The sequence below is a fragment of the Uloborus diversus genome, chromosome 5 (assembly GCF_026930045.1).
Source record: "Uloborus diversus isolate 005 chromosome 5, Udiv.v.3.1, whole genome shotgun sequence".
NCBI lineage: Eukaryota > Metazoa > Arthropoda > Arachnida > Araneae > Uloboridae > Uloborus > Uloborus diversus.
Window position 1 is genome coordinate 47,338,276 of NC_072735.1, and position 104,995 is coordinate 47,443,270.

General features: G+C 33.7%; 2 protein-coding genes across 2 annotated transcripts; both read right to left on the reverse strand.

Annotated features, from left to right (window-relative positions):
* Positions 1-26,683: 26,683 nt before the first annotated feature.
* On the reverse strand, positions 26,684-67,526 carry LOC129222902 (solute carrier organic anion transporter family member 74D-like). The gene is made up of 9 exons (XM_054857463.1): positions 66,863-67,526; positions 63,811-63,897; positions 59,987-60,178; positions 58,278-58,442; positions 51,359-51,554; positions 44,274-44,418; positions 39,814-39,992; positions 36,287-36,351; positions 26,684-29,257 (listed from the first exon to the last, which is right to left on the reverse strand). The coding sequence occupies exons 1-9, from the start codon at positions 67,524-67,526 to the stop codon at positions 28,965-28,967; spliced, it is 1,986 nt and encodes a 661-aa protein (XP_054713438.1). The 3' UTR covers positions 26,684-28,964.
* Positions 67,527-73,823: 6,297 nt separating this feature from the next.
* Positions 73,824-94,474, reverse strand: LOC129222557 (solute carrier organic anion transporter family member 74D-like). The gene is made up of 9 exons (XM_054857071.1): positions 93,256-94,474; positions 88,018-88,104; positions 86,820-87,005; positions 85,141-85,305; positions 83,510-83,705; positions 78,408-78,555; positions 76,837-77,015; positions 75,148-75,212; positions 73,824-74,261 (listed from the first exon to the last, which is right to left on the reverse strand). Exons 1-9 carry the CDS (start codon positions 93,944-93,946, stop codon positions 73,969-73,971), a joined length of 2,010 nt encoding a protein of 669 aa, XP_054713046.1. The 5' UTR covers positions 93,947-94,474; the 3' UTR covers positions 73,824-73,968.
* Between the last annotated feature and the right edge of the window lie 10,521 nt (positions 94,475-104,995).

Consider the following 104,995-nt stretch of genomic DNA (forward strand, 5'->3'; position numbering starts at 1 on the left):
GCACTTTATAGTAGTACTATTTACATTATTTTTAGGTATGATAAGTTTTGCGTTTGGGGATAAGAAGTCTAAAAAACGTGTTATACGGTCGCTATGTGTTTTACACTCACTAGCAAGTAAAAAAAATCCGTATTTCAAACGTTTAAAACGTAGCACGATGTTAGTTGATTTCTATAAACTGTTAACAATCAAAACTTTAAATTTCAGATAGGGTTTCGTGAAACATATAAATGGTTGAAACTATTTTATTTTTAAAAAAGGCTTTAAACAATTAGTTATTCAAAACATGTTTTACTTCCATTTTGACTAAATTATTGTGATAATTTTCAAATGAGAAGTAGAATTACTTAAAATTAATAAAATTATTAAAAGTGTTCCAAGGTACAACCCTCTCACCTGCTCTATTATAATTTTTAATCTGCCTAATATTTAATGTGAGTTTTTTTTTAATTATCCTGTACTCTGGTTGAACTACCGATACATTTGTTGTTACTTTTTCCAGTAGGATACATAGTCTATTGGTAATACTATATGTATATATATACAGTGCTGTAGCTGGAAAATTTTAATAACTTAATTTTTTGACATGCTGAAATGGAGCCTGCAATTTTTGAATTTAAAACATATCTTACCATTTGGCGACTGGAAAATACCTTACAAAACGAACTATACTGAATAAGTTTTTTTTTTTTTTTATTCATTTTTCATGGCAATATTTTCCTAATTTTAGATGATTTTAATTATTTTTCTTTCAAAAAATGTCACTGATCAAATGAAACATTTCGAATGTACGTGAGTATGGTGTGCAGAGAGATCATCTGCAACTTTTTTAAATAAATGAAGTCGCTCAAATGAACGAGTTGAATGAACGGATTTAAAGAGTAAACGGTACTCTAATGAACGACATTCATCATTAAATTATTAATCATTAAAAAGAACGACATTGCCTTCGATTGTTAGCATTTATCATCCAATGAATTAGTTAATAACAGGTATGAAAAAATATTACTACAAAAAAATAAAGTGTTTTATTGTACCTAAAGTCGGCACCACCAAAAGTGGGGGCAATCATCAAGTTTGATGCTTGTAATTTATTACTCAAATTTTGTTTAGTTAAATGATGAAAAAATTGCTTTTTAAATACAACATTAATATAATTTCTACTGCAATTCCATTTTAACTTGTGGGATTTTTTTTTTTTTTTTTTTTTTCAAAAGCTCAGCATCAAAAAATATAGCTTCGATCAATATTAGCTATACTATTGTATGAAACAATTATATGTACAATATGTTTTTCCCAGTTTTTTTAATGTATTTTTTATAAATAATTAATAATTTCATAAAAGTTGTAACGTGTGCGGTACAATGTCGGCTTTCAGTTTTCACACACGTTACAAGTTGTAGAAAATTAATAGTAAATTATGAAAAACTGAGAATAATTGTACTGTACATATACTTGCTTTATTTGAAATAAGATAAAATGAAGCGATGTTTTATTTTTTGACGCGGAGTTAATAAAAAATAACTTTGAAAAGAAGAAAAAGGGTATAAATATCACATGCTTTACGGTGGAATCGCTCTTTAACTTTTTTCTTGACACCACGCACTTTAGTTAGTATCTTTCAACTGCGTCATGACTGTCCCTGAGTCGACTTCTTTGGTTTCATCCGACAATTGACCATTTCACTTTTTTCACATCATCAAAGTATAAATCACATTGTTCTTTATGGTGAAATACAAGGCCCATTAAGCTGAAGCTAGCAAGCAATAGAAAAAAATCCCGAGACTGCGTGCAGCAAATAATTATTTTTTTCCACGTCATAAAACCAGCAGTTTCCTTTCCGTTCGCAACTTTCCTCCCATATTGAACAAAAAGTATGTGTTATGCTTCCACATGCAATCAATAATGGTATAAGTCCTATGGAGATTTTTATAAAAAAAATCAACTCCTTGCATAAAAAAGCGAGTTAAAAATATTAAAAATTAAGTCACACTTAATTTTTTTCGTTTCCAATAACATATTTTGAAAAGGAAATTTGGTATGCCATTGAAGTGTTTGGCGTAGTAAAAAAATTATTAAATAAAAACCAAAAAAAAAAAACTAAAAAGAAAAATGTATAAGCCTAGTAGTTTAGAATTTTTAAGTACTACTGAATAACTACACAGCTGAAATAGTTTTATAACCGTGTGCACAGATAAGACAAATCATAAATTCAAAAGTATAATAGAAGGATCAACAGTCGGGGACATTTCTTTCTGATTCAAGGAGCCCCGTAAAGTTTAAATGAGCAACGACTGTTGATCCTTCTATTCTGCTTTTGAATTTATGATTTGTCCTATCTGTATACGGTCATAAAACTATTTCAACGGTGTAGTTATTCAGTAGTACTTAATAACATTCGAAACTACTGGGCTTATACATTTTTCTTTTTAGTTTTTTGGGTCTTTACGCAGTCAGGTTTTTTGTTTTTATTTAATAATTTTTTATTTGACACTTTTTTGTTAATTTTCATTGACTTAGTTATTATAATTATAAGACGGTACATTTCGCAATCTTGTCATTTCATTGAAAGAGTTTGTATTGTGAGGTTTATTAAGTAACTTGCGATGGTCTAAACGACTGATAATTAGTCTCTCTAGGGACCTATCTCGGCTTAAAGATACATGTGCTTCAACTTCGGCAGCAATTCGCGAACTTAAGTCAACCACAACCCAGCTATATAAACAGCCTGTAAAACTCATGATGACGCTAAATCGGAAACGTCGTCAGCCAAATCTTGCTCGCAAAACTAAAAAAGCCTGTCAAGAAAACACACGTCACGAAACTCAGTCCCTTGAATCAGGGCAAAAACAAATGCAACATGTCAGAAATGAAAATCGAATTAGTAGACTTTCTTTCTTTTGCTGCTTATTGCACTGGTTTATTTTGATGAGGACTACAATCTGAGTGTCTTGCCTTCGTTACACATAATATATTTTTTATGAACACATGAAAGAATTTATATCAAAAAGAGGGGAAGGTACATTTGGAGCGAGGGTGTCTTGAACCACCGCCTCAAGTAGGAGAGGCAATCGCTTAGACCACTCGGCTACTGAAACTCCAATTAGTAAACTTAGTAAATAAATAAATTCAGGCAGCGAAAACTACCTGCATTTTGTCGCACGCAGGTAGCGTGCGACACAGTGTGGGGCACCCAGCGTGCGCCAATCCCAAACTGACAAAATGGCAACTGGTTTTTGAAATCGTACTTTTGATAACTGTCATGTGTTTAGTGATACTCCCAAGGTAAATACAAATTGATTGACGTAAGAATTACCAAAATTGGCCATGGCATTAAGCCTGTAGTTCGCCACATAGGAACAGACATACATGCATACATACATAGACTGATAAACATATTTCCCTCCTTTGTGTCGCGCACGCGCTGTCGGGTAAAAAAGGGGACTCGCATTCTAAATTTTTAAAATAAAATGTGTCAATCCAGGAAATAGTTGTAAGGAAATGTGGGGAAGTAGTGTGAAATAGTTAAGATGACTGAGCTTTTTCGAAATGACAAATTGGAAATTTATTTTGAGAGTTACAGTTCATAAATAAAGAACATTGCATTTTTTACAAAACCTGCATGTAAATAATGTTTTTTATTTTTGGTAGAAAATTTGCGTCTTCAAAAAAGTGGGTAATCTTTCCCTTTTTTCCCCATAGGACAAATTGAAAAACATTTTTCTTTGCTAATGAAATGTTTTCTATTCTATTATATAAAGTATTTTTGATCAAGTGAATCAGTAAATAAAAGGTTCAATGGATAAAGATAAGATAATTAAACAATAAACGAATAATTAAATAAATGAATTATTTTATGTATGAAGTTAAATATAAATGAGTGAGAAAAAGAGTGAATGAGTACGAAAATAAGTGAATGAATGAATGAATGAATAAGTAAATTACTAAATGAAGGAATGTAAAAGAATCAATTAGTAAATTAATATGTAAGGGATTTAGTAGATGATTGAGTAAGTAAACAAAATTAACTATTTCACTTCCCTTAAAATACACCGCCAGCTCAGTTATTCCATCCGAGGACTCCAGTTTCGTGCTTTTTAGCACTCATCAGCCCGGATAAGGAATTACCTCAGCTGGAGGCGAAAAACCTCTTAAGGGAGTCATTAGAGCCGAACAAACTAGTAGCTAATGTAGAATTAGCACACCAGATGAGTGACCGCAGCCAGGGTCTTTAGAAGAGGAGACTAGGGTTGGACCATCTCCCGAAACAGGTTGTGGGGGAATGAAATTGGTGACGTAGCTCCGGAAGCACTCTCGGAGCACTTTAAGACGATTTCAATAGGAAATAGCATTGCTTCGCTCCTATTTTTGGACATAAAAGCATAATTTGGAAAAAAAAAAAAAAATAAGTCTTCGTGTCTTAATTTACCTTCTTTGATACTAGTGTCTCACCCATATTTTACGAGAATTATTTTGAATTCGAATAAAACGGAAGAATAAAACTTGATCATCAGTGATTTCAAACGATAATTATTATGAAACTAAACCAAGTTTGACTACAACTTAAAATAATTTTATTAGAAGAAAATGGTAATCTATTTGAGTCATTAAATTCGTAAACTGCTACAAAAAACCTTTTCCTGATTTGGAAGAGAAAGTACTGTTATTCATTTACTTTAAAGTTTATCTTAAAAAAATTGTAGAAGAGAGAAAGAATCATTATTAATATTAATAATATAATAAATTAATATTAATTCTAAGAAGTAAAAAACGAATTTTTCAATGAATAATGATTGAATTTAATAATATATATATTAGCAACTATATTAGTTCAAAATAGTTATATATTTACATTTATAAAATATATACAACAACATAGAGGGAAAAATACAAATACTAAGAAACTGATTACCACATGGTAATACTTCATTTATACGTCTTTTATGAAAGTAATTAAATATCTCATGAAGCATTTTTAAAGCAATTACTGTTATTACAAGCAGATATTTCCCTAGTACTGTTACTCGTGTATAATGGAAAGATTTTGAACTACTCTGTTGATTTAAAATGCAAATAGCTGTGTACATATATGACTACAATAAATACATATATTAAAATATTATTTTTGCAGAATATTAAAATAACTATAGATAAATAAGTACGGAATATCAGAAGCTGGTTGGTACCCTCAAAAAAATTATCCTATGAAATATTTTTAAGATCAAACCTTTACTTTAAACTGATATTTCCAAGAACTATTGGCTGTGACTTTTCAAATGGATACCACTGATGAACATTCAAAGTATGATCAACTATGTAATTACTGATGTTTATGATTCAAATAAATGAAATAAGCTATAATAAATACATATACTGAAATAATTGCATTTGTAGAATATATGCGCAACTCAAGATGGAAAAATATGCGTTATACGACACTGAACATCAAAGAGATGCACCGCCAACCCTTTCATTTTTTCGACTTGATGCTCAATTGAAGAAATTTCGAACTTATGTTAAGCAATTTTTGTTAAATATTTTGCTTCTTGTGTACAGGTAAGTATGTTTCATAAGAAGATTTTAAACTCGAAAAAAATAAAGAATAACCACTCAGGTACGCAACTATAAAACGGAAATAATTATGAAGCGATACGAATTCATACGAATTGAAATGAAAAGATGCACAAGTCATCAAATATATGCATATTTTTTTATTAATCTCCAATTAATTTACATTCTTAAATAATTTCATTCAATAAACATCATTGATTATGAAATAACAAAAAAGTGCATAACATTTCAAATTCATAGGTAATTTTTAAAAAACCACTCTGAAATCCATAACTATTCAGGGACGAACAGGATTCCCCAAGATAGAACCAACCTTGACTCCCAAAGGTTTCAAAAAAAAAGAACCTTGAAAGCCCACAGGTTTAAGGGGGGGGGACACCCCTAAAGCGCACAGGTTTTAGTCCGTAAAAAATTAAGTAAAATAAAATAAATAAACCGAAGGTACACAGGTTCAAGGGATGAAAGAAAAACTGAGCTTAGGTTTGAGGAAGCAAGAAACAAAAAGAAAAAGAAGAGGCTCAGGATTGAAGGAGTGAAAAAAAAAAAAAAGAATGAATGAAAAAAAAAAAAAAAAACGAAGTCACACAAATTTGAGGATGCAAAAAAGAAAATAATAATAACGAAGGTGCACTGAGGGCGCATCGGCCGGCAGGCCCGTCCGCCTCTATCACTGTCTGACCCCTTTTTATCCAATTATACCAAAACCTATGTTGCAGCTGCTCTTAATTTTCGTCATTAGTTATTTTATTTTTGCTTCTGTGTTTTAAATTCATTATAAACTACACCCCCCCCCCCCCTCATCGAACGAAAAAGGGAAAACAATATAGGAAGGAATACTAAGAATTAAAGAATTTATTTCAAAGCACTGGGATAGTTTTTGAAAAATATTTTAAATGAAGTATGAAAAATTCTCCTGTTTCTTGGAAATGTCATGCCCAGGGCACGGGCAAGGGGAGTCCGTGCGATAAACAGTGCGAGCAGAAAAATTAAAATTGAAGATGCAAACCAGTATTGAGCTATGGAAATACGCAAGTCACTGCTTCCAGGATGACGTCAGAGACGGCCGTTTCCCCCCTCCTTTAGCCACGAAGCGGTGAAACTGGAAGATCAAAGACACGGTCCCACCCTCCTTTTCCAACACCCTGGATCGCAGCATTGGTGCGGTTCAACTCAAAGATTGATGGCACAACATGGTATTTTGTAGTAAGTTACCGCCCTAAGCCAGGGTTAATGCAGAAATACTTAAAATGCATTGCCAGCTCAGCTATTTCATTTTTCCATCATTATTTTACTTTGCCCCATCTACTTTGCCCATATGTGCTTGGCTAATTGTACAAAATATTTAAATACAAATAAGCTTAATATTTACTAAATAAATAGTGCACCAAATAGTAGAAAGTCTCAGTGAATATTGAAAATGTTAATTACGAGAATTTTTTCGTTTTATAATAAAAAAACATAATTTTGGCTTACAGCAAAATATTACAACAAGAGTATTAGTTTTAGAAAATTGCCTGAAGTATCAAGTACATAACTTCGGGGGTATTTTTTCCTGACTGGAATAGACTACATGTGCTATTACATAGTTGAAATATTACTAGATGGGTGGCGTTAAAAGCAGAGTAAATATTTCACCATTTCCTTTACCCCACATTCCCCTTTATATTGCCTTTATAAAGCACGTTGTATAAAAATGCTTTAGGCGCAGTTAAAATAAATTCAAATTGTTTAGTACCAATAAAATGAATAATGAAATTGGGTCAGTAAAACAGCTCCTTTTGCTACAAGTTTAGCATTAAGTCAATTACCTTATAATATTTGCTTTCATAAATATTTAAATAAACTAACAAATTTGAAAATTCAATAGCTCCGCTTAAATTTAGAAACCACCATGTCCAATTTAAAGACAAGATTAACTGTAACTCTCCGCGATAGAATTCTTCATTAATATTCAGTAACTGTTCGAAGCATTCTTAGTTCATAACAAATTCATTGAGAATTTAATTTCAAATTTCATTCTGTGGGATTTTGAAATAAAGTTGTTTTATTTGAGCTGCTGGTTCATTTAAGTATTTTAACATTTGCCGAAATAAATTAGACAGTAGTTTTGCCTCTATTATTAAATACTTTGTTTAATAATTCTCTTATCTATAATTACAATTAAAGCATTTGCTCTAAATATTCCTAATTTTAAGTTTGTTTCACCGAACTTTTGCATAAATAACTTGTCAAGTATTTAAAGTTAGAACTGCAGCAGATAAGTTAGGGTAGACGAGGGCACATTTACGAGAATTTTTTTTAAATGACTTTTCTAACTTTTATGTTTGAACTTAGGAAATTTTAGACATTGTGTTTTTATAAAGCAGTTAATGAAGTCAAAATCATTCAGTTGTTGCTCAGCGTGTGTTTTTAACTGTAAAAAAATGTTTTTTAAGTTCAAGTCGGTTGCGTAAACTTATCTCGAACACGAGGCAAGTTTACGCATCGAGCGGGGCTCGTGTACGCATATTAAAAATGATAACAAGAAAAAGGTGAAATAGATATTTAACCAAATTTAAATGCTTTATTTTTCTTAAAACATTTTGAAAAAAAGAAAATCACAAAAAATAATTAAAGAACATTTTAAGCCCGAGCTAAAAGCATTGGGCTAATTGCTAATTAAAAACAAAAACTATTTAGTCATCTTCTTCATTACTGTTAGATTTTACTAAGAACGAAATAAAGTATTTCTTTTCGCATACTCGTCATGGGACTGCGTTTTGACTTCTAAGATATTGAACCCTGTATTGTCCTTTTTTTTCTATTGGTTGTGTGCTTTCAAACAATACATGCAAACACAATTTTCTACTTCGTAAACAGAATCGTTCATTAATTTCCTTTTTACAGGGTGTACTAAAACTTTCCCCAGTCGCAGGTATTGGTTTCATACTTGGTTTTCTTTGATGTCTTATATTTATGCTTCAATAGAAACTTGTAATTTTTTTTTTGTCTGCCCATTTTATTTTCCTTTGTAGCTTCTAACTACTTTTGTCTGAGCGCTTCTTTAATCAGAGTATCAGTTAGGGAAAAAAGGAGGATGCTTACAATCCTCTCTTGGTTCCTAAACTTTGGTCCTACTTTTTCAAATGGTCTCAGTTGGGGCAGTCAATATGTGACCATGTGGAAGGCCGACTAGGAGAAATACTTGAATTACCGATAAACCTCTTTATTATTTTGAGATCAAACGTGGTTCTATTAGTGTCTTAAAATAAAGAAAATATATTAAAGGCTGAATAGTGTATAAAGTTAAAGTGAACAGGCATGAAGACAACACTATATGATTGTAAGCTATAGGATCTGAATCTGTTACTTAATTAAAAATGAATGGTGATTTTTAAAACTAAACAACGTGAAAATGCTAAAGGTTTGAGACAGTACAATGCGGAAAATACGTCCAGGGTCCGTTTAGAGGTAAGACAGAGTACTGAGACACAGTAAGAACGTGCGTAAATGTGCCCCGATGAAAATGCGTAAGCGTGCCCCGTCGGCAAGTTTGGATTTATTTTTTGATGTGCAACAAAATTTAATAACTTTTTGGTCCATATAAATACAATTCTTTGAAAAGGACAAAGTTCTGCTATTTTTATATATTTATTTGTTTTTAACAAAGTATCATTTATTCATAATAAGCTTCAAAACGTTTAACACAAAATTTATTCAGTTCGTTAGAAAGCAGATATTTCTATCCGCATGCTAAATCGAAGCTCGACTGATGCTCAAAAACTTGTGAGAATATTTGCTAGGGAGTAGCATCAATCTGGTATGACCATTGGCACTCCATTTATAACTCGTTTTGAAAAAAGGGCACTGCGTAATTGTACCCAATGCGTAAACGTGCCCCGGTCTACCCTACTTTTCAGTAAGAATCGTGTAAAGCTGTGACTGTTTCAATGAATTAGATGAATATATTTAAATAATATTTTATATGTCTTAAAATTTTGTCCGTAATTTGGGAAGTCAATATCTTCATCATTAATGAAAATAATCAAGATTAAATAACAGCTTCTTGACTTTGAAAAAAAAAAAAAAAAATTTAGTTTCTGCTGCTATAAGAAACAAAAATAGATTCTCTTCTCAATTCCAAAGCTGAAATTTGTTTTTAAAATAATATTGATATTGTTTGAAAATCCTCCAACATGTTCGGTTTGTTCCAAAAGTAATAAGACTGATTTTTTTTTGCCTTGAGGCTTTATTGCCCACACCTGCGCGATCGGTTGGAAGTGATAGGGGAAACTCTAATCTTTCCAGAGACACCAGGTTCAGTTGTCTACGAACTCTTGGAGGGATGGGAGGTCAATTTTAGTAAACCTCCGCACAGAGCCAGCGTCATGGAGAGAACTTTGAAGCAATGCTATGCGATTAAAATTTGACGTCTAACTCCAAAAGACGGCAATGAAAAAGTTTGATTAGTTCACTCAGACTTTCAAAGATGGTTGCTTATCTAACTAGCAGGTCAAAAAGTGGCACAAGTCGTTCAAAGACGGCCGGGAGGAAATCACCGATGAGGCTCCTTCTGGGTGTTCATCATTATCACAAACGGACGATAATATCACTTGTGTGCGGGATTTTCTGAACACAGACCGCCGAATGAGTGTTCGTTTGATGTCAGAACAGTTAAATTTACCGAAAATAGGTGTTCTTCGAATTGTTACGGAAGACTTGGCCATGCGGACTTGATTTTCGCGAAACTTCTGCCAAAAGTTTTGTCAGACTGCCTTCATTGTCAACTCCTATCTGACCCACATCGGTGTTAAGGGAGCTAATCATCTGGAAACCCTGAACAACATTCAAAAGACCACGACGAGGTGCCTTAACAGCATTTACAAAAGCGAGTTCCAAACGACCATCGACGCATGAAAAACACATGGGCAAAGGTGTATAAACTCAAGAGGATACTATCTTGAAGACCATTACGTTTTATTACATGTTTGATCAATAAAACTATTTTTTTTTTTTTGAACAAATCTTATTACTTTTTGGAGAAACCGTATAGTGCAGTGATCCTGCGTGAAATTGTACTTAAAGTTTTTTGCATTTTATTTTTAAGCCATTATTTGATTTGATGAAAAAAATCTAAAATCCTTATTTAATCACCCGCCTGATTAAATTCAAATGCAATGCCATTTGTTTAATCAGCTTAGCAATAATAGTGGGAGTACTATTTGGCTGTCTTTCGGGGAGTCTCCAAAGGAAAAATAGAAACAAGACACATATCAAAACAAAGCCCACCAAGCTCCAATATGCCTCCAACTTTCGGATCCATATTCAGGAAAAAATAAAAGTGAAACAATTATGATTGTTTATTAGATTGTCTTTAAATATTAGCAAAAATACAAATTTTAAATAAAAAAAACTGATTACTAGTTGTATTTTTCTAGTAAAAATTTCCATTTCTCTTGATTTACCCATCATTTTCCGAATTCTTCAGAATTAACGGTTTCAAGTCAGCAAACCAATTTCTTGTCGTTTTCCCTCCATGTTACAATTACTTTCACTTTAAACGCTATTTTAGACGATAGAAGAACATTTTTAAGAGTAATGACGTCCTCGGAGACATCTAAGTGAGATTTTCATGAATATTTTGTAGAGTGGAAAATTACTGTCTAGCAACTTGATCTCACACTGTCACAACAAATTTATCTCTGTAACTTTCTCGGCACTGTTCACAGTGCGTGACGAAAACTTAGTATCTTTCGTAAACAGCGAAGTACAATTTCACAGCGCCACGAGATATTTAGGAAACAAATTATCTCTATTAAATTAACGTATTGAATACAGTGAAAAACCAACGTACGTAAAGCGCAAATTATCAAGAAAAATCATCGAGTAAGATAGATCATCGATTAGATAGAGAAAAATCATCGAGAATCATAGAGGAGATTAGTTTCTCGCTAAAGATCTTGGGATACATTTCGATTCGAAACATTGCATTATTGAATCCTAGTCTGTAGTTAATGTAAACTTAGATACTGTTTCAACTTGATGATGCATGTTTTTTAAATTGCATTGAAACGGGAATTAAAATGTAATCAAATCTACCTGCTACTTTATTTGGTCCCTTCGCAAAAGTGAAGAAAACCATTCTCACGAAGCGATCACGTCATCATAACCTCATTATCTTAACATTATCTTCGCATCGAAGTACCCCAAAATTCCGACTTCATATTCATCTCCTTTTTACAATAGACGTAACCTCTCCGTTACTTTTATTTTATATGTGAGAAACATACAGCATGTAGTTATTTCGAGGCTACAGTGGAGCTTCTTCATTAGTGCTAAAAACTCACCACATCACAAGGAAGTCGTGAGAGAAGAAGTATTCTTTCTCGACTTTCTTGTGGTGTGGTGAATTTTTTGCACTGATGAAGTGGCTCCACTGAGTCTTGAAATAAATTTAGGCTGTGTTTATCTTGAGAATTTCTGCTTTATCTACGTCGGTTTTCCTCTTCATTCATATTTCTGCACAAACTTTTCTGATTATTTTTCATTCAAGTTGACGTTTGGATTAACTTTCTAAAAATTACTTTTCGTACGCTTTTTTACTCAATGTCAAATCAACACGTGACGTGCTTCATGGGATTTAATAACACTTTTGGGTGCATAGAATGCTATTACATAACTTCCAACTGAGATATTCGACATGATAGTCTGCAAATTTTACGGACGTAGCTAAAAAAATAAGGACAAGAGTTGCATACACTAATTACGTTTTTATCTTGTAAACGATATTTACAAAGGGTTCTTTAGTAACACATCTCTATGAGACATTTTCAGCGTAACTTGTATGAAATAACTCTCCGTTATGTTAACTAAATCTTTATTTTCATGTTAGTCTGAGGAAAATTATAAGGTTCCAGCTTTTTTTGTTGTTTCTTCATAGGTTCTACCTGTGAATAAACTGGCTAATGGGCGGTAATTTACTGAATATACCTTGCCTCGCGTTCAATCTTCGAGTTGAACCGAACCATTGCTTCGGTCACTCGTCTGTTCTGCTAATTCTATATTAGCTACAAGTTTGTTTCGCACTCTTAGCTTCCTTAAGAGGTCTTCCATCTCCAGCTCATTCAATTTCCTTTGCCGGGCTGATAAGTGCTAATAAGCACGAAACTGCAGTCCTCGGCTGAAAATGACTGAGCTGGCGGTGTATTTCTTGTATTTCTGCTTTAGCCCTGGCTAATGGGCGGTAATTTACTGAATATACCTTGCCTCGCGTTCAGTCTTCGAGTTTAACCGAACCATTGCTTCGGTCACTCGTCTGTTCTGCTAATTCTATATTAGCTACAAGTTTGTTTCGCACTCTTAGCTTCCTTAAGAGGTCTTCCATCTCCAGCTCAGTCAATTTCCTTTGCCGGGCTGATGAGTGCTAATAAGCACGAAACTGCAGTCCTCGGCTGGAAATGACTGAGCTGGCGGTGTATTTCTTGTAGGTTCTACCTAGTTTTAACGAAACAGACGTGAAAAATGTAAAGACGTTCTAAACGTGTCGCAAAAGAAATTCGATTTTAGTTTCTTGTGGCGACAACTGAGGAAGGGTGTCACTCTCAAATAAAAAATTTTTTAGAAAAAATATTTTTATATTTAAAAGAATGTTTGTATAAAAATGGCAGAACGGTTGCGGAAAAAACTGCTTTTAAACCAAAAAGATGTGATTTTCAAAAAAAAAAAAAAAAAGAAATACATGAGAACTCAGTTATATGCTGAAGAAAAAAACTATCAGTTTTGGTGGAAAATTAAATGTATGTTTGTTTTGAAACCGTGTTGTACCGGCTACTTCACTTCATAGAAAAAATATGTTGCATCAAAAATAGTAATATGTAATGTTATACTATTTCTAGACACCCATGCTTCATTAAGTTTTTTTTTTCTTTCTTTTTTGAAACCCTGGATAAACTATCAATTTGATGCATTCCTCGTTTAGCAATAAAGGAAATCATCGGTAAACTTCATCACCATTATTTTATCAAAGCACAAAGCTTCTATTTTACATCAAAAGTTCATTTTACCTTTTTTAAGACATAACATTTTTACTACATTTGTATCATTTCCACAAACAAAAGAAAAAAGAAAAAAGAAGGGAAAAAAATAGGAACAAAAAAGTAAATATTCTGATTATAGCGCGTAGGCTTATAGCCTTGAAAAAGAGAAAAAACTCTTACCGCATTTCATTTTGAGGAAGTACTTATCAGCACGCAAAAAGTAACAATCCTCTTTCGCGCTAGTGTTGTCAAAAAGGGATAATCAACATATCCGTTATTTCCTCCATGCTAGCCCTCGAAATAATTGCTCTAGGGACTGTGCACAAAAGATGTGACACATTTTTCAACATATTTAAACTCCTTCCTTGTCACAAAGTGTCACACTTAAACTTATTCCTCCCCATCCTTTCGCTCAAACCCTCTATATTACATAAGCATACCGCCACTGAAAAAAACTGTGTGATGACACACTTCTTGTTACTCTTCCCCCTTGTCACAAACTCACAATTTGACGAATCACCCTCCTAATCAAATCATGACATCATTTGTGGACGAACCCGTACGAGCTATTTTTTAGTCAGTACACTCAATTGAAATGAAACGGAAAGCCATTTCGCGTTTCTATTGCACAGCAGTTATGGAAGAGCAAATTATGTTCAGCCATTTAGGGTAAATTTGAAACGTGTCAGTTAAATTTCCGTAGCATCGAAATAAGTAGTATAGAGGGTGTCTTAAAAAAATGAAAATCAATGTTTCAAATCACACATCCTTTTGTATTTTTCCCTTTTTTATTCAAAACAATTGTGAAGAAAGTTTTATCTTTGAACAATTTGCGCCTGAAAGTGTGAACCAGCACTGTGTAGTAGACCGAATGGAAAAAAAAAACTTTATGTTTGGAAGTTCGAAAATTCATGTTATAAAATGTTGCCCCTTAGCCCCACATGTGCCAAAAAAATGTTTAACCAAATTAAAAAATATTTAGGTATCCAGCAGGAAGCATAAAATGTTTCAATTTCTTCAAAGAATTGACATTTTTCTATTTATTTTTTAACAGTCCAGCGGAAAAAAATTAGTACATGAAGCTTTTTTTACAATTATTTTGACAAAAAAGGAAAAATATAAGAGGATGCGTAGCTAAAAACATCGATTTATTTTTTTTTTGGGGGGGGGGACACCCTAATAGTATACTTGCCTTTTGTTGAAGAACTAGAAAATCCAGAGCTGGCACTCGGTAGCTAGGTTATGAAGTAGTACCATAAGAAGACCCAACTTTGGGGCAAACACATCTTTTTTTCAACGCATCTTTTTTATTCATAGAGATAAAAGGTTGGCAATTTCAGCCATAAATATCTCACATTCACGAAAATATGCTGCAAAAAATTCATACAACATAGGAATGGAAGGAGAAATAGAGTAAAATACGGTTTTTTCCCCTTTAAGAATAATTTTCGCGGGTATTACACATTTTCTTCAAGTCATTGAATCAAATGCATTCTTAAAATCTACAATTAAACATATTAAAAATGATTTACTTCTCGTACGCTAAATATGTTCATTTGGTACACTTTCCATCCAAATAAAATTCTAACGACGTAACCTGAACCATGTAGGGTCTGGTGGGGTAAAGTGGTCATAAAATCGTAGGTTTTCAACTTAGGTGGATAATAAATACAATAAATTCTTTAAATATTTCAACTTTTTTTGTTATTATTTTACATTGCATTATTAATGAACACGTACATTGAATTTCAGGAAAAAAAATATTGATTTAAGTAGTTTAATAAAATTTTCATTTCCCTTTGTATTTATGGCCACTTTACCCCATGGGGTGGGGGGAAAGTGGTCATAGCATGGGGTAAAGTGGTCATAGTTAAAAACAACTATAAAACTGTTACAAATAACCCTATTATTTGTATATTTTGGTTATTTTTATAGTTACAAGTATATGTACGAGTATATGCGGGTATGCACGAGTATATACGTGTCGTTTAAACAAGAGTAAACATGTTCATATATGAATAAATACATGTATACATCAGATACATGCATGCATGTGCCTACTCAAGTATATTCGTGCATACACGAGCGTATAAGCATGTATACGTGATTGCCTACAGGAGTGTATACGTGTCTACACGAGTATATACGAGTCACGTGTATATGCGAGTATATACGCGCAAAACGAACATCATTTGCGTGTTTGCACATGTATCTCGAGTATATATGTGCATACCTGAGTTTCTGAGTATATACGTGTATAGTCGACGTATATACGCATATATAAGTGTACGTAGATACACTACTGGCCATTAAAATTGCTACACCAAGAAGAAATTGCCAGAATGAAGCTAAATTTTACATACGTGATAATAAAATTGACATTAGAAAGTGATTACAAAATTAAAGCAAATTGATCATTTATGGTTGGAAAACTCTCGAATAAATGGAGGTTTAAGTACCCTGTTAAGCCACCTCTAGCGTGAATGTACGATGTACTTGAAGCGAAACAATCGGGCATTGAGACATAACAGTCTCCTACGATATCCTGCGTCATCTCGTACCACAGTTGCTGTAAACGTGCCACTCATTCGATCAAACTCATACGTGTTAGCACTCAAGACGGGGCTCCCAGGAACCATTTTTTAACATGACAATGCTCGGTCAAACACAGCAAGGGTGTAAAGGGATTTCCTCTTCCGCATTATCACTTTCTCTGGTCTGCGATTTGTGACTTGTCACAAATTGAGAATATCTGGGATCACTTGAGACGGTTAATTGGACATCCTGTAAATTTGATCAAATTAGTGGCGCGTTTACAGCAACTGTGGTACGAGAAGACGTAAGACATCGCAAGAAACTGCTGTACCTCAATGCTCGACCGTATCGGTTCTTAAATTCCAACTAGAGGTGGCGCAACAGGGTACTTAAACCTCCATTCATGTGAAATTTTTCCAGTAATAAATGATCATTTTGATTTCATTTTGTAATCGTTTTCTAGTGTCAATGTTGCCATCACGTGTGCAAAATTTTGTTTCATTCAGATTATTCCTTCTTGGTGTAGCAATTTTAACGGCCTGTAGTGTACTTATACGACTACGGGTATACACGAGTTAATTCGTGGATATATCCAGTGCGTGTTTGGTACGTGCCTACTCACGTATATATATATATATATATATATATATATATATATATATATATATATATATATATATATATATATATATATATATATATATATATATATATATATATATATATATATATATATGTGTGTGTGGAAGCAAGAGTATATACGTATGCTTACGTGTAAACACGATTATATACTTGTTAGACGTATATACGTACATTTACGTGTAAACATCAGTACATGTATCCACGTATATCTACGAGTATATCCGCTAATATACATGTATGCTTACATAGTGAATCCAAGATCTTGGGCAAAATCTAAGTGGTGTGAAAGGGGAGGATAAGAAGCAAAGAATCGTAAGGAACTTATGGTCGTTGACGCGCTACATGCACACAAAGCCAGAAATCGATGGAATGAAAACATGTCACAAATTTGTTACACAAAGATGATTTTACCCGACATTTTAGTTCTTAAGAAATATTTAGACAGTTGTTAAAAAGTAAGGCCTGTAGTAGCTCTAATACACGCATCGCAACAAAGGCGCAGCGACTGATGAAAGTTTTTCAAGAGTCTCGTAATTGCAACAGAGTGATTACGACGCATGTATTACAGATGCCGGCCACAAGTTTCATCAATGACTTTAAAACTTTCTTAAGTCGTTGTGTAAAATTGTCTTTTTTGTAATAAATTTGTGACCTGTTTTGCATTCATTAGTTTCTGGCCTTGCGTGCATGTAGCGCGTCAGCGTTGAGTTTGTGGCCATATGTTTCTTATGATTCTTACTTCTCATCCTCCTCTCTAACACCTTTTAAAAATTTGCCCAAGAGTTTAAACTCACCCTGCATGCATGTATATCATATGCTAGTATGTAAGTGTCAGCTCGAGTATGTACGTGTATATACGTCGTGTCTACCTGAGTATATAAGTGTTAGTATATGTACGAGTATAAGCGGGTATATACGTGTATAGTCGAATGTATATCTGTATAGATAAAAAATACTACGAGATACCCAAATACGTGTTTATTGGTGCATTTATGTGAATACGTATATATACGTGCCTACACGAGTATATGCGTATGCATGCGCATATACTCATATATTTAACCTTGTTTACTGTAAAAACAATACATATTAAGTGAAATTAATATTTAATTGATACCTGCCTTATACTTAAAGATTAAGTGATTTTAAAAGAACAATATTCGTTAAGCCTAATATTATGGCCACTTTACCCCATCTTACTAAAATTGTTCTAAAAAATTATTCAAAAGAGATTCAGCTAACTGCTAATGAGTATGAGTTCTTGAGACATGGAGGAAGCTTCCTGTGCAGTCAATCTGTTCATAATTCTAAGAAACAAAATTTCCCAAGAAAGTTAAAAAAGGTGTTTATATTTTTAAAAAATTCATAATCACTCAAAATATTTTTTTTTACCAAATAAAATTTTTACAGTTGTAAAATTTTGTATTCAAAATGTCGTTTCTAACTGCACTACTCTAAAATAAAATTTTCACATTCATTCGAACATTTATTTTTAAGGTATAGCCATTTATTTGAATTATGACCACTTTACCCCATTGACCACTTTCCCCCACCAGACCCTAATAACTGAAAATATATATTGAACTTTCCCACTTATTTTCAACAGTATTTTGATTTTACAAACTTGTTACGAAATTGAAACAGCTGATGTTGTCCATTGAAGCTCTGGTATGTTCACTTTAGTGAAAAAGTAATAATACTTAAATTATGGGTAATTTTTATCAGTTTCTGGAGCTTTAGTGTTTTACTATAATTATTTCAAAGACATGCATTCATTTTTAAAGACAGATTACTTTACTTAAAAGTCTTGGAACAAATACCGGCAGTTGTAATTGTCTTAAGTAACGTCAAGTATTTTTTTCCGTGTATAGTTTTTATACTTGTTTCCAACATCATAGATTTGGGCAGATATCCATTACATATCTTTGAAGTTGTTTTTTAATGTGTAAACGTTAATAGAAAATCCATATATGTATGGAGATATATGTACTCTTTTGCCTGCAGTTATATCTTTCCAGAGTAGAAGTAGAAGCAATCATTAGCAGAAGCAATCAACCATAGTTAGCGATGATCGGAAAACTACCAGAGCGATGGGGAAAAGAATAATTTTCTATTACTACGTTTATCAAAATCATTATGTATTCGACAGTTTGAGAGCAATTTTGAAACGCTGATTAAAACACTTTATCACGTATTCCTTGTTGCACAGTACTGACTTGTTGATAAAAGATTTGTTTTATTTATAAGGTTTTTATTATAAAAAAATAGAAGAATTTGGTTAGAAATGCATATTTGGTTACGAAAAAAAAAAGGAGAGTCGATGGGCATAATCATATGGAAATACATATTGCATCTAATATGTTAAAGTGATGTAACTTATTAAATATACAGTGCATTGTTAAAAAAATAAAAGAAAATACTTTTTGGGGTAACGTATTTCTTCTAATATGACAATAGGATAGAGTAACATAAAAATTTTGTTCTATCTATCATTATAATATATCCAATGCAATTTCCATGGTACAATGCACAATCATTCAACGTCATACAAAACATATTCTTTTAGGAAATTAAGAAAAAGTACACAACAAGTATTTTCCAGTTAAATGTATACATATCGTGCATGTATAAAACATAATCGTGCAACAATATAAAAAAACATATTCATTAAGGTAATTAAGTAAAACTATATAACGACTGTTTTCTATTTAAATGTATATCTAGTAAATTTTACAGAATTCACACAGAAAAATGTATCGGAGTTCTTCTTTTACCTTACAGAGAGCGTATTTTTGTTTTGTTGCTCTAAGTGTCACACACAAATGATGCCCAGCTTTGAAGGGGGGGGGGGGGGGGGAGGTTCGTGAAGTTTTGATAGGATTTGACAAGGCGGTAGAGAGGCGGTAACGAGAAGCGTAACATCACACGTGTTTGTTTAGATGTCAGAGGTCTTTGTCTAAACAAAAACATTTTTATAACAGTATGTTTATGGTCTACAATGTGACACGGAGAGAGGAGGGGGAAAAATGTCAAAAAAAAGTTTCGAATGACTTATGACCTATTGCAATCTTGTGGGCTTTATAAGTTTTCTCAACCAAGTATCCAACGGATTATCCAAAGAAGAGGTTTTCTACAAAAAGAATTGAGTTACTTATTGTGTTTTCGATTGCAAATACTTTTTCCAATGATGTTCAATTTGGAATCTATGGTAAGCAGATAATAAGTGCAAAAATTACAAATAAACAAAAATAATGCCCTTAATAGTGATCATTTTTTCCTCTATTGGAGTCTTTAACTCAGCAATCCACAAGTTATGTCAATAGAAATATCGTCTAAGGAAGCTTTTGTTTCAATCAAACTATTGTTTGTATTTATATTGCAATGAAAGTCTGTTATTAAAGTTTTATTTTTTCTTATTTTTCAGCTTTGTTACTCTAATCTAACTCAAATACCGTAAAGTAGGGGAAGGTGGGGCACATTGATAGAAGGGGCACATAGATACACTGACAGTATATTGAGAATTATACGAGTGAGAAATTCACCGAATGACGTGGATATGGCGCTAGTGGTGACTCTGTGCACAGCAAAGTTTCATCGCCCATCAGTTGAAAGTTTGCTACCAAATGGACGACATGCGTTTTTGCTATCGCTGAGTCATTTCTCGCCGTTCTGTTTGTCAACGCATTGCAGTTGTGGAATAGCAAATATCAGCTACAGCTACACCCAAAGGAAAGAACAATTTTATAGTGAATCAATTGCCCATTGCGTTTTCTCCTAACGTATTGAATTTTTTTACAAAAATATTATGTTTTCAAAATGGCCTCATGGGGCACATTGAAACACTTTTTGTGGGACACTTTAATACGTATCAATGTGCCCCACTATCGAGTGTATAAATGTGCCCCACTCAAGTGCATCATTCTCCTTTTTTTCTTGAACATTAGTAAATATTTTTGTACAAAATTATTACTATTTTTTGTACATTCAGCCGTCAGTACAGTTGCATTACAATATTTCAAATATTTTCACTCAAGATTAAAAAGTTTTTATTAAATATTTTAGTACAACATTTTAAAAAATTCTCGAACGGTACATAGACTTTATCTGTACGCGTGCATGTCTTTCTGTGCTACTGGTCTGCATACTCACTAATTATGTTTTGTTCTTATATACAAGGTTTGTTACAAAATAAAATGGCTGGTAAAGAGTGGGTTCTTGGATTCAGAAAGAGAAACAGTACCATAACATTGCGCAAACCTGAAATTACCAGTGTTGCGCGTTCGTTAGGTTTTAACAAGACTGCAGTGTTGGAGTTTTATCAAAACTACGAATCAGTCCTTGCTAGGTACCAGTTCACTGGTAGCAGAATCTTCAACTTTGATGAAACTGCAATTACCCCGTTTTCGAGGGCACCAAAGGTCTTGGCGCATAAAGCTCAGAAACAGGTTGGACAAATTGTTTCAGCGGAAAAGGGGGATCTTGTAACATTTGTTGGCATAGTATCAGCCACAGGGACAGCAGTCCCACCAGCTTTTGTTTTTCCTCGGGTTCATTTCAAGAATCATTTTTTGGAGGGTGCTCCTGAAGGAAGTTTAGGGTTGGCAACCAAAAGTGGGTGGATGAATGCAGATTTACATTTAAAAGTGTTGGAACACATTAAGAAACACGCTAACTGCTCGGCAGAAAATCCCATTTTACTACTCTGTGATAATTGTGAATCCCATGTTTCAATTGCGGCAACTGATTATTGCAAAGAAAATGGGATTATTTACTTATCCTTTCCTCCACACACATCACACAAATTGCAGCCCCTTGATGTGGCTGTGTTTGGTCCTTTCAAAGGAAAATTGAAGATAGCGTTCAATGACTGGCATTTAAATCACCCTGGAAGAAGTTTGACAATTTATGATATTCCAAAACTTGCTAAATTAGCCTATTTTGAAGCATTCACACCAAAGAATATCATGAAAGGTTTTGAAACGTCAGGAATTCGCCCATTCAACCAACTGGCTTTTTCTGATTTTCATTTTGCACCATTAGAAGTCTACAAGATAAACACTACTCCACCCTCGAATCATGCTCTGACTACCTCCTCTGCGTCACTCAATTTCCTGTTGATTTATCGTCCGACCAAACTCCGAACCTTCAAACTCAAACTGTTCCTGATACCGTACCATCAACAAGTGAAACTGCAATGACACCAAAAGACGTGAGACTATATCCTAACCACACTCCCAAATTACCAAAACGCAGGGGAAAGGAACGAAGAAAATCTAGAATCTACACAGATTCACCAGAAAAAAGACGCATTCTAGAAATATACGAGGCAAAACAGCAGAAAATTCTTGCAGCACAAAAGAGGCAACATTCTAATAAAGAAAAACACGCTGCCAACTTTCACGGAACATCAAGTAAAAAGTCGAAAGTAATTAAAATGAGAAGGAAGCGAAATTTATACTGATTTAATATCAAGCAGTTCAGATAAAGATGACATTGAATATGGATCTTCAGGGTCTGTCAAGACTTTTAGCGATCTTGACGATGTTCAGCCATGCGCAGGCGAGATTAATATTGGGGACTTTCTTCTGATACAATTCCTCAAAAAGAAGAGTATAATACATCACGTTGGTAAGATTCAGCTTATATATGATCGAGATGAGTATCAAGTGTCATATTTGAGAAGGAAACCAAGTTCATCTTCCTTTATTTTTCCTTTAATTCCAGATGAAGCTTCTGTTCATTTATCAGATGTCATACTCATACTGCCACCTCCCTTAATTGCTACAAGAACTAAACGAACATCTTCTACTGTGATATTTTCTGTTAATTTCTCTCCTTATAACGTGCAATGACTACCCATGATGGAGAAATTAATATTCATAGTGTTATTATTTAATGTTGCTCAACCACCACTATTCAAGAGGTATTTTTCTGACTATTTGTTTGTTATCATTTGTTCACTCTCTTTGCGTATTTTCTTATCATTTTTTGTTCACAAGTTGTGTTAAATGTGTGATATAACAAAGAAATATGTATACCTACCTATTATGAAAGTTGTTTATGCAAAGTTTATTATGCTATGCAGCCTCAGAGGTGTAATCAATGTTTTTTTCGAGTAGCTATAACAAAAGTTACTAATAAATAGGTTTTCCAAATTTTTTTTACGCTTATTTGTGTTGTTTTTATGACTGTAACAATGTATCGCACCTTGTATCAAACTGCCCCACAGTCCGTATCAATGTGCCCCGTACATGGGGCACTTTGATACAAATGGCATTTTTCGAAAAACCCTCAAGATGGGGTTATTAGGTTTCAGCTATTTTTTTCCAATTTTTTCCAAGATACTAAGGATCATACCCAAGAGGTTAGCAGCGACAAAGTCCGGAAATATATGTTTGACTAAAAACTGCTGGCTTTTGAAAAAAAGTGTATCAATGTGCCCCACCTTCCCCTACTTGAGCCTCCAGACGCTACTTGAACCCATGAGAAAAAAGTGTTTAAAATTTGTCCTGGTCCTATAACACTCAATGTATAGACTTAAAACACCTTCTCCATGACAGGTAGCAGTACTAGGCAGAGGCTGGTGCAGGAAACAAAGTTTCTGCTATTCCTGCCTTTTTCTGATTGGGGTTGTGATTGCTAGTTGTTTAAACAACTGTTTTTAGTGTCTGCAAACTTTCATATGTAAGTTCCTGGAAACATCTGATATCATCAAGGTGAAGATAGTTTTATGTTTGCACTATATTTCTTAATAAAATAAAAGTGTTTTAAGGTTATAGCTATATAATTAACACAGTAACTAATATAAGTTACTAGAATTTCACTGGATGTCTTAAAATGGGGCTACTTGAATCCATCGTTCAAACAGCCCCAGACCACATTTCATCACTAACTTATGTAAAGTAAGGTTTGTAATCTTTTAAAGTAAAGAGGTTAGTTTTTATTTATACTAGTTTATTTGGGGATAAGAAGAATCCAAAAGTAAAAGAGAACCGTTGGAAGTAGGAAATATGCAGCTTGTGTCTGGATTCAATGAAATCCAGAGAAATGTCTCAGAGAGTGGCCTCAGTCTATTTTGACTTAAGTATATTGACTCTTAAAAGGATTTTAAAAGATCGTTAACAAAACAAGCCTGAGCATCCTGTAGTATTTGGTAGCGAGGAAGAGCAAGCATTAAATATTATAATATCAGTGAAAATAAATCCCCCAAAGGTATTAAACAGAGAAGTTTTAATTCTCTCTAATGCTTAAAGAATGCGCATTTTAATTGATTTTAGCTGCAGTTTGATTATATTCCTACACTGTAAAAAAAAACTGTAAATTTGGAAGAAGTTATTCGTATTTTTTACAGAAAAAAACTGTTCGTAATAAAATACAGGATTTCTCTGTTTTTTTGAATCTGTAACCGGTTATACTTTGTTTTTCTTCGAATTTTCGAAATTTCGAGCGCGTGTTTGGATTTTGGTTCTCGTGCTCGAGTTTTTGATCTTATATTTATTTAAAGCGAGTAAGTCTTAAATCGTTTGCAACTTCCATTTCATTGCATCCTAATCAATATTTTATTATTATGTTTTTTTGTCATCTGTTACAGAGGCATATTCCGAAATTTACCTTTGTATACATGTATTTCGTAGTAGTATAGTAAATATTGAAATGGATTTATGAAAGTATAGTTTCATTTTTTTAATCTTCATAAAATAATAAATCAGCTTGAATAAATAATCAAAATACGGAAGATTTCTGTAAAATAAACGGAAGAAAACTGGCGTCCTGGCTGACAGTTTTTTTCTGTAAATTTTACGGATTTTTTTTACAGTGTATTTGAGGAATTATGTTTGCCTAAAAATATTTTTATGTGTACGTTGATTTTATATTTATTCACACATATTGTTAGCTCAAAAGAATTTAGTATTGAATTATCTTTCAAAATTATTGGTCCTTCTTGATCCTACCACCTGGTTTACAGCCTTTTCTAATGGATTTACTGAGTTGGACCATGGATTTGCTGAGTTGGGTTCAAGTAGCCCCAGCACGGGGAACTTGAACCCAATTTTTAAAAATAGGAAAAAAATATGTAGGGTTTAAATTGTTGTTTGACAAAGGCTTAAGATAGTAGCAGAACGTCTGAAAAACGGTAAAAACAAGGTGCATATTATGTGCCTAATTAACTAATCAGTATAAAACTCTCAAAAAGTATGAAATTTCGGGTCCAAGTAGCCCCAGTTTACGGTAGTTCAAATGTGAAAATGTATTTAAGGAGGTTTTTCCAAGATGTTTTCACAATATTTAAGTTATTAACTTCGTTCACCATTCTTTTGCAGTTCATATATTTTTAACCCCAGGCGGAAGAGAGGGAGGTTACAAAAAAACTTTTTGTACTCCAATCTTCGAATTATTTTCTAGTTTCCTATTAATAAAAGTGTCAAATGTTTCTATTCACATTCACAATCCAATAACCAATTTTGCCAACATTTTCAATTTCAATGTAATTCGTTTAACATATTTCACTATATTTTGAATTTCAAATTTTCTACACTATTCTTTGGTTAAAAAACAACACAAATATTGTTTTAAATATAAATTATTTCAATTTGAAAAACTTTTTTCTAGATAAAAATATCTTTTAAGCTTTCTTTTCTACTTAAATGTAAGTCAAGATAATAATCATAAAAGATAATCCTACATTGGAGATTTAAATGCAAGTGAAATAACATTGTTAGTTTTAAGTAAAAGGGAATGCAACATTATTAAAGGGAATAAGTATTGATAATTTAGGAAAATATTAAAGCTAAAATTTAAGTTCTTTTTAAACACTACTGAAATGCATTTTTTCAAGTAATTGCTCCTTATTGCTACCTCTGTCGCGTAAAATAGGGGAAACGCACCAAATGTAAAGCAGCATTTTTTTTTTTTTTTTTTTTTTTTTTTTTTTGCCATTTACTGCTGAGATGGTCAAGAAAAAAATTTAAAGCTGAGTAATAAAATTTAGGATTCTGGGATTTGGATAAATTACACTAGCAGCTAAAAACAAACATTTCAGCTAATTTGAAAATTAAAAAAAAAAAAAAAAAATCCGAAAAATGATTGTTTACACGGCATGCCTTCGATTATGGGGTGCCACAAAAATAACATTAGAAGAAATAGTTTCATTTCATAAATCAACTATATGCACTTCAAACGAATAGTATTTTTTTTTATTACTGAAAAATCTATATTATAGCCTTTTTGAGTTACTTAAGTTCACCCCTGATCATTTGAAGACAATCTTGCGCAATGAACACACACAGCCCTACTTTCATCTTATTTGCTCTTTTTTTTTTCTTCGAAGAAAAAGAAACTTGTTTCGCCTTATATTGAGTATTTTGATTGGTATTGTGCCTTACCCTATATTGCCTGCTTCTCTAACCAGATTTCATTCTTAATCACAAGCTATAACCATATTTGAAATTGCACTAGGTACCCAAAATTAGGAAGTACCGTCAGGTTGGTTTAATTTTCCCTACTAACTCAAAACGTACCTATTTAAAAAGTTACTAACAAAAACAATCGAAAAGTATGAACAAATAGAATCTCAGCACCAAACTCAGCTGTGCTTCTTAAAGTAAATGTTGTATGGAGGTTTCTCTAAAGTCAGAGAAATTTATATCTTTCAACTTTACTTCACTCAGTGTCATTGAATTTCGGGCGTGATGACACTTTTGATCGTATCAATGATTTTTTTTTCTCCATACCGCTTCAGATTTATTCGTTTAAGCTGAAAGGAAACTGCCTGTACGTGTTACTGACGCAAAATGAAAAATTGATTTTTTTTTATCTTGATGTAAAGAGACACCTGCTTTATAAATTTAAAGAGGCGTGTTTTAAAGTCAATAAAGTTACAGAAAATAAGTTTTATATTTTCCTTTCTTTATTTCGAAAAATACGGCTTTTATTTTACTACAATATTTTTATCTAAAGGTTGAAGGATAAAATACATAATATGTGAACAATGTATTATTTTTAATGCGGAAAAACGTATTAATTTCGAAAGGAAGCATATAATCATATATCTGTCACTTAAAACTAAAGGGAAAGACCAAATAACCACATTCCCCCCTTTTCTCGCTATAGCAAGTAACAGAAAAGGGTATTTTCAACATTGTTCTATATGCTTATATGCACAGAAATTTACAATGATTGATACACATGAAAAAATGACAATTATGTAGGAAAATGAACTGTTTCATCTGTCAAGTATTTTATAAACTACATTTGTTCATGTTCTGAAAAAAGGGAATAAATATGTACTAATTTTAGTAATCACATAACTTTAATAAGAAATAAAAAAGTCTCAGAAAGATAGGTCCTCAGAAGTAAAAATCAATGATATTCAATGAACAAAGAGAACAAAAAGAGAGAAAAAATGACATAGTGAATTTGACTTTCGCTTTTTTTTGCAATCACGAGTGCGTGTGTGTATGCATGTAGGCGTGTGTAAGGGTGTGTAGGATATAGTCCCAACCGCCTGGGAGGAGCGGATTCCGGCGGACAGTGCTGCTGACGGAGCCGATGCTTTCTGGGGCAACAGCACCTGCACGGGCTGCTCGACAGTGGTTTTGTAAAGGATCCGGTGACAGTAAAAACAATAAGCAATTCGTGATTGCTCAGAGAAAAAAAAACCCTGTTTTAGTCCTTTCTAATGAAGCTGAGGTAGAGGCACTGCCTTTTGCAGACCTAGTGCGATCCAACGGCATATCATCCGCTCTTTCACGTAGCACCACTATCGGGGGAGGCCATTGCCACGAGAATTTTATACGTTCAGTTTCTCCACTAGATGGAGGCACCTAGTCTGTATCCGTGGCAAAATTGCACTAGGAATTTAATTTTGTACTCGAGTCTTCTTTAACATGCCGCATTATCATGCGACATGGATGCTATCGATTTTCTGCATTTTAAAAATCAACCGACTGGAGCCAAGTTTGTTCCTGCACCTTTGGAAGTGTGAGGGCAGTTTCTTAACCACTACAAGACTCTGTCGGATCTCCCGTAACAAATTATTTTTGCTATAGGTTATACGAATTTTTTAGAACAAGTTTTTCTCGGGGGTTTTTTTCCCCTCTTCTTCTTCTTCAGCGAAAATTAATGTTTTTGAGTGTAAGATATAGTTTCACTTCCGTCCATCTGCCTAAAGCATGCTCTTGCTAGCATGACGCACGATTTATTGATTTAAGTGGAGGCTATTTGGAAGCCAATAAAAATAGTATACTATTTTGAAGAAACTATTTGAAGGAGGATCAAAGATGATAATTCCAACCGAAGCTCGAAAAGGAGTTCTACTGCCTCCCTTGCGAGCTCTGGTTTTGGGAAAACAGAAGATTGCTTCAGTACTGTTGTCATATTTTAGCGTTCAAAAAATTGTATTTTTACATTAGTTTTTCGGACGCTGTAACAACATTACCTAGGCCTGCAACCTGCAACAGCAATTATCTCATCAAAAACAGCACTTCTCGTTGTTGTAGATTAATATTTTTGTATACAGTCTGACCCCGGATGATATGGAATTGCCAAACGTCAGCTAAGATGAGTCTGTCTGAACGAGAGGGGAAAGTAGATATTTGATACGCGTGCTCTCTACATTTCACTGTGACTAATTCAGAGGCTAGCATGCATCTGCAAAAGCTGACAACCCTGAAAACTATTAGATGCGTCCATTTCCGCTCATATCCCGGATATGTGCCTTTCCATCTCATCAATGGTTAGACTATATGAGTGTCAATTAAACTGAGGAAAATCAAATCATGACAGTGACAGAAATTCAACTATGTGAATCAAATACTTATTTTCCATTTAAAACTTTTCTCAAGTTTCCTTTTTCAAATCTTTTCATTAAACCACGTACAATGATAAAGGAAAAGTTTCAAACTGATTGGCACATTTTAAATCGAATGTGTAAAAAATTGATATTTGCCTTTGGCCATCGATATTATACTGAATACATGTGGCATACTTCGCGTCATAAACGTTTTTAAGCGCTATCAACGTTGTGACAACCATTTTAAAACGTCTGTAAAACGCTTAAACTTTGCGTGCTACCTGAGAAATAATGATATGTATTGCGCATATTAAAACTAAATTCAAATATTGTAAATGCTATAAAAATATTAATTTTGAACACAAATTCTTGGTATAAAAAGTTCTTCTCCCAAGAGTTTCAATGTCTCTTCAAGTTTCAATATCTTTAGTCGTTTTCAAAAGTTTAGGGGAATATTGCTGCATTTCAGTTGCAACGTCATCTTCTTCTTCATACAAATCACGCAATTTGCTATGTTTGAAACAAAGAACCACTAAAGTCAAAGCAGACAAGAATTGGAAAAAGGCTGATAAAATATGTACAAGTGTTCTAAACATATGCACATCGTAAAACCAGCAGTTCCCAGTTTGGCCACACGTTTCTTCCCAAATCAAACAGGCAGTGTCCACAATACTTCCAACTACGACAGGGAAAGGTATGAAACCTAAACGAAATAAAAAAAAATTGGCATAAATATGAAGATAATTTTTACTGCATAAACTCATATTCGATAATCTCTGTTCTAACTCCATTTTTAAATTTTATTTGGCGCAAAAAATAGCTTATATTGCTGGCTGCTAAAGATGGATTTATTTTTAATCGACAAAAAGCGCGATTATACGCATTAAATACAATGAAACAGAGATTGTGCATGATTGTTGAAACAATAGAGCAAGTAAAATAAATAATTTGTCACTTTAAGCAATTATTGTAAAATCGTTACTAAAAACATCTCACAGGTATTCTTAAAATAATCTTTGAAATACGCATTAGATAACATGGAAAACCTTTTGAAATATCTACGTTTATAGTACGATATAATGTAAGAGCTTCAAACAATGTACAGTCATAGAAAAAAAAAAACGAAACACTTTTAATTATTCGGCCATTTTTCGTGCTAGAAAGGAAAAAAAGATGTCATCCGACTTAGTTTAAAGTCTTCTTTAAATCTACGTAGGTAAAATTTTGATAAGTTACCATATACAAAGCAAAATGAACACCAACTCTTGATTTTCAAATGGGAACCCCTAATTTTTGCTACATAATTATGTTTAGACCGCAAAATACAGCCAGGATACGAAATTTCACTGCATTCCGTGCAGTAGAACAGGAGTTATTAACGAAAAACGTTTTAGGGACCATCCCCACATTGAAAACGCTTCTTTCAAGGTCACGGTTTATCAAGTAACGGAAGGTGAACAATGAAAAGATCGAGATTATCCAGCTCAACTAATGCTTTTTTGAAGTTCTCTTTTCTTCCGTAATCCGATACTTTTTAGCCGATTATGTTGCGGCAAAAAGCGATTTACGGTCGTTTTTTTTTTTTTTTTTGAAAAAAAAAAGTAAAAATATTTACTGATTTTTGTCTATCTGCATTAACCTAAGAAAGACGGATGAGGTTTGGCTGGTCCATCGTATAGATCGTTCTTTAGTAAACCGAATAATGACAAATTAAAAGTAATGGAACTTTTTGACTTTTCCTAACATAAACCTATTGGATTGCTCATATAATCATTCAAGCCTCAAAGAAATGTAAATATTCAACCTTATACCTAGAAACATGATGTGAATATGTTTGATAAATGTTGCACCTATGTTACAGGTTTATTTTGGAATGAATAAAAAGTCTTTGATTGTAAAATGGAATTGCGCGTTTTTAATTTCGCAGAACATCGGCAGAAGTTTGAGCCATCGCACACAAAAATATAAAAAATATACCGCACAACGTGGGAAGACGCAGCATTAAATAGATTGGAGACTCGAGCGAAGCAAGGTCCATTTATTCCGTGAAAACTTGCTCTAAATACATAAAATGAACGAAGTATCAATCTAAAAAATAAAGCAGAAACAGGAGAATATAAATACCCGTTAATGAGCAAACCCTTTATACTCGAACTTTATTTGGGAAAAATTTGGTTATTTGAATTAACCCAGTGGACAAACACAGTAATTGTTCTAGAGGCTTTTTTGTGATCAAAAAAAGAGAATTTGTTTCAAATCCTAATTTATGCGAAAGATCATAATGCGTGGTATTATTAAAAAGACATAACACAATCGGCGGTTTTAGTTAAACATGTAACATCTCTTAAAACCAATTTAGGAAAGTAATTTCCCAATGCTGTTTCTAGCAACGAGATTCGAGATGGTTCAACCCGTAATTAAAAAAAAAAAGTCATTTTAATTTTAACCAAGGTGAACGGAAATCTGACTTCTTGTCATTTCTCCGATTTTGTAACATTACGAACAAACCTTAGCTTTATTTGATATTGTTTCGCGCACTATATACTTTCACACTAGCATTGTCTACAGCATCAGGCTGGCGCACCTATAGCAATACTATAGGCAGCATACCCGACAGGCGGGTTGAACTATCCAGAAGCTACGATTTCGTCCTCGCTGCATATTTCGCAGACTGGAATCGGAACAAAGCGTGTGGGATGCGGAAGTCATCTTATTGAAGCTGAGAGTGCGAATAAACTGGTAGGCAAAGTAAATTTATCTGCTGTATGTTTACGGCATCTCACTGGTGAGATAAATTTTCTTCATCCACCAGTTTTTAGGCACTCTCGGCTTCAATGACATGACACCTGCTACATTGTTCGGTTAAATCTCGTTCAGGGCTGTTGTGTTCAATATTAGGACTCACAGCAGCCATGGAATGGGAAAGCCTATTTGCAGTGAAGACGCGGGCCGCATTCAGCCCGCGACGTTGGTCCATGTGGCCCGTTGTGTGTTCAAAGAATAAGAACAGGAAGTGGATTTAGTTCCAGTGTCACAAAGTTGGAGCCGAATATCCAGATATTGGATTCTGAAAAAGATACATTTAATAAAATAGGCACCTATTAGTTGATAACAATTTTTTTTTCACTTTCTTTCTTTGACGATATTTTTCCATGTTGTTCAAAAGAGAAGAAAATATTTTGAAATTTTATCATTGTCTTGCGAGAATTATTTTAATGTGAAATGCACGCCAATGACCGAGAAAGTAAATAGAAAAATAGTATTTAAATTATAATTAAGAATAGACAAAAACTCAACTTAATCTAACACGCAAATTAATGTTTTGTTAAATCTGTGACGAAGTCAAAAAAAAAAAAAAAAGTTCACAATTAGCCACAACTACTACTTTTGTGCTGAATACAGCTCAAAGCACGCGGCCCACTAGTGCGATTGAGATTTCCTCTCCTAGATCCTAACACATTGAAAATTATTCAAACTCTATACAAAAAAAAAAATAATTCCTAAAAACCAGTAAACTTATCTGAGAGCAATTATTATTTTTTGACCCATTTGGATACTGTTAAAGGAGAAACTTCACACTGTCGGCTATTTTTCGAGTACTTTTTCCCGAATTAGACAAGGCAATAATTTTTCCTTTTAGCAAATTATCAACGGGAAGAGCCACTAATTCTACACTCTATTGCAACATGACTGGCAAGACACTGGGGTTTTGTTGTATGTTTCTGTAAAAAAGTTGTGCATGTTAATTTTTTTGAGCAATCACGATTGCTTATTGCTTTCATTTGACTGTTTTAATGTGATATCATTTTATTTTCCCACCAGCACCCTCCGCAGCACCATCGTCGGCCGGCCGCCTCACGATGCTGCTCCTCTGGCGAAAACAGTCTCCAGGTCGCGTCAATATCCTACACACACACATACACGCACTCCTACACACACACATACACGCACTCCTACACACACACATACACGCACTCCTACACACACATACACGCACTCCTACACACACACATACACGCACTCCTACATACACACATACACACACTCATGCCTGCACAGACACAAACACTCATGCCTACATACACACACACACGAACGCCTACACGCACGCACATGCATACATACACACACACACGCACCCACACGCATGCGCTTGCACAAACACACACGCGCATACATACACATACACGGCTCGTGATTGCGAAAAACATTATTTCAATTCAAGATGCCAAAAATTCAAATATATATATATATATATATATATATATATATATATATATATATATATATTATTGTTTTACAAAAGGCAATGGCTAAACTCAGAAAAAATAAAAATAAGTAAATAAAAAATAAAAATAAAAAAACAGAAGTATTTAAAGTATAGCTTTTGATTTAAAAAGTTCTATAAAATATTCTTTTATTAGACATTGAAGTAGTGTTTCGCATTATTTACACATCGTCTGAACGATATCTACAAAAAACTGACGGTTGCAATATTGTGTTGTTCTTCTGCAGAGACAACGAATAAATTTATGCCTTTAAAAAATTCATAGGCATACCTCTAATGTAGAAAAACCACGTTATAATTGGTTTGCTTAGTTTGTTGAACAATTTTTTTCTTTTTTTACGAAGAAACCAACTTTTATAATTTCTGTTTTAAAAAAGTATACGGTCCCCTAAAGTAGGAAAAAAGGAATTTTTAAGCATAGCGCAAAAACTACTGAATATTTTGAGCTCAAATTTTGGATTCCCTCATAAAAGCTCTTCTAGATTGTTTTTCTGTTAAAATTTAATATGGTTTCAGATCATATTTTTTTCAAAAAATATTAAAATAATTCATAAAAAAACTAAAATTACATTTTGGGCGTTATAAATGATGTTTTTATTATTGGGTCGATTCATATTTTGATACAAAAAAACAATCTTTGCCGTGCCTAATCTAGTTTTTGTGTTATGAGTAAAAATATCAAAATACGTTTTAACATTACGAGAGGAATTTTTCAAAACTCGATTCTGAAGTAACGGCTGGATCGAATTAAACAAAACTTTGTATACAAAGTTAAAAAAAGATGCTGATTACAAATATGTGATAAAAAAAGGGGGTTCTCATTGAAAATTTTGAAGTTGATGCTCGTTTTAATATGAAGACGACCCCTTAACAACAATTTTTTACCATAATTATGTAGAACTTTTTATTCCTGAAACAATGACACCTTACACGTGTCTCTAGTATTAATAGTGTTTGAATACGATCGAGTGTTTCGTTTTTTTTTTCTATGACTGTACTAGCAAAATTATAATTTAATATACTTGGCGTTTATATTTGCTTGATATTTAACGCAATTGATTATAAGTAAAAACTAGACGACCCGTGCGGAACTCCGCACTGTACTTCGAATCGTTTCAAAAGGCATTTCGCTCTTTAAAAATTTCAAAGAAAGAATATTATGAAGAAAAACCGAAAAAAGTAAACGGAAAAAAGTAAGCGCACAAGAGAAGGCATGTAACTTGAAGACATCAGTAACAAAACCTCGTTAAATACAGTGTTGTAATAATTTGATCATCGCTCACCTTTTGGTTGTACGTATCTTCAATGCAAATATAAATATCATTAAAAGGGTGCCTGAGTGACACGTAAAAAATCAGTAATTGTGTATGTGAAAAAACGGGTTGTGTCAAATACAATCCTGCCTATGTGAGCCTCTGGCGAAAAAAAAAGAAACATCAAAGAGATATGATTTGGCACGGATTCGAAATGCCGCCATTCTGATTATCAGCACGACACTCCAACCTGCACCTTCCTTTTCGAATGCTATTCATTGAAGAAATGCGTAATAAAACACAGAAAAAAAGCTTTTTGCCGAAAAAATATAATAAGATCATGCGTCTATGTTTTGTCATTAGCCAGCATGATGCGACATAAAATTATTCGTAAAACATGGAATTTTATTAAAGAATGAGGAAGATCTCACGTAGCAATTAAAACAAACATTCTAGAGAAGTAATAAATTCGATTGAAAATGAGTGTTTTTATTTTTGAACATTCAACAATTTCCCATAGCAGGCTTCTTTAACCTGTACCGCTTAAATGCTCGCACTTGTTTTTCTTTTAATCGAACACTTAAAATTCAAAACCAAAACCAGTTGAACTGAGTCCGTTTTTAAAGCGTAATTTTTCGAACGTAGACAAAATGTTTTCTTTTCTTTTTTTTTTTTTTTTTTCAGCCGAAAGCAGAGGCGTAGGAAATGATTTCTTACTAATGAAGTTGATAATAATTTTAATGTTTTATATCGTAGTCGAATAAATAATTAAAGATTTACTGGGTGAAACTCGTAGTTTTAATTTGGCGTAGTATTTTTTCATTTGTATAAAAGTTCGAAAACTGCTATCAGAAAAATCTACATTTCAGCATACAATGAAAATGTTTTTCTGCACAAAAAGGATTCCCTTGAGGTATATCTAATACTTTGTTTATGCTTACATTATGCTTAGTGGTCTGGACTTAGTCAAAGCTTTAAAAAAAAAGGAAGAGCACCCTTTGATTAGCAGTCAACTTATCTGAATGATAACTGCTGCCTGCATAAAGGAGTCGAAACACCAAATAGCATTCCCACTGCATTCATTTTACTACGTGCTACGTGTGTTATCTATTGTAAGCTAACTTGCCTGAAGTTCAGACAGTTTATAGCCGAACGCTCTACCCCCCCCCCCCCCCAAAAAAAAAACCCACAGGTTAATTTTGACATTTTTTTCTTGCCGATAAGTGTTTTTATTTTTGAAAATTTTTACAATTTGTTATCGCAGTCTGTTTGAACCGTTATAGCTTAGATGGCAGCACGTGTTCATCATTTAACAGCACGGTTAAAATACAAAATAATTTGAACTAAGTTCTTTTTTAAGCGTAGTTTTCGAATGTAGTAAAAATGTGATACGCTTTTTGTTTTTTTGCAAAAAGAAGAAAAATATGTGTTACCCTTTAAATTGTAGTAGTAATATTTTTATTTGCACAAAGAGTCAAAAACTCATTAGAAGAATCTATATTTCAACATACGATTTATTGTATTTTACTGAACAAAAAACAATTCCATTGTAATATGAAATCTTAAACCTGATACTTATATTTCCGCTTACATTAAACTACTTCTGTTCGGCTATAAACTGTTAAACCTGATACTTATATTTCCGCTTACATTATGCTTTAATTTTCTTACCGAAGCCAAAGCTTTAAAAAAAAAAAAAAAGAAAAATCCTTATAATTGAGCTCCATGTTGCATCAAGTTTTCATAACAGCAAGGAGCGTTTCCAATCTCATTTATTCTATTCCCTCATATTTGTTATTCATTATTATTAAGTGGACATGTAATGCGCGATATTTTTCTAATTTTTTGATGCATATTGTCCAGACGTGGACCCGAACACGCATTCTCCTGGTTACCAGTCGAACGCTCTGCCGATCAAGCTATTCAACTCGGTCGGTAACAGTGCAAGTTAATGTTATAAATTTAATTAAAAACCTCATTCTGGTTTTTTTAAACAGGTTTTTTTGCCCGAAAAAACAATTTTTAGACCGTGGGTCTATTTTTCGTCAGTAGCCTGCACGGTAAGCTTTAAAATAAGGTGTAAATCGAAGAAATCGATCAAGAATTGAGGAAAATCGCGCGTAGAAACCAAAAACAGGCTACAGAAATAATATATAGGGATAATGCGGTTATTTTTTCTGTAAACACTTACCAAAAAGACATATCAACATTTCAAACGTTCCCAATGCAACACTTTTATCTTCGGGATCAATAGCCCTACAAAAAAAGTTTAAATGTTAAATATTTACGATATTTTTGAGTAAAACAATTGAAATATGTTTCATCTGTGTAAAATACTTTACTCTGCAATACCTTTAGGTGAATAACTAACAGAAAAGAAAAAGAAACATCATACATCAATCTACGAGATTTCTCATTAGTAAAATATTTATGCTAATATATGTTACAATTTTCCCAATATTTATCTTCTTTATTACTATAAATACCGGCTACTCTGGCCCATAATTTTGAATGTTTTCTGTCTGTCCACAATAGCATTGTTGATCCTCTTATTTCTAAGCTCTGGTAACTTTTTTACGCATCTAAATTACTCTTGATTTTATATTTAAATAGTTACCTTTCTTTTTTAAAGTGGAATTACGTTTTTTTTAATTATTTAGAACAATATTACCTCTGCGTTTGGGTTACTTTAGGGCAAGATAGGAGGAAGATGCTTTATCTACTTAAAGTGATTGTATAACTAGCTAGAGTCAAAAAAAGACTTAGGTTAAGAAACTCTAAACATTGAAAAATAAATCATGTTATTTTGTCGTTTTAGTGACATATTTGTTTTAATGAAAGATTTTTGAAAGTGAATGCGGGTGTAGGCCAAGTTACTGCCTCAAAATCGTCAAAGAAGTCTTCCTTTCTTGAGTTTTGGAAGTTGAACTATTTTATTAATAGAACAACGTTTGTGGAACATAATGTCGTAAATTTGTCTATCTACGATATGTAACTTGACGGAGATATTCATTTGGATTATAATTGAAGCCTCATTTCTGACCAATTCGAATCTTTTTTTTTTTTTTTTTTTTTGGGACACTGAAACAGTTAGGGGAGGGTGGCCCAAAGCGGGTAGGTCGCCCAAAACGGGTAAGTCTTCGTATGCCCCTCAATGGTGCGTAAGCGGCGATGCATACGCATGTCGTCTTTACATGAACGCCCCTGAGTTTTAATCATTCACAGTGAATCGGTATGACGCAACCAGGTTCAAAATTTAAAAAAAAAAATGATACGAGCCGTAGATAGGACGCCACTGATTTATAATATCACATAGAATTTTACAATAATGGAAGAGAACTTCGAGCAACTTTAAAATATCTTCCAAACAGTAGGGTAGGGTGGCCCAAAGCGGGTAAGTCTTCGTATGCCCCCCCCCCCCCCCATGGTGTGGAAGCGGCGATGCATACGTATGTCGGGTTTACCCGAACACCTCCGAGTTTTAATCAGTCCTAGCAAAGCAGCAGTGAAGCGGCTTGGCGCAATCGGGCTTAAAAAAAAAAAAAAAAAAAAAAAAAAAAAAAAAAAAAAAAATTCTAAGCAAAAATGAAGTTTTGTAACTGATTAGTGGAAGACCAGCTTTTTTTTTTTTTTTTATTGTCAATAATACTAAGTTTTCTGACACCATCCACCTACAAACTACGATAGTCATTCTGTTTGTTTCTTTTTTTAATATAACGTTATAATTATTGAAATAAACAACGTGCCTTCAGGCAAAGCGGTTACAGGATTTAATCATATATTTAATTATAATTTCTTTACTCGAGTGCTGACTTAGATTTTCCTTTTCAATTGGATAAGTATAACTTTAAAAAATTATTATTATTATTTTGAATGGCAATTCATTAGCCTATTAAATTAATTACTTATTTCTTTATGTTTTATAAACAAATATGATGACTTAAAATTGGAAAAGTACAACTTTTTTATATTTTTTCATAATGGCAGGTAGCTAGTCAATCTCTTAATCATTTATAACTTCATATTTGATTGGCAAATGTACCAAATCACAATTAGTTAAGCTTACCTGCTTTGGGCTCCCTGGTAGGGCAAAACGTGTTTTTCAAATGTTTGTAAAGTGTGACAATAAATGAATATTGGGTTCGAAATAATACAAAAACCACTTTTTGTTTTGAAGTTTTAGAACCCTGCTAGGAAATAGAACCGAAATTGTTGCGATAAAAATCCAAAAACTACAATTTTCGAGCATTCTTCGAAAACCTATCCGCTTTGGGCCACCCTCCCCTATATAAAATGTTCGTACCTAAAACTATATCCTTGAGAATGACCCTCCCTAAAATGTTAGTCCGTATCCGCCCCGGTGAGAAAGCTCAACAATCCATCCGTAAGCCATTATAAAGGAATGTTCCTACTGTTTGACATTTCAGTTCAAAAAAAAAATTCCATTCCTGTTTAATGTTCTCTGAAACAATTGACGTAAAAGTGTGTCAACAGACTTTTTAAGTTTTAAATATAGCGAATGCAAAGTTCAAAATCTATGCAAACACTTATTGAAATTTTTTTTCTATGCTGAGAAGCAGAGAACTTTGACCATATCTTGTCCCACAACATATGAGAGTTTCAACTTCCAGAGTACTATTTGTTTCCAAATTTATAATTTTGGCACTTAAACCTCTTTGATTCTAGATGCCTAAACTTAATATAGTCTTTTGCATGGTAAAACTGTTCGATGAGAAATTGAGTAAAAGACACTTAAAGCATATCAGCACTGTTTTTTTTTTTTTTTTTTTTTTTTTTTTTGTACAATAATAGATGGTGTCCCAAAGGTAACTTCTAGTAAGTATGAAGCCCTAGCTACCTATCCGCTGAACTAATCAGATCAAGATTTTAGCCAAGGTAAGTTAAAAAATTAGGTGCTCGAGATTGTGATGCCTTTAAATAAGGAAGTGCTTACGGATATGAATATTGAAAAACCAAAAATAGGGGTGGTACGATTAGCATACGACGAAAATTGTTCGCTAGCAAGTTTGAACATTAGCCTGAAAAAACTTACACCATTCACACTGCATTTTAAAGTTTTTTTTTTTTTTTTTTTTTTTTCACAAGTAACGTTTTGTCCTTGATGTTTTGGGGTTTGCACTTCTAGTAATGTCTAACCCAGTGAGTCATGTAAAGTGCTTCGAAAATATTCCTCTTTTGTACAGCCACTAGGTCTAAAAATAGTCATCTTTACAAATGTTTTAAGTCAGCAATTTTCTTCACACTGCTCCAACACCATTTGTGGTTTTTTAATACGATGACCAATTTGAGCAAGGAAAAATGGATGTTGCCATTAACAAAATTCGAAATTGGCTTAGTATAAATGTAACCATGATCACTGCGTTGCTGGAAAACATTATACTCTCGAGCGTGTACCTTCAAATAACCGTATCTAAGATTTCAGTTTGATTGGTTCAGAAGATAGGCCGCTATAGGACTTTGCATGTTGAGGAAAAAGTTACTTATTAACCAACCCGTAGTTTGTTGCAAATTCCAGTGAAGAAAAATGACTTTTTTCTTTCTCACTTGTTTAAACTTTGAGTTAAATCAGTTTTTATAGAATATAAAATTCATACATCAGCAAAGCATAAAATCTAATATGTCTATAAATATCTTTAATTGCGTTAGATTGGACATGGATATCTCTCTGGAAGTGATCTATATTACAAGGGTATTTACCGTAAGCATATCAGTGTGTATGCCACTCTAAGAATGTTCATCGCTGAGTGCAGAACCGGCAACATAACTACGTAAATTGTCGCCTGGGACCAACAGCTTTCTTCTTTGCAGTATCCAGGAGTCACAAACGAACCGTTTTCTCCATCTTGGAATGCAATGCAAGAACAATTTGTAAAAACCTAATTTAAAAAACAACATAAATTTATTTCAAGAAAAAAAAACACACAGTTTTTAATGTATTGAGCAGTTTATTTTTCAGGAGCTGTTCACTTAAATGTCACTTTTTGTCAAAATATTTGACTTTTCCCTCCCCTATTTGTCACAAAGTTTCACACTTCACCTAATCCCCTCACCTCCTCCTGTCATATTGCCTAAAAGTATAGTTTAAAATAAAATAAAAAGTACCCTAATTATTACTTGTTAAAATTAAGTAATGTAAATGATATTGGATAGTTTTTTTATTTGCTACTAAGAAGAAATTTGAAGAAAAAAAATATGATAATTTTAACCACAAGAAAATATGCGTTAATGCCATCGAATATTTAAAGTTTAGTTTTAATACATACAATAATTAAGTGTGATATTTGACCTACATTTTTCGGAAGCGACATTAATTCACGACAAATGATAGGTTACTTTTCACGATATATTATAAGAAAAAAATAACATGGTTAGTTATTTCCTTAGAAAATTCTCTTCTAAAACAACTTTTGAGTAGGACTGGGCGATATAAGAATTTTAATACCGCGATAGATCGCTCTCCAAATATCTATATTTTCATTATAACGTGAAAATGGGGGGGGGGGTGCAAAGGATTGAAAAACAACAAAAAACATTTCCAAATATAATAAATACAATTACTTCACTGATTCAAAACTTTCCTGGAGGGCGTGCAAATGGTATAGCACAATGCATGACAAAGGTGCTTCGCAACGAAAACGTTTTAAATATTCAATTCAATACTTTGTTTAAATCATTCAATTTGAGCAGTCTCAATAATTTAAATGTACTTTGAACTATATTTCGTATTGACGTCTTAAATAGTTTATTTTTAGTTATTTAACAGCTCTTGCTTTAAGACTTTTTACTTCTTAGTTGAGTAACATTAAGTAAAATACTAATAATAAATCTTTAAAGAATGCAGCTATACACCCATTAAACCCACAGAACTATGAAATATGCTTTTGATTTATATGTCACTAGCTGCATTACCCGACGTTACACGTCTACCTCGAAAATAAAAGTTTCGTCTAGAGACACTAATTAACAATCAGGTTTAAAAAAGAAAGAAAAAAATAGCACAAACATTTTCCGCCAATTTGTAGAAAACACAATTTTATGACTCAAAATTTAAAATTTTGCACCATTGGATTTTTTTGTAATCATTCTGCCTTTTCTGACGACATCTACCAAGGTGGTCCCCATACACCCCATTTTGATGAAAAAAAACTTATGTGAATTCCTGAGCATCAAAGGACCACTGCGCCATGTTTAGAAAAAAATCCGACGGAAACGGGATTTGCATTAGGAAAACCCCTCGTGGGGTGTATTCGCACCCTCCCCCCTTTCCTCATAGGTTGCCGAAAACCCCTATGGCAATTCCTGACCATCAAAGAACTGCCATGCCAAATTTGGCAAACAGGATTTGTATAAAGAACTCCTCTAAGGGAGGGAGGGTGACTCCCATTGCGAACGAAAACTACCCTCTAAGTGAATTCTTGAGCATCAAAGGACCTGTCTGCAAATGTTTTACAAAAATCCGACGTATACTCGATTTGCATAAGGAAAGGAAAACCTCCGTGGGGTGTTTTCTCCCCCTCCCCTCCCTCATCGGTAGGCGAAAAACTCCCTATGAAAATTCCTAAGCATCAAAGTATTGCTGATCCAAATTCGGCAAAGATCCGACTCAAACTGTGGATTCATAAAAGGAAACCCTTGGTGGAAGGGGGAGGGGGTCCCGATTGTGCGAACGAAAACTACCCGATGTGAATTCCTGAGCATCAAAGGATCTCTGTGCCATGTTTGAAAAAATCCGACATAAACTGGATTTGCATAAGAAAACCCCCCTTGTGGTTTATTCGCACCCTCCCTCCTTCCCCCTTAGGTAGACCAAAAACCCTATGACAATTCTTGACCATCAAAGAATCGCTGTGCCAAATTCGGCAAAGATCCGTTGAAAACTGTGGATTCGTAAAAGGAAACCCCCAGTGGGAGGGGGCGTTGAGTGGTTACGATTGCGAACGAAAACTACCTTATGTGAAATATTTAGTATCAAAGGACCTCTCTGTCATATTTGGCAAAAATCTGACTCAAATTCTGAATTTACATTAATAAAATTGTCATTTGGTTATATAATATACAACACATATGAAACGATTGTTTTCCTAATTGTTTTCTAACGATACACACATTTTTTAAAGTTGATTTTAAAAATGCAATCAATTTTTCTTCAGCAGATCCAATCCAAAATGCATATTGTTAGGTAAATCAATTTTCCCATCAGTTTCATTATTTCACAAGCAATTTAACAGAAAAACGAATACGAAAATGTCTTCACTTTTTTAATTCCGGTATTTGACGACAAATCTTATAAACTAAACTCAAAAAATACTAAGCAATAGAGCTGCAATGAATCATTACGGCTTCAAATCCGTTAATGCGTAGAACTTATATAAAGACCGTATTTTCGCCCGTCCATCCAAAATATGCTTCATCGCCGAAAATGCGTAGAACTTATATAAAAACTCTATTTTCGCGCATCCATCCAAAATATGCTTCATCGCCGAAAATGCGTAGAACTTATATAAAAACCCAATTTTCGCGCATATCGCCATAAATGCGTAGAACTTATTAAAATTCCTATTTTCGTGCATCGCTCGGAGCTGCCGGCAATGTCATGAATGGAATTTATGTTTTTCCTTTTAGTTTCGTTTTTCGTTCAGATGAGTTGCACTCCCTCTACTGAGATAAACTTGCCACAAAAGTAATCTCATTAGGATTTTTTCGTTTTTCATTTTTTTTCAAATGATAATATTGCGGTTCAGCATTTTTCAAACCTTTTATTTAGCGCAATTTCAATGGTTTATGTGTAATTTGAACTATGAATCGTGTTGATACCTCAATTGATTATTTTTTATTTGTTACATTAAGATGCTTTCTTAACCAACACATATTCATTTTTCAGAGCCCACGAGTGGCTTATGTCAGCTTTGTCACAAATTAGGGGCGCGGTCCTTGGAAGGGCCTCGCTCTGAGTCGAAGAAGTATAAGTTTGAAAACTTTATGGGGAGAGGGGATTCGCTGACCTAACTGACAAGGGGTTCACCTTGACCTTCGACGGCGTTGTTAATTTTTCCTTTTACTATAATTAAATATTAAATATCTGTTTGAAGAAAGCAGATAATTTCTTGAAATTTTAAACACTTACCCATTTACCGAACTATGAAAGCTTATGTTTTTTGAGTCAGTATTTTAATTTATCCGTAATTGAGTCCCGTATTTCCTTTTCAAGCGATATATCGTACGGATAGAAATTTAAATATCGTTATCGCGGTAGTAGATACATACCGATTAATGACGATATGTCGGTGTATCGCCCCTCCCTACTTTTGAGCCAACTTAAGGCATAAACTAGAAATCATTGGTTTTATCATTTTATAAAATTTTTGAAATATTACAAGCTTTTCACAGAATTTCCATGAATCTCTACTATTTTAGGAAGTTTGTTACGATAATGCGTTTTCAGAGAGTCTTTCTTTGCAAATTAATTTATTAAATAATCAGTTTAAACGTTTTCAAGGGCCAGACACGTTCACTTTTGCTAATACATTTTTTTTTATTTGTCATTGCTGTTTTTCTTGACCAGAATAGCAAACGACTGGGCATAAATGATGTTTTTTTTTTTTTTTTTCAAGATTTTTGACCCTTTCCACCTTTGTCACAAAGTGTTTACTTCACCGTACCTCTTCCCTCCCACCCTTTTGTCACATGTCACGCTATTTTTCAAAAATATATTCTCATAAAAATGCGTGACATCACACGTATAACAGCCCCTTCTAGCAGCAGTTTCTGAAGGCACTATGAGGCCACCTTCTCCTGCTTGTAAACACCCGGCAACCCACAGAACTGCGGACGCAATCCCATAAAGATCACTGGACGATTTTAGTTCGTTGCGCTCACTCACTGGTCACTAAAATTTTTAGTCCTGCTCCAATGGTCGTTTTAAGCTTCTTAATACAGGAATTACGAAATTAGACAGCGGATTCACGTTAATCAATAAACACTGAACAAAAGTATGTTATAGCTAATTAATAAATTTAAATCTACTACAAATGAGCCGCATGCGACCTACTAAGTTTTTCAATTTAGTTGTAAAATGGCTACGTTGGTTTGAAATTGCCCAATAGCTTCCCAAAATGTAGCATATTTGTAAAATTATCGTAACCAAGTCATTCTCATACCTTTTTCGAAAGCAAAGTTGTCTCCACTGTACATCCAGCAAAACAGGGAGAAAAATAAGTTGTTTTACCGTCAGGACCACAAACAGGATTGTAAGTGGATTTAGAGCAATTACAATTCGCATTGCATTCTTCTGTCAAAATCAATCTGTAACAGACGAAATTTCAAATCAGAAGATAGCTGAAACAAGATTTTGAAATAACTGATTTGAAAAAAAATCCTATAGTATTCATTAAATGTAGGGTAGTCTGAACAATTAATAAGCAAACCCTAGTAAATAAACAGTTCGTAATTTGGAAAGAGGGTCAGGGGTGAATTGAAGAGTTTGTTTCCAAAAGCGTTTAGTCAGATTTTTCAACAACTGATTCTTTGAGAAAACTAAAACATTGATAAAATTCGTGTTTTTTTTTTCCCCGAAAAGAATTAAGTTGCACGTAAGTTTCATACAAAAAGGAATTAAATCAAGTTTAACGAACCACATATTTCCTTGAAATCACGCGGTTTCCTTCAAGAGGACTCACGGGAAAAATTCTTTAGTGCACCTCTTCTGAAATAAAGCCTAAAAGCAGTATGAAACAAAAAAAAAATGTTTTCAGATTACTTGAAGCGTTGTTAACTAACAAACTGCACGAATGTTTTGAATTTTTATTATAAACCTTGCAACGATACTCATAACGCGAAACATAAGTGGAAGTAATAATAGCGATGAAGAAATAGATTTGTAAATGAAAATTTGAGGAAACTTATTAAATTCCAAAATTGTGCAATTTATGCTGTATTTACACATAAAGAAAACTTGAACTACTTTTAAATGAAAGAAAGTTAATTTCGTTATTTGTTTGTGTGCTAAAAGAACATAAGTCAAGTTTGTTCCAAAATAGTTTTTTTTTTTTTTTTGAATAACGATACTTTTAAGATTTTATTAGCCGTATAATATAAATGTTATTATCATTCAGAGATTACCTGGAAAAATTATTTTGTTCTTAAAATCAATATTACACATTGCATAACAAAACCACGTTTTATTAAGAATAGAAAATATGACTTAACTCTATTTGGAAACAAGTTCTTCAACTGGTTACAGTAACTTTCCTTGATCGCAATTCAAAAAGTTAAATATTTAGAAATAATATCTTTTACACTCAGAAATGCATCCAAAGTCTTCCTAAAATTGAAGAACCCTTGAAGTAAGCTTTGCATTTCTAGGAGTGTATCCATGGGTTAGATGGTTTTATTTACTGGGCTGCTGCTTCATTCCTCATTGAACCCATTCTTTGCCCCGGCCGATACAGGATCGGCCGCGCAGTTTGTGTTAATACTGCCCCGGCCGATTCAGGCTCGTCGCAAGAAAATGGTTCCTAATTGCCTTCGACGAACCTGTGTCGTCACGGCGTTTCTAGCAGTTTTTGCCTCGGCCGAATATGTGTCGGCGATCCTTCCAGGGGCAGAACCCTGTTATTGCGCTTCTCTGTTGGGTTCTGGTGCTTTTAGGGGAGCGGTAATCAAGCTCTTTTCCTTAGACAAAAGGGATGTAACTTACAGTATTTCACGAAACTTGTTGTAATTTATTTTATTTTACTAAGATATTAACCTTTCAAGTACTCATAAATGGGACACGTATAATGCTTCGAATAATCAGGCATTATATTTTTTATCTTTTCGTGGAAGCTTTGTTTCTTAGCATTCTGGCATTTGAACTCCTGATGAACAAGTGTGAAAATATTTCCTTACACATTTAACAATATTTCTATGCCTGAATAAAGCAAATAAACAGAATTTTTTATTCTTCTTATCAAAAATCCACCTTCTTACACAAGCAACCTTCACTAAATTGTTCAAAATCCTCAAATTTTATAATTTATTTTACACAACATTTTTTAAAAATTATCTTACACATCTTAATTTTGTACGAGTATGTTTTTTTTAATTATAATGTGTTTACTACGCTTTTTATTTATTTGTATACTATTATTATTTTTTATTATTTAATTATTTTTAAATCGTGATATTTTCAAACTTAAATTTTAACTTTTTATATTCGCGGCATCCTTTGATGGCTTTTTAGTGATACAGTTTTGAATATTTTTAATTTCACAAATAAAAATTATGACGACCAAATTGATTATACGTAATAGTTGACCATGCAAAACATAAAATATATACTACAGTACAAATGAAATTATAATAGCTTGAGTTATTTTCGCTTTACTCATACGAAACGAAACATTCCTTTTCTCCCTTTCTTTTTCAGATTTTATTTATTGTTTTAAAATAGCTCCAATGTTTTAATTGCGCCTTTATTTATGAGATTTTAAAAATAGAAATAAATATTTGGTTTCCTTTCAATAATCAAGTTGCCTTAATTAGTAAATAATCCTATGAAACTAACTAAAATTTATCCAAATATGTTTTAAAATAAGAAAAACAATTCGACTCGATTTCAAGCAAGATTTTCTTTTTTTTCTTCTGAAGACATGTTCCCAAATGCAGGCAGTAAAGCTTGCTTTGAAATTCCTTTCTGATTCAAACTGTTTTGTTGTAAGAAAATAATGTGGAAGGGTTGACCGCAAGACACCAAGGGGGACATCTAATTAGGGAATCCGCCCAGGCAGTCTCTGTTATTCCTCTTTCAGCTGGGGGCTTTTAGTTGCATGCACAAAAGTATTCTTTAGGGAAATAGGGGATTAGCCGCAAGTTTTGATCTTTTGTAATCATTTATCTTTAAAATACTTCCCACGCTTGAGCAACTGATATCTGGACACTCAGAAGAGATTTAAAAGTCATCGCAATTACGATAAAAGAACCGGAAAGCAAAGAGATGTCTCTGTGTTTATTGGTCGTTTTGAAGGGTCACAATGTATCAAAAGACACCGAAGAATACTTTTTATCCGCTTAGAAAATCATTCCCACAGTTAAAGCGTTTTTGTCAATTCAAACCCCTTGCTCACAGGTGGGATCGATCAGTCAATTGTTTGAAGAATGTTTTGTTGAGCCCTTTTGAAAGGTAGATCATCTTACATTTAACAGTTTTGATTTCTTAAGTGTATAAAAAGAAAAGAATGATATACTGAGATAAAAGCAAAAAGAAAAATAAATCAATAAAATAATTAGTGTTATAAAAATAATTGCTTTTCGTCCTATCCTCTATTGTTTATTATTTTTCCGTTATGTACTGTGTAAATTTAATGAATATTTCAGCACATATTAGCAACCTTGTATTTTATTGCACTATTTAATTCAGTGCCAAAAAAACTAATAAAGCGCAGCGATTTTCGAATGCAAGCTGAACAGCAAAAACTACATTAAAATCCCGAGAGCAAAATGGGGAGAAAAGCGCTATTACAACGTAGCAAAAAGCAACTCCGTTCGTTATCTGCGGCATGCGCGTTAAGGGGTTTCGGGCTGATTATCGAATGGGTGAAGCCCGCAACCTGATAACCATAAATGTTCTCCAACTTTTGTTTTTCATTACTTAGATTTATAAAAAAAAAAATGTTTTATGTGCATGTACTAAGTGCTACAGTGTTTAAAAAATATCGGAATTTTAAATTTAATTTGTGCTTACACTCTCAGAAAAGCACCATCAAATGTCACAAAATTTTCGCTTACAAAAAAACTCACGAAATAGTTTCGTGAAAAGATGTTCATAAACTGCCAGACTTCTGAACGTCTAGATTTTGTTTGCCTTACTTTTTTAATTAAAAATGCATATTAAAGAAGTACACTACAACAGGAGCCTTGTCATTTAGTTTTAAAAACAGAAAAGCTCTTAAAGTAAAATTTAAAAGAAATTTAACCTAATTTAAGCTAGCTTAAAAATAGTTTTAAAATAATTTCCTAACATAAATGCATTTATTACCGTGGAAAAATTTGCTTCTGAAAAAATGTTCATTAATTTTATATTTACCTTTAATCGAAGTCACTTTGTAAATTTACTTTAAGTAAGAATTTAGTATTTATTTTTATACGAGTGTAAATCCATAAATCAAAGATGCGAGTTTCAAAACCAACAGCATCATTCATGGCAAAAATACGTACAACGTTTATACATGTACAAATATCAATTAAAAAGACTTTAAGAGCTTTGCAAACAGCTGTTTCGAGGTTATAAAAACAAATCCTTTCATCAGCACGTAAAAGAAAAAATTGCACACTAAGTCCGATGACAGACAAATGAGCGGTAAATGTAAGACAAAAATACGGGGTGTGCATGATACCTTTCCCTGCAGTTTGGGAATCTTTCCTTTAATATATATATATATATATATATATATATATATATATATATATATATATATATATATATATATATATATATATATACACTGGTGTGCAAAAATTAAGGACGAAGTCGAAAAATTAGAATATCAGCTGAACGAAGAGGCAGAGCGGACAGAAAGACCAATCAGGAGATTATGTAAGGTGATGTACCGTAGCACATGCGCAGATATACAGGCAGAAGTAATGGGGGAGCGTCTGAGTAGTATAAAGCATGTTGTCGGTGTAAGATCAGTATTTCTGGCAAAGAGATTGCACGCCGTATAGCAGTTAAAATCACACCGAGTTGCTGCCTCAGCGAGAAATGGCGAATAATCAATCTGTTAGACGACATCTGGATGCTTTTACCCGAGGTCGAATCATTGGAAAGTTGGAGGAAGGCCGCAGTGTGACAAGTGTGGCTGCAGAGTTCGGAATTGCTCACAGCATCGTTTCACGACTTCGGAGACAATTTCAAACTACAGGAACAGCTATCCGGGGGTTCAGTAGTGGTCGTCCACGAGGAACCACACCGGTCGTCCAGATGACCGGTATATTGTCTGACAGGCCAGAAGAAACAGGCGGCAGACAACGGGAGAAATCGCTAGACACACGACACAGGCGACTGGACGACCGATATCGCGTTTTACCGTGGCCAGAAGACTGCACGGTGGTGGTCTGTTTGCACGACACCTATACGGTGTGTACCTCTAACGCCTGCCCATCGAAGAAGAAGTTCTATGTGGTGCCGGGAACACCGGAATTGGAGAGACAATGAATGGGGACGAGTACTCTTTACAGATGAGAGCAGATTCAATCTGAGTAGCGATTATCATCGCATACTCATCTGGAGAGAGCGGGGAAGCCGCAATCATCCCTCAAACATCATTGAAAAGGACAGGTATGGAGGTCGCGGTGTTCTCGTTTGGGGAGGCATCATGCTTGGTAGTCGTAGAGACCTTCACATCTTCGACGCAGATTCAGTCAACGGGACCCGTTATTGTAACGAGATTCTTCTTCCATATGTGCGTCTTTTAAGAGGCGCTATGGGTCCGCAGTTCCTTTTCATGGACGACAATGCACCATGTCATCGCACAGTAGCTGCCGAACAGCTCTTAGAGAGTGAGGATATTGAACGTATGGATTGGCCGGCACGATCTCCGGACCTCATCCCATCGATCATGTATGGGATTTTCTAGGCAGACGCTTGGCAGCTCGTACCTTACCACCAGTAACGATTCGGGAGCTTCGCTTGGCGCTGCAAGACAAATGGGCAGCAATGCCACAACAACTCATTGACACCCTCATTCTCAGCATGAGCAGACGCTGTGAAACCTGCCTAGCAGTCGGGGGAGATCATATCCCCTAATAAAGACCGGATGTTTCTTGCTGGACACCCATCACAGGGATGTTTCGGCCTTCAGTCGCATTGCGCTCCATGCTACTTTTTCAATTTTTATCCCTCTAATTTCTCTTTTAGTAAGTGTTGCGTTCATTACACATTTCCTTACGTATTGGGGATCTTACGGTATTAAATGTGTTGATTTGGAAAGCTTTTGTACAAAGTTATATTGAAAAAACCGTCTCGTCCTTAATTTTTGCACACCAGTGTATATTGATTTTTATATAGTGTATTGTCCATGACGTTTTGTATAAATACAGATGTCCTTGCTGTTTTCAGTGACGTCACCTTTCCGGTTCCGGACACTTCCAGTCTATTAACTCATTCTCGTCTTACATTTCTCGTTCACTTCTCCGTCGTCGGACTTTGTTTACCATTTTTTTCTTAATGCACTGTTAAAGGTGTTTGTTTTTGTAACCTCGAAGCAGTTGTGTGCAGAGTTTTTGTAACTCTTTTTAATTATTTTTTTGTACATGCAGAAACGTTGTTCGTATTTGTATTCATTTTATTGTACGAAGTTTTCGACTGCTTCTTTTACAGCATCATTCATTTCAATTAATTATGTCAGAACATTAGTACAGATTGCTTACAGTAATAAAGAAAATTTATTTTAGAAAACTATTTTCGACTTGTACATGATTCTATTTTTGTTTTAATCTTTATCTCATCATTTTTTCCCCTCATTGGTACAGTGTTAGCTAAAGACATGTAAGTAGCGCTAACATCAAAAACTGAAAATGGCGTCAATTAGTAAAAAAAATGCCAAAGTCTCAGCAAAAAGAGCTTTTGATGATCAACCTCTCATAACCTTTGGTTTTAATATATATTGTCAATTCTAATATAACAATATTTATATAATAAATATTTATCGCTAAGCATTCAATTCCCAGAAGACAAATTCTGGCCGCGTTAATGTGTGCCGTGAAGTTGAAAATCGTCGAACTATTCTCAAAACTACGAAGGAAGCACACGCAGAGGTGTATTCTGCCATTCGCAGGTAAAAAGCAGTAACTGCACATTTTTCGTTTTTTTTTTTTTTTTTTTTTTTTTTTTTTTTTTTTTTTTTTTTTTTTTTTTTTTTTTTTTTTTTTTTTTTTTGCATTTTTGTTATCTATTGCACGTTATCTTTATGGTACAAGCTCGCTTTTTTGGTTTTTACTGAAAAAAAGGCGCAAAAAAAACGTCTAATAGAATTGAATCCACCACACATTTCTTCAAATGTCTCGAAAACTCATTTCTGCAGATACTGCCGTTTACCTGCACACAGCAGTATCAACGTTGTGATAAAAAAAAATTCGACATAAGGATTAACATTTTTAAAAGTGTTGTTTAAATAAGAAGGTTTTTTTTTTTTTTTATTGAATTTTTCGTATTAGTGCAAGACAATTTCTTTCAACAAAATTTAGAGAGCTTGAAACATCTTTTTACCCGTTATTATCTCTGCCGTAACTATTCATCTCAATATCGCCACAGTATGGAATCATGAAAAGGAGGAAAAAAGCAGCTGAGAGGAATTCTGTCAAAGCCATTCCAGCAATCAAATTCTTCGCCTTTGGTCTGTACTTCCAAATTAAAATAGCTCCAAGCACAGAAGATGAGATGACGGCAGCAATTGTTGGAGGTCCTACATAATTTTATTAGAGCTCATTTACTTTATTACTCTAAATTGATATGAATACACTGCTCGACATTGAAAATGCAACACCAAGAAGGAGTGGTCAGAAAGTGATGAAATTTGGAAAAAAGACCAGCAAGGAATAATAAATGATCTTAATTTCAAAATGATAGGCAGAATACAGAGCGAGTACGGCGTTGGCTCAGTAGGATGTAGGACCACCGCGGACAGCGACACACAAAGAAACACGTCTAGGCATAGAGTCAATAAGGGTACGGATGGTGTCCAGAATGTTGGCTCTTCGTTAAATTTCAACCATTTGGCACAGTTCGTCTTCTGAACGAGGCAGGGACAGAGTCTGCAAACGGCGTCCAATCACATCCCACACATGTTCAATTGGTGACAGGTCAGGAGAGTATGGTGGCCAGGGAAGCATCTGCGTGCCTTGGAGAGCATGTTGGCAGATGCGAGCACTGTGTGGTCGGGCGTTATCCTGCTGAAAAATTGCATTCGGTAGCCCTTAAAGATAAGGGATTGCCACCGGCCGCAGCACATTATCCAAGCGTCGTTGGGCCGTCATAGTACCCTGAATACGAACTAGAGGTGATATAGAACTGTACGCAATTGCGCGCCAAACCATTATGCCACGTTGTCGTGCGGTGGAACGTTCCACAATTACTGCCGGATTAGATCTGTCTTCACGTCGACGCCACACACATATGCGGCGACTACCACTGGATAAACAGAAGCGAGATTCATCTGAGAACACGACATTTCGCCATTCTGTCATCCACGTCACTCTAGTCCGGCAACATACTAAAAGTTGCTGTCTATGTTGTGGGGTCAATGGCAGTCTTCTTAGCGGACGTCGTGATTGCAGACCACGTGCGACCAAATGACGGGAAATGGTTCTGGTTGACACGGGAACATTCAGAGTATCTTGCACCTGCTGCAGAATCGAGGAACAAGTGACTTGTGGGTCTGCTCCATCTTGTCGGTGGATGCGTCGATCCACGCGTTCTGACATCACTCTGACTGCCCCTGCACCCCTCAATCTTGCCACATTTCGTTGTTCCAACCATCTTCGGCACAGCTGATGCACCGTGCTCGCATCCATGGGGGTATCAGCTAAGATTTGACGTACGGACCAACCTCCCCTTCTCAGTCCGATCACCATACCCCTCGTAAAATCGTCTATCTGCTGGAAGTGCCTTTGTTGACGGCGGTCTGGCATTCTCTCGTGTTACACGTATCCTCCAAGACAAAAACAAAATTTCTTTGATAATTCTCCAGTCAGAAATAACAACACGAATATTGCCCATTCTGCAAATTCTTTCCCTTATATCTTACTTCACTTCCGTCGGAGAGCTGCGCATTTCACATCATTTACATAACTCAGTGACGTACGTCTACTCAAAAATTAGCATAAATTTCTGAACACTCCTTATTGGTGTTGCATTCTCAAGGTCGAGCAGTGTACGTTAATTTTAAAAAGTAAAATGTACAAAATTAGTAAAACAAAATTAGTAAATGTATAAAATTAGTAATGTACAAAATTGGTGGTCACTACACTAATCAGGGGCGAATCTATAGGTTTAGAAGTCTGTGCCAATGCGTTTTGGGGTCAATTGGAGATTATAAAAACTACGTAAAATATTCATCATGTTTCTTTTCGGATCTCCTTCTGAGCCCCTATGCCGTTGATGCCTTCGCAATTGAGACATGGTAAGTCCGCCACTTCACACTACAAGGTCTCCTGTACTTACCACTATTTGTGGTTTAACCAGCTGGATGAGGTCCTGAAGACAGCTCTGATTTTTTTATCCAGGCAAACAGCCGAGCAATCTTTGCTCCAGCACCCTTAGAGGTATTTCCATGGAGAGCTTTGTGACCACGCCATATTAAACGTGCTCCAGTCACCATTAACGAACACAGAAGAGCCGGGTTCGATTAAGCTGGGATCGATCCAGGGACCCTCCGCTTACGAGTCCGATAACCCGCCGATCAGATCACCACGACCTTGGTAAATCTGTCACTTTTTACTCCAGGATCTCCCGTACACACCACTGCCTGTGGTTAAACCAGTTGTAAGGGATCTTGAACTCAGCTGTGCTGTTTGTATCTAGACCAGAAGCCGAGCAATCCCTGGTCCAGCAACCCCAGATTTATTTTAGTAAATCCGCCACTGCAGGACTACATGGTTTACATCATCAAAGTTCACATTCTTTGAATCCCCTCTCCTCATTCTTTAAATATTGTTACTCCAAGAACAATGCAATAGTTGATCGTAGTGAGAGATTATTTTGAAAACGTTAAATAAAGTATTAATTTCTTGCTAGGATACTCTATTTGACGTTTTCAAAATCATCTGGTCATTTTAATCTTTGAAACAGCCCAAGTTGATACACCGATGAACTTTTTGATACACGACCTTCTTGTTTTATCCTTCTTTGACAATAAATTCTCAGTAAGTGTTATGAGTCACTGAAAACGAATTCATTTTTTTTTTCAAACTAAAGATTATTGTTATACATCAGTGCTCTACACAAGTGATTTTGATGCAGAAAGATTATATTTACCCCCGAGTCAAAAGACTCGATCGTTCAAACTCACTGTTTAAAAAAAATGTGTAACCTTACTCCATAAAATCGGTGGCAGCTTAGCTGCCTCCACTACTCTGGAGTAACTTAACTGATATAACTGGTATAAAGTTACACATCGCTTGTGGATGGTTACACCCTGGTAAGGTGACTATAGCGAATACTAGTGATTATTAGCTCAACATGTCCTACTCATTTCTATATGCTTTTAGAGAAATTGCTTGAAAGGTTACACATTACCAAAAATTAAGCTTTTATCTGACTTTCATGATCGGTTTAACAAGTTCATGCTTTTTAACCACCAATATAAACCAAATATTTTAATATACAATCTGTATTTATTTTAATGTACAAAAAGACATTTTTATTGCACTGAAAGAGGAAATGACCTAAGTGGTGTCAGAACCCAGAACGCGAGTCTCATTGAATCGCAAAGCAGTTGCTTCTACCGCTCGGCTACCAAGGTCGGTTTACGCTCAGTTAATAAGAGTTTACCTGCTCTGCGCTGATTTTGATCTTTACGCATGCGCTGTGAATTCTACTGAAACCATAGTGCAAGGTTCCTCCAACAATTTGAGTTTTTTAAACAATGATGCTATACAATTCAGAATTCGTGTAACGGTACACCCATTAACACAGGTAACTTTAAACATTTTTTTTTTTTACAGTGCTGCCGAAGATTTAGTATTCTTTTTTAGCTCAACATGTCATCAAACTGAGTGTAGAGGTGATTAAATTAATGTAATTTTCATTAGTAGTTTTAAACTTTAGCGTTGTTTCTTCATGTACAAGAGAACGTTTGATTTATGCGCAGAGAAGATTTAAAATTTTTCTGCTCACCAGTATGATACAAAAAAAATTTGAATACGAGTGCGATTGATCCTTGTCCACAATCAAACTTAAATATGAAGAGAACCTCAAATATGTATTATTGACAAGTATTTTCATCATATGATCGATTATTCTTTGAAACTTTTTTGTAATTTAAGAGTTAAAAAACTTCAATGTGATGTTACTGTACGAACATATGTATTTAACGTAATATTTTAGATTTAAATACTTTCACTTCCTCCTAAAGTATTGAAATACGAGTGAAAAATTGAGGTTTGTATACTGCTTTACTCATTTTTTCCTTTTGTTAGGCGTTATTTCCAGAGAACTTTTTAAAAGTATGTTTATATAACTTTTGATTTTCACTAATATTTTCCCTTTAAAGTATAATTTTAATGTTTACGCTGATTTTTGGTTCACGATCATTCTTGATTGAAAAAAAAACGCACCTCGATTGCAGAAAAAAAACCTAACATGTGGCAATAATCTAAAGTAAAAGTGAATATTTTCCTTCAAGTATTTTTCTTTTAAAAAATAAAACACATTTTCTTGAAAGTTAAACTTTGAAATTTTGCCTTCTTTCTTTTACGTCCTCCTCCCTCTTTAAATTCTGTTTATTCCACCACTGATTGCTACTGGTAACTACTGATCACTACCGGCGCACAGGTCGACCAAATAGAAAGCAAAACGACGATTGAAAATCATTTAAAAATCGCCAACGGATCTCTACCTCAAATAATAAAATAATAAATTTAAAGTTAGCAAAATCATTGAGGAATTGACAAAATTGCTTCAACCAAAATCGAGACGCAGTCTTTGTGAACTAATTTATATAAGAAAAATTACTTACATCAGTTAATGTATTTTGGGTTAAAAACAATAATATTTTTTAATATTGTTTAACTGATTGAGTAAAAAAAAAGTAGCTACTGTTTCAAAAAAGTAAGAGTGGCTACTAATGGAATTGTTGTTACCTGCTACAAGTGACTAACGATTTTCCCCAGTTTCACCCTTTAAAAGAACCATAAAAAAATTTGGAGGAACATATTTCCTTTTCTTACACATGCACTATTAACAAACGCTGAACAATTTCAAACTTCAAGTTGATTTGAGAAACAATCCTGAAACACAACATAGTATGCGGGATCAAGGTATTTTGCTAAGCCAGAATTTAAAAAAAGTTAAATTTGTTATGAGTATAGGAACAAATAGCTCAGATGTTTGGAAGGTAAAGGGTGTTTCAGAACAAACTGTCCTACACTTTAAAAATATAATAGAAAAACTAAGAAAAGGAGAAGTGAAAGAAATGATGTGTTGGACAGACAGTTATGGGATTTTTTATACACTGAATTTGCAAAAATAGTTCAAAGATTGGACATTAGAAGATGCTGAAGTCACAAATGTCTTTTAAACTGTGTATGAAAGTCTTATCAAACAGAGGTTAATTCTCATTGCAATGGTATTAACTTTTCATGTGTTCACCTTTCACAGTAGTAACATCACACAATCGAGGGAAAAAGTTCGAACTCGCATCTACTGAGTTGGATGCTTATGCCTCAAACATAGCAGCAAACATGGACGCCCATATAGGGGGGCAAGGGGGGGGGATCGAGCCCCCCCCCCCGTCCCTTAGAAATTAGAACTTCCTTGCTTTTAGTACTTTTTTCTTTGCGTAAATGTAAAAACATTTCTTCTCCAGCCATTAATGAATAAGTTATTAAAAATGTCATATTTTAATCAATATAGTCAGTCCTGAATTTGGCTTCCATGGGGAAAATATCCTGCTAAACCATAGGGAAAATATCTGAGCCCCCCCATAATTTTGCATATGGGCGCCCTTGACAATGAATGACCTCAAACTTTACCCTTTAACTACATACATCTTATTACTATGAAAGATGTCCATCTCGAATCCATTGCAACGCTGTTTTAAATTTGTTCAATGGGGTGTTTCCTTCAGTTAAAAGTACTACTTTCAGTCAGTGAAATTAATGGAATAAACAAAAACAAAACAAAACAAAAAAACATGAAGCCAGAAAAAATCTTTTATTTTCCGAACAGTTATTTTTTATCTATTAATTTCATTTATTTATTTATTTTATTTTCCTTTTTTGATGTCCGATTTTGAAAACACGGCGTGGTCTTTACGACGTCACAAGTGATGTACTTTGGCGCCCAACTCCATTGGCACGCTAAAGGTTTACGCTTTACTGTCAACCGCGTAGCCAGGACATGGTACTTTGATCTGTGCGATAATGGCATCAGGGAATGGTATTCCATCACTTGTGATGTCATGAGCAGAAGCGCAAAAATTGAATTTTAATTTGTGCACCGTTAAAAATAGTTGTTAAAAAATATTAAACTTTGGCAAATTGTTTTAAAAATGGTTAAATTCTATATTTTTAAGCATGCTCTTTTAGAAAGAAAAGTACTTTCAAAATTTCGGAAACAACCCCAATTGGCATACTTTTATACTCTACTTAAATGACATTTGTGACTACAGCTATCTCTAATGTCCAATCTTTGAACTATTTTTAAATACCGGTGTATGATAAATTCCAGATTTGCATGTATAACATTCCGTTTGTCTCTTTTTTTCAATCTCTCTCTGTTTTGCTGTACATCATTTCAACTTAGAACAGCCTTTTCTGAAACACCCTGTATGTTGGACGCTTATGTAAAAAAACTTTCTTTTTTTTCAACCCAATAATTTAACAATCATTGAAATAGATACATTATTACAGTTTTACTTTTTGAAACTTACAACGTCTGCAGCAAAAAAGTTCCAAATAAAAAAAATCAATTTTAATATTTAGTTTAAAAAAACATTTTTCTGCTAAATTTGTCGTTAACCAGCCGGCTTAGGTAACAAGCTAATTAATTTTGTTAACAAACAAAGAGTGAATAAAGCACAGCATCAGCAGGCAAAACTTAATTATATTTTTTCCTTTCATTTACGTCCATCTTTACTACGCGTTCCTTCGCTGTCGTAAAGGATATACACCACCTAACTATCGTTGGCCCTCAGACGAATCTACTGAAAAACGGATTGGAAACAAACAAAAAAAACATATTAATGTTGCCAAAACCAGTCATTGTCGAAAAAAATTTTCTTCTTGAATTGTTGTCATTTATTTGCAGTTTTGTAAGCGGCGTTTACATAAAATAATTGATTTTTGTAGTCTGTGCGAAAGTCAACAATCATATGGTGGACTTTATCACAGAAAACGCATTCCATGGATACACTAACTTTCTATATTTCTATAAACTGCTTAGAACTGGAATACATTTCGTGTCTTACCTGAGTATAAACTGGCATCGGAAGCTGACATTCGAAACTGATGCTCCATGTACTTCGGAAGTGTAAAAGAATGTCCAATGCCTCCGTATATAGATAGAGTAACATTCATTACTATCAGCACATACAAACTATTTGTTCCTAGTCGTTTAACAGCACCTAGCAACCCTAAAAAAAAGGTTAAATACAGTAAATCATCAGTATTTGTTTATAAAAAGAAATATTCTCAATTTCCGTTTAAGAAACACATACGAGGCGGCATCTTTCACTTAAATAAAAGATTTCTTCAATAATGTCAGAACTGTAACATATGTAAAAGAATTGATTTCAATAAGAAACTAACTAAACACTATAAAATCGCCCGCCAAAGTATGACGGGTGAAAGTTCTCCTAAATTAGAACGAAGCAAGTGCCTGTTTGGTGATATGTTGACAAGTTGAAATTTTAACCCTAATTGCAGTGGATTAACGCAAAATTCTAGTAGACATTGCTAAGATGTTGACCACGTTTTCGTTTCTAAAATGAGTCTTAACAGTAAAACAGTTGTTACAGGATCCAGTGCAGCCTTGCCAAAATAAAGCACTTTGCTGCATGTCAAACATTACCAAAAAAATGTTATAAAATTATCATGTCGTGGCGCAGGTTTCATTGTTGATGAAGTTAGGAACGTTACTCGATCAGTGAATTCGCTACTATATACAGGGTGATTCAAAACAACGTGGACAAACTTACATGATAGATCAGTCATACAACAAGGATCAAAAATCGCATATGAACATAGGGTCGCAAACGCCCGTAGAGGGCGGTAGAGCCACGAGAGGGCGTATGGCTACTTTTCCTGGCGGCTGGATTGGTCGCGGTGGACCGATCGCATGGCCACCACGATCACCAGATCTGTCTCCCTTAGATTTTTTCTTATGGGGATTTTTAAAAGGCCTTGTCTATGAAACACCTGTTGCAACGCCATAAGACTTGGTAGGAAGGATCGTTGCGGCAGCAGGAAGTGCTCGAGATACACCTGGTATTTTTGAGAAGGTGCGCCGTTCCTTGAAACGTAGATGCCAGGCGTGTCTCGATGCATCTGGAAAAAACTTTGAGCATTTCCTGTAATCCCGACATTAGTCGCATGCGAGTGAGTTATTAACAATAAAATGATCTGTAATGGTTTCGTTTCTTCTCTTTATGTTATGTATTATTTAAGACGCCCTGTAGCGGCTCCGGATCGCAGTTGCGACCCCCTGTTCCTGTGTGAACCATCTCCATTTGCTCAGGTCGTGTTTGTATCGCAATGCCCTCTCGTGGCTCTAGCGCTCTCTACAGGAGTTTGCGACCCTATGTTCCTATGCGATTTTTGATCCTTGTTGTAGGACTGATCTACCATGTAAGTTTGTCCACGTTGTTTTGAATCACCCTGTATATATAGGGATATTTAAAAAATTATGTGCATTTGTGCACTCAACGCAAAAATATTTTAAGAAGACGTAATTAGTGGTATACCACCCATTGATGGTGTGTTTTGTGTCACATCAGTAACCTGGATTGGCTCATATACTGATTTATTGGTTGAAACACCCCTGAATTGGATAAGAAATATAATGGAGTGCTAATTACATAATGAATGTACATATGACTTATTTCTAAACTCATAAAGCTATTACTAAAAAGCGAAAAGTTTTCTCAAAATCTACATAACAAAAGCATCTAGTACTCACCAAGCAAATTTGCTTTTAAGCCTTCGTTTTCTTTCGCGTTCTTTTTCAAATTAGCATGCCTTTTTCCGGGCAATCGCCTGGGGAAAAACATTATAGGTAATGAACATATAAAGAGTAAAACACCTTGCACAATGAATCCTATCCACCACGCTCCTATCCACCTTGGATCATCTGGTCCGAATCCAGGATCAACTATGTGTAGAAAAGATCAGTTATTTTATTTTTCTATAGTGTGTCATAATTTTATACTACTGAAATACACTTGCGTAAAACCTGTGAAGTTGACCACCCTTGTAAGTTGACTACCTGTCTAAGTTGTCCACTTTTTTCAGGCACGGAGTTAGCCCTTATCATATAAATCAACCTCTGTAAGTTGACCACCTGTTTAAGTTGACCATTAAAGTAGTGCACCGCGAGTGGTCAACTTACACAGGCTTCACTCTATTCATTCTCGTATTTGTATAAAATCATAGAGGATACTATGAAAAGGAAACTGAAAGCAGATGAATTAGTAAACCACAATTAACACTAATTTCATCAACAAAAAATGTTAAAGATAATTTATGGCAGTAAATAATAAGCACACTTAGACCTTTAATGAAACTCTATACTGGTACTGTTTAAATATGCGATTTCAAAATTAGTTTCACTTACTTCTGCATACTTCATGGTATAAATAAGAGCAGGTCGGGTTTTATAATAAAAACCACTAAATTAATATATTAGATTAATATATTCATATTACAAAGAACGCTTAAACTGTCATGGAGATTATCGTCCTGGTCAAACGTCTGTCCTTAGAGTTTTGACCAGTCACGTTGTTGAAATTGAATTCAGTTCATTGATGTGACATCAAATTTGTTACTTGATCTAGTCGAGAACGATATCAAAGTTAATCGGAGGAGTACAAATTCGGGCTATGAAGTATTCTTCATCAATGATAACAGGAAACTTGCAATTGTTATGTTATTATTTTTTCCCAACGATTTTTTACATAAATTCATGTCAGATTTCAACTAGGAATTCTTACGTTCTTAACTTTGCCCCGATTTTTTTTTTTTTTTTTTTTTTTGTAAATAATGATAGCGGATAAGGAAATAACTTGGTACTTTTATAATTTTAACTTCAACCCGGACCCCAGTTTTCTTCACAAAATTAAGATAGCATATGAAGTATGAATAAGGATTCATGGGCAGTTTTTATTTTTCTCTCTCTCAATGTATCTTTCTGTCTTTTTGTTTGGGTATTAGAAAGCACTTCATTTAAGAATAGGCTCCAATTAGGGGAAAATATGTAGAAAGTTTAAGAAATTTAAATGTATATTTCTTTGAATACTTTCCGTTACGTTAAATGAACCACTTTCATTTATTTAATTTTTGTGGGGATAGAGGGCTCTGGACATCTATTTAAATTTCTAAGCAATTATCCAAAGACGCATTTTACACAAACCATTATACAGTGGTAGTAAAAATTATAAGGACAAAAGAAAAGTCCCCCGATCGTGGCTGCATTTTGTCGGAAAGTTATGCAAATTTTATGACTAGAAACTAATGGTAAAAGACTTTTTTAGTACTTTTATTGGAAATACATAGAAGTTTTGTATTCATGCAATGAAGTTTGAATTTATGCAACCCTGTTATTTGTGGACAAAATTATATGGAAAATTAGATTTGTGTGTTCTAAAAAGCAAAACTTGCTTGCTTTTTGTTCTGTACACTGCACCACATAACAATGTGAATGTTCAGTAAACGGTTGGAGACGTCACATTGTATTTTTAGTCACTCCGTTAGGTACTAAACTGAAAAATTTGAGAAAACGAAAGTGGTTGCCTGAAAAATTTCACGACTTACTGTACGTCAAACAACAACAAATCTGAATAGATAAAGATCATTCATTTAGAGCTTTCTCAAAAGTTACGGCAAATAAGGACCACTAAGATGAACAGGTAGGAAATCTTCTGTTTCTGTGCGTGTGAAACATATGATAATGAGACGAGCTTGCTTCAAAAAACAAACATCAAGACTTATTAGATGGGAATTCAAGATACAGTGCAGTTTTCGAACTGTTTTACATATTTTACAAAAAAAAAAGTTTAATGATGTGAAACTAATGTCACGACCGTCTCTAATATAATTCATAAGAGATCAAGGGTTGAGCTTTGCCAAAAACGCCTTGTTATGGGTAAAAAGTGGGAGAATGTATTTTTTTCTGATGCGAAAATGTTTAATTAAGATGGACTAGATGATTTTTGCTACCTCTGGTATTATCTCTTCGAAGGAAAAAAAATCTCAATGCGTAACATTTGGAGTCAGCTCAGTAATGGTCTGTGGAAGTTTCACTACGGACGGAAACTATACCATTGCTGTGCATGACAGAATGAATTCTAGGAGTGATGTTGATGTACTCAGAAATATTTTTTAAAACCAAAAACACCGTTATTTACTATTTAAAAAAAATTCTAGCAGGATAGTGCCAAATTGCATGTTTCTTAAACCGTAACATCATTGTTTAATGCTTAGTCCGTGAAATTGCTGTACTGGCCCGACAAAAGGCTCGACCTAAACTAAATGGTAACTTTGTGAGGCATTCTGGCACCTGAAATATGAAAAAAGGGCATTCAATGTCGAAACAAGCAAGAACGTATTTTCTCCATTGAAAAAGCCAGGATAAAATATTTCAAGAATGTTCTTCAACTTCCATGACATCAAGACTGATAAAAGTGATTGAAAAAAGGGGTAAATTATTAATTACTAGCATTTTTCAGGGCAAAACGCTCCTTGTCCTTACAATTTTGTCCAGTTTTAACAGTGACATTTTTTTTATTCGTCACGGCAAAACCTTTATATTTTATGTTTTCAAATATTCTGCTTTCTACAACGATTTCTAGCATGAAAAGGCACTTTGTGTATAAATTTCACTGAATTAATTGAGAAGTAGCTTTTTCTGCGCAATTTTGGACTGTCCTTATAATTCTGACCACCACTGTATACGGGTATAATTTGCTACATTGTCTTCGTTACTGCGTCGTTGAAGTCAGGGTTAAAAAGGAACCCCTTTTACAATGCGAATATGTGAGGAGTTTTCTGAAACCACAATAAGCCAAAGGACTTTTTTCAGATATCATTCACACATTTCTCACATTGAAAAAACTTACATCAAACCCCAAAACCCGTGCCACCATCCCCCTTCCATCCTTCTTTTTTGCGATTTATTTTCAAAGTTAAATTTTATTGAGCAATCATGATTGCTTATTGTTTTCACTTTATCGTCCTTGATATTTGTTTCCTTTTTCAATCCCACCGTCTTCTGCAGGCGTGACTCCTCCGGTCCTGAGCAGTGTCGCCCGGAAGCCGCTTCTCCTGGTGGGTGGTGTCCATGTCTTACACACGCGCATGCTCATACACATACACACTCACACATACACAACTATACACACGTAACCGCCCAAGAGGGAGGTCAATCTTGGGGGACAGGAGTCGTTTCTAGAAACAATAACTCCAATGAGTAGGGGCCTGTCGCAGCTCGTGATCGCGAAAAAGTAATTTGAATTCAAAATTTCAAAATTCAAATTAATTTTTAATTTTTTTTAGTTCAGTTTATAACTTTTGTTTAAGAGTTCTTATTATGCATAGCAACAATACGATAAAATATTTCTGTGCAATCAAATTACTATACAAAATCTCTTAGGACGTAAAGACTCACGATGAACTTCTAATTTGCCATGTTTACAGAAATCAACATTTTATAGCCTAAGAGATCGTGACACATGAAGGAATTACCAAAATATAACCTTTAGCGGAAAATGCCTATTGTTGTATACCAACCTGAGGGATCCTCATAGTAGTTCAGACACGTTGAAGCCAATAGGTATCCTAATGCAGGACCAAACAGTCTCATTGCGTGAGCAATTGCTGAAATATATATCATATAAATTTATAAACTTTTTTTTTCAATGTTAATTAGGGTATTTTTGAGTTTCGGTATTGAAATTACAACAGAACTTTATTTTTTTTAACTTTTTTCCTTAAAAGAAGGAGGAAAAAGAGAAGAAAAACATATAAAGGTCACAAAAGGAATCTCTATTCCTTAAAAGTAAAAAGAAAAAGACGAAATGTCTAAAATAAATCTATATAAATAAAACAGAATATGTGTGTGTATATATGTATATTCTCGATTCAAACTCACAGTTAATGTCGGATACCGACCACATTTGGCAGGAAGGAACGTAGAGGGGTTTTCAAACGCCAAAACAGTACCAAACTGTTAAAATTTTAGTTTTAGGGCCCGAAAATGTCATTAAACGCCTCTTTTTTCCCGAAATAATTATCCGACCAGTTCGATTTTTACAGATGTTAATCGAGGATTTTAAAGTTGTACTTATAGAAGAATGCGTTTAATTTATTCGGGAATTTTTGATTTGCCGTTTTCTTTCTTTAAGAATGATTATTTTGACGGGAAATTTTACATTTTTTTTTCTCTCGAATTGAAGTCTGATTGTTGAAGCATCACTTGACATAACTTTTATTTTCGAGGTAGACCGTGCAAAGGCGGCAATGCAGCTAGTAAATAAATAAAACAACGATTCTCCAAATGTGTAAAATGAAGCTAACTTTAAAAGGGAATTAGGGAAAAGGCGTCCTTTGGTTGACCATAGAAACTTTCTACTTACTTTATCCATTAAATTAACTTAAAATCAGGTGAGAATTGTGATATGAAACATTTTTTTTTTTAATAAAAGCAGTAAAACGTTAAAAACCTAAAATATATTTTTTTTCTAAATGTTTAAAACCTATATCAGTTTTTATTTTTACAGCATTGTAAGTTTTCTACAATTAGTATATTACTTAAATCAGTGGTTGACAACCCGTCTATCTCGATCGACCAGTCGATCTCAAACCTGTTCTGTCAGAGAAAAAATAAATATTCTTTTCTGGGGGTAAAAAAGATCAACTAATTAGTTGAAGTTATTTGACTGCTTTTCAATTTTTTTTAAATCGTTAAAATTGCCACTATTTTTAATTTTCAAGAAAAATATCCTTTTAGCTTTCTGTCCTTGAAAGTTGTCTGCACCTTTTTCGCTGGATTTTCAGTAGAGATGCACCGATAAGCAAATTGGTCCATTACAGATTACCAATTTATTGGCTGTTGATAATCTGCCGATTAACAGCCAATTTTTGCAGAGCCAATTTAATGATAATAATAATTATTTTTAATACTATCAATTTCTTTCTCACATTTTTTCACTTATAATTTCGACTGTGGAAATAGTTAATAGTTTGTTTCTAAGCGACGGTTTATACTTCACTTTCCTTATTTTTCAAAATAATTTCAAAATTTCATCCAATTTATTTGAACCAATTTTCATATTATTGTTAATAAAGAAAATTTAAAATATTAGGGGGTTTCCTCTGGTTAACAGGTTAATTTGGGAACTTTTTTAATTTAAATTTATTTTTAATTATCAGTAGACATTTAATTTAAAACTTTTATTATTTTACAAAATTACAATCTTAGCTAAAAGCACTATGCTAAAGGAGAAGAGTATCCACGCATTAAAAATTTTCATGCGAGGCAGCGAGACTCAAAGTGATGTAAATGTCAAAAATTAAAAAAATTGAAGATAATTTGCACAAATGGTAGGAGAACCTCTCCTCTGTTTTAGGGTGTAATGGTACTGGTAGCTCTATTAGGTGCTGCTATAACAGCATGATTTCGAAAAATGATTTTAAGAAAGCCTGTCTAGGATCTGTATTCTTAACGCATTTTTCTCGAAACTTTAAGAAGTCAACTTGCACCCCTTTGCTTCTGTTTGGCTCAAGTGTATATTTATTCAAACTAGATAAAATAAATAAATAACATTATGTTAACCAACAGTTTGTAAAAAATAAATATTACTAAAGAAGTTAAATTACATTTAATAACAATTAGTTTTTGCTGAATCAAAAATCAGTGTTCAAAGAGAAAATTACAAAATGAATGATGTAGTCATACGTATAGTTAGAAAGAACAAAATAACTGATAAAAAATGTTGTGTTATCAAAAGGTGAGGCGAGGGTATCATAACAAATACTTAGGAAATTATCCTTTAATAAACTTCGTTTTATTTTTGCTCTGTACACTTTCATGCAACATGTTACAGTAATGTTTGCAGAAAAAAACATTTATTAGCAAATGTTTTCTACATAGTTTCTTGTTGAAAGTGCGCTTAAAAAATTATTTTGGAAAAAAAAAATCCGCCGATTGATCGGCAAAATTTGCACGATTTTACATAATCGGAAAAGTAGCCGATTATGGCAGATTAATCGGTACTGCCAATTTATCAGCGTATCCCTAATTTGTGGATGAAACTTGTTACGAAGCTTTAGAAAGTGGGAAAACTTGATTTTGAACGGGATTTTACCAGCGGGGCTGCAAGGGAGAAGATCAGTTCTTTTCAATTCGGGCGCTCGTTCATTTCCCCCATAAATTTAAATTACTCCAAATCTGAACATACTCCCTTCCTCAAAGTATGAACCCCCTAATTTCCGACTAGGCTGACATGACCTCTCGCGGCCCTGGAAGGGACAAGCAGTTTCAGTTATCTCACTGACGTTGTGAAAGTGACTGGTATTCTCATCTACCAACCTCACCTAGAGTATTTGTTGTAATATGAAACTTTTCATACAACATTATTATCTAAATTTCCATTTAACAACAAGCTTCAGTTTTAAATTACGACTATGCTACTTAGGTTATATGATTTTCCGTGCCGGGGGAGAGTGCGTGAACCAAAGAGAGTTCTGAACCTGAAAGCAAAAAAATCCCTGATGCAGGGGATACATTGAAAACAACAATTAGTGAAAATGATGAATGAAAAATCATACAAAATTACCTTACCAAGATAAATAGGAGCGTTTTTCTTTTTTGCACTATCGTCCAGGTAAGATAATCCAATTGCATGGTAAGCTAAATTAGCAAATCCCTTCAAAAAGCTCGCCAGGATGAAAATTAGAACTGCAGGAATCGTCGGCGTTTTACTGGCTGAATCACACAAATCAACAGCCTCTTTCAAACACATCTCAGAGTTTTCTTTGTTCTCATCTGACGAAGAAAATTTCTCCGATATACCATAAAGAAAATATGGGACGGCAGAGATGAAGCAGCAGGCTACAGAAAACATCATTCCTAGTGTGACCATGCGAGGTCGATGGTACTTGCCGCCAAAATATCCAATAAGTAAGCCAAAGAATAAAGGAGTTATTTCATCTACCATCATGATAGCACCACTAATTTTCGTTTCAAATGCAAATCTTTTCTCTAAAGTAGTCATAACTGCTATGCGGTACGTATAATACATTCCCTGAATGACTCCAATTGTTGAAAAAAGGGCAAGATATACTCTGCCAGTTGCCCAACGTTGCATCCACCCTGGATGAAAATTTCCAATACCACAAACTGTATCTTCATCCATTTCTTCCACACTTTCTGCAATGTTCATCTCTGTCACTTGAGCACCAGACTTTTCTTCTGTTTTATTTGTAGCACTTAATTGTTTATCCATTTTGCGGTTTTCAAGCGTTGGTTATTTAATCAAAACAATCTATTGCTTCTCAGTGTTGATACTAAGCTCGATTCCGCACTGTCAAAATATACATTCATCTATTACGTAAGACCATGTTTTGTTGCATATGTTTACATTATTTTGCAATTAAAATATTCTTAGAATGAAATATAACATTTTTTAAAGCTACTATTCAAAAAATGCAATGCTATTTGAATCCGTTTCCTTCAAAAAATAATAATAATAATAATAATGAGCAATGATCATAGTCTGGAAGCAAAACAACTTGGTTACTCCTTTTTTCTAGTACAATTTTGTGCTCTTCGTTTAAACATCTTCAAAAAGTTTCATTTTCGAGTTGAATGTAAATTTTTTCAATCACTTTTTCTGTATCAACAGAAACTCAGCATCAACTCCATCATTTTGTGTTTCATCTTGATAACCTTTCTCCGTCTGCAACTTCAACTGATCTTCATCACTACCTTTTCAGATCAAGTTAATGTATCGTTAAAAATAAACGCAAATTCGAAGGGATGTCTTTAGCACGAACAAATTTCATTTTCTACCAAAACTAATGCTCTTTGCACTGGTACATCCATTCAATCTTAACTACTAAGATTAGATTAAAAAAACGGTTATGCTGCTGAAACTGCCCTTGAACTGCCAACTGACTCTAGACCGGTCTCACAGAAATTACATAGTAAAACTCACATTCACAATTACGTCACTTTTTTTTTAATTCTCTCTTATTCCTTTCATCCAATTGACCTTCATTTTCTTTTCTCCATGCGCATAAACATTTAATTCTTTCACAGCATATATTTAGGGCGTGTTTCTTTCGTTGTGAGGTTCTATGTTGATAATAATCCTCTAGAAAATTCGTGTAGTAGTATGCACATTTTTTATGGTGGTATCAACGGTTAATTTATCTAGTTTCTCCATCTGCTGTAATATTGCTTTTAATTTCTTGAACATCCAATCTGAGGAAAATAGAAATGCGAATAGAAAACGAAAAAAAAAAGAATAGAAAACGAAATTTTATTTCGTTTCTCTAAACTGTTCTGCAAACACCCATTTTGGAAGTATTTGGAATTGTCTTTCGTAAAACAAGGAAACAAGTCAACTGATTAATTCCAAAGAGTGATGTATACGGGTCATTCTCCAGAAAACGTAACTTTTGAACGCAAATATTTTTAAGTTTTGAAACCTCCCCCCCCCCATTCTTACATAAAAGTGTTATCTACTAGACTTAACCATAAATAATGACCCAGCTAAGTTCCAATTATTTTACACATAAATAAAAATAATAAAAAAATGCCTTGTTCAAGGAAATAAAAAAAAATAAAAATAAACTTTTAATATTTAAAAACTGAGGCTAATTTATTATCAAAGTAGTAATTTTGTTTATTGTGCAAACAATCGGCTATTTTAATGATTAGTGGGGATGCAATATTAAGCTCTCTTAATTAAAGTACGGCTTAATTAGTAGTTTCAAATGTATGTTAAAAATAGTATTTAGTAAATTTGAGGATATTATGGCAATTTATAATTTTGTTCGAATGCCTATTAGTGATGTATTTCCCATCCATCAGTTTTTTTCACCTCAGAAATAATGACATTGATAAGGTCTGTCTCGGAGGTGAAATTCACGGAATAAAGGAATATTCCATTAATATAGGCCTAATAGATACATTTTTCATATTTTTTTTTTCTTCGTTGCTATAATCTGCACATGCTAAGCATATGAAAACCTGTTTGCTTCTTTTTTTACATTAATTTACATCCCTCAAATTCATGTTCACGTAGGTGAGAAGTCAGAATAACCACACTAAGTTTTTAAAGCAAAATTTATCTTCTTGTTTTTTCAGAAAATCTCACAACTTCAACTATGGCTGAAAATAAACAAGGGGGCTCCCATGTATTATGGAAAATAAAATTTGATGTCATTACTGCTACGTGTTAATGAGGAATGGCATTTTGTGTTTAGGTAACGGAGGTGAGAATTTATTATGCGATATGACTCCTTGTCGAACTAAAACGAACTGAAACAAAATGTTAAAAAATGAAATATACTTAAACAATTAGTATTTGAGACACTTGTGAAAGGAATAATAAATAAATAAGTACATACTTTTAATTAAACAAGTTATCAAGCAACATAAACAGCCACACAAGGTGTGTGACATGCCACGGAGGTGAAAATTCACATGTCATGAACCAAAATTATACTAAAATAAAAATTATTATTAAAAAATTGTTGACAGGTTTAAATAGATATATTTTTGATGAAATTAAAAATCATTGTTGAATGAATTATTCCTTAACGTGTTTACTGAAAAAGGCGTATGACACTTTTTGAAGAATGACCCATGCACAATTGTTGCGCAAAATTTTGAAGAATAAATAATGAGTTTAAATAATTCTGTAAAGTTGACTCTTTACAAGTAATTTTTTACACATATCTGAGAAAGTAAATTCAGGATTTCCCGTAATTTTCGCTGACACAATGTAGCTCTTTAAGCGGTTGAAACATTTTTTTTTACCTAAGTTATGTGCTTGATCATGGCCCCACTTGATTCTTATAGGCCGTGACAATCACTGAAACTCGTACCAACAAAGAGGGCACTACAGGCAATCCTTGTTTTCTATTCTTACAATCAAAATGTCCAATGATTCGTGGATAAACAGGATTGGGTTCAGACCTCTTACAGTCAAAATGGGCGGCATATGAAGTTTCGCTTTTTTCGAGACTTTCAAGAGCAGATCATCTTAAGGGTACTAGTTGCATCGGTTTAACACAGAAAAGTCATAAATTTTCAAAACCCTTGGTTCAAGTTTGGCACGAGTTAACGCCAGGGTGCCGAGCACACCAGGCACAATTGTCTGTCGTGTGCAGACCAATTAGCAGTTCCCTTACTTTTCTAGTGGTTACTCTTTCTAATCGCCCGTTTGAAAGTTGATTCAACTAAGTTGTCTCGCATGAAGGAGATCTTAATAGAGTTAATCGTTAAAAAAACAGTGTGATGGCTGAAAAAGAGAAAATCGCAGAAATAAAAATTACATGAGGGGAGGGGGTACTTTTTTTAATTTTACGTTTTTCTTTTTGAACTGACTTCAAAAAATACAGAAAAAATGCATGTGCTATTCCTTTCGTTAAAGATGGTGGCAGTTCCAAAAAAAAAAAGCTTTCATTCAACAATCGGGTACAAATATATACGTCAAATATCCAAACGTAAAAAGTTCTAAACATCAAAAAAATTCGAACGTACGCCCATGAAGTTTTAATAATTTTTTTCTTTTTGTTTAGTAAACTGGAAAAGCAAATTTCTGTTTAACTTTGCTTTAAGATGTACTTACCTATTGTATCGTTATGTATTGTATTGTATCTTATGTACCTACACATATATTATACAATCACTTTGAATGGCATACGATTTTCCCGAACGGTTTTTTTTTTTGCTTATTTCCGAAATTTCTAAACTACCAATGGTCCCAATTAGTTCTGATTTTTGACATTCTGCCATACCTCTAGAAAAAAACATTGTGCATAATTAGAACAAATGACCAAGACTGCTATTTATAGTTTAATTTCATGTTCTGGCATATAAAATTTTATAATATAGTTCAGCCATGTTCTTTCAACCATGTATGGTTTAAAATGATTTAGTGACAACACCTCCTCATTTCAAAGAACATCAACAGGTAAAATGATATCAAAGGAGTTAGTTCATTACAGTGGCCGCCGCTTAGTTGAATCACGTTTGCTGGAAACAGTTTTGATTTCACAAAACGGCTGATTCAATAAAGCGGCGAATTCATCAAAGATGGATTTTGTTCTGTTTTTGGCGCTTTGATTCATTTAAAACGGTTAATTTAATAAAACCACCTATTCAATTAACCAGCGTCCACTGTATTCATAAAAATGTATAAAGCATTCAGGTGCTGAAGTAAAATATTTTATGAGAAATATATCATTGAGAAACAAGTAACATTTGTCTTAAAATAATCCTGGTTGTTTTAGCAAGGGGATGTTTACTTTTTTTAATACTAACAAAATGTCACTCAACATTAGGATGGTGTTGCACTGTTTCAGTTTAATTTGCAATCCACAGTTTCCCGGTTAAACTGCAACCGATAGTTCATGTATACTATAACTTAAGCTTTTTCACCACGGAGTTTATCTTAATCTGATAATGCATTCCCACTTCACAAACATTGATGAGTAAAAAGGGAGACTTTTTCCATGTGTACAGAATAAAAGATGAATTTATTTTCGGAAATAAAAATATTACGAATCACAGAAGATTAATTAAATGATCTATATTGAGGATTGCACAGCCTCGCAGTTTCATGTTAGCTTGCAACTGCAATAAAAAGTATATAAATAAAAGCAAATATGTTTTTTCTTAAGAACACGCTAACCTCCCGATTATCGGTGGGTGGCTTATACACGATCTTTCACACTCACAAAAAAAAAAAAAAAAAAATATCTTTTGGTGATGATTAAATAAAAAGGGATAAATGCATCCATTTTTATTTTACAAGTGCAAAAATCTATCTTCATACATTCCTCTTTTTTTCTTCTCCCTGCACTCGAATGCAATCAGAACTTCCATGGTCTCCAAACTCGAGGTGTTTGAACCTGGTTTTTAAATTTACCCTGTTACCGCTTTAAACCCACACTTCTTACTGCTTTATCTGCGCTACTTACTGTAACTAACTGATTTTTAGACTTACACAACGTTTTTTCTTCCTCTTCTTCCCACAATACTTCTTTGGTGTAACCTAGCGTGATCTATTTCAGTTATTAAAACACACTAATGTACATTATATATATATATATATATATATATATATATATATATATAATATAGTATATATATATATAGAGAGAGAGAGAGAGAGAGAGAGAGAGAGAGAGAGAGAGAGATAGTTAGATAGATAGATAGATAGTTATTAATATACATTCATATACGTTGATAAATACAGATATTAATATTATTATACTTATTCGGTTGCACGATTCGTTCGCGTATATGTGTAATTCATTTGTTATAAAGAGCTATCCTATTGCATTTACCCCAAAGCGTATGTAAAGGATAATAGTGACACCATAAGTCTTTAAAGACTCATGCATCTTAAGTTCGCAAGTTTGCAATATTTGCTTGTAATTCATCTGTGTGATTCATGATAAAAACAGATCATTTGCGAATGATCCCTCACGGTTCGTCGCCTACCCAAGTGTTATTCAAATTTGGCTCATTAGATCACTGATAACTTTCTGATTTTTTAAGATATTGAGCCAGAATGAATTGAGGAATTTAGTTAGGTTTTTAATAATGAAAGTTGCGAATTGCTGTCTTAAGCGCATGCGCAGTGAAAAAGTAATTGCTTTAAATGTCCATATTTTATCTAATTTTCAACATTTGAATTTCAAACTTTAGTATTATACTTCTCTAGAATGATGTAAAATTTTTTGAAAGTTTGGTAAGCTTTGATGGAAAACTTTGCGACTTATGAGTCAAAAATCTTCAAATTATAATTATAGTTTCAAAAGAAATGCTTATATTTTCAAGAATATCAGTGATATTTCCTCCAAAGTATGTAGAATAATTGTACATAGTAAGCTAACTAATTTCTGAAATTTACAGCTTATTCTCAGCTATTTACGATGCATAATAATTAGGCAATATATTTGTCTTCCTCAATTTGATACTGATCCTCGAAACGCAAGGGTGATGTTACTTTATTAGAAAATGACACCTGTTACAAATCAATTGGTCTCTTATTTCTTGAGAAATATTTAAAAAAGTGAATTTTTGAAAGTGTCTCAATGCTTTTGGTCATATAGTGTATAATGCATAGTCCTTTAATGTATTCCTTGTTAACTTCCAAAAAACAACGTAACTGCAAAATTGTTCAATTATCAACTAACAGAGTAGAAGTCATTTTTCTCCGATCTAAGCTCAGAAAGCCTTCTGCAATTAAAAATATACTATGTTCTCAAATTTTTGTCTTTAACAAGTGTTATGTTTAATGAGCAGTGAGATTAAATGAGTTTTTAGAACCAACTATTGTGTGTATTCATGACTTTCTCTAAGTTGAAATATTCTTAAAGTCTTTTAAATTAAAATTAAATTAAGTTTTAAAAAGCTTTCTTGATGGATTTAATATAAATATTTATATTATTTTTACTTATTCATTTTCCACAAACTAGTACGTGCACAAAGCATTTCTTAAACACCACGAAATAACGTTATTCTTACTCAAACAGCATGAAACAGAGTTTTTCACGACATTTTTATTTCTAGTTTAATATGTATTGTCAAAAATACCGTAATTTTCAGGATTTAAACTTAAAATATTTGTCTTTAAATATAGCATATCGATTTGTTTGTCTGAACATGATGATATATCCAAAAATATCTGGCTGATACCCTGGCTACATTTCCGTAAGGTTTATGTCTCCAGTATTTTTCACATCAGTGTTCATTTTATAGTCCACTTCATCATCATCTTCTTCATAAAAATCACGAAGTCGGTCTCGATAAACGTAAATGCCGAAGAACCATGTCACTCCAACAGCTGTAAAAAATGCAGATAGACCATGGATCAGATAGTTGAACTTATCTACGTCGTAAAACCAGCAGTTTCCTGTGGTACCACAACTTTTCTCAAAAATGATGCACGCTGAATCCAACAATGCTCCAGACACAACAGGATACGGAATAAATGCTGAAAAAGAAGATTTAAGAATAATTTAAAACAATAAATAAATTTCAAAACTGTTAAATACAATATCATCCCATGAACTTGATCAAGAACACGGACGCTACGTTTATGTAATGCAATTAAATTATGAAGACTTCTACAGAGAATATTTAATTATTCCTTTCTGCCCAGTAACATTCGTGTTTTACAAGATACGTATATAACTAGGTCAAAAATATCATTTAAATATTGTTTCTCGAAATCTTCAAAAATATTTTCTTCATGTGGACGTAGAATGGTTAAGTTTGTTACCACCTACAGTTGGTTAATAGGACAAGATCATTCTAGCTGAATTTAATTTCTCAATGAATATGCATCCTGATTTGGTTCCTTGAGTATTTTTTAAACTAAAGTTTGCTTTCTAGATGCTTTATAGTACTTTTAACTCAGCTAAAGCATTCTTTCGAATTAGCAAGGTTTTTTTTCTGTTAGAACTGTGTTTGAAGTATCAACAAGCTTCAACAATGCCTTAGTTTTTTCAGAGTTTTCAAAAACATCGATAGTAGGTTAGTCTTTAGAAGGGGGTACCGTAATTGTGCACTTGTGTGATATATGATAAATCTTTTAAGATGGAATTGCTTCTGAGTAAGTTCAGGCCATAACTCTAGAATAATATTGATGGTAATAAAAACGCAACAAAAATAAAATGTTGGTAAAATAAGAAAGTCATTGCATAATTATTTTACACCAGTTTTTGAAGTTAAAACGGTGAGGTAGCGCAACTCAGTACACCCGGAAAGAGAAGTACAATGCTCCATTGCAATAATCTTATGTGAGATCCGATACTAATTTGTGTACTCATTCACCAACAATATAATATTAAGTTGTCAAATTTCAAAACAGTACTCACCAAACAGGCAGATGAGCATTTCGAAGGTTCCTAAACAAACACTTTTATCTTCTGGAGCAATAGACCTAAGGACATTTTAAAAACAACGACAGTATAAGAAATGTTTAATTTATGATTACAAAAAAAAATACGATTGGAAAACTTTTACTTAGGATCCGAAGTAATATTTTGCTTAGCACTGTATTAAAGCATGAGTATGTGAAAACTTTATAAAAATATCGGCAATAGATTTGGCTCTTGAAAATGCGTGTATCGGAAACTAGATGTGGCTCTTATAACATAAATGAAAGTTAAAACTTTATTCAAATTCCAACAGTATCATTAGTTTACTTTTTAAATACATGAAAAATAATATTTTTAAACAAAGTATCAATTCTATAATTTTCGGAAACTGTGTTAAAAGCAGGAATTGCTCATTTCTGCCAACGGGTCTTTTTTTTTTTTTTTTTTTTTTTCAAATATGTGAACGTTTGTTCGCCGACTTTTTAACAATATTATAATTCAATTCATTTTTTCATATACAATACAGTTTATGGAAGATAGATGTTAGAAAGGGAGAAAAATTTTGTCAATAGGGATGTTCCGTACTATTTAATAAAATTCCGAACTATATCTTCCGAACTTTTCTATATAATCATTGTAAATTCACAAGAAAAATTAGCCATCACTTTTTTAAACTGTAACACCAACATACTGTTTCCATGTTTGCCGAATAATGTAAATCTTGCGAAGTCACAGCGACCTCTCGTGACCTCCCACCGAGGTGTCCTTGTTTGTCAGTCAGTGGATATGTGAATATGGTTTCACTATTTCATTAACGCTATGTAAATTTCACAGAAGCACGTAAATTTCAAAATTTACTTTCGGTGACAAAGTTGCACTTCCTAATTTGTTTCTCAGCTTATTTGTGTTTTTCAAAGTGCAAGTTTTCGTTTTCATTGTCAGTTAAATCCTGAATTACCAATTATTATCCAAGAGCTGAAGGCCGCAATGGTTCGTCTAGAGTTTTAGGTGGGATCCGAACCACTGATACATGCAAAAAAAAATGCTATATCAATCGAACATGCATGTCCTAACCAGTATGCAGTGTTTATTCAACTTAGCACGCTGTCACTTGTTCAGAACAATTGAAATTCAGAAAAAAATGCTAGTTTAAGTACAACTCTTAAAAAAAACTTAGTAGTTTCGTTTGACTGCTAGTTTTCAGACATTTGCTAACAACACGATTAGAAAACCATGCTGCATTTTCGATTCTACCATAGAAATATTTGAATATGAAATCTTTATTCATATATTTTATAATAATAATAATAATAAACATTGATTAAATGAGTATAACAGCACTCAATGGTTTAAATTAGCTACAGAAAGCATTGAAAGAAATTAATAAATTTCATAAGCACATATTAAACAAAACTAAGTCAGAAATAACTAGTAAAAGCGCAAAAGATTAACAAAATAAAACAGCATAGATCAAGGAAGTTAAAACAAAAGCCATGATTAAATTTACATAACTTGCACGCGTTTCAGCATAGTAATTACAGTCAGCAAGGGATGGCAAACTTTTCGCCGACAACGATATGTAATGTCTAAAACAATGCATCAAATTAATTTTCATTTTTTATGTGATTTTAAATTACTATTTTATGTTTCTTTTTAATAGAAAAATTAATTTAAAAAAAGGCTTACCTCAGAAGCAACATTGTATATCCAACTTTCAAGAAATTAACTAATATTTGTAGTACGGGAAGTGAAGCTATATAAACTATTGCCTGAGACCAACATTTGTCTTCGTAACAGTATCCTTCAGTAACAAAATTGTTAGCTTCTTCCGAAAAATCAATAACACAGGAACAATTTGTAAATGTCTAAAGGGGAAAAAATGAAACCGTGTTTCACAAATAAAACTATCAAACATTTTCTTTTATATTCTCTTGAATATATCTGGAATGTATAATATTAATGACTTCTTGAAGTAAGGATTTCGAGTGTCAGTAATGAATATGTCATACAAAAGTCATTATTACAATTTTTAATGCATATGTTTTGATATTTTTATGACAGCTATCAACAAAGTTAAATGAAAAATTAGCGAATATACTTCGCTACTAAACTGCAAAACCAACGTAAATATTGCACACATTCTCTAGAAATTACAGCATATTGCTATTTCAGGCTACAATGGAGCCTCTTCATCAGTGAAAGAACTGAGCACACAACAAAAAAAGTCTTGAGAGAGCTGAACGTCACACACGTGGAAACTGGTATCTATAACAAAATTGGTCAACCAATAGGAATTCCTGACAACAGACGATAACCAATCAATGTTATTTGATTTGGTCAGAGAGAGAAATGAGTTTCTTTATAGATTCTTGAGTTTCGAAAATATAATAATTAGGGCAGTTTGGGGGGGGGAGGAAACATGGAGGTAAATCGAATGAAACTCTTTTGCCGCACTTAGGGTAATTTTTGAATCTAAAATGCTGTTAGTGAAAACTAGATAACATAAAAAACAATTTGGACTGACTTATTAACATTGCAAATATGCACTACTGACCTATAGAGAGGAGTCCTACAAATTTTGCTGCAGAGGGGGGGGGCAACCTTTATAGATCTGGGGCCTGCATTTGGAGGATTCGATGGATTGCATGCAACCTACAGGCACACAGACAGAAAATTTTTGTTTCAGAACTTCTAAAGCTTCTATGATTGTGTATAGTACGATTATAATACCTGTATCAACCTCGTTTCAATTAAAGCTGTATAGTCTTTGGGGTAACATGCTAGGGCAGGGGCTCCCAAAGTGAGGGGCGCAGCACTATGGGGTACCGCAGGTGCAGACGAGGGGTGCCTCGAAATGTCCATGATATCAATGTATACTATAATGTGTTACACAGATAGGCTTGGGTGAGTGAACTTATTCTTGTTGATTCTTCTAAGAGTGCAGCGAATCGAAAAAGTTTGGAAACCCCTGCGCTAGAATAAAAGAAAAGATGATTTAATTCGCTACTCAAAATTTTCATATCCGATTATTCTCCGAGAGGTAGGCTTAGACTCAATGCACAAAACGTTTTGCCTCAATTATGTGAATGAAATAAGCGATTTTTAAATGGAACCTGTAATAATTAAAGTTTTACTACTCTAAAATGTGGCGCGTCTCATAATTAAAACAAATAAACATTTTTCATTAGTTGCAAAATCAATACAGCCTTAAATACAATACAAGATTTAGTTTTAAATAAACAACGTTTTTCCCTGACCTTTTTACTCTCTTTCCCAGAGAAAGATTCTTTGCAACCAGCAAAACACGGTGAAAAGTAAGTCGTTTTGCCATCTGGTCCACAAACTGGGGCGAAGGATTTCAAAGAACAGTTGCAGTTCGAGTTACATTCGTTCTCTAAGATCAATCTGAAATTCCATTAGAAGAAGATTAAAAAAAATACATCCATACAACTTAGTGAACCAGTGATTAGTTAAGTTAAAATCTTGTTAGTATAATAAACTAAATTTAAGAGCAAAAAAAAAATAGTATTTTGTGTTAAAATACAAGCCTTTAAAACAAGTTTTAATTAAAGTGTTACTTTTTTTTTTTAGAAATAAAACTATCTTCGTGCATTATTAATCAGGAAAATAACATGTACTAAAAAACACAGCAATATAGTTCGGAGAAGATAAAATGATTGAACAGAGAATTTCATTCGTATCCTAGTGAAGCAACTAGATTTCTTCCGCAGTTAAGCTCTCCTAATATTTTAATAGATGTTTGAATTGGCACGCTTAATTTTAAACCTGTGATTTAAAACTGTAAAGGGAACATTAATAGATGCAGATTTCACAAAATGTTATACACTCAGAAGAAAAATGCCATGCATGTCAGGAAAGTGGTGCCTTTTTGTTCCTCGAGGATGAACAAACAGCCATGCGATACCTAGATATACTGGCAGAGCAAGTGCACTCTGCAATGCTGTATTTTTACTCTGATAGTGACGGATATTTTATGGACGATAATGCAACTATACATTGTGCCAAAAGTGTTGAAAATTGGTTCACTGAACATCAGTCTGACTTACAACACCTTCCCTGGCCGCTGCTTAACTCGCATCTTAACGCCGTAAAATGTGTGGGATAGGGTGGAAAGCCGCTTCCGGCAGCACCAATTCCTCTTCCATCTTATTTACAAATCTAAAAAGCTGCATAGCCAATGCATGGTATTCTCTGGATGTAAATGCTCTCCAGAAGCTTATAAACTCGATGCTGAAACGAATCAGAGCAGTTATCCGTGCAAAAGGTGGTCTATCAAATATTGATGTTAGGTTTCTAATTCATTGGCCAGTGAATGTATTTGAACAAGTTGTTTTATAAGTTAGAATGCACTTTTTACAACAACTGTTTCCATAGACACTGGATGTCCATTGAATTCGTAAACTGTAAGCAAAATCATAAAAAACAAACAATTTTTGCACTTATTTATGGTTTAAAAAAGTAATTATTAAGAGAGACTTATTTCATCAACGGCAGAGAGAAGGATATCTCTTTTTTTCTCTACCAACACTGCTACACTTAAAGAAATGACTCTAGAAATGCAAATTAGTTTTATAAAATGCAGACTATCCAATTAGAAATTCGTTTTTGAATTTTCTTATTATTGGTACTTACAAAACGTTTGTAATCTATATATATAAAAATGGAGTTTGGTAAATTTGTTCCCTAAGATCTCAGAAACTACCCGGCAGATTTGGCTGAAACTTTCACCGTTTGTTCAGTTTGGTATTGGGAAGGTTTATAGACCAGTTCGAAAAAAATCCGATTGATAGTTCCCTTTCATTCCAATTTTAGTCCCAATTTTCGCATAAATGTCTCAATATGGGGGTGGAAAAAAACGTGCATATATTAAAATTATGTGTCCATCGAAAGCACTTATTTTTCTGCTGAAGATGGCATCTGTTAGAAAGTTCTAAGTTGTATGAAAAACGAGTTATGAGCTTTTTTTGTTCCATGCTCGAAGGCTTTCCTCAACCCAATTCATTATTTAGTGTATCCTCTCAACTCCCAGCTCATAGCTAGAATTGTTGAATATTTTTGTGTTTCGTCTGAATGTTTGAGGCATACACTAATAATAAGAATAGACCGAGCTATTGCAACCCTTTTGCTGCTCATAAACCAAACCATGTGACTGGTGGATATCCTAGGAACAGCGGGCGACGATCAACGCCTGCGAGAAATAAAATAAATAGAATTGATGGAACACGGAAGAATGATCTTTTATGGATTCCGATTTGTAAATTTGTTATTCTAAGTACTAAATATTTTGTTCATATAGTGAGTTTTTCGTTTAGATAGTATTGCGCATTTTCTTTATTCAATTTCAATAACTCTCTAAGCAATTAAAGATGCAAGCGCCCGAAAAGAATCGGCAAACGGTAGGAATTTTTTCCTACAATTTCAATTTAAATACCGATTAGTACATTTTTGCGTTCACGCAAAATGTTTACGCCATTACGTTTACGCCAACTCTGACGTAGCAGTTCCGAATGAAATAAAAGTTACTGAAAACTGTGATCAAAAACTAATTACTAATGTCAAAATAATGCATAACTAAAAGAAAAACAGTTCAATCTCTGCACCTGGAAAAAAAATTATAATGAAAACACATTACGTCTTAAAATACATGTCGAGTGCCAAACTGTAGATAATGTTGCCATCTAGCAACCATGCTGCCAAAGTTTTCGCCAAGCCTTCCACCAGTCACATGATGTATCCATGAACCAATTTTTTCATCAGCAAGTCTGGGGAAAGCTCGGTCTACTCTTATTATTAGTCTATGGCTTGAGGCTTTTCTCAAGTCAAATCTCAAAGTAACGTTTTTTTCCCCAAGATTGGCTAATAATAACTAGATTTGGCTGATTATTTTTCATTTAAACGGAACTTTAGTGCAATTAATGGTTTTTTTTTATTATTTGTGCTGATTGGACACTTAATCATTATCCAATCTAACAGCAGAAACTTCGCCAAAATTTATGCAGAAAGATTTCAGTAGCGGATGCATTTGGCAGTTTTTTCAACTGCCGCGGTTTTTGAAGCCAAAGACTACGTAATAATGTTAGTCAGCTTTCACCATGTACACAAAATATCGCCAATCAAAGAATCTTTAAAAACTTTTTTTACTGTAAAATAATCCAGCAACTAAATTAGGCAAATCCATAAACAGCACAAAAACTTCCATTAATGTGACTTTGTGTACAAATTCAAACCATCGCCAAATGTTACTACTTATTTTGGAAACATTTCGGATGAAATTATTTAGCGTCATTTTGTGGTGACCAAAAGTATCTCAGCATCTGGCGACAATATATCTTTAACAAAAATTAGTAACATGTCGTTTTACAAAGTAAAGAGGGGGAGCATTATCCAAGGTATCCCAAAACGGTTCCTGCAAATTCGGTACCATTTTAAATCGCACCAAGAACCCACGATAATTGAAATTTTCCAAAATAACTAAAGCAAGGTTAAGGGGATTACGGGCGCGCGGCTACATTTTTTTTAAACAGTTCACACTTCAATAGACATACAAAGAAGATAAGACACCATGTAAAAAAATAAGTATTAACTGATAAATCTTTTTAAAAATATGAAGTTTAATTTCATATTTCGAAAATTCTTCAAATTTGTATATGGTTAAATTTCGTGTTTTCGTTTCTAAATGAATACTATTTTGCTCTTTTTACTTACTTCTACTTTAGTTTTATGAGTAAGGAAGAAGCTAGATTTTAAATCACGTCAAAAAGGTGTATTTTAAATTTTTTCGTTTAAAACAGAAAACAAATGCAAATAACGATTGTTTGTCATAATTATTAACCGACTTCAAAAAGGAGGCGGTTATCAGTTCATACCGTATGTATGTTTTTTTTTTTTTTTTGTTTGTCCACTCATAGCGTCTCACCTAGTGAACCGATTTTGATGATTCTTTTTTTAATGGATAGAGGATGGCTCAACTTAGGTCCCATTACTTTGTTTGACCATATTTGTTCTTTAGAAAAAAAGTTATGGGCAAAAAACAGTAAATCTCCCTATTAAATGATTAAAATGATATTGTAGCGAAGTTAGCACTTTTCATCCGTGGATAACAGTGGCTCAGTGGTAGAATTCTCGTCTTCCACACGAGCAACCCGGGTTCAATTCCCGACTAGGACAAAGTGAATTTTACTAAAATTTCGTTTCTACTGTTTCCCGTATTTTCTCGAATGTTCTATTAATTTCTGTATCTTTTCAAGTCTGGAAAGTTCCAGCACTTTTTCAAGTTGTATATAAGGAGATGTAACGTTCATTCGTGGTTCTGAATAAAGATCTCGAGTTGAGACTAACGAGTATTCGCTTCATTTGGCTTTCACATTGTCTTCGCTATCTTCATCTACGCGACAATATGAAACTCATTGTTATAAAAGTTTGGTGCCATATAACTGTAACATTAATAGTAATTGTAATGATAATTTTGAATAAAGGATTTTCTAAAGCAATACAGTGACATAGAGCCGCACTTCTTACTAGATAACTTCTTATTTTTACTGAAATATCTACATTTACACTAAAAAGAATGAAATAAAAAAATTTTGAAAAAAAAATAGAACCGACTTCAAAATTGCTCTAAAAAGTGAAAAATAATTTTATTCTTTAAACACCATCGATAATACTTTTAAACATAATTTTTGAAGTTGGCGCAAAAACAAAAAGTAAAATCCATTGTAACCATGCTTCGTTCATATTTTTATCAAAAAATCATCCAAACTTAGGAACGAAACATTTATATCGTTACTCAAATATGCTGTCATCAATGCGTAATGCATGTGGTAGTGAAGAAACTGGACGTGGTTAAATTTATACTTGTAGTTGAGTTATGGCTGTGAATGATTTTATCGATCGTTTTTGCGCCAACTTCAAAAATTATGTTTAAAAGTATTATCGATGGTGTTTAAAGAATAAAATTATTTTTCACTTTTTAGAGCAATTTTGAAGTCGGTTCTATTTTTTTTTTTTTTTAAATTTTTTTATTGATAATCCAGGCAACGCCGGGTATTTTAGCTAGTATGTATTATTTAATCAAGCTCAATGAGCATTAATACGAGAAAACCACATAATAAGTTAATTTTCACGGGAACAGAAAATAAGTTAATTTTCACAGGAACAGAAAATAAGTTACATAATTTTTTTTTTATAGTTTGAATGTTACATGAAGCTGTCATTGCACTGAGTTTGAGCTCAGATAACTATGTACTTATACGTGAAAGTATCGCGACATCTCGTGAAACATACACCGTCGCTGTAATCAACATTTTCAGAATGATATTTATAAAATTTATCTTCTTACCCTTCTGCATTATATCCATTATTATGTAAGTCAATTCTATCACACTGCGGTATCATTAACAAAAGGCAACCTATGCAGGCAATGAATTCCAGTGATATTATTCCGATGATGATGGACTTCACTTTTGGTTGAAACTTCCATATGAAAATTCCACCACCAAGTTGAGAGAGTATTAGGGCTGTGAGCCCCAGAGGATCTAAGTAAAAAAAAATCTACTAACTTTGTTGTGTACACATTTAGTTACTCATCAGTGAAAAATAAATTCAAATAATAAAAAAATAAGCTTTTTACTTCCCTTTACAAAAAATTAAATATTGTATTCGCAAAAAAATTTTCACACAAAAATCGGCCTTAATTTCCATTTTGCTCAACCCCGAATGAATGTTGAGTTTATTTTTCAACTCGACCAAACGTGGATATATGTCTAGGAACGTACAGACACCCGAAATATCCATTTTGAAGATCCCCGAGTTAATTACAACGAGTTTTCTCGTGACGTCTGTATGTACGTATGTATGTGCGTACGTGTGTATGTATGTCGCATAACTCAAGAAGGAAATGTCCTAGAAAGTTGAAATTTGGTGCTTAGACTCCTAGTGAGGTCTTGTTGTGCATCTCCTTTTTCGGTTGCATTCGGATGCTCCAAAGGGGGTCTTTTGCTCTTTTGTGGGAGGAAATCATTGTTAATTTCGATGTAAACTCAAGTGGTGTTAAAATTCGGTTCATCGCCCGTCTTTTGGTCGCGAAGTTTTGTCGCCAACTTGGCAACAAATTTATCGATTTTTTTTTATTTATTTATTTTTTTTAAAAATCTGGTTTCAATTTGGCTGCTATTGGTGATATTAAGAGAGTAAACTGTTGAATCACATTAAAACTGCCAATAATGAGAAAATGACATTAAATTGGAGTAAAAGGAAGTCATGTGATGCATACATCAGATCGTTTTATTTTAAATTTAAAACAGTGCAATTCAATATTGATAGATGTATCAATTGTTGCACAAAACACCGTATAAAGTCCTTCTTATTACTTACTTATTTCACTACATGAACTTTATGGAAAACATGGACTTATGTAGTTCCGTTCACGTTTGAGGAAATGCAGAAGCAATTTTCTAGTAATATTTTTGGCTCAGTAACGGACGTATCTCAAGAGTTATACCTACCCGCTACTAAGCAAAAAATAAAAAATAAAATAATGTTTCAAAATTTATGAGCCACTTTTATCGCCACTTGAAGAGCTAGTGATCGATCCAGATTAGAACTTATCGGTCTATGTTCATTATAACGTTTATGCAATGAAACACGAGTGCAACACAATATGGGTCGATACACGGTGATTTTTACAACAATGTATACATCTGTTACCATTGAATTCAACAATTAAAATAGGTCATAAAAAATCTACATCAGCCTGAAGCTTTACATTGTTCAGAAATATTCACACGTAGTTTGCAGAAAACGATAAATTATGGTAGAAGATTATAAACAAATGCAAAACTTCACTGTAAATGAGACAGAAAAAAAGGAAAAAAATACAGAAAAAAAGGATTGACGTAATTAATTATTTTTAATTGTAACTGATATTCATAAGCAATTTTAAATATACTTTTAGTGAGCTAAATATCTTACTCGAATATAAACTTGCATCAGCTGCTGACAGTCTAAATTGCTGCTCCATATACCTAGGAAGAAGCATGAAGTGTCCGACTCCTCCATAAACGCTGATAACTGTATTTAACCACAGGAAAATGCACAATACGTTTGTTCCCAATCGTTTAAGTGCATTGAAAAATCCTACGAATAAGAAAAATAGTTAGCATTTTCACTTAAATTTAAATCTCCACTCTGTATTATTGTGACAGCTGAAGTTAAAATTTTGTTCAAGGATTTAATTTTAAAATCAAAGGAGTAAAATTATGAGACATATTTTTAAAGTAAAATGCATATACTGTATCTCAACGAGAAGACATTTTCGCTCCGAAACTAATTCAGGAACATTGATAAAGATCTTGCACTGTTAGCAATAATAAACTCACGATGGTACGTCAGTGCAAAGTAAGTTACATTTTAATTTTTCGGTGATACTTAGAAAAAAGGGTCAAAACAAGCATGGTTGGAAAGTTAACATTCAAAGTAGTTGGTGATAAAGACGTTCGTGGTGTTAGGGCTGTAGAAGCAAAAATCAACCTTAAGAAGTTAATCATTTGTTGAACAAAAAAGTTGGCTATTTTCTTTCTACTTGAGTTTTACGTTTTTTAAAAAGAGATATGAAATCAGGACATTTTTTTAAAGTATTGATTTCATTGTATTGCCAGCAAATCAATGTCATTTAAAAGCTTCAAAATACGTGACAGAGGATTAAAATTAATCCAAGACTTCAATTCCTCTTTAAGGAGAGACGAAGAAAGGCAGTTTCGATTGCAAGCTGTGTCTGAATGTAAGCTCATTTTGCCGGATTCTTTAAAAGCTACCATATTTAAGCCATTAACGCCTTCATTTGTGATTTTGAAGCATAATGATGTATAATTTGACAGTAAAATTATTGAAATGTATTTGAATTATTATACTCATTTTAACTGTGCTTTTTCATCTTACCTCCTTATTTCTTCATTTTAAATCAGAAAAATATAGTATTTACCTTTAAAAAATACTCTTAAGTATTTTTTTATATTCAAAATTGATAAGACAAATGGCTAGCAAATGTAGTTAGATATTAAAATGCTTTTAGGCTTTTACTTGAAAACTCCTCTTTGTGGTATCAACTGCACCCTGATCTGAAAAATGACGAATATAGCTCTGTTTTATCAGAAAAATTGATGAGGTTCGAGTAAAATTTATAAAATTATCTATGAAATGAGGCAAGAATCATTTTTTTTTACTACGAATACTTTTCGTTTTAGTGTACAGAAACTACGACTTATTGTCAAAACCACTGTTTTTCTTAACCTTATCCTCCTTGAGGCACGGTTAATATTATTCGACTGAGCTAAAACCTTAGCAAATCGCATTTTCTAGCTTATTGGCACACTTTATGGGATGCCCAAAATAAAAATAGAAAACTGATTTTTTTTTTTTTTTTTTTTTGTGACTATCCTTATATGTCACGGATGTTGACTAGGAAAGATTTCAGCTCAGAGCACTGCAGTTAAGGCTTTAAAAACAGTGAAAAAAGTCATCAGAGAGCTTGTTTCTTGCGTTGAATAGTTGCTTTTAATTGTTCACTTTTGGAAAAACTCAAAAAATACACGATCAACGCACATTGGTTTAATTTTTAACTCTTAATAAAATTTAAATAATAATGAAATTACCAAGTAAATGAGATTTTAAGCTTTGCTGTTCTAAGTTAGTTTCTTTCACATGCTTTTTCCCGGGCAATTTTTTTGGAAAGAGAAGCAATGGAATTGTAAATATAAAGAGTAGGGTTCCCTGAACAAGAAATCCCAACCACCATGCTCCAATCCAACGTGGATCTTCGGGTCCAAATCCAGGATCATCTAAAAAAAAGGGAATGGAAAGGGACCGTGTGAAAGAACCAATTAAAACTGTTACAGATCACAATATTATAGTTAAGGTACAAAACACACACACACACATAGAGAGAGAGAGAGAGAGAGAGAGAGAAAGGATTCCAAAACACTTGAAAACGTTTTTGAAAATTACGGGGAGTATTTTGTAATACTTGGAAACGTTTTTGAAATTTTCGTGAACCGCAGCTGCGCAATCCAGAAACGTTTATGAAAGCTACAGAAAGAGAAACCGACAGAGTACCGATTCCAAAATACTCGGAAAAGTTTTTAAAAATCTCATGAACCGCAGCTGCCCCATATATTCAGAAATGTTTCCGATTTTATTTAGTGTACTGTTGGCTTCCATTTCTATAATTTTATCTTGATTTTTACATCTGTTTCTTTTTTCCCATTAATTTTTATCTATCTTGCATATTTTTTCCCCATTTACTTTTATCCATCTTGCTCAGTTTATATTAAACTCGTTTCGTTTTTAATAATAGTCAGCATTTTCTCCTTTTTTCTCTTAGTCTGTCTTTTCTGTTTTAACTTTAGTTGCTTCATCTTCCTCATATCGAACTCCTTGTTGCATAAGTTGCGCACCTGTGAGGAAGGTTCTTTATAGGGTAAAAATTTTCTTATTGGTGTTCGGTTAATCCGCTAAGCTACTTGCTTTTCTGCCTCGTTGCTTTTGTCGGATATCTTTTCAACTATAAGCTCAATTATCTTGCATTGGAAAAGGAGTTCGTTGTGACGCCGAAATACGTGCCTGCAATAGGCAATCTGCAATTTCTGCAAGTTATCTCTTATTTCCCTTTTCAAGCGCAAAAGTATTTATTCAATTCCTAAATGCAGTGTCTATATCCATCAGTGTATAAAAATAAGAAAAAAGAAATGAAAAACTGGATCCACACGCCACAATTCAATTACAACTATTATAACGGCTGAATCACAGTAAAAGATCTCTACTACTCTGTTTAAAGACTTTTAACTAACTTACCCATAGGACTTTCATAGTACTTTAGGAAGACGGACGACAAAAGAAATCCAAACACTGGTCCAAGAGTTCTCAAGGCCTGTGTGACAGCTAATGTAACAAAAAATAGCTATAATTATTAATTGCGGAACATTTCAAGAAATAAAGTTTACTCATACAAAAAGTATTGCTGTTCTGAAACATTGTATTTTAACGACACATTATAACTTGAAAATCAACTTTATAGAAACATTGTAATTACTTTATTTTGTTTATTTCTATTTTTATTTATTAATTAATTTTTGTGTAAACTCGTGAACAGATAAATCATACACTATTATTCGATTTTCTGTTGCTGTCCCTTTCATATAAATACGAATTGATTCTATTGTTTCTTTTCCGTTTCACTGTCCTATGTTCTTTCCTAAATAAGCTCATTTTGGTAAAAGTGTAGAATGAGGATAGACCAGTGCTTGTGTGACTTCTTTAGCTTCTACTTTGGCAATTATAGATATTATCGTTTTCTTTGCCACTATGCGTGCTGCAGGCTCCACACTAAATTGTAATTTTTATTGTTTTGCAACCGCCTACGTTTATTTGGCAGAATATTTTGCACTTCTATGACCTTTTAATATTTTTTAATCGAGCTGGTGATTTCTTTAAAACTTTAATGACTTAATTTATTTATTTGGGGAATTATTTTGCATTTTATGGATCTTTTAAACGTGGGACTGTTAGAAGCAAAGGGATGTAAGAAGATATTTTAAAGTTTTGAGTAAAACGGGCTTAAAGTTCAGATCTTAGGTAGGTTCCATTGATTTTTCCCCCCAATCATGCTATATAGCAGCATCTACCAGGATTATTCGTATACTACCTCTTTTCCCAAAACACAAGAAATTCTCTACCATTTACAATGGTTATCTCCAAATTTTTAATTTCGGCTCTTACATCCCTTTACTGCCTCAATTGTTTTATTTAGAATAAATTTAAAGAGACAAAATACTGTATGATCTTTACAGTTAAGTAGATTTTATGCAACTAAGATCGAATATGGTATTAAATAGTGACTGCCAAACAGTTGCCTGAATAGAACTAATTAGAAAATCATTGCTTTCCAACAGCGATAAGCCCATTACATCATCAATGTCTGTTTTACACTCTAACCCTCCTGTTCTGCATTGCAAAAGATATTTCTTGCAAATCCAAAGCTTGTGCTATCAATTCTTATTGCTATTTATGTACATTTAGCGTTTTTTATTGTTTGTAATTACAATACTTTTTTTCATGATCTTTTAAATACGGTTTAATCTTCTTATCTACCAAAATCACCCAAAAATTAGTACTCAGTTTTCGTTTTTTAATCTTCACGTTGGCTTATTTCTGACTAACTTGATACGGCGACCAGTGGATATTTCTTTGTCTTTTGTCAAATTATTTTTTTTTAAATCTAAGTTGACTTCATAAAAATGGTCAAATTCAAAGAAACAAAAATCAGTTACAAAACCAATGTTTTTTAAAATTTAAAATACGACGCATCATATCACGGGAGCGCCGCCAAGGAAACCAAACGTCAGCAGCCAACAGAAGCAAATCCACAGCCAAAGACGAAAGAGAATGAAAGCGCCCAAGACCAAGATTACACGACAGAACAAGTTGGGGTTTTTTGGGTTTTTCACCCCTCTGTATCTCAGCCCCATGAAGACCCCCGGAGTTGATTTTTAGTACACTCAATCTTTAGTGGCCCTTGACGCCGTAAACCAAAATACAATCCCCTGGACCATCAGGGGGAGGAGGTATTAAAGTTATAAAATGGCTGCTCAAAAATGTTTTCGCTTTCTTTGACAGGGCTAGAGCACAGACGAAAAAAGGAATCAAGCTGAAATTTCGCACACACATTCCTTGTGCCCTACTGATGTGCCTTTTGTGCCATTTGACCCCCTCCCCTTCCCCCCTAGTTTTTACCTCCCAAATTGTACCTTCCCGGGGTTCTATCACAGCCCCCTGGGGTGTTACAGTAATGATTTTTTGTATACATATTCTTGGAGGGCCATTAAGTACATATACAAAAATTCAACCCCCAGGGACATCATGGGCCGGAGTAATTGAAGTTTGAAAATCACTAATTTTCCATAAATTCTTATGTACTTACTCTCAGCTCATATATAGGGTTTGTTTATCTCGGACTGCAATTGCAAGGTTAGAACAGATCTAACAGTTATTCCAAAGTTGTCTTAGGAAATGATATTCAATCAAGACTAAACATATCCAAGAGTTGCAACTAGACGTTAAATCGCGGATATCACAAATTTGCCACAGCGACTGCGCATGCGCGCAGACTTAGCTCATTGGGCTTTCTATTTTCAGATTGTATGTTGTTTGTTTATATTTAAGCAGAGAAACAAATTAATGAATGAGATTAGAATGCTGTCCCCCCCCCCCCCCACGGTTTTGCCGATACGAAATTTCCTTTCCCCTGTTTTTCAGTTTTGATATATTTATGGAGGAAAGAAATTTTAAATGTCGGCGCGAAACTGGGGTTAAACCATTTCAATATTTTACGTGACAAATTATATGAAACTGTACGCATTAATACGGCACATATAACTTTTTAATTGAAAGCGAAAAATAGCACTTTTTTATTGGTTTACTTATTTTCTAAATTAATGGATTTTTCACAAACAATACGTAATGAACTGAAAATATATGAAATACGTGTGTGGATATCCGTGCTTTGCAGTAACTTGTTAGCTGAAAAAATGTTTGCAATTAATTTAAGCAAGACTTTTAATGAGCTTAGTCCGCGGGCAACATGCGCATTCGATATGGCAAATTTGGGATATCCGCGATTTGATATCGAGTAAAGTTGTATAGATCTTCTGACACATTCAAATTTAAAATATTTAATGAATTAGTTTTTTTTTCGCTTGGTGATAACATGCGTTATTTCGTTTTTAAATGAACTTTTAAACAAAACTAGGCATTAAACAAGACAAAGACTTCTATCAAGAAAAAGATAAATCACCAAACAATTAAAATTATCTCATAAAACGTAAAATAATCCACGATTTAAGAAAAAATGTAAATAAACAAAAAGTGAAAAGCTAGATTAAAATAGCCCTCAACTGTAAAACAATTAAGGAATACTTCATGAAAATGTTGAATAATCACGTCAAATAAAGAAACTAATAGAATTTATTGCGAAGTTGTAAAATACTCGAAAACAATATAATTTAAAATATAGTATTTTATTATCCAAAAAGTTTTCTTTGCAACAGAGAGGATACAAGGATTGCAATAAAATTTAAACGATTCTCGCAAAATGAACATAGAATCTTAATAGTCAGAAAATAACTTGACGTAAAATTAGGCTAGCCATTATTGTTCCTTAAAAACACAAAACAGCGTTGATTCAATTGAAAATTTTCTGACTTGAAGTTCTCAGTACTAAAAATACAGACAAAGTAATAATATTAATGCAAAAAGATGTGATATCTCATCAAAAACTTTTCAAAGTGAAGTGGTTGCTTGGTGAGCAAAAAGCTTCCCGCCAAACAAGATAAACAATTTTAAAGATCTATCCATATTTCTGAGGAGTTGAAGGTGGGAGGAGGTTCTAATGGAAGTAGCTGTGATGAAAAAGGAGAAAAGGGAGGATGATAGTTTGGCAGATACTTGGCGGGCAAACTAGATATCATAACTTTTTATGGCTGAGGGTTTTTGGATTTAGGATGCAGGTTTTCTTTTTTGTGCGGAAAAGTTAAAGGTTTTCTTGGCGGGGAAATTTTTACAACAGGGTTGTTTTTGATGAGATTATAGCGTTACGTTAGAAATGGAGTTTTTCACGTCAAGGAAATTACCCGTACTTCCTTAAGAAAAAGAAATGTGTGATAAATTACATAAAATTATATATTAAAAACATAAAATGTATGCTACTCATGCATTTAAATAAAATGCCATAAAACAGATATAAGTATGAACAGTTTAGTGAACAAATACAACAATATATAAACCTACTTTTAATAGACGTACCGTCAATAAAAGATCTAATTAGAAGCTTAAGATTGTAATTCACAATTTTAAGCAGTAGTTGTGCTTTTTTATTTAATCAATTATTTACTTGCGTTTTAAAATCTTTTGTGGTATTTTTCAGCTCATGTTGCTGTGCATCAATTAAAATATCAAGCTTAAAATATTTACTACTATGTTTTTAATTGCATTTATCTTTTTAACATTTCAATTTTAAACTTGTTATATTTCAGCTTGTACCGAAAACAGCTAAGATGTGATTACTTAACGCGTGCAACTTTTTTTTACACATTTAAAAATTAACTTCACTTTATTTTCTCTTTCTTTCTAAAAAAATCAACGTAGGTTAAATTCATCGCAAAAAATTGACTTATGTTGTTTATTATGATGTGTTTCTTTTGTGAATGATTAAACATATTCAAACAAAGGGATTAAATAAAAAATAAAATGAAATAATAGTATATAGTAAAACGATTAATGCTAGTTTTTCTAAGTAAGGAATGAAATTGTAATAATTCAATAATTAGTTATAATTTTTAAAACATTTTACGGTACAGTGAAGGACAAGAAAATTGCATCATAAGCGAAAAAGAAGGAAAAGGTTTCAAATAATATATTTCATGCATGTACTTCGAGAAAACATCAGATTGTTACGATATATTAACGATTTCAAATTATGCTTTGAACAAACCTTATTATTATTAAGAATACAATACTTAACGAACTAATTAAGAATCCGTCCCTCAGATGTCTACGGACCAAACTTCCCTCCTAAAATACATACAATATGGGCAATTCTTAATATCTTTTAAATGTTTAATTATAAAATGCTTTTGATAATCCTCATATATATAATAGCCAATGATCGAGTAACCTGTAAGTTTCAACAACGAAACTCGCACACGGCATGATAATTTGATAATATGTTTTGGCAATGTTTAACATGCAGGGAAATTCTTTATTGTGACAAGGCCGAACTTGATCCGGTAACGTAACTGTTTTACTGGTAAGACTGTGTCATTTCAGGGGAACGAAGAAAAGAAAAAATGGTCTAAAGTGAACGCTACCTACTGCAGTTTAGGGTTAATCCACTGGAGTTAGGGTTACAATTTCAACTATCAAAATATCACCAAACATGCAATGGTTTCGTTCAAATGTAAAAGTAATTTTCACCCGTCATACCTTGACGTGCAATTTTCTAGTGAAAATATTATTAGCATATAAAAAGGTTATTACCTAGATAGAGAGGAACGTCCCTCTTCTTAGCAATATCATCCAAATAAGGCACTCCAATGGCATGAAAGGCAATTGTACCAAATCCTTGAAAAACGCTTGCCAACATAAAAATTAGAACGGTTGGCAATTTTGCAGGTTTTCCTTCATCGTTGCAAGTATCTGTCTTTGTCTCAATGACACACATATCCTCACTTGTTTTATTTTCTATTGCTAGGGAAGAAAATTCGGAAGCAGACCCATAAATGAAATATGGAATGGTAGAAATGTAACTGCAAAGCACGCTTGCAAACATTCCTACAGCAATGACCCGGGATCGATGACCTTTGCTACCAAAGTACCCAAGAAGCGCCCCTAAAAATACTGGTGTCACCTCTTCCACCATCACTATAGCACCACTTACCCTGCTGTCGTACGCATATCTCTTTTCTAAGGTGGACAGAACACCTATCCGATAGGCAAAGAACATGCCCTGAACAACGCCTGTTATTGCAAAGAAGAGGAGGAACATTTTTGGGGTAGCCCATGACTGAATCCATTGGGGTCTGAAACTCCCTATTCCACAAGTTGTGTCTTCATCTACTTCGGCGACACCGTCACGATTTAAAGCGACACTATCAACTGACTGGACAGCATCGTCCTTTACCGTCAGAAGATTCAGATTGGAATTATCGTTGGCCTCCGAGGTTGACATGGTAGATTTAGCTTTTGTTTGCTTTATTAACTTTCGAGATTTCGTTGTCGAAAACTCTATACACCAATTTCATTTTTCAATGCCTTGGTCTTCTTTTTCTTTCAAACTGTAGCTTTCTTTTTTTCGTCAATTTTAATCCACTAATTTTGTTATTTTTTCCAAATAGGTTAACTTTTCATTATTTTCAACCATAATCTACATTTCAGTACAAATAAAAACAAAGTTGACGTTTCTTTGTCTTCTTTTCATCAAATTACTGTACAAAAACTTCACATCATTCATATTTCACTTATCAAATTAGAAAAAAAATGTTAATCAGTTAAGAGAACATCCATTCCCTAAATGCGTGTTTACTACATGTACATATTTTTAATTTGACAAGCCATAACTACATCTTGAAGAAGAATTTGTGCTGCTTAAACTACATATTACGAGAATTTTCTCGTACAGTGAAAGATGCAACATGCAAAATTTTTGATGCTACAAAAACATAATTTTCGCTAAGAACATCAGCGTATCGCTCTGTCCTTGTGAATGGTCTTTAAAAATGCACCCAAGCGTGAGAGAGGGAATACTCAACTGAAGAGCTAGTTGAAAGGCATCTCTAGACGGGTTTACGGGTTCCTTTTTTATAAAAAACGTTTTCGGTTAACATTATTACGTGTATATTGCGTAATGTGGCGTGAAGGTCATCCTTCTGACAGCAGTGGTGTTTTTCTTTGACATATATTTTTGCTCCTCCTTATCATGAAGAGCAACGATTATGATTAATTTTCTTTTCCTTTTCGTCTTGTTTACTCCTCCCTCTTCTTAGGGAAAAAAATATTAGAATTAATCAGGGGCAGATCGGCTCGCCGACCAATCGGTTCTTGGGCCGGTGCGCCCTACCCTCAAAACTGGACACCTTTTTTTTTTGGTTTTTATTATTTTTTTTGAGCAATCACGATTGCTTAGTGTTCTCACTTGACTGTATTGATGTCCTATCATTTTATTTTCCCACCGCCACCCTCCGCACCATCATCGTCGACCGGGTCCTCACAATGCTGCTCCTATAGCGAAAACCGTGTCCAGGTTGCATCCATGTCCTACACACACACGTGCATACATACACAATTACACACACACACATGCACGCACACACATATACACACACATACAACTACACACACATACACAAACACATACGCACACAAATACATACAGACACCTACACATGCACACACACACAAACACATACACACACTCATACAAACAACTACCCACACATTCATGCCTGCACACAGACACAAACACATATGCCTACACACACATACACATACCCCCCCACACATACACACACATTCATACACACAACTACTCACACACTTATGCCTGCACACAGACACAAACACACATGCCAACACACACATACACATACCCCTACACACAACACACATATCCCCACACACAAACACACACGCCTACATACACACACTCGTGATTGCGAAAAATATAATTTGAATTCAAGATGTCAAAATTCAAATTAAATTTTTAATTATTTATCTTATTTTAATACTTTTTGGTGCAACTTCCTTATTATTTTTTTTTTTCGCTCACAACCTGTGCGGCTTCACTTCGTATTTTTTCCCCTTACACTCATAAACCTGTGTACCATCGTTTTTTTTTTTTTTTTTTTTTTTTTTTGCACCTATTTTTGCACTTTTTTTGCCCCTCTGGAGGTCAAGGTTGGCCCCTTCTTGCAGGTCCCACTCCGCCTCTGAAATAAGTGCCCGAAGTACTCGATAAATATGAAAATTAGTGATGTGTTGAGTCATAAACATGAAATTAGTTTTCTTTTGGAACAAGAGAGTTGGTAGATCTTTGAAGGAATCTATACCTTCATAAAAACCGAAAAAATATATGCATTTCAAATAAATGACAAAATCACTTCTTTCTTTTTTATCTCTTTTTCTTTTTACTTTCTTTAATAAAGTAAAAGAAGTATTGTATTCGCGAAAAAAATTTGGCCCGAAAATCGGCCATAATTTTCATTTTGCTCGCCCCCGAATGAATATTATTTAATTTATTTTTTTACCAACCCGACCACACGCAGATATATGCTTAAGAACGTATAAGCACCTGAAATATCCATATTTACGATCCCCGAATTAAATACAACGAGTTTTCTCGTGACGTCTGTATGTACGTATGTATATGCGTATGTACGTATGTTCGTATGTGCGTATGTGTCTATGTGCATATGTATCTAGCATAACTCAAAAACAGTATGTCCTAGAAAGTTAAAATTTGGTACGTAGACTCCTGGTGGGGTCTAGTTGTGCACCTCCCCTTTTGGTTGCATTCGAATGTTCCAAAGGGATCTTTTACACCTTTCTGGGGGGAATCATTGTTAATTTCAATGAAAAACTCAAATGGTGTTATAATTTGGCAAACAGTTGACAATTTATCGCCAAGCTTTTGATCGCCAAGTTTTTTTCGCCAACCTGGCGACAAATTTGGAGGGTTTTTTTTCTTTTTTTAATATGATTTCATTTTAGCCATTATTGGCGATAGTTAGAGACTTCACCATTGAATCACATTAAAATGTCCAATATTGGGAAAATTAATTTGAATAAAACCCTTTTTTCTTCAGTTCACAACAAACTTGGGGTAAAAATATTTAAAGTTTATTTGTTTACTCCAAGGCACTATAAATCATTAAATTTGTGTAAAAAGAAGTCATGTGATGCACACATCAGCTCGTTTTACTTATTTTTTCCAAAAAGAAAGTATTGTATTCGTGAAAAAAAAATCACTTAAAAATCGGCCTTAATTTTCATTTTGCTCACCCCCGAATGAATATTAAGGTATTTTTTATTTTTTTCCAACTCGACCACACGTAGATTTATGCCTAAAAACGTATAGACAATCGCGAAACATTCATTTTGAAGATACCCGAGTTAATTACAATGAGTTTTCTCGTGACGTCTGTATGTACGTATGTATGTGCGTATGTACGTATGTGCGTATGTATCTGACATAACTCAAGAACGTTATGTTCTAGAAAGTAGAAATTTGGTATATAGACTCCTAGTGGGGGATAGTTGTGAACCTCCCTTTTTGGATGCATTTGGATGCTCCAAAGGGGGTCTTTCACACATTTTTGGGGGAAATCATTTTTAACTTCAATGCAAACTCAAGCGGTGTTATAATTTGGCAAACACTTGGCAATACATCGCCAAGCTTTTGGTCGCCAAGTTGGTGACAAATTTGGCGGGTTTTTTTTTTTTTTTATTATTATTTATTTTTTTATTTTTTTTTTATTACTTATCTTGTTTCAATTTGACCACTATTGGCGATATTTAGAGAGTTAACCATTGAATCACATTAAAATTGCCAATATTGGAAAAATTAATCTGTATAAAATGTTTTTTTTTTTTGCTTCGGTTTGCAACAAACTTGGGGTGAAAATATTTCAAGTGTTTCTTTGCTTACTCCAAGTCCAAGGAGCTGTTTTCATTAAATTAGCGTAAAAGGAAGTTATGTGATGCACACAGCAGCTCGTTTAGAAAAATTTTCCGCTTTAATCAACTGTCGCTGAAAGTATTCTTCTATCTGAGTCACAAAAGTAGCAAGCCTTAGATATTTTTTGGGCATATTAAACAAGATAACTTACTAAAACCAATTTTATTTCATTTTACAATTCAAAGTACTTTTCTTGGGGAATTGCTAATAAGTAGAAGGTTAGTAAATTTGCTGATGAAACTAGCTGTGATGCAACTAAGAGCTTCATATTAAATGAGAAAAAGAATAACATGGTTTGCACTCTGTAATTGATTTACTTAGGGGCTACCCACAAATGATGTCACGCTTTGAGTGGGATCTAGGAAATTGTGACAGCTCATGACAAGGGAGAAAGAAGGGGTACCAAAAAAAATGACAACATGCATTTTTTATACGATTATGATTAAGAAAAATAGCGTGACATGTGACAAAGGAAAAGAGGGTATGGTGAAGTGTGACAGTTTCTGATAGAGGAGAGGAACGAGTCAAAAGTATTGAAAAACTGTGACATCATATATGAACAGTCCCGTAGCTAGCTGAAACAAACTTTTTAGGAAATCACAATTACACAAGTTTTATCCGGCATCAGCGGAAAATGTTCCCGCTCCATGATAAACACTGAAGCTGTTAATAGGTGTTAAATTATTAATTGCTGATCTAACATAAACTAGTTGTTGACTACATACAATCAAACCTTTGTGCGGTAGATAGGGACCGCATAAAAATCCCTCTAATCTACACGAGTCGCAGGTGAATTCCAGGAAAAAGGAGACATGACAGTTGAATTTTAAAAATTAATTTTCTGTCAGTTGCCATGTACCATTCTCTTCGAAATAAATCAGTTTCTTGAATCTTAACTTTTTTTCCCCGAATAGTTTGATGACCTTTAGAAAATAGGGTGCAAAACCAAGTTTTCTCTTTATGTTTCTACGGAGCAAAAAATATCTTTTTTGTCACATATTGTAACTTTCAATAAACTTGTTATCAGCATATAATATTTAGGTTAACTTTTATCTTTTGAATGTCGAGTTAAACTTTTTGGTAAGTAATTTAAAATTCTTTTTTTTTTCAACCATGAAATAGGTCCATTACTAAGGTGACAATTGATGTCCTTCCGTTACCAAAATACTACATCTCAGTTAGTTCACCAAGAACCTATTGGGCAGAGAAACTAATGTTTTTTTATGCAAAGCTGAATTACTTCTGTTGGCAATGAGGAATAGTTAGAATTATAATATAGATTTAATTTTTCTGGTTTTTAATGGTAACGGACGGACAAAAAAATACGGTAACGGAGGAATATTTAACTATAAGCTGGTACAGGCTAAAATTTTAGAATGCTAGTACAAAACAAACTATTATATAAAGTTAGTAGTCACATTTAAAACATATATGAGTAATATTTGTATGAAAATTATGTGTGCTTTTATTTAAAAATTTAACTTTTATTTAAATTTATTAAAAACTGTTTCGTGATTTTGTTTATTATATTGTACGTGATGAAAATCATTTAAATTACACTTAAAAACTCCTAAGCATGTGAAAATCATTTTGTATAACATTTTTGTGATATGACAAGCCAATTCAAGCAGGGGTATTTGGAGGAAACAGTTCCCGATCTTGGGGGATCATGTTACGTATGGGCCCTCCGTTGCTCTTGGACGGAGTGATAGAAACTTTTGTGTACAGCACGAATAAAACAATCGTGATGAACAAAACCGAAAGAGTAGTAGTGTCAATCGACTTGATCGTAAAAGAGAACTATGAACTAATCAACCTCAAGGAGAACCTGATGTGATCGCTCCGAAAACTGCTTGGTCCATTTCATAAATACAGCTGTGATTGTGATTCAAATTCATTTACACAAAATCACGTGAAAATCGTTTAGTTATTCTCAGCGATATGGGTGCAGCTTCCTTTCCAGACAATGTCATACTATCACAATTCGAAAGAAATTCAGGTTGGCACAAATTTTAATTCTGTCTCATTTTGAGTTACTCTTTGACTTGAATTCTATTCTGACAACATTACAACAATGAAAATACAAAACCGTATGACTCATAGATTTAAATGCTTTTATTTTATTTTATTCATTTTTTCTTTTTTATTTAGGTTGTAAACATGCTGCTGCAATTTGGAATAAAAAGTTCGAGGTACTATGAACAGTAAGTATTAATGTATTATGTGAAAGTGCAGTCACAGGCACTAGCTTGGTAAAAAACAAAGTAATGAGATAATGGCCGAAAAGATGGCGCCACTATTTGCTTCAATTACGAAGGACCTTACTTTCCTTGCCAAACTTGAATTACAGTTTTAAATTCATAAGCTTTCCACATAATTTCTGCTTTTCGTGAAATTTGAGTATCTTAGTCGCTCGAACAATAAGTCATTAAAAACCGATTGTAATTCATTGATGTCACTCTCATTTGATGATGCATTAAGAGATGTATATTCACTATGAAAACATCTTGCACTCGATATTTTATTTTTTGATGAAATCGTTATGGCCTTGAAACCAATCCTAATGGATAAGTCACAAGTCTTCCATGCCATGCATCCGGGTTGTTGATTGGTATAGCACTTTCAATCATATCCTATTTGCTAGAATCCCTTTATACAAGGAATAAGTTCTTGACGTATTAAATTTTGTTTTCGTTTTTTCTTCTTTTTCTCCTCAATAATTTCTATCAAATTTCCGATTTCTGTTTGAAGACATCCTATATAAATTTCAACCAGACAACAGTATGTTTATAATAAAATTTACTTACTGATTTTAAATAGGAAATCCGTTTTAACCATGCTTCCCAACATTTGAAACAAAAGCTAAAATGGTTGCCACCGGTTATAGGGCGACTAAAGTAAAAAAAAAAAAGAAGGAGGAAAATGGCGAAAAAAAAAGTGAGAAATTGCTTGTCAATACGATTGCCACATTGAAAAAACGATTTAAAGGCCTTAAAAAAGAGTACAACAAGCATTTAGCTATCAAAATACGTGCAACGACAGTTGCCACACATAAAAACAGTTAAAAAAAGGTAAATTAATTTGAATTCTGAAATTTGTAATTCAAATTATGTGTTTCACAATCACAAGTTGCGAGAGGATCCTACTCATTGGAGTTTCTCGAAACGCTCCTGTCCCCTAAAGCCTGCCCCTCCTCCTGGGCGGTTACATGTGTATAGTTGTGTATGTGTGTAAACCTGTGTGTATGCAATGCACGTAGGCGTGTGTGTATGTGTATGAGCGTGCGTGTGTGTTGGACATGGAGGCCACCGACCAAAAGAAGTAGATTCCGGGTGACAGTGCTCAGGACTGGAGGAGCAGCGCCTGAGGATTAAGGTGGGCGGGAGTGCTGCAGAGGGAGGCGGGGGGAATAAAATCATAGGAACATCAAAACCGTCAAATGAGAACAATAAGCAATCGTGATTGCTCAATAAGCAAACCGATTTCCTTGGCAATCACCTCTTTCGTCAGTCTAGTGCCCTCGAAACCGGTCTTCCTATTAGGGATGTGCAGATAAATATAGTAATCGGTCTTTAGTAATCGGCAATGGGTAATAATCGACCATTTTGCCGATTATCCATAATCGGTCATATTTGGGCGCTTAATCGGTGAGGAAAATATTAATTTGATATTTTTTAGTAATTTTTAAAATTTTAAGTATTTTTGAACAAGAAACCGACATGGATAAATTTATTAACAAAAAATGAATGTAGTTTTCTGCTGAAGTAGCATGAAAGTGCTGCTTTACATAAAGACGAAAAATGTCAAAATTTGCGTAAAACTGAATGAAAATTGCAGTTTGCTCTCACTGCTGACGTTCATGTAACACAAAAAGAGGAATTGAGTCCGAGTACCGTTAAATTGTATTACAAAAACATGAGTGTTTCAGAATTACCAAGAGTTGCTAGCATTGCAACTCTTACTGGTTTATACACAAGGGGGAATCAGAAAGTAAGTTTCCCTTGGCGACTCTGGTGTATGAAAGTCAAACAATAAAAAGACATATGAAAGATGCGACACAACTTTATTTGTCTACATCAGCACGCTGAGATATTTGTCATACCATTTGCTAAGCTTCAAATGTGGAAGAATAAAATTATGTTTCATTTTTAATGTCTCATTCTGTTTTTTCAATACGCAACTCTGATCATCGGGGGGGAAACGTTGTTATTGACTGCACCTCGTATATTTCCTTCATTTTATCCCATTATTTCACTCACAATTTGGTTTTTAAAAATTTCTTGCTTTTTTTCTCTTTTGTTTCAAAAACTGATGATTAAAGCAACATTATTTTTCAAAATTTAATTTTTCTCTTTTGAATAAATATGCGCATTTTTCAGCGTTGCAACTTTCTTCCTATGTCAATACTTTTCTCTACGCCGTACTTTTAGCTCAGTGCTTTAAGATTCCCTTATAATTTTCATAAAGAATAAAAGTTTTGGATAAAGTGGTTACTAATGACAAAAAAGTTGCTACAAAGTTAAAAGCTTCTGATTTACACTATACAAACAACTAACTAAATACATTTTGAATTCTGAGATCTGGTTAACATGATGTATTTTTATTAATACAATACTATGAAACTTTGCTTAAATAAACTCAATGCATTTTTCAAATGTTATTTTGAAAAACAAAAGGTAATGGACAAATTGTAGTAATAAAAATCTTCATAATCATTAATCGGTCCGTACGATTAATCAGCCGATTATCGTCAGCGGTAATCGGTAATTAGCCAACTCGCTTATCAGGGATTTCCTACCTTCCTATTTTAACTATATTTATATTCGCGTATTTTAACACTTTCAATGCAGAATATTTATTTTATTATGTAATTGTAAAATATTTTCCATCAAAATCAAGTGTTGGAATATTAGAAGTAAATTATTTAAAATTTATTTCTTACATCAATAAATGTATTTGTGATTATTCGTTTCAACATAAGAAAAATTATATGTTTCTCACCACTTTGAGTAAAAAAAGTGACCAGTATTTTAAAAAGTCTACTAAAGAAACTGTCATAATACTATAGTGTTCGAATTAATTGGGATAAAGATATTTTTTGGGAGACTTTCACCTTTGCTGCTAGCAAACTCCAGTGGTTTCCTTTAAGTAATTCTGTTTGTCTTAATGTGATCTTGATGTCAATTTTGACTGATTAAAACTGGCCTAGATGAGAAATTGGAAATATTGAAAAATTCTTTAGTTTGTTTTTGTGAGAGGAGAAAGTAACAGTTTCCATTCTTTCATTAAAGTGTACAAAATAGGAGTACAACACCTAGACAATTAGAGGGGGGACAACGCCAAAGATAATCGAACTTCACAAGCACAAATCCATGGTGGTAAAAAAAATATTTCCTGTGGTTGGTATTGGAAAATCGAACTTTTGACAAACTCTGACTTTCTCTTCTGACCAACAGGGACAGGCATTCGCTGCAGGCTCGAGAAATAAATATCAATATCAATAGGCAATAAATAGACCTCATAATGTATTGGCTAGTTCTTGTAGGTTAACAATGCTATTTCAGAGTAGGAACTGACCATATTTTGAAGTTTTTTTTCTTTTCTTCACATTGGCCCTTTCTTTGAGGATTAAATGATTCAGTTAAATGCATTTCTTCAGACGCCCGGAGAAACTCGATTTTCTAATGCCAACCATGGAAGGAGTAGTATTATTTACAGTTATAGATGCATAACTGTTAAGTACGATTATTTCTAGCGTACTAAAGTGAACGAATGCAAAATGTTACTTTCTCTGCTCACAAACAATCTGAGGAATTGTTCAATATCCATAATTTCACATCCAAACCAATTCTTACCAGTCAAAACTGACGTTCAGATAGCATTAAGACAGATACAACAGCTTATTGGGACCTGCTGGAGCCAGCTGACAATCAACTTGAAAGTCCGCAAAATATAATATCTTTTTCTCAATTAATTTGAACACTATGGTTACTCAATCGACTAAAGACTTTACCCAGTCTTGCCCTTAAAAAAATTCATTGTGTTCACAACAATTAACATATTTTGTTCCATTTTTTAAAATTTTTAATGTTTTCAAATTTGTCAGATCTATAAAATTCATTTCTCAACACACTTCCTATTACTCATGTCAACTTAGAACATATTGTTAGATTTCTCACTCTTCTTTATGTGATATTGAAAGAAGACTCATCCTTTATAAAAATACAAACGTTTTATTTACAAATGACGTATTTACAGTCTACAGTTGCTAAAAATACTTAGAAGTTGGACAATCTCGTGAAAACATTGTAATCGATGCGGATACATGCTTTTGATTACTTACGAAGAAACACTATAACAAAAAAATAAGCACTGCTTGCACATCGAATTCAGCAAAGTAGAACAGCAGCCTGTAACTGACTACAAGTTAAATTATACATGTAACTTACTTAAGCAGATGTATATTTAAACTTTCATACGAAAATACAAGAAACTTCCTGTAAAACCAATAGTTACAAGCATGGGCGTAGCCAGACGGGCGGGGAAGGGCGATTGCCCTTCTTAGAAAAGAACATATTCCCACGCTGCTACGCTGCTCCCACCACAACCAAATTTTTGTCACCAAAGATAATTTAAAAATGCATTTTTAGGACTTCAATTTTGAAAAAATCTGGAGAGAGCCGCATAACTGTTCTTTTTCCTTCATCTGATCAAAAATAGCATTGGGAAGGAGGGGGCTTAAATTTAAGTCAGGGTCTGGAATTGGAGGGGAGCAATGGTGCGTAATAATATAGTGGGCAACTAAAAACCACTATCTTATTACGCATTTGCTTTCCCCTCCCTAATAGGAATCTTAGCTACGCCCATATTTACGAGTATCTATTAGGATAGCAAAATGTGTTTAGATCTATAAGGTTGAAAGTAAAAATATAAACGTAACGTTTATTAACAAAACATGAAACAATATCGCTCTCACTACTGTATAAAACAAAACAAGACACCTTACGTTTTCGCCGATTTGAATTAAGAATTGAAATATATTTTTACCAGCATTTTAATCACTTAGGTGTCAAAGTACTGATGCATGTTCAAATGGTAAGATTTCGTTCGCAATGAATTTTGAAGTAGTATTTTTGATGATCTTAGATCCGTAGAAAGATGTTTCATCGTCTCTAAAAAAGCAACTTTCAAATTTAGCGCTAGAGATTTGTTAGTTGCATATCAGCAGCATTTTTTTCTTTGCAGTTCGACTTGACATCTGGTTCATTTTCATCATCATCATAAAAATCACGAAGTTGATGTTGGTAAATGTAAATACCGAAGAACCAGAGCATTGCTACAGTCTGAAAAACAGCTGATAACCCGTGCATTAAATAGTTAAATTTATCTACGTCGTAGAACCAACAATTTCCTGTGGTACCACAACTTTTTTCCCAAATTAAGCAGGCCCAATCCAATAGAGCTCCAGAAATAACAGGTTGCGGAATAAAACCTGAAACGAAAAGATCGCAACCATTGAAAGTTTTCTTACTGTACAAGTGAGGC

Bases quoted from the DNA above. Each gene is read 5' to 3' on its own strand.
- LOC129222902 (XM_054857463.1), bottom strand. From the start codon at position 67,526: ATGGATAAACAATTAAGTGCTACAAATAAAACAGAAGAAAAGTCTGGT. The intron at 39,993-44,273 runs GTATGAGAATGA...TTTTTAAATTAG, and splicing joins CAACTTTGCTTTCGAAAAAG to GTTTTTACAAATTGTTCTTG. The intron at 29,258-36,286 runs GTAAGTGTTTAC...TATTTCGTTTAG, and splicing joins AATGTTGATATGTCTTTTTG to GTTTCATACCTTTCCCTGTC.
- LOC129222557 (XM_054857071.1), bottom strand. From the start codon at position 93,946: ATGTCAACCTCGGAGGCCAACGATAATTCCAATCTGAATCTTCTGACG. The intron at 75,213-76,836 runs GTAAGCCTTTTT...AAATGTCCTTAG, and splicing joins TATACAATGTTGCTTCTGAG to GTCTATTGCTCCAGAAGATA. The intron at 74,262-75,147 runs GTGAGTACTGTT...CTTCTTTTTCAG, and splicing joins AATGCTCATCTGCCTGTTTG to CATTTATTCCGTATCCTGTT.